The 144,179-nt window shown below is 47.0% G+C and overlaps 2 protein-coding genes across 4 annotated transcripts in view; one reads left to right on the forward strand and one right to left on the reverse strand.

Moving 5' to 3' along the window:
- Window positions 1–12,032: 12,032 nt before the first annotated feature.
- GAP43 (growth associated protein 43) lies at window positions 12,033–68,559 on the forward strand. Its single transcript, XM_050910782.1, has 3 exons — window positions 12,033–12,085; window positions 44,232–44,859; window positions 67,969–68,559. The coding sequence occupies exons 1-3, from the start codon at window positions 12,056–12,058 to the stop codon at window positions 68,055–68,057; spliced, it is 747 nt and encodes a 248-aa protein (XP_050766739.1). The 5' UTR covers window positions 12,033–12,055; the 3' UTR covers window positions 68,058–68,559.
- A 31,877-nt stretch (window positions 68,560–100,436) lies between these two features.
- The window catches only part of LSAMP (limbic system associated membrane protein), a 1,011,998-nt gene continuing 968,255 nt past the window's right edge, over window positions 100,437–144,179 (reverse strand). For 2 of the 3 annotated variants that reach the window (XM_050905213.1, XM_050905195.1), the window contains 4 exons: window positions 129,586–129,720; window positions 125,550–125,670; window positions 124,439–124,587; window positions 100,437–100,649 (listed from right to left, as the gene is read on the reverse strand). In XM_050905213.1, the coding sequence (XP_050761170.1) occupies window positions 100,552–100,649; window positions 124,439–124,587; window positions 125,550–125,670; window positions 129,586–129,720 (503 nt within the window). In that variant the 3' untranslated portion in view covers window positions 100,437–100,551. Of the gene's footprint in view, window positions 100,650–118,276; window positions 118,313–124,438; window positions 124,588–125,549; window positions 125,671–129,585; window positions 129,721–144,179 lie in introns of all 3 variants that reach the window. The other variant, XM_050905204.1, reaches the window with a different exon arrangement.

Here is a 144,179-nt window from a genome sequence, read left to right on the forward strand (position 1 = left end):
CATAGGTGTGATTTGATAAGATGGAGAAAACCATACAAGAGACACTAAAGGTAGGGGAAGCTGTTGTTGGAAGACTCGGTAGAGGGACTGTGTCTAAAATGATGTGACTAAAACTAAACAGAGAGGAAGATGAGCTCAAAAACTTAGGCACAACTACTCTATGGGATTTTTTTTTCTTTTTTTTTTCCCCTAGATGCACTAACAGAAAGTATTTGCTCTCTGCAGAACATTTTAATTAAAATGTTGCAGTGTTTATGTTTCCAGCCCAAGAATTGTTACTAATTTTGCAGGAAGAGTCAAAATTTTCCTGAAAGAAAAAACCCTCTTCTTCCTCCCCCTCTTCCTCATTTCCTGTCTCTGGAGCTGTGGGAATGAACCCTACACTTACCAGGAACACTGCAAGGAAGATCCTGCAACTCAGGTTCTTCTCCATTTTGGGTAGTCACAGGGATAACCCAGAGCAGGTTTCCTCATACCCAACAGCAATAGATTTCCCCATGTCATTTGAAAAGCGGGTACAAGATGAAATAAAGTTCAGTCCAGATTCTCCTGGCACCTTCTTCTGCTGTCTACTTCTTGCATTTGTTAGCACCCCTTTGTGCTAGGTGCTGTATGCACAGAATACATGAGAGACCTCACCCTATGTCTTGCCCCCAGGAGATTAGACAAGCATGCACCAAGTATGCGATTACTTTTGATTTCTCTTCTCTTCCCCTTCTTCCCCTGACTGAGATTCAGCAGCTTCTGCAATATGACAAGTTCCTGTCAGCTGTCAGGGCACTAAAATAAACCTTTATCTCGTCTCCACAGCCCTGAATGACGGGACTGGCAATAGGTGCACTGCAGCCAGCAGCCATTTCTGCCATATGCTCTTTCAACCTCACTGCATGCTAACACAGCAATCTGTAGCCTGGCAGATTTGCTGTTTTTCCTTGCAAGGCCTACAAAAGGAGGCAACCCTGGTTCCTATCTCTTCCTATTGCAGTATCTTATTATGCTGGGTTATAACATTATTTCTTTTGCCTTCCTCCAGCACTGGGTGAGAGTCAGAGCCAGAATACCAGTCCAATGCTAAAGAATGAAAACCCTGCTAATTCTCTTAAATTAGAATTGGCTGCAAAAATGGCCTTGGGGCCATAAATTGAGTTGAAACTATGCACCATGCAGTTGGAGGGAAAAAACCCCTATCTTCCTTTAGGGAGAGAAGACATTACACATTCACACTTCAAGCATGCTCACCGCTGCCAACTAATCCTTCTTATTCCACAAGGCTAATTTCAAAATAGCATTTATATGGCATGGTTTGCTGGGGAGGGCACTGATGAATCAGTTAGTTGCCCTTTATAATAGGCCTTGCACAACTGCTTCCTAGGCTGCTCTTTTCTACTGCTTTGTCTTCCAGTCATCGCTCTGCCACATGCTCCTTATTCAAAGGGCACCTGTTGAATAACCATGCAGCAAAGTTACTGAGCAGGGGCAATAAATAAGGTGAAGTACAAATACACAATACAGTTCAAGCCACTTTTTCTATGGTCTTGCTATAGGGACATGGGGATTCTGCTGAATGACTGTGCTGATGCTTGAATGAGGAATGATAAGCCTGTAATTTACTTGCATGGCTGTGCGACTGCTTCCTGCTGAGTAGGAAAGCCTAGAAGAGTGTTGTTAGCCCTAACACTGCTGCAGCTCAAAGCAGTTCTTTGGCACCACAGGCATCACGCATGTCATCATTGGCTAAATGAGCCCTACACCACAGCATTTGGTTAAATATTGCTGCCCAACAACAGCTGGGAAGTCCAGAAATTGCAGAAGAAATATGTTTGCAGCCAGCTGCTGTAGGAGTACTTCTGATGGGTCTGAAATGCTGTATTCATTGATTTGGAAACCTACCTGTGGAGCAAGTTATATTAAAATGGCATTACATTAGCAAAGAAACCTACTCAATATGCTGGTGGTTCCGCTGGCTCAGAATGTCAGTCTGTCCCTGTCATGAGGAGACTTCAACTCATCCCACCCATGTTTGACAAAGAGGCAGTAGCCACAAAGATAGTTCAATCTTTGGGAGTTTCATGAATATCATCTCTGGGTAGAGGACAGAGAAAGACTCAAATTAGTGAAGGAGAGGCAGGGAAACTCAGGCATTACTCAGTCTGTTTGGCAGCTTGAGAATAACCATCCTTGGGTAGACCAAAGGTCCATCTAGTCAACTCTTTATTCAGGAGCCAAAACCAGGGACGGAGAGCAGTAATAAAAGAAACAGCAAAGATGCTTCCCCCAGATACTCTTCCAGCCTCTAACAGTTTGCAGCTCTGATGATTGATACTTTCTGAGGTAGAGAGTGTCTGACTAATCAGAAGAAACTTAGTTCTGAAAGAGCCATGGCAAGTTCTGTTTCTTCCCTTATGGCTAGGTCAGGAAAAGTTATTAGGGGCTACAGGAGTCAAATGAGGGGACCATGTAAGTTCAAGGAGATGGCTGTGTCAGGGAGAGTTTACAGAAAGTATAGTAGAGAGGAAGTTTTAAGAACATGGGGTAGATTTGGGGATACTGTGTGCCACGGTGTCATAGAGTAAGAAAAAGAGTTTTGCCTCATGTCACTTCAAAAGAATCGGATTTGAGACATTGCAAAAAGTGTCTTCATTACATACAGTAATGTTAATTACTTTAACCATGGATATGTTCAGCAGTGACTACTAATAAAGATGAACTATGATGTATTTCAAAGGGACTTAAAGAAAGATGGGTGAGGATTTTTTTTTCTCCTTTAGGAATGTGGTAATTGAGAAACTGAAGTAGATTTATCAAGGTACCAAAGCATGTTAGGAGCAGTAAATATCTCACTGCAGTGAAAAACAGACATGGAACTATTTGAAATTATAAAAGAAAGGAGTGAGTGCTTTCTAAACACTGCAGCAAATGTATATAGCTTTTAAATAATATGGCTATAATATAAATATATAAAAATATAAATAATATAAATAATAATATCATAAGGCTGAGCCTTAGAAAAATAGATAATGCTGTTGCCAGGGCATAAGTGTATATACATTGAGAAAGGGTTGTTTGTTGCTCAGCTTTATACATCTCCCTGTTAAAGAATTGTTTCCTAAAGTCTATGAAAACGTCCATTTGTTTCAGGAGGTGGTGTTGCTTTACTTTAAGCTTTACTTAAGAGCAATTGAACACTGGGGCCAGAAGAAAGCAACAGAGCCTATTAGGTCCCTGACTGGGTGATGGAGGAGAGAAAGAAATGTGCTCAAAGTCAAGCATAGGATAAGTTGATCAGGTTCAATAGCATGTTGCAAAGAAATTTGAAAAACTGAAAGGAGGTGGTTCTGCATCCAAATTTGAAAAAGACTTGTAAACTAATGTTTATCAAGGCATCTTTTTGGCAGTCTGAAGAATCCTAGCTTTGATCCTTCTATGGATTTAACGCCTAGGAAGAAGGAATAAGGATCTTAGAAAGACAGAATTCACAGCAGATCCAATAATTTACCAGCGAATCCAAAAAAATGACATGAGATTATGATTAGAATGCTTGGATAGATTTTACAAAAACACAAGATTGCACTGGATATAATGAAAGAATTTTAAATCTTCAATAAAGTTACTAAGCTAGGGCAATTTTGCTTTTGTGGTTCAAAAAGCAGAGTGTGACTACAGAATAGAATTTCTGTTCCACTTAATAACATTGCAGGAGAGGGCAGAAAGATTTAGCATCTCTTATGCCTTTTAATAATGTCTTTGTAAAAACTGTTGTGAAATTCTCAGGATTAGGTGAAATGACATGTCCAGCACAAACAACTTTGATATGTAGATGACCTCACTGCTACAAGACAGACAGAAAGTCTTGTACAATAGAAAGTTGGAGGAAGTGACAGTAAGATAGGATTTAAGATCAGTTTTAAGATCCAGGAAGGTAAAACAAATGCTTCCTAAATTTTTTGTGTGCAGAGGACTAGAGCTCTACTCTAATGCTGAGCATGACTTAAGTTTTCAAAGTACAAAACCATTCTCTAATTTTCCTGGGATGTGACACCAGTGTACTTACACAGAAAGGACTCATAGATGTCCTGGGGAAATAACGAGACAAATTTCGGGCCAGTGAGGTTGGACTGCATGTGAAGAAGATCTAATAAGAGCCTGCAGGAGTTTGACGAGATGGTAAAAAGGCAGATACAGCAAAGTCCCATTTTCAGTGGGCACAGTATGATCAAAATTAAGTCAGACACAGTAGGCTCAACGTCCCTTGGGAGACCATTTTGACTTCTTGGATGACTAAACATACAAAGGAGGCAGTATTCACCAAAGATCTAAGAATTAATAACCTTCACTGGCTTCCAAGCAACAATACTAAATGAGCACTGTGTTTCAGCAACTTTCCTCTCCCTGTTGGGCTCAGTTTTAGCCTATTAATTCCCAGTGGTTGCAGGAAATGGTGGAAGACCTTGAAGGCATCACAGTGCCTCAAACCATGGCTTGGTAACTATTGAGCTTAATGCAAGAATGAAAATGACCATGGTGCTCTCTATTCAATGTTAGTGGCTAACAGCTAAGCGGGGGGGGGTCTGGCGTGTATCGTGTAATGTGGAAATTACCTGACACTGTCGGGTTGTTACCTCTTTGTGCTTGGTGTTGCCTGAGAACTCAGTGTTTTGTTTTCTCTGATCTTTTTATTTTTTTAGCTTTTATCCTTAAGAAGGAAATTAATGACATTTAAAGTTTTAGGCAGATCTCAAGACTGTTCTTGAACAGAAGGGCCATGCCAGTCTTATCTTTGTACTGTGACTAACTTTGAGAAAGCTGGAACATATATAGTTTGCTTTTCTAACATTACAAAGACTTATTTCCATTTTAGAAAGTACCCAAGGAAATAGCATGCAAACAGCGATGCTGAGAAAACACAGATCCCTGACTTGAAAAGAACTTTAAAATGAGGAAGCTCAGAATTACAGTTCCTGAAGCAGCTGAAATTGTATTCTCTTGTATCTATTCTTAACAATAAAACCTTTCAATATATGATCATATGATACAGATAAGATTGTCAAACTCTCCATCATTTACTATGGAACATTGTTCATACTTGAGCTTAGCTTTCATAACAAGTAAAGAATGAACTTCTTTTTCCTCCTCTCTGGCTGAATAAATTACGGTAATAAGGAAGAATTACCCTTCACATTTATAGCATACAATATTAAAATAAATTTTAACTTGACCCCACTGAGATGAACACACATGAGAAGACCATCAAGATCAGCATACTTGTCTTCTCTGATGTAGGCGGTAAACAAATGCCTTTTTCCTCCTTTCTCCCTCGAGCTGAAGGAGACCTTTCCACCTCCACTGAGCACTGCATCTCCTGAGCCATTACCTGAGTAGGCATAGAGCTCCCTGTGCGCTTGGCTGCGGGTCCTTGTCACCTCCCTTGCTGCTTCCCGCTGCCTTCTTCAGGCTAAGAAACTCTCTCTGGCCTCTGCTTATGTCAGGTTGTGCCTCATCTACTGGGTAGAGGGGACTGGCAGCTGTGGGTGGCAGCTACACCAGGAGGATGGGACAAGCTGGGTGAATCGTGCATGCAGGTTGTAGGGGAAAGAACGGGGTGCAGCAGGCGTGAAACAGGACTGGCTTCTCTAGCATGTTGCAGTGCCAGGCATGCATGGTATATGCCACTTGTGTTGTATAATACAGTTCTGTCAGGTAGTGAGTGGGGCTGTATAACAGCCTGGAGAGATTAGGCTGCCCCTCTCCAGAAAGCTTCTCTTTCTCCTTGCCACTAGAATCACTCAGGGAACGAGCTAATCCCCCAGATTTACACAGTAAGAAAATTCACTGTTATGCTTGGAGCGACTTCTAAAACTCCAGAAAAACATGCTCCAGAAACACAGTTCTGTATCCTGTGGAGTCGAGCTAAAACAGGGCCTTTTGCTGCAACGCAATTTCCATGCATGGCGCAGCAGGTTTGGATTGCCGCCTGCACAGTCCTGGACTCTTAATAAAATTCCATCTGTGTTTCCTGCCCTCTGGGGTGAATTCCTTTGGCTAACAGTGGGGTCTTGGAAAAGAAATAATAATTGCTGTACCAGGGCACTATTATGAAGACTGGGCATGGTGTGGCTCTGGCAGTGTAGGAGAACTCTTTCTTAATGCGCACACCCACCAAAGCACAGCTCTGATGCTACTGGAGTGAGGTGATGATAATCAGAACAATGGGAATCTTAACTATGAATTTCCATTCTCCGATATTGATGATTTTGTGGACCAAATGGAGCACTTTCTAGCTTGTAAGAGTGTTGTAGTCCCTACCTGCAATTCATGTAGGTTTGATACTGGATGTATCAAACAGTACTGAGATGGACTCTTCTTCTCCAATCGTGCCGTGAACTTAGTGTGTAGGACTCACACCTTAGCGTTTGTCTCCATCCCAGTCCCATGACGCCCTGCAGCATTGAGCAGCGTAGACATCCCCCATGTGGCACTGTAAGGTGGCGAGCCTGGATGCTGACAGCAACTTATCATGGCACTGCAGGACTTGGAGTAAATGATGGAGCCAGCCTGAGAAGCAGGGTAAATTGGCCCATGCTGAGCTCCTGGTTGCCACTGATTCTCGTTCAAAACTTGCTTTGCTGAGCCTGTGCTACAGCGGAAGGGACGGCTGCGTATACCCAACAGCACATACTGAAGGGTCCCTGGAGAAGAAGGAAGGGGCTTCCTGGGTCATCCTGTCTCATATTTGGTTTGGCGTGTAAAGTATCACATTCCCCCATGGCAGACTATAACTACACTGAGAATAATAGCTGATACGTTGACTGCTTTCTGTGATGACATTTTTCTTTTTGACAGACAAGCAGATGAGATTTCATTTTATTGAAGAGTTATGGTCTTCAGCACTAAGCTGTGCTGGGATTTAACTGTTGTGTTTGCATTTTTGATGATTCTGAAGCTCACTAATAATTAACATTGACCTGGGGGTTGTACAGACCATTCTTTGTGCATGTTAAAAATCTTCCTACCCTTGCTTCCCACCCAGATATTCCAGTTTGTGTACGCCACACAATTTACAGAAAACACATTTTTTCTAAGAATGATGAAAACAGGGAAATTATTGAGACCATTTCTTATTATGTTTCCTATTGTAAAGTCAGATGTCTTCAGTGCTGTGAGCCCAGCTGTGCAGGCATGGGAAGAAAAATGGAAATCACAGGGAATAAATGCAGAGCACCTGTGCATATCTCTTTGACTAGCACAATGGCAACAGGTGCTAATGTCATGTGTGTTCAGTGTCGGGGAGGATGAGCAACCGAGCAGCCCTTGAAGGCAGTGAATGAATTAGAGCATTCCTGGACTAGCATTTTCTGAAGCCTTCTCTGCAAGAGTAAGCAGCATTGTGGCTTTTGAAAATTATGGGTTTAAAGCCACTTATTTCAGCCTGTGGCATACGGACAGTCTTAGGTCAAAATAAACTAGGCTCTCCTTTTGTATTATTAATAATTCAGGATTAACTGAAATCCAAGGTAAATTGACATAAGTGATCCTTATACTGAAAAATAGGTACTCATCCAAGGAGATTCATGACTATGTCTAAATCATTTAGAAAAGGAGTTTGGTTGTAGTGTTGCACTGCACTACTTTGTGTCATTAAGCCATAGATGACTGAAAGTGAGACCAAATGAGACCAGAGCTGCAAAGCTACTGAGGAGACTAAAAATGCAAGTGGGCCACCAGTGGGATTTTCAGGAATGCCTATTCAAATGAGGATCCTAAAAAATCTTTATAAAATTGGCTTTTTTCCCTTCAGCATGAAAGTTGGCTAACAAAAGGCGAGGCTACCACTATATGTGGAACATATGAATAAAGAGAAAACCCAGTCTATCTCCCAATGAAAGCAAGTCGTTCACTTCAGTGCTGTTTTTACTGAAGCTTTAAATATCCCTAGTAACAGGACTTTCACAATACTTCTCTCGAAGAGACGCCTCTTCAGTTTAGCATGCTTACCACTGGGACAGCTCTTATAGGCTATCTTCCTTCTTCTTGGTTTTATTTAACTTCATCTGGCCAGGGAATCAGCCTGATTACAGTCCCAGAAGCAGGCTGAAACTAGGTGGTTCTTCAAACCAAAAATGAATCTAAGCTGTTACTATTGAACCTAAATTAGCAGCTGGACTGAAGATGCTTTTTCCTTGAACCAGTATGGACCTCAAGCTGCTGGGGTAACTTCAGGCACTGCTAAACCTTGCAGCAGAACTGAACAGGGAAAAAGCACTGGTTTGTGTCTCTCAGTCCACCCACCCTATGTTGTAACAACCACCGATACATCTCATTACTTTGAGATGATCTGGACCTTTTTAAGTCAAAGACATGGCTTTGAATTAAAGGAGTCATCTTAATAATTACTTTATACGAACCATACCGTCCTTCACAGTGAAGGAACATGCAGCATACACCAAACAGTGGGTTATGTATCACTCCAAATGATTCCTTTCCCTTCTTGAGGCTTACGGCTTTTGAAAATATCACACTTCTCCACCTCCTTAGCTGTCATTTAGTCAAGTCTCACAGATGAAGCTTTTAAAATCTATGGTCATTGTTCACCCCCTCCTTCCAGCCCCCTTCCCTAGCCCCCCATTCATGTTATTCTTTGGAACTGCTCTTCCTTTTATTTGTGTAGATTCAAAAGCCAAGGTCAAAGGGGCCTTTCAGGGCATGTCTACACTGCGCGATGCAGTGTTATCCAGAAACTCTGAGGAAGTGCTGAATGAGGCAGTGTTGGCAGTGCAGTGGAGAGACAAAAGTGTCATTTGGATGAAAGCATCCCATCTTGACTTGGTGACTTCAAGAAATGGAGATTCACCTCCTTGTCTTCCCTTGAGTTTTGCTGCTGATGTTCATTAATTCCCTGGCTGAAGTTTGTGCCTTTAATTCCGTCTCATTCCCTTTGGCCTTTTCATTGCCGTGGACTTGTCCTTTTTTCTTTCTCTGTTACCAGATAATTTACCTTACAGTTTGAAGTGATGACATAGCCAAAATGGCAGGGCAAGGGATGCTGGGATATGATTTTCAGAACCATATAATTGGCTAAAGAATTCAAAGCCCAACTTTTAAATATACTTAAAGGGCCCTGATTTGAAAGAAAGGGGTGTTAGAAACTGACATGCCCTGAAAATTTGGGTCTCAGCTTATGGCTTTTCTACGTAAGATTAATTCAGAGGAACCTCCGATGTGACTCTGCAGTGGACTGGCCACTCACCACTAACTCTACATGCATGGGGAACCTATTAAGGGGTTTTTGTCTATGTGGCAAAAGTGGTTTGCAATAAGCTAGAGCATAGAGTGCCCATGGGGCTGGGCATGAAGAGAAGTGGCTCTGCCTTTGGCTCTGCCTTGAGGTGGTGAGCAGCTGCGCCGGGTGTGCACAGGAAGGTAGCTTGACCCTAGCTGGCTGCACCAACGCAGCCCTTCTGCTGCCAGCCTGCTCCCCCTCTGGGTGGGTGTCTGGAAAAGATGGGGGCTGGGAAGGCTTTCCTCGCAGGGCTTCCTACAGCAGGGAGGTTCCCTAAAAAGGCCTTGTCAGTGGGAAGAAAATAATCTTCTAAAACACTTCTGAAGCGTGATTTGTCTGACCTAGTTTAGGCTCCTGCTTTAGGATGATCTGAATCACACCCTTGAAGTTCCCATTTCTCTTCATTGTCACCAAAGGGAGTCCAGGGTGATGCTCTCAGATGGGAACATGCATGCTGGACTGGAGGAGTCCCACCTCCCAAGGGCACGGGGAGCAGCCATGTGAGTTAGCAAGTGCCCACAAGCTCACAACACGCTAACTTCATCATGGAGATGAGCCCCCAGCAACTCCCGGGGCTGAGGCAGAGGCTCTTAAGTCCCATAGGCATATTCCAAAATGCCATTGCACTGCTCCTCAGTGACTTGGCATGGTGTTGCCAGCAGTGGTGTATGTCACAGACACCCCTTCCTTGAATTTGATGCCCATTGCTTTCTGCGGCTCCGCTTCTTACCTGTCTTCTTTTATGATTGTATAGTTTGCCTTCTTTTTCTCTGCATGCATTTTCTGAAGCTGAATCTGATTTTTGTTATTTAATCCTTTGGTCTACTTCTGTGTCAGCTGGTGTTAGCAACTCTTCCCAGTTTAGTATCTTCTCTGAATGTCATTATCATACCATTATTTCCCTTTTCTAGACTGTAAAACCAGGACTAATACTGATACCTGCTTGACCCTAAAAGGCACTTCCCTTAAATTACATACAGATGTAGACAGCTACACAGATTCTCTTTGAAATGCTGTTTACTTTCCTTAAAAAAATATATGGGGTACTGGGAACTGCAGTGATGTCATAGCAACTGAATATGCTTATGTAGGAGTCTGCGCTGAGGGGTATTCCAGAAAATGTATCTATATATGTATGCGTTTATTTGTATACGTGCACACATGTGAATATTTGTGTTAATAATGTATTTAGATAGATTTAAAGAGCAAGGCCTTAATAATAACCTAAGACAATTTTTTTCTCTTTTGTGGGCAGTTTTACATTAAAAATAAATTAGAAGTAACTCCATGGTGTGGCAGAGAAGTTGATGTAGTGACATTAGTGCTAAAAAAGAGAACAGCATCTGACTGTGCCTCCCAGACACAGTAAATAAAATAAGCTAAATTTGAATTTTGGTAGATGAAATCCTAAAAATCCAGCAGTCTCTTTACATTTTTAACATGCTCAACATTGTTGTACTTTGGTTTAACTGTTGTCTGGAATATTTTTTCACAATGATGGATACAGCTATCCTGCTCATATATATTCTGAGAAAACACAGTGTTATAACTTTCAAGACATGTGCTTGGGAGTGTGTGTATGCATTAATGTTCGCTCAGGCTCGCGCATCGCCATGATCTTCTATGCATGCAAACCCATACATTTTTGTTCCCACACGTGCATGGGGCGTGGCTGTGTGTGTGTGAACATGCACATCTTCCTCATAATAGTTTACAGTAATTTGCAGGCAGAATCAATAGACGCAGAAATTACTTAGGCACTGAAATTAATTGAGATCTATACAGAAGGGAGAGGGATGATTTCTGTAGGTTTTGAAGCTATTCTGAAAAAAAAAGTCTGTTGCAGGAGTATCAATTTCTGTGCCTATGGAAGGTCTATAGGATGGACTGAGGGAAGAAGGGAGAAAGTTGTCCCGTTCGGTGCTGCAGGACATCACCACGCAGGGTTTATGCCTGCACGTATGAAGAAGGCAGCACGTACATGTATGTTTGTGAGTGTGCTGGTGAGGGGGAGGGGGATTTTTAACAGCCATTTTAACATATTTTCTGATTCCCATTTAGCTCGCAGCTCCCACCTACGGTACGTCACCTGTGCATGGCATATACCGCCTGCCATGGCAATACCCCCACTCTCTCTTCTCTCCTCTGTGCCCACCCCACTCCACGCTTTCTTCATGCATAAATCCCACTCCTGGCCATGGCTGGGTGCTGGGGGCTTCGGCTGCTCCGGTGGGAGTGGGGCTGGGGGCTCCCCACCCGCCCGGGCCCCCTCCTCGCCCGGTGCCTCCCAGACACACCCCACCCCTCCCACCCCCTCCGCAGTCTGCAGTGTCCCCTCTCCCCTGTCGCCTCTGTACAGTGGGAAAGTCGTTGGGTAATTGGGTCCAGATTGAAGATTTTAATTATTCATGAGGCTGGCAAGGGACTTGGGGGTGGGGGGGGTGGCTGCTGGGGTGGGGGTGGGGTGGGGAGGTGACGAGTCAGGGAGAGCTGGTGAACAATTCTGGGAAGGGTAGGGAGGGAGGCAGGGAGAGGCAGCGTGTGCATGTGTGATGAGCAATAGCTGTGGACCTTACAGTTGCTGCTAACTGCCCTGGTGTGTGTGTGTGCGTGCGCGCGTGTGTGTGTGTGAGAGAGAGAGAGAGGGAGAGAGAGAGAGAGAAGGAGGGAGGGAGAGAGGGAGGGAGTGGAGAGGGTGGGGGGAGAGATAAGAGAGAGAAGAGGAAAAGGAGAGAGGAGAAGGAAGGAAGAAGAAGGAAGGAAGGGGACAATACGATCATGCTGTGCTGTATGAGAAGAACAAAACAGGTAGAGCTGAAGATTTTTATATTTCTTTCCATTAAGAAATCTCCCAGGCTGCTGGGTGTCCGTGGGGTGCGTGTCTGCCTGAGTGTGTGAGGGGCTGGGGTAGGGGGGAGGCAATTTCAGCTGCTTTCAGCAGACGTCTCTTTTGCAATTCTTTAGCATCTTGCGACTGAAGGCTCTTTTCACACCCTGCAACATGACTGTTTTGCCTTTCCGGGGCTGGTGATGTGGGGAAGGGGGTGGCCTACATTCACATTTGGGGAGCTACCAGAATCTCCCCTCTATTCTTCTTATTATTTTTTTAATAGTGGGCAGATGTATTGCCTAGGATTTTCTGTCTGTGGTCTGAGGGTGTGGAGGGCGGGGGGGGGGGGGTGCGGCTGACAGGAAACGTGATGAGATCTGGCTCTACCTTGGAGATAAAGGAAGCAATTCTTCATCTTATGCCAAAAAAGAAAGGATGCCCAGTGAGCCTTGATCCCTGGTCAGAACGCTCTCTATTGCTCCTGGCTCCGATGAATGGGAAATGCTTTATGTGCATGTGCTGTGAGGTGGCTCGGAGGACAGGTGCATTCATTTTTTGTGTTACAACAATCTGAGCAAGAATTAACCTGAAGCTTCTTTTTCAACCTATGCTATAGTGAAAAATGCAATTAATTAATAACAAAAGCATTAGCCAGGGGAGGGGGAGAGTCACCCTCTTTGCAATACCCTTCATAGTACAACCAGTTAGACAACTGTGCACCAGCTGGTAAAGAGACAGAGGACCACGCCTCTGTTAGCTCTGAACTCGGGTGGGATAAGAGAAGCTCGCAGTGTGAACCTGTTGGAAACCAGTTCATTCTCTTTACTGGTACCACCTGGCTTTTCCTGTAAGGGAACTGGGATGATAAGAAGGTTTGGGTGGTGGCTAGTTTTCAGTGCCAAATTTTTTATGTCCAAAAGAATAATGAAATTGAAAAAAAATCTACTTAGATCATTCCCCCTCACCCTTCCCCCTTTTATTTTGTGTGAAAGCCCAAACCTGCTCCTGATTAAGAGAGCCTATTTTCACTGAACCTCTTGGACTTCCTCGGGAGGATGCTGGATTTATGCAGTTGGAACTTTGAGGCAGGAACTGGCCCCAGATATCTTTGTAAGGCATTTTGGAAACTTCCCCAAATTATGGATTTGTAAGTAGTGACAAGGAGCTTTGGTCCTTGTTCTGAGTGCAAAACTCAACTTAGTCTTAGGTACGGCACCATACTGGTTACTTTCTTTATATATGTGTACATTTATGTATCTCTTACAATATAGCACTGCAGTATTCTGGAGCAATAGCCTAACACACTGATGTGAGTAACTCCAGTTACTGTACAACAGCACAGTGTTGAAAGAAAATCCAGGTTAAAGTGTGTTTCTGAATGGAGATGTCTGTGTTATCAAACGAAGGAGCGATTTTGTAGAATAATGGGGAGGGGCAGGTGAACAGGATAGAAAGAGACCCTGCGTCATCCTGTGTTTTTCCCCATGCAGGTTTTTCAAATGCTTTGCAATTAATGATACGTTCACTAAAATCTGGAGGGAGGTGGTGATGGCGGGGGGGGGAACATGTTGCAGCCAGCCAGCCAGCAGAGCACGTTCAGATGGCAAATATGGGATGAAAAGAGCAGAGGAGGAGAAGGAAGGCAGACAAGGAGGCAGAGTGACAGAGCGGTGGGTGGAGGTGCACAACAAATTTTAAAATAAAGTAGGTAGCTCTGGGATTCTTTGGAGTCAGAAGAGAGCTATTGGGGGAGGGGGATAATTTTGCCCATACCATCACAGGTTGGGCACTAAAGCTCCTGAATAATATTCCGATTTATCGGTTCTTTACATCTCTATGGATTTACTCCTGTCGTTTTGTATTCTGACATATTTAGAAATGCATGGCATGCAGGTATCTTGATCACACATAGTCCTCTCTTCCCACTCTGTACATTAATCCACCGCATGGTACACACCCCTTTGCGCGTGCATGTGCAGCACACATCTCCACTCTCTGGTCGCTCGCATCTGTACTACACATATATGCACAAGCATACATGCACTCGTTTGCACATGCTTTCTGATCCTTATGCAGCCATACAACCTGAATGTGCCTGCCCGTGCATATTCGGTGGATGTTCCTGGGCTCAGAGCCCAACTCCTGCTCCTATACCTGAGTACACACCACAATTGCCAAACTGGCAATATAGCAGTTCGCTCAGCAAAGCTGGTGATACACCAGAGGAAGCTTTAATTTGGAGAAAAAAAAGACCTCGGTTTTCAGCTTGTGCTTTTCAGCTTGTGCTTTTCCTCTATCCCCACCCAGACCTTCCACAGAGAGAAAAAGATGGAATGGGTTCTTCAGCACAGGCAGGAGTTTCCTTCCCAAAATAAAGACAGCTGTCCTCAAATTATTTTTCAGGGGAAGCCCCTGGTGTCCCGCCTTTCTGGCAGCTAAAGAGCGAAATGTTGAAATTACAGGCTTGGGCGTGGAAGAAATCTCTTCACATTTGTGTCTAGGTGTGCCTGTATGTGTCTGTCCTCCCACCCCTCAAAGACAAATATGTTCACACACTCGTACCTTGCAGATTATTCTTTCTTGTGGGTGCGATGCCAATGTGAAGAGTGAAGTATCTGACTGACTGTGCCTGCCCATGAGAGATGTAGATAGCTTGGTGTTGTCATTTCTGCCTACAGTTGATTGCAGCTCTGAATCTGTGCCCACAAAATATTCAGCTAAAAGGTGACATAACCAAAAGGCTGGGTCAAGCAATTTCTGAAAAACTGAACTTAACCTTTACTGCCAGCAAGGGATGCAGTCAGTAATACTCAAAGCTGGATAGTTAGATAGGTGGCTAGGAATGCAAGTGTTGCATGCACCGCATACTAGAACAGATGGACGTTATGGGGGTATGTGCTCAGTATTGGATTGCATGAGTGATTAAACAATAACCCGCAAGCAGGTTTCCCACTTGTGGGTGAGATGAGTCTCATTCATCACCAGCCATATCCGACGCCTTCCCTCCCCTTCTGTCCTCTCCTCCTCACCCCAGTGCTGGAGAGCCAGCGGCTGCAAAGGTTTAAACCTGCCACACCCATCAAATCAAAGGAGGGAGGGGGGAAGAGGCAGTCTGCATTTCTTTCGCCTTCCACACGAGCAGCATGAATAAACAGTGCTGTACCTCTAAAGATGCAGTTTAATGCAATTGGAGAAGGAGAAAGCATTAGGGAACTGTTCTAGCAATTACAGCCAGCCGGTGAGGTGTCTTGTCATTCCAGGAACTGCAGAGGTGTGCAGGAAGGAGGAAATGGAGAAAAAGAGAGAGGAAGATGCACGCAGAGTTAAGGTTTTCTTGCCTCAGAATATTAAAATGTCTTGGACCTCATTTAGAATAACAATTATGCCACACAATTCTGATGCTTCAAAACTTGCAAGACATGGTCTTACCTTTAAACACCAACGTGGAGAGAGGAAAAGGTCTCCACCTCCATTTTAAAGGAAAGGTCTCCACCCGCACCCTTCCTCCCTCCACTTGCCAGCATGGTGTAAATCACCACTGACCATTGACTTCAGGGCCGAGGCGCTTCATCTGCACCTGGGGAGAGTCTAGCCACTGCCTCTGCCTTTCTGAGAGACACAGAGCGGTTTTTGTGCTTCTTCCAGTAAACAATTGCTTCATGGAAGTTTAATTACTCCAGGTCCTTACTATTTCTCTTCCTGGAGCAATACCCCTAGGATTTCTCCCGAGAAGCGTGTCTCCAGAGAAACACCCCTCCCATCACCCTGTCCTCCTCCGCTGCCTTTGCTGACTATTAGAGACATTGATTTCTCCTAGATCGCATAATGTAACTGTTCTTAATGGCACAGACAAGCCCCCTCCTAAGGAACTAATTGCTGGCAGAGCTTCCAGGGGGAGGACAGCGGTAATGCTTAGTGGGAAAGAAACCAGTCTGTTGATCCAAATTGCCTATTGCCACTTGCTCCTGAATGAGAGTCCCAGCAAAAAACAGGCAGTACCCACCGGTACGTAGAGGCGTTCCTGCTGACAGGGCTGCGTTGAATCTTGTATCTGCCTGTGCCAGGCTGGGTACACGTGTGCAGCCCGAGGAACCGACATGTATTGTCTGAAGGCTTGTCCTGGCCTAATGCTGAGGGTGACTGAATGATCTCAGAGCTGCTCCTGCCTCAGCATAAGAAAATGGGCTGTAGCTGCAGACTCTGCCCATGCCATGCTGAGAGGGTGGGCATGGCTTGGGGATGAGGGATGAGAGGAACCCCTCCTCCAGTCATGTGGCTTTGACTAATTAAAAGGAGAAAGTGCAAAGAGGTTTCACCTCAAGTCCGCTCTCATTTCAGGCCAGCTGTCGTGGATTCTGTGATGCCATCCCAGGATCTAGTAGCCACCCTGCACAGACATTGTATTTCCCTCTCCCCATTTCCCAGAGAGCAGGAATTCCCCACTGCTGGCAGCTGCCAAGTTGCAAGGCCTTCTTGTGCTAGTGGGAAGGTGAACTGGGCCCTTTGCCCATTGCAAGATGAAAGGAGGCTGATAGTCTTGCATGATGTCAATCAAGGATGTGTATACCTGCTTGGGTTCACATGCTGTGAGGCATGTGCTCCCCTCAATGACTCTTGTCTGCTCCACGTGCAGAGGGCATGGGGCGTAAGTGAGCTCTGCCTAGTCTGTACCGAGCAGGCATGTATATGCTGAGGGATTGGTGTATTAACAGGTAAAACAGCAAGCATAGCCTGAAGATTGCCTCTGCTTTTGGCTGAGATAGTATGAAGCAAAAGCACCAAGTACATATAACCTGAGACCTCTGCGTGCTCCCAGTAGGCTGGTGGTGCATTACTGACTGCCGTTTGCTCAGTCCATGCGTTGCTGGCCCATGCATCCTTCCCTCTGTACAACTCTTCTGTTGTCCCCTCCTCCTGCACATAAATGACTTGCATCTCTTCTGTGCTTTGGGCTTCCTCCCTACACAGGGAGGGCTTTATTTCTATTTGAGAATGAATGATAGCTCTGATGACAGTTCTAGGCTAAAGACACCTGAGGATGGGAAACCTTTTGATGGCAGCTCTCTGTGTTGATGCCCTTTGGAAGTCGCTGTGTGATTCCCCTGTTTGCTGTGGGTCTAACAAGTCTCAGGGTTAGATTTGACAGCAGTCCATACCTGGCTGTATCTGAGTTTTGAAGGCCCAGTGTCCAGCTGTAAGGCAACAACCATAGCCCAGTAGCTCTACACAGGGGAATGCCAGGCTGGTAAGAGGAGGTCGGTCATCCAGAAAGGCCCAGTGGAAGGTGCACATGCCTTGCTCGTGGAAATACCAGAATACCTTGCTGTGGGAATACCAGAGCAGGTATCCGGGTGAAACACCTTTCAATATCTGAAGTCCAAAGTCAGAGTCTGGAATCCATCCACATTCATTTCATCTATAATTCCAAGATCCTCCTGAGCACGCCAGGAGGTGACATGTAACCTCAGAGCTCTGATGGCCTCATGTGGAGAAGGTGTTTATATTTCCTTAGGGCTATCTCTATCACCTGCTGACTGTGTGTGTAAAACTCCATGGCTTTTCATGGTTGCAAGCACCACAGGCTAGTAGTTAGTATATAGGAATTGGTTTCAGGAGAGCAGGTTTCTTTTCCTAGCAGTGCTATTAACCTGCTTTCTGACTTGATCTAAGCACAGTTTCTCTACCTGTCATGGCTGTCTCTACAAGATGCTTCTTTAATTTGGAAACTGAAAAATTAGTGTGTGGGAAAAAAAAAAGGATTCAGATGCCCTCAGTTGAGAGGTGCTTTAGACAGGCAAAGCATTGCTTTAGCCATCCTCAGTCACTCCTGCAGTGCTTGGATGTTTACTAGCCACTTGCATTCCTTTAACACAAACCACTGATTTTCTTCCCAGACCCAGACTTTATTACTGTAGGCCAGAGCCTGAGAGTAGGGCTGCGACTTAGTTTTCTCCCTGCTCTTCGCTAGTGTGCTTGCTCCTCCCCTACCAGCATAATGATCCAGCCTGTAGCAACATGCAATATGTGTATGGGATGGAGGAATAGTGTAATGAAAATAGTGATTTGTTTTTAATATAACAAAAGGAATTTGTGCTTTTGGAGTTACACTGATCCTGCTTGTCTCCACCTGTTATTCATTTTGTCTCCTCTCCCCATCTGTTCTGCTCCTCGGCTTCCTCCTGCTCCCTTGACCATGCAGTCCTCCTGCTGCTGCTTCTCTCCTCCAGCTGGGTACCAGCCCTCCATTAGGCTGTGCTTCTTGGGGACTCCTGCTGGCAGCATCAGCCACTACCACCAGGGTCTTACTCCCTTCACCCTTCCTGGCACTGGTGTCTGAAGGGAAGCTGGTAGGAGGGAAAACTACATGAGTGCTTCCTTTGTGCTTCCAGTTGCTTTTGCAGCTTCCCCAGTTCTCCTCCGCTTGGGTAGCTGTCGCAGCTACTGCAAATGAGCACCTATAGACAGAGACAGCAAAGTGGTGCATCTTCACCTATCACATTGCTGTTAGCGTAGGTGAAACGTTGCCCGCCCCCAGCAGGCGGCTGGGGAGGGGTATGGCTGCCATAGGAGCAATGCATACAGTACAAACGAGTATGACCATTCCTGCTTTCTTGAGGGTTCATACTTCTTCTGGGCTTGTCCCTTGGCTACTAATGCCACTGTCGGGTGGCAGGCTGTGCTCCAGCTGTCTTGTTGGCCTGAGAGGATGTCCTGAGCCTGCCTTCCTCCCACCAGGGTTGGTTGGCTTTGATGCCTCGAAAGGGAAGCCAGGATGTACTTATATTCTTTTAAATTATAACCAATAAATGTCAGTCCCATTCATTACTCATCTTACTTCTGAAGTTTCTTGAATTAATTCCAGCCATGATCACAGTATATCTCTATTTATAGAAAGCCGGGACATCTCACAATATTTAAACATTCTCTCTGTAGGAGAGAACGTTTCTGTAAGGGCTGGTAATTAGTAAAGCTAATAGGCTCTAAAAGAATCCTACTCACTTGGTTTGAATGCCCCTAAAATTTAGGGGTGCAAGGGAGTGCGTTTGGATCTGAACCTAGCTCTGAAGCTAGTTTTATTCCACTCTTCTCATAATTGCCTAGGAGTGAAACTGTGGTCTCAGGAACTTCAGGTTTTTTATGAATTGGGATGATTTCTAATAATTGGTGATGTCCAGAATAATTTACAGTTTCGATTGCTCTTATAATTGTTAAGACTATTATAAATTGGCATCCAGTTCATCAGACTATTGAATGCAGTCTAATCCATTTATTTTATTAATAGTATCCAATGACCTTATAAATCTGCAATGTTAAGTACTCAAGGGTGGGCAGGTTGGGGCGGCATGGTACCATGCTTTGTTGTTTTGCACAAGATGCCAGTAATTTATATTAGTTCAAATTGAACCCAGCAGGACGTAAACCACAATGGTTTTGAACTGACCATTGTTCTCCTTGTATCATTCCTTCTTCTGTCTGCCCACAGCTTTAGGAGTAAGGTATTCGGTAGTGGATTTATAAATAATTTAACAAAAATCATCTAGATTTGGAAGGGTAGACATAAAGAAACAAGTATCACTTGCTGATTTGCTAACAGTAAAATTTGCAGCCATTTAGTTTCATGTAAGAGTGAAGTCCACTGCTGGAAATCACCTGCTGAGAAAATGCAAGGAGGGCATCACCTGCTCATCTGTGCCTGAGAAGCATGGTGCAGCTGGGAGGTGGTACTGGAATGATTGGGAACTGGAACGATGGGAAACTGAGGCAAAGGGGCTTTTAGAAGCTGGACCAAAAGTTATCCTCAGCAGGGACACTTCACTGTAGATTGGAGAGCTGCACTGAAATGGCGCTTGTGTTCCTCAGAACTGGGAGCACCTTTTTTAGGGTCAAGATTTCAATTGTTAGCTTGTTATGTTGGAGTAGTCAGGCTGGCAGCTTGCAAAGACCTGGATTGCACAGGCTAAGTTGGAATCTGTCAGAATGGAGACTTTGCCTGATCAAAGATGAAAAACAGTGGGTTTAACCCTTCCTGCTGTTTGCATTTCCAGTAGAAGACCCAGAGGAACTTCAAGCCCTACATAGAGTTTTGAGGACAGACACCCGCAACAAAAAATTGATGTTTAACATTGACCGTTAAAATTGCAGTCAAAAGCATGATAAGGATCCAACCAGTCCCACGTAAAGCACAGGATCTGGCAAATGGCCTTTCCCTTGTATCCTAAATTCCAGTCAGAATACCATCTAGAAAAGATTAAATCCTAAGGAAAGGACGAATGGAGCAAGGAAAAAAGATCTCCCCCAAAAATAACTGAAGAACTGAAGCTAACTGAAACCTCCATGAAGTAAACAAAAGTTGGATAACTTCCAGAGGATAGTTAGCAAAGTTAATATGTGAATCAATACCTGAAGCTCCCTCTCATATGGTAAAACTAGATATGCAGCAAAAAGAACCCTCCATTATCATGCCAGTGTACAAGACTCTCTGGAAGATAAAAGGATTGACCAATTAGTGAAAAATGAGCCCTAATGGCTTATAGAAACTTTTAGCAAATCTGCCTTCAAAGTTCAGTTAATTTTTCCTTATGTTCTTTGTTTTCTTCCTTTGAGTCGTATGATTCCACAATTCAGAAAGAGATACCATAAGACAATGCCTTATCTTGTAGAATTTCATTACTTTTTAATTAACGTGTGATGTGAAATGTATCACAGTATTTTACCATTGTTCTAAACTGAGAAATAAGGGATTGTTGTAAGTTGAAGTACCTTCTTAGAGGTGTCTGTCATAGGCTGTAGAACTTTAGAGCTTCCTTCCTTTCTAGCTGTGGAGGTTCCTAAAGTCCTAAGATTATTACACTTAGACCTGTAAAGTCCCCTAAACGTTTAAAGGCTCCTTACTGGCATGCCTAGATGATCCTTAGTTTTATAAGCAATAATCAATTCAATACCTACTTAACAGCTAAGCTACCGTGGGATCTACAAATCAAGTATTCTTCCAGTTGCTTTCCCTGCACAGCCAAAATGGGTAAGTTTGTCAGAGCACACAGGTCAAGTGTTCACGCAGAATGCATCCAAGAGGAAGGGAATGTACTTCCTTCCTTTTATCCAGAAACACTTCGATTAAAGTATTTACCCAGAGATGTGGTGAATATGCCATCTCTGCCTGAGTAGATCTGTACCCCCACCTCCCAGCAGAATGTGCTATTAGGCTATAGAATATACTGGGACCAGTGTTTCCTGGAGAAGCTGACCTATTTTGCACAGACAAATAAAATATTAATTGGGCCAGAGCAAGGGAGTGAAAGAATATCATCCTGACTCTCTACCTTAGTGTTTATGGCACTTGTGGAGGGGAGGGAAGAGCTTTGCTTAAAGCTTTACATCATACATTGTCAATAAGGCCAGAGCATTTTATGCCCATTTTGCATGTCTCCAGTAATGTGGTCAACGGCAAGTTGATGGCTAAAACAATTAATAGGAGCCACAAAGGAGGAAGATCAGGATCTAGGAAAAGGGCAGAACAAGTCAGGAGGTACTGATGTAAGATGGTTGTTTCAAATCATCCTAGCTTTTTTACAAAGCTGATGGAAGCAATCTCTGAACCATGAGCTTTGAATGCTTTGAAGACTCATGAGGGCTGGATGAGGTGTTAGAAGGCTGAAAAAGAACAAGGAGAAGATAAGAAATTACACACTACTCAGTTTAAGTTCATTCCTGGAAAAAAAAAATGGTGGAAAAAATCAAATAAAGGAGATTATTAGGAGCCAGCACAGATCTGTCAAGAATAGATCATGTCAAACTAATTTAGCTTCCTTCTATAACAAGCCTTGTGGATACAGGGGAAGTAGTTGTCATACCTTGTCATTTGTAAGGATTTTGATATTATCTCACAGGCTTTTATCATAAGTGAAGCAAAGAAACATGGTCCAAAGGAAAACATTACAGCAGGGATGCAGAACTGGTGTAGATAATCGTACTCAATGAGCAATTCTCACTGATTTCCTGTCGAAACAGAAGACTCTATCGAGCGGGTTGCCACAAGATTGAGCTGTGGCCTGTTAGTGCTTCATGTTTTCATTAAATACATTGTACTTTATATTTTAATTTCAACCTGGAGGACTGTCTAGAGGAAGTGTTTTTTAAAATCTACAGATGGCATGAACCAGGTATAGGCTGGTGGAAATTACTGGAATTCAAGACAAGCTTGTCAAACCAAGGACCTGGTTTGAACAGCATCAGAGCAAATGTAAAGTGCTCTCCATGGGAACGATTAATAAATTGCAGCCAGCTGTCCATGGGAGCCAACAGGCCAACTAGCTGTCCTTCAGGAGGGGAGACAGGGTCTCTAGAGGACCACAAATTCAATGTTAGTCTAGAACGTAATTCTATAGTCAAAAAGGAAAACATCATCTTACCAGGTTGTGCAAAAGGGAGTATAATCTGTAAGCACATCTAATAAGCCTTCAGCTCTGATGAGCACATGTAAGTCTCAGCTGAAATGTCATGCCTTAGTCTTGTACTGCACTCTAAGAAAGTGTGGTCCAGTGAGAGAGAGTGCAGACTGGGATAATGAGAATTGCTGGAGGTCAAGGGAAATATAATTTGTGAGGAAAGACTGAAATAATTAGGCTTGTTTAACCTAAAAGGAATAAGGCTGAGAGAGCTCAGGATGCTAGTCTGGTGAGTGCAAGAAAACGGCAATAATCTGTTCTTCGTGTCCAGAGTGGATAAAACAAGGAGTAATGGTCTTTAATGGGCCATCAGAATGATTCAGACTAGACTTTAGGAAGAGTCCAAAAGGATTGTGATGCACTGGAATAGATTGTCTGAGAAAACTACTACAGCTCCAATCACTGAAGGGCCGTAGGAGGTACTTCTGGACCAGAAGATGGACTAAAAGATCTCTTGTGCTCTCTCAACACTATTTTGTATGATTAGTATCAAATATTCACTGAAGCAGGAACTGGACCCAATCTGTCCTCTTGCAGAAGAGTGCTTAACCAGTAGGCTATAAAGCTATATTTACTTCTGTGCTCTCTCTGTCTCTGGCCTCATGCTTATTTAATTCTTCCATGAGAAAAGCCTAAGAACTTAAGCAGGAAAAGCTAGGAGCAGCTTACTCTAAACAGTCTTCTGTAGGAGGAAGGTAAGACTTGAGATCTTTTCAGGTACAGTAAAGAGTTGAGTCAACATCTCCCATAATTTAGTGAAGCTAGTCTCTCCACTGAGATACTAGATAAATACCTATCTATCTACTGCGTGCTGTCAGAGAGGAACTATAATTGTTGTCTCTTTCTGGGCAGGGGTTCAGGGCTTGGGATCCAAAACAGAAGACGCCTCCCTGATAACCAGAGCAAGATACCTAAACCCAGACAGTTTAGATGTCACTCTGTCTTCAGCATTTGCTATAGGCAGGTTCAAAAGGCATTTATTTGGTGTATTGTGATACTAAGGTGCCTAGTTCTCCCCATATTTTCTGGTGGACTTAAGACTATGGTTTCTGCAAGGCATCGCACCTTCTTCCTAGACTTAGCTCCAACATCTGTCTTCTGAACACAGACGTCTGCTGGAACTCCACACTGAGGTTCCCTTTTCATCATCCTCAGGAGAGAATTATTACAAGGGATTTATCAGTTGGCGGCTTCTTCTACCTGCCTGACATGAGTTGTCTCAAAGCATTTATATGGCAGTCACTCAGAAATTCCCAACTGGAGTGCTGTACCCCTACTAGCACTCACCTTCAGTGCTTAATCCCCTCTGCTCTCATTATGATGTGTCCCAGCGGTTGCTGGGAATACTGAATAAAACATGCTGAGATATAATATGCACCTTCACTGGATATATTCTTATGCAGCAGAAGAGCTACTGCTGCATGAGAATATAGAAGAACTAAAGCTGACCTGTGGTATCTTCCATTATCACATGCTGAGTCCATACAACGCTCAGGAAGATATCCTTTCTTTGGTTATTCCAAAGCCTTTACACAACACAAGAAGGGGAACAAGACATGCTGCCTATAGTCAGGGTTACCCAAGTTTTCGGGGATGAGATAAATTGTAGTAGTCAAAGACAATCTTTTCAACTACATCAAATTTTGCTGAGCTTTCCCTGTTTGGATTAGAATTTTCTTGGTAAGGGTCTTCTTCAAATAGACATTGTGGGTTTTTAATTTGTTATTTGGCTGTATCTGTTGAGATTAGAGGAATAAAGCTTTGAAAGTGTAAAGAGTTTTGCAACCATTTAATAAGCAGCAGTTGCGCCTTTATAATATAAGGAAAGAGAATGCCGTTATGATTGCAAATGATGAAATTTTCTATTTTCTTCCTTTTTAGTTTACGTTTTTAAAATAAGAGATTGAACACTTTTGTTAAGCATACATTGAGTTTTCAAAGTCAAACACTTAGAATATGGAGAATTAATTAAAACGGTTGCCTATCCATCTTTAATATGTCTTCTCTCACGTATAGGCATAATGATGCGGTCCTTAATTACAAAATCAAATACTAGTGTATATTTTTTTCAATAGGATCCCTGTCTCATTCAGTGCACAGAATGGAATATACTTAGGGACTGAATGAGTTTTGCCATAAATGAAGGTGTTTTCTATAGGTCTCCTGTTTCATTTACTGCCAGTGATGAAGGTTATGTATTGAATTGGGCAAGGGGCTGTTCAAAAACAGAATAATGGTCTCATGTTTTGGCAATTGAATACTGCCGTGAAGAATTAGGCTTTTTCCTGCCTTTTGCCACGAGTTCCTATGTGATGTGAAAAAGCCATATAAATGAGGTTTTCCATGGGTGGCCACTAATTGGCGTGTTCTCATTTTCTGGGTTCTCAGTCTGAGGCACCTGGGGTCTGACTTGCAGAAGTGCAGAGCCAGTATTGTGTGGAGTTCTGCTCTCAACACGCACAGAGCTGGGGAAATGCTAATCTAAGGCATTGCAAATTAGGGACCCAAAATTAGTGGGTGCTCTGGCCGTTTTGACCTTAGCCTCTTTGTGTCTGATTTCACTGTCTGTAAAATAGAGATAACAACCCCACCTACCTCCCTGGGAGAACATCCATTAAGGCTCGTGAATCACTGAGATATTATGGCAAAATAGCACCACAGAAAAAGACCATGAGGAAATTAGTATTCTGCATTCGGTGATAGGTTTGAATGATGTGTGGCAAATAAGGCACTTTGCCATGCCTGAAATTAGGATAACGGGAAAATACTGAATCGCTACGCACTCAGTGGGCTCTGTCTGTCCTTTGTAGTAGCTGGGGTGGGGGAGACTTTCAAGAAAAAAAAAGATATGGTAAAGACTATTATAAGGCATATGCAGAAGGGAGTCAAAGCGAGGTTTCAGAGGTAGTCTCCATTTTACATTTTCTGCTTCAGACTTTACCGTGTGCCCAGAAAGATGCTTGTAAGACAGGCTTTTTATGTAATAAAGGAGTCACGCTGCTTTGTCCTTGTGCCTGTGAATGATGGGTTGCAAAATAATTGGACAAAAATGGGCCAAATGTGTTATCACTGAAACTAGTACTACACTTTTCACTGGTGTCAGAAGATGTCAGCTGAGATCCTTAACAAATCAAGCCTGGAACACTCTTGTTATTACTCGCTTTGTATGTGAGGAAACTGAGGCACAGAAGAAAGTGGAATTATCTGCTGAAGTCATTCTGCCTGTTTTCTCTATACACAACCAATAGCTTTTAAACTAGTATTCACATGCCTTGCATGCATTAATCTAGAAATGACAGAAGAAGTATGAGTTTGTTCCTCTCTTCTTCCTCTCCCTTCTCCTCACCTGAAAGAAATAGCTTGAGTAATGAAAATTGCTTGTTTGCTTTATTTGCCAGTCACTTTATATTTGTGTCTGTGGCAGTGGGGCGTGTATCTGCCTGCAGGACTCCATGGGAGGATCTCCTGAGGAAGGGCTGAGCTGGAGAGTTGAGGAAGCAAGCAAGTCTATGGTATCACAGGTCCTATGTCCTGACCTTGGTGCTGTTCTCATGAAGTTCAGGCTCTCGGTTGCTGCCCTGGAGGATCTCCAGGTGGGGAGGTTGTGCTCACACCAGGAGAGGCAGTCTGTCTGGAACGTAAGCTCCAGACCAGGATGGGCTTAAGAAAGAGGTCAGAGCCTTCAAACTGGGCTTAACAGGGAACCCGAGAAGAGGCAAGAACCTCGGTGATACACGCTCATACACTTTTATTAATGAGAGCTTGCCTGGGGTTTCTCCTTAGTCTGAATACGCTGTTGTTATTGTGGAGACTATGAATGTCTGTGTTGCCTTCCTCAAATCTCTGGTGCATAAGATGGGACGCAATTTTCTGGCCAGGCACAGGTGGGAATTTTTCCCACCATTCCTACATATGGTGGCTGCTGATGAACATATGTTGCCTCCTAGGCCTCTGTGCCCATGAATTATCTCCAGAAGAAAGTTTACTTCTCCCAGGGGGGCACAGAGCAGCCTAACATGCTCAAGGGAGAGTTTCTTAGCAGAGACTGAAATGGAAATACAGAAATCCCAGTACAGAAATTCAGAAGTCTTGGAAAAAAAGGAATTCATCAGCACTCCGTACGCATGGAAGAAGAGTTGTGCCTATGTCTGTTGTCCTGAGACATGCCAGCATGGCATGACACTGTAAGTCCGCCAAATCTAATCGCTGGTTATGGCTTGAAGCCTATGCCTCATGGGGATACCCTGTCTCCTGTTTTGAGGACCTTCTGCTGAGATTGCCCTCCATGGCAGCTTAAAAGACCCTCCTCTTGCTCCTCTGGAGTTAAACCTCTGGCTGTCAGGACTGATTCAGAGTTGATGGTCAAGGTAGAGTGATTCAGAGAGATACTTCATGGAGGCAGTGTAGGTGGCCAAAAGAGAAGGTCCTGTTGGCAGGTCTGGAGGAAAGACACTGTCCCTCTGCCAGTTAAGAATGGAAGTGGAGAGTCTGTCAGTGTAGGGAAGAAAGAGACCTTGTTGCAAAGTGAATGTGTGGTTGTCTCTCTGGGCCAAACCTGATGGATGTTTGCCAAGAAGGTAGTGGAAATGTAGGTCTTGTGTTAGCATTTGTGAGGTGGTGGGGATTTTGTAGTCCCTACTGCTCCCAAATCAGATGGGGTTTCAGCCTACCCCTCGGGCAACCCCTGCCTCTGGCTTTGTCACAGAAGCGTACACTGCCACAGCACAGAAATTAAGGAGGCAGAAATGGCACTGGGCTAGGTCAGGAGATAATTTTGTTGGAAGCATCTACAATCGTGTGGCTCCACTGGCTTCTTCTCCCCATAGAAGGAGAAGCTCTGACCGCAGCAGATAATACTGCAACTTGTAAGCACCCACTCCAGAACTGAAGGGGCCTTACCAAGCTAAGGTAAGCCTTCTCATCTCACAGAGTGCAGTAAGTGGCCCCACTGGCAGGGCTTGCTTTCTTCTCTTTCTCTTCTGTGGTTCTGACCTGTCCCTGCAGAGAGCAAAATGTGCTCCTTGTTGCTCTGCCTCCTTATATCCAGCCCCATTCAGTTCCATCTTTCACATATAATACATTTCATCTCAGCTTCACACAGTATGGTATTATCAATGCTGATATCCCTAACCTGTAATTTTTCAACTTCTCTCTTGGGTACTTGCCTCTAAGCTTTTCCTGCTGTCAGGCACAGGAGAGGACAGACTATGCTGAGTACCTCTGAGGGGTACCATACATAGGTTTGGTTGTTGTTTGGAAATTCATTTGTGAAAACTCTGAGCAGTGCAGAAATGCCTGGAGAAGCTAATCAGAATTGGAGATGGGCATAGTTTTAAAAAAACATAAGTTTCAAGTACTGTGGTGTAAACAGGAGGTCAGTTTGCTGCCAGTGGCAGTGAAATAGCACTCAGTTATACAGAGCACAGGAAAATGCTGAACAGGATTTCTGTCATTCCTTTGCTCCACTTTTATCAACGCCCTGTGCTTCTGCCCTGCAGCACCCCTGCTATTCCAGGTCTGATGTTGCAGGGTAGCCACTGAGTTGCTGAAAACTAGGCAAGGATATAACTGATCCTTTGAACAAAGTAATTCTCTGTTCAATAGCTTTTTGTACATATTAAATGATTAAATCTTTAGGGGGCTTTTCCCTGATGCAGTAATTGTGCACTCATTAAATTGCCAGATAAGACTTACTTTCTATTAATTTATTTTTTGCTAAGAAAAACGTTTCGTTTTCCACTCATAATCCTGCCTCACCGAATTCAAGGATGGCCAACTTGTGGCTTTTAAGCCACAGGCAGATACTGAGCAACTGAAGTATGACTCCCACAATGGAGATAGATACGTCACATTACTAACAGCACACTGCTGATGTTAGGACTACTTTTTTATCAGTATTTCCATGTGGGAGGAAGCCCTCAGGGGCTTCTGAGGCCAACAGCTCCCTACAAGCTCTGGGACTCAGCTGGGCACCCAGCCTCACCCCATCCCACACTGGGTGCTGTGACCCTGGGGAGCCATTGCTGTTTTCTGCCTGGGAGCTACTTGTTGAAAAATCCCTCACCTCGCCCAAGGTACTGGGTAGGGGTTTGACACCTCTTGGACATTGGAAGGTTTTTTTTTTTAAGATGCTCATGAGGCCAAGAGGTTTGAGCTCCCGTGATTTAGTTAATTGCATTTGAGAAGGTGAAATCTGGGTAAAAGTTGAATTATCCTGCATTACTAGGAGCGGAAATAGATTTAGGCTTCAGCTGCAACATAACCTAGTCTATGTGTGAAAAAGACCACAGAGGAACTATGTTAGAATAAAGTTATTAAGGCTGCTAAGTCAAGTATTAAAAAATTTGCCAATATTGGAAATGCAGTTGCCTGTGCAAGCTCAGCATGGTCTCCTCTTGTGAATGTGTTTCAGTACACTTCTAATAACAGGAACACATCTTATTTTTCTTTCCAGGGATTCCTACCACATTCAGGTCACAGAATGGACAGTGCTCACTTAATGAGCAGTTATTCAATATTTTGTTCTCTCATAATAAGTCAGCGTGTGACCCCACAGCTTTGCTCAATAAATACTATTCAAACTCTGCTCTGAAATCAGAAATACTAATTTACTAATTTTCTCCTGGGCTGTCTTGTGATTCTGAGCACATCCCTAACATTACTTAGTAAATCTTTGCAACACCCATGTGAGATAGATAACTGACTATTTTTACTCCATTTTTGCAAATGGACAACTGAGGCACAAAGAGAGAGTTTGGTCAGCAGGAATCCCTGATTTTGTGTACTGAATTTGAGAAACGAGGACCTGACTTTTATTATTAGTTTTTATTTTCAATTGCACATATCTGAAAACATCTCCCATTACTGTCAGCTGCAGCTCTGAGTGCTCAGCACTGCTCCAAAGCAGACTCAAGGTGTCTGAAGCCAGCTACTCAGAGATGCAGAACATGCCACTAGGAATCACCCTGTGAAAAGTATGGGCCAGGATAACAGAGGAATTCAGCAGCAAAGGTAGGGCAGTGCTGTAGGACAGCCATCTGTCGGCTGCCCTAACCCTGAGATCCTCTGTTCTCCTTTGGCAAGCCTCTGCCTCCTGCATTTTAACTTTCCAACTTCCAACTGCAAAATATAGGACCAAGATTTTAGTGTAATCCCTTTATACCCCTGAGTTTCCTAAGCTTCAAATATCCAGCTTTCCTACTGACGCTTTAAGTCTTCTTTAAGCTCCTTTGTTTTACTTCACAATCTTTCAGCAGATATTTACAAGCCTAGTTCCAAACAGTGGCAGAGTTGTATCAGGTAATTTACAGAACTGTCCTAACAAATAAGATTTATATAGGCAGGAGCCTAGCAGGATTTTCAAAGAGCCTTGGTGCCTCATTCGCACTGGTTTCAACAGGATTAAGGCAAGTAGGCATTTGTCAAGATCCCACCATTCGTTCCTTAAAACCTGGCCCTTAAACTTGATTGAAAGAAGAATTAATGTTGACCCACTAGAGGTAAAGCATAGGCATGTATACTAAAATGTTAATAATTCATGAATGTTTGTAAAGTGCTGTGAGAGTACAATCTGGAAAGCAGGCATCTTGGGGGAATGTGTTATATTTTCTTCAGGCTTCAAAATAATTGCTTCTGCAACCAAAGCAAAATACAGGTGGAAACTTTTTTCCTCTGCTTTGCACTGAGAGAAAAATGTTAGTTACCTGAAAGCCCCAATAGGTGCTCCAGTTTTACACTGAGTACTCTCAGATATTACTGAGGATTAGGCAGACCCCAAAACCTTGAGTTAGTGACTGGTTTGAAAGAGTACAGAAAGTGTGCATTCATAACTCATTCTTTCTGGAAAGGATCAAATGACTCTCGTTGAATTTAATCTGTTTGAAAATATTCTGTATCTAGGCTTCATTTCTGATTTCATTTCAGCAGGATTTAGTGAATTGGTGTCGTGGTTTAACCCCAGCCGGCAGCTAAGCACCACGCAGCCGCTCGCTCACTGCCCCCCCACCCCCGGGATGGGGGAGAGAATCAGGAAAAAAACTCGTGAGTTGAGATAAAGACAGTTTAATAGGACAGAAAGGAATGAAAAACAATGATAATGATAATAATAATAATATGACAATAGCAATACTAAAAGAATTAAACTATACAAAGCAAGTGGTGCACAATGCAATTGCTCACCACTCGTTGACCGATGCCCAGTTAGTTCCCGAGCCGCGATCCCCCTCCCAGTTAACTCCCCCCAGTTTATATACTGGGCATGATGTCATATGGTATGGAATAGCTCTTTGGCCAGTTTGGGTCAGCTGTCCTGATGGTGTCCCCTCCCAGCTTCTTGTGCCCCTCCAGCCTTCTTGCTGGCTGGGCACGAGAAGCTGAAAAATCCTTGCTTAGTATAAACACTACTTAGCAACAACTAAAAACATCAGTGTGTTATCAACATTCTTTTCCTACTAAATCCAAAACACAGCACTATACCAGCTACTAGGAAGAAAATTAACTCTGTCCTAGCCGAAACCAGGACAATTGGTTATGCAAACTGACTTCAGGCGGTGGATTTCTTGCAAATTACTCACTCCACTATGTTTTTATATATATATATCTGTGTGTGTGTGTGTTTGTGACATGCAGTTTGTGATAGTTATACAATATGATTTCGTCTCTCTGACTGGGAATGAGGAAAAAGAAAGAGTTACCAAAAAAAAGAAAAAAAGAAAAAAAAAAGGCACACTCCTGGGCTAACATTTTAGGTAAACATTCACTATAATGGAATTTGCATGATTTGTGTCTATATTCATGGCTGAGGGACCAGTTCATCTGAAAAGTAGAGTACAACTAATGACATAACCTGTCCACATAACGTAGACATTTACATACCATAATCTTTGTTTCATTTGAGCAGACGTACAATTTGCTTAATTCCAATGGTGTGTCTTATGAAGGACTTCTTAGTATTGTTATTGTTAATGGGTCAATAAATTGGACTGGCAAGAATCAGCCTTGTCCTGTGGCTTCCTGAAGAAGCAGGAATTATGTCTTTCTACCAAGAAATGGCTCTATATTTTAGATGGTGCTAGGAGAAAGCAAGCTGGTTCCTATAGTATCTGAATTGTTTTTCCTCTGTAAACCAGTATGCTGCCTGTGCCCTTTCTTGTGTTCAGCACGCTCCCATTGTCTTGACTCCTGTTGCTTGTTTCATTGCTTTCTTTCTTGGCACCACAAGGGAGGTATATCCCAAGGAGGTAGAAATAATAATGGTTGTCATCATCATAAATCCTCATGCATTTGGCTCTTCTCACAGTGGGCACCTCTTCCTTCATCTGGAAGCTCACCATTAGGACAATAGGAGCCTGAATGGAAACTCTTGCAGAACCTCTGAGAAGTGTTTGACATCCATCCATCCATCCATCCATCCATCCATCCATCCATCCATCCATCTTACTTGTCCTAGCCTGCTCCAGCTACCCAACTTCTTGACATCCTCAGAAAACTCCTAAATGTGCTGAACAGCATTTGGGGGAGGCTGACTGGAAATGGAGTAGTCAGACTCAGGACTGTGTTTAACAATCTGCGTGGATTGCTATCTATCTATAGGACACTCGACCATTCATAAGTTCCCCTAAGCTTTCCCCCCCCCCCCCCCCCTAAGTGCTTAGCTATTTTCAGCACCATCTATGTTCATGGCTGCAGCTTTTCCTACTGCCTTTGGGATTCTGATCCACACATTGATTTATTTTTAGCTATATTGCTAATTATTATTTTTGTGAGTATAGTGTTTCATTATTCATTAAAGCTGGGGAGACATTTTAGTCATTTCTCAGTAGAACAAATGTGAATTCAGTAACGAAAGTAAGATCTCTGAGTAGGGTTTAAGAGGGCTAGGTAGAGTGATCTGGCAAAGAAGGATGGTATGACAGGTGAGAGCTATTGATATACGAAGGAGTGTTACTACGAAAGCAGAAACAAACTCTTCTCAACATGGACAAGACACAGGGGGCTGGCCAAAACTCTGGGAGGAACTCTTTAGTTCACCAAAGGAATAAACTGCCAGAGAAACCCAGAGAATCATCTTTGGGGGAAATGTCCAAAGACTGGTAAAAAACACTGCTCTTGCAGGGTGGGTTAAAGATGAAGAAAATCAGCCCTGCTGCAGTGCACAGGGAGGGCCTCAAAGATCCTGGAGTTTTCTAATTATTTGCTTTTCAGTGTGTGACAAAGCTGTGCAGTGTGAACTGGCCCTCACTAACAGAAGAGGAACACTGCACATCTTCTGGTGTTAGATCGTCTGTGCATACTTCCCAGTGCTTTCTGTCTGGCTTTGCACGGGATCCTGAGGGAAGGAGGTTCCTATTCCAGAAACTCGCAAGTCCTTCTCAGGATGAAAACTTTCTTTCCGTATCACATCTGCAGCAGAGCAGAAAGAAGTGGAAGGAGCTTTGTGCACCCTGCCTGCCCAGCCATCCCTTCGTCCTCGCCAGGGGTCCCTTTTCCCTCGACTTCTTTGCCAGGGGGGCTGCTGAGTAAAGCCCTCCACAGGGAGGGCTCCAGGGGTGCCTGGATGTACAGTATGGTTGTGCTACAGATGCACCAGATACAGAGTGATCTAAACTGTGTGCCTGGGGAAAACACATTACAATGCACAGTGCTTTGAGGCTACTGCCATGCTTCCTGACTGAAGAATGGAAAAAAGCTAGAAGACTTTAGGATGAAGATGTTTAAAGCTTATTGAAGCCCCTTTTTAATAACAACTTAAAGATGGGAAGCCCAGGGAGTGAAAAAATGGAAAGAAAGAACAGCTCTCCTACAGCAGGAAGCTTAGGAGAAGCTCTGGGTGACTACTTAAATGTGGCTGTGATATACTAGCCCTTATAAGTGGCGAATCCAAACACTTGTGGCTTTTTTCCCTAGCACATCTATTCAACATGTTCCTTTTGGCTGGAGGTCTTTATAGCACTAACTTAACGGTGTCCACAAAGGGTCTATCACAGCATGCACTGCAGGCTTGCCTCCCCCCTCCCCCTTTTTCAATAGGGCTGTATACAGTAGAGGAGCAAAGTAGGGAACAAAATGGCTCAAAGCCACATGTGCATTTCCCATAGCTCAGTGCCAGTCTCTATAATAAGTGATTAAGTCCCGAGGCTACTGGGTCTCGTGTTCAGCTGCCTGTGGCCCAAAAGAATCTTTCCAATCAAAGCCATGTCTGTGCTCTGGTGACAACCCTACCTGAAGGATGGGAGAAGGGTGTGGCGCAACATCATACCTTTGGTGCTGTGCCACTCAGGAGTGACAGCTGCAATCACAGGCCCAATTCATCAGTTTTACGGACCTTGGAAAGCACTGAAGTTACACAAACTGGGCATGATCTCAGGCAGGCAAGCCCAGTTTCTTGGGTGAAAGAAGCTGTGTCATACAGGTCCCCTCTGGAGACCATTTTCAGGTTCTGACAGACGCTTATGCCTCCTTTCAGGATGTTCTCATCCTGCACTGACAGGAGGGAATAGATAAGAGCACAGCTTAAATATGGCACAATGCTTTACCTTGCTACAACACATATTCTATGAAGAATTCAGATCCATAAGAGGGGTCCATGTCTTACCTGTTGCTTGTGGTGAGTTCATACACATGCTGTCATGAGAGCCCTATCAGCCACCTTGCAGAAGATCTGTGGAGCAAACATCAGCACCAGTGGTACCACTGAAGTAAAGGTGGGTGGAGAGAATGGCCAGGGCAAGCCAGAGGAAAAAGTACATGTGGACGCATGAGGGCAATCTCTGGGTCAGTCAAGCCCAGATGGGCATGAAGATCCACAACACAAATTAGTAAACTGAATTTCCGTGAAGATCAGAGCCAGCACTTAACGCCATCATTCTCTGCCTCCAGCAGCAAGGCTGACACCTTGTCCTAGTGGAGCTGGGGCTGGTGTTAGCAGGGTCAGGCAATCCCATGGAGCAAGAAGCAGAGCCAGCAGAGCCAGTCCTGGCTGGTAAGGAGAGGCCATGCCACCGAGACCCGTTGAACCTTTCAGAACCAGAAGCTGAGAAAAAGCCAGCTGCCCCAGTGAAGAGATGGAGTCTATCTGGAACAAAAGCTGAAGAGGTTATGAGAGATGATATCTTAGGCAGAGCTGTTTCGGAGCCAGTTTATCAAATTACATAGACCTGCAACTCAGGTTACTTGGGTTTTGCTGGGGGCAGCTCTGGTGATTTGAAAATTGTACTCTGCTCCTGGGGAATGGAGAAGCTGTTGGCTAAAGGTGGTGCTGTGGGTTAGGCTCTCTTTCAGGAGATTAGAAAAACAAAAGGCAAAGGTTTGACCAGGAGGATAATGTACAGTAAGAAAGGCAGTACCGACTTTACCGTGCTTGCCAGATCCTGATCAAGAATCCTGGTTGCTACCTTCTTCAGGTCACCCTGTCATTTCAGGTGGGATACACACCCCTGTCCCCCTTGAAGTTCAGCTGCTGTGTGTGGCTGTGGGCACAGGTAGCAGCTACAGGGTTTCACCCCAGCAGTAGCTGCAGTTCAGGAAGAGAGAGACCTTTTCTTCTTTGTGCAGGTGCTAGGTGTAAAGCAGTGGGGGGTGAAAGGTCCTGTAGAAAAATCACTGTCCAGACACTCTGTGGAGCAGAAGTTCATTTTGTGGGAAGACAGAGGATGCTGGTGCACAGTCAAAGTGTTTTCCTCATTGAAACCTTAGTTGACATGAACATGGCTGATGGGACGGTCTGTGATAATTGAATGGGATATTCATGAGAGCACCTTGCCTGCCCTGCAGCACCACAGCAAAACTTCAGGTTTCAAGGGCAGAGTAAGCATTGCCCTTTACATTTTACAAGTAGGGTGACAGAGAGCTACAAGTGAAGGACTGAAAAACCTTCATTCCCCACCTGGATTTCCTCTCTCATATCTCCCTGCTGCCTTGGAGAAGCTGCTCCATCTCGCTTCCCTCCTCCACTGTCCAGGATGGGGAAGGAGCAGGAAAGGCTCAGCCCAGAGCTGTCACACATTAACTCACCCACATCCAAATCAGCCTGCTTACTGACAGGGCCAGCTCCCCAGCAGGGCACTGTTGAGAGGCTGACACAGGGTCCTCTGGACCACTGCTAGCCCAGTGCTCATGGAAATGACAGCCAGGGTTGTGCAGCGAGGTGGCATGGGCCAGAGAGAGCACTGCCAACACCTCTTCAGCTGTGGCACAGTCCGTCATGCAGATCTGCTCCAGGAGACCCTGCTCAGCTATTTAGCTGCCTGTTTTTTCTTGGTATTTCCCGCTGTCATGCCCTTTGGATGTGGATCAGTGATTTTCTCTCTCTCTCCCTTGCACTCTCCCTTCCTCTGTATTGCATCTCTGTCACTGTGCCTCTTATTTGCCTCTCTTCCATTCAGTGCCTTGGCTTTGGACAGGTTTTCCCTCTCTCCCCGCCTTTCCTTTTCTCCTCTCCATTTGGTTCTTTTATTCTTCCCTCTCCTCTACTCTCGTTGCTTTCCTTCTCTGCCTTGAGCTCTGTCTTCTCCCTCCCCTAGCATTCCGCCTTACTAGACCAGCTCCTCACAGTGCCCCTTCTACCCACCCTGGGTTTTAGCCCACACCTCCCCTTCCCTGCTCACCCCTGCGGTGGCAAAGGCTGGGGCTGTGCTGGGGGAGAAGGTCACTGCTGCAATAGCAGAGCCCATCCTCTAAGCAGCTTCCCAAGCCACTGGGAATTAGTCCGTGCCTTGCTTTCCCTAATTGCTGGGGATGTTTGTTTGACTTTAATGGACTTTCAAATACTTTCTTAGAAGACAATTGCCCCCATTTCCAGTGACATAAACTAAAATAACAACAACAACAATAATAATAATAATAATAATAGAACAAATACAGCCCTGAACTTACCATCAAATAGGGAGGGAGCTACTTTATACTTAGTTCTCTCTCATCGCTAGGTTGAGAGATTTCATGGTGTTGGCAGTCACTGCCAGAAGGAGGTACTAGAGGAGATTCAAGGTTAACAGACAGGTTAAAAAGAAGGTTCAGAGACTGGATGGACTTGGGGCTTGAGTCTTGCATTGTTGCTCTGCTGGCTGCAAAAACCCTGGGCAAACCAGCAAGGAGCACAAGCGGGTGCTGAGCTAGTGACAGGGCCTCAGTCTAGTTGCCCATGGACTGATGGTCCCAGCACGCAATTCCTCACCTCTAGGTGCAACCAAGAAAGGTCAAGGTAGCCTCAGAGACCAACAGTGGAAGGGCTTGTAGTATCCCTGCCTGCAGTTCACTCAGGTTGGGGAGAAGTACGGATACTTCCCATCACCAGAGCTGGGTGCAGCCCTGTGTTCCTATGGAGGGAATGGGGTAGGAGCTGCAGGACACAAGCTGCTGCTTCTTGTGGAATGGCTCTAGAGACCTTGCATAACCCTGGACTCTGGGGAAGCTCAGCAGCTGCCTGTACCAGATCTCAAGGAAGCAAGTCTGAGCTGTAAATTAGCCTCTGGCCCTTGGCTGCAGCTAGAGCAGAAAGAAGCAGATGTGTCCAGCCCCTCATGGGGGCAGGCACTCTGAGCCTCCAGAGGTTAATAAAAATTCCCTGAAAATTTTTGTGGAGTCCAAAACTAAGCAAGCAAGGGAAAAAAGAGAGTAAGAGAGAAAAGGTGGGGAGGGAGAGAGATTGATAATCCAGGGTTTCATTACCTGTTCATGGTCAGCAGACCATGGGATTCAGAGTCAGAAGGTGTTACTTTAAAATAATTCACATAGCAGCAACCATCCTTGCCTGAACTGCCCTGAACAGGACCACACAAACCACATAGTTTGAGCCTAGATAAAATTTCTCTTTAGTCCAGTGACATCCAAGCTTGTGTTTCTGTCTAAGCCCATCTGCAGTAGAAATGACATATTCTTTGAATGGACTTTTCTAATCAAAACATAGTTCAAGGGAAATTTTTCACTTGGTCCTTTTGCTGCATTTCTTCAACATGGTCTATTTTGGGACTGGATTTACACTGTCAGCTTGGATACCTTCCTGCTTCATTTCCAGGCTTTGGTCCCTTGATCTGAATGCCTGCTGGCTGGCTCCTTCTGGAGCAACACAAGTATTTCCCTCCAAAAAGGAGACTAGGCACAACTGACAGCACAGTATGTGCCAGGATCCAACCTGAAGGAAGAGCATAGATGTTGATTCTGCCAAACACCCAAGGCCTTCAACACAGTCCGCACAGACCTTGTGCCCTCAAGTGCCCTCAAGTGCCCTCACACACTTAGGCCATACCCCAGGATACACACATGCCCTTGACATTAACTGTAAAAGCACTGCCTTGGCAAGCTGCAACCCAGTCCTGTCTCTGAGACTTCAGGTGCTTTGAATTGAAAGATGAGTGAACCCATCCTGTGCCCCACAACCACCAAAGTGCTCCACAGAGCCCAGATCAGACCCAAGGCAAATGTGTTTCCCCACATCCACGAGCAACTCTGCTCCAGAAAGCATGAGTCCTGGACATGAGCCACTTTGCATCAGCTTCAGGGGCAAGGCTCTTCTTTCTTTCATCCAGCCTGCAAAGGCAGCATAGGCAGTACTGAGTGCTTTTCTCCATTTAACCACTGGAGCTATAGGAGCTTCAAGGTGGTAGATGACACTATGGTTGTCCACTAGCTTAACAGAAACAGAGTGACAAACAGAAGGGAGAGTCACAAAACAGGTGAGGAAAATATAATGGATTTATTCAGAAGGCACACTGAAAATATCTAAATAGGTCTAGCTTAGATTATTTTCTACCTCTCTTCTCAGTCACTGTACACAAGTGAATAACATCCATCCATCTGCCTGACCATCATTAGCTTATTCCATTCCAGGCACCCTAAAATATAGGGGAAATTTCCTACATGTGAGAGGATCTTGTAGAGGAAAGGATGGAAACTCCATTGTTAGAGGATTTGAAACTGGAGAGCTGAAACCCTGCTAGTTATACCCTGGGGAACCATCCTGCATAGGACTTCAGAGAGATGAATTAACCTTTTCTCTCTCAAGGGTACTTTACCCACCATCACCATAGTCATCCTGGGAAAAAAAATGAACTCTGTTTGTTTCCTTGCCTTGCAGACAGGTTGTGCTGAGAGGTGCCATCCTCTAGCCAGGTGTCTTCACACCATTTAACTGGGTTAAAAAAGCTGTTCTCTGTGCTAAATTGCTTCCTCACTTCACAAGGCGTGAAAGCCTTTTCTCTCTCTCATGTGTCCATGCTTCACTCCTTCTGGGGAGACAGCTGGTCTTTTTTTTTTATGCATCCTGCTCCTTAAATGCCGTCTCTGAGACAAATCAGGTCATGTAGAGCCAGGCACACAAAAGCATTGAGGTGACTCAATCCTGTGAAATCAATGGGCGTCAGGTGCCTAAATTTCTCTGTGAGTCTGGGCCCAAGTGGCCTTGAATAACATCAGTAGGAACATACGTTGTGCTCTAGTCAAGATTAGAGCATGGGCTGAGATGCACCTTAACCCCACAAGTACCGCAGGCGACTAGTTGATTCAGCATGACTTCACCTAGCTAACTGTAGGAAAGATTTCCACACATACCTTAGCGCAGGCATCATGAGAAAGGAATGACTTGGGATCCCTATATCTTTGCATGGAGAACATGGGTTGTTTTTTTTTTCTTAATAATCGGGCATCATATTTCCCTTGGATTGTGAAGCGGGTTATTGATAACTGTCACTGGTCCTACGGATGTCCGGGCTCTGGTCAGTATTGATGCCTTCTCTGGTGAAAGCTGTGTAAGTCCTAAATCTGGACTTGTGGCACACAGGTTTCAGAATACCAGGAGACAGCAAAGCGAATTGAAGGGCTCTGGGATTTGGTGTCACATTAAAGAGGAGCTGCTATCTAAGGACAGAAAGGAGCGGAATACCAGGGTGATGACTGAGTGTATAGCAGCCTGATCCTAGGATGAACATTAAGGAGGCTGATGCATGCTATATATTGGTGGGCAGAGAAACACCAGGAAAGGGAAAGCTATAGAGAGGGGCAGAGGAGACCGTATAATATTGAAAGACCTTTTAATGGAACAGTAAGTTCTTTCTTGATCTCTCCATCCCAGCATCCAAAATACAAAACTATGTGATTGTTTTTCCAAGGCCAGGCAATGAGGTACACCATGAGAGACAACTGGACAAACAGCAAGCAAGGACCAAAGCATTCAGTCCCCTCCTTTCTTGCTCTTTGCCTATGTGTGGCTGCAAACACATGGAACATCTGGAAAACATCTAGTTTCTCCATTTCTCCTTTCCTGACGTACCAGCATGTGGGACATTTAGAAGGGCATGGAGGTTATAGTAACACTCTTCATTCTTTGCCATATTTTGACCCCTCTGTAAGCTGTGGGTTTGGAGATGAAAGGTGGAAAGGTGGCCAGAGATTAGAAATCTTCTTGGGGTCATGGCTCCATGCAATTTCCACATTCCTGGTACCTAAGAACTAACTTCTGCCCTACCTGTGTCTTAAACATTAATTTCTTATCTCCTACTCTCTCAGCTATGTGACAGCAAGGAAAGTCTCACTTACAGAAACTGTCTGCCTGGGAAGGGATGTCCTAGAAACCTGGAGGTGTGGCAGACAAGCAGATGGAGGTGGTGAGAGGATCATCCCTCTAGGATTGGAAAGATTTTGTGGGCTGTGTAGGTAGAGACATAAAAGCTTAACAGTGTGTTTCATAAAGGCAAAACTTTGCGCACTGGCTTCAGTTGGTATGTGGGGATGGTCTGAATAAAAAAATTGACATGTTTGACTATGTATGTCCTTTTATACATCCATATAGCTATGTATCCACCAGCCTCAGTGATTTCAAGTCCTTCTTACATTGAAGGATCTATGATTTGTTTCACACTAAATGAAACAGAGAACATTTGCTCTGTGTAAAATGACAACACATTGCATGCACACTTACAATATCATGAGTATGTCAATATTAAGTACTAGTATGAGTTTACTTTACATATAAATGTGTAAATGAAGGGGGTGTGTGATGGAATACTAATATATGAAACCTACCCTTACCACACCTGCTTCCTGGCTGGGAGCTCTAGATTCTGTACAAACACCAGTAGTAATAGTCACTTTATTCCAGCCACAGTACTACAACCAAGTTGTCATACACGCATGGCAGATAGATAAGACAGACAGATTTCTTGTTTTCCACTGAGATGCTTTTGAATACATCCTGGCAGGGCTGACTCACCCTTTTAACTTTCCAAGGAAGATAAATTGCTTTCCACGAGCTTCACTGTATACAGGTTATTTTTGAGCAGCTTCCTTAATTAAGGTTTATCTGCTGTGTGCATAACCCACAGATGAAGAGCCCTTGTCTTTTTTTGTGTGAAGTTTCCCTCTGAACAATCTGTTTCTCACCCAACCCATTGTTATACAACATGACACACATACTATATGGATACCGTGTCCTACCCGAGAAGTAGCTGCAGGCCAGTAGCCTGAGAATAAGTCGTTTCAAATGCCTGGGATGCTTCAGTGGGGAAAGACTGAATAGAAATGGGATTCCTGAGAGCCACAGTTGGCGCAGACAAACTATTAGTACATTTCTTTTGTCCATGACCTTAAACTCCACCTCTCTCCCAGCCTCATGTTTCTTATCTTTTATATCTGAAATTACGCTGAAAGCACCCTGTTGGAAATACATTTTGCAGTTGCAAACCTTGTGATCTGGCAAGGACTCAAACTGATGTAGTCCCAACTGGGATAAGAGGACAATGATGTCATCAGAACAGCAAAGGAGCCTTTTAGCTCTGTAATGCGGTAGGTGCGGGAGAGAGGTTTCAGTCTGACCTCCCTGGAGAGAAAAAGTGCTCTCCTATTCCCTGCCAGGTAAAGGGCTGGCTGGCAGTCACAGCTTTCCACAAATTCATCTGTCAGAATAGCAGGAGAGCCAACCCTGCGGCTCACTGCGCCCTGGCCTCCTGCTGGCAGTGGGAAGGAGATAAGCCTTTGCAGGGCTGCGTACCCCAGGTGACAGGGTAACTCCTCTGGAGTCAGAGAGGCGTGCATGCAGCAGGCCACACTTCATAATAGCTGTCCTGGCTGGCGCAGGCGGTACGTGGGATGTGAGAGCAGCAAGGCCAGTGGCAAGAGAGATCTCCCTTCGGTCAATGCTTTTCATCTTTGTCCAGGGATTAACAGTTTTGTCACAGTCACTAATGGTTTTGCAGGAATCAGGCATATGGGACTGGAACTTTAGGGTCTTGTAGTTGTCTAAATTGTCTTTCCAGTCTCCCAGTCCTGCTGCTGTTTGAAATTGGCCACAGTCCTTGGGGAAAGAGAGTCAAAGCTAGGGCATCTAAGTCTCATACAGTGCTATAAAGGAGTACCTAGTCTATCTTCACATTGCCGTGGCTACACTGTAATGCAGGCATACTCAAGCTCTCCTTAAACCAGCTAGTCCAGGTAGTAGTAGTTATGTTGCCACAGCAACACAGAACTTACTGCAAGCTGCAGACCTTGCCTAAGGAGCAGGATGGATGAGCCTGTGCAGAGCTCTGCACTAGCCTGGCTGGATCACAGCTGTTCTGTGAACATGCTAGTTTAAAGGTACTTCCGATTTGTTTCCATCCCCTTGTGCTGAAATAGGCTGAAAAGCTTACCCCAGATGCTGAATAACACAGTGCAGAGTTAGCTATGCAAGCAAAAGACATACATGAATGGTTACAGCATGCTAACATCTGCATCGTCTTCACACATAACCATCACCTGCTCTCTGACAAGCTGAGACGAACGTGAAAGCCCACTTTCCGTACCACGTCACTTAATGCACTTGGGGAAGTGTAGATCTAACTGCTCAGCTGTGCCCCTGTGATAGGTACAACAACCGTTTTGTCCCTGGGCATGGTCAGGAGCACGAAAACTTGTGCTGAATTCTGTGTATTACTATCAGTTGCATATGCACTCACAGGCTTTTTCACTCACCCCCTACATAAGCATCCTGGTGCCTAGTCTCACTCCCAGACTTATTTCCTGCTGTATACAGACCTGTCCTCGCCCCTGCACAGCTGTGTGGAGCGGCTCTTTTCATTGATGATGTGGGGCTGCTCGTTCCTTGGCCACCATACCCGCTCAAGCTCACCATACCCACTCAAGCTCACCCCTGTTTACCTGGGGAATGATCCCAGGTGGGCACCAGTGCTAGGGTGGGGGATCCTATGCTTACTGGGGACCTAGGGGGAGACAGTGGATACCACCTCTGGCATGCCAGTGGCCAAACGTTTGGTTCACTGGCACGGCTTCACTCACACATGTGTGCCTGACCCTGTCTCACACTGTGGAAATGATCACTTCCACTCTGTTTCCCAGTGGTAGCTGCCAGTGTGGCCAGTCCTCTCTCCCCCTCTTCACAGGCATGGTGTTTCCAGTGCCACATGTGCATGCTGCAGTGGCTTCTTCTCCCTCATTCCTGCTGCACTCTTTTTGAATGTATTTATAGGCTGTCCCATATCTCTGCTCTTCTGGTCCTGGTCCTTTCCCCAGATGGCACCTCTCAGTTGCAATGGCCTAAGGAGTGGTTTCCTCTTCCCACCCAGGAATAAACACTTGCTATCTTTCTCAGCCAGCTCGTTTTCTTTCTTTTGTGACCTGAGCCAGTGTTGGAAACCAGGTGCAGACAGCAAAGAGGCCAGTGGCTCTGCTTCCAAGTAGCTGTTATGAATGCTTCCCAATGGGAATATTAATAGAACAGTGTCCTTTCATCAATATGCAGCTGAGCTGTTACTTGCCTAAGGGCTGCTAAATTATTGGGGTGAAGCATGGTATGTCCTGTAGATTCAATGGGGGTTTACAAGCTGAGCATTATCTGTCTGCAGCAGACCAGCATGAGGCACAGGCTCTGTTTTGGTCCCATTTAAGACTCTAATGCATGGCTTAAGTCTAAAAAACATGGGGAATGCCTGTTCTTTGTTGCAAGGCTGAATTCCCCCCAATAATCAGAGAAATAATAATAATCTGCTGCAACTGGAAAGACTGATATCTATCTGCCTATTATTCCTTCATTGAAACCATGAGTGGGGAGCAGAGGCAAAACGCTTGGAGTGCTTGCAGGCAGGGCATTTGTGAAGAGTATATCCTGTGAATATCTGTGTATGTCTGACAGCATGCATCTGCGGTACGGCGGGCAGCAATACTATTCTCTGTTGGCAATCCTGAGCCAAAAAGCTATAAAGGACAAAACACTTGGTGTCATTAGAGTCACACACCTGTGAAACAAGGTGTCATTAAAAAGAAACAAAGACTTGAAGGCAAAGGTGGATTTGGAAGGACTGTGAAAATCCCCCTCGGGAGAGTGTTTTGAAAAGGAGTAGGGGAAAAAATTGATATATTTCAAAATGGATGGGAAAATAAATCATGGGAATAGAGACAACCCAGCTGGTGCAACCCTTTCCACACAGCCAAGGTGCTCTCAGCAGTGCTGACAGAGATGATGAGGTGCTTTAAATTCCTTTTACAAACGCCCCATGTCTGTCCAGCTCTAGCATGAAATTAGAGCCACCTGGCTTCAAACCCATACCAAATGGAAAGGCTGCTTTGAAATTTGTCACTGGTTAGCAGGAGGGGAAGGTGGGACATTCCCAATGAAACCAGAGCCTGGGCTGCACCTGGAGAAATCTTAACTTACCTCCCTGTTTTCTCCTCTGCCCTCCTCCCTTGTTCTTCTTCAAAGGTTGAAAAAAATGAGGACGGGGACCAAAAGATCGAGCAGGATGGCATCAAACCAGAAGATAAAGCTCATAAGGCAGCCACCAAAATCCAGGCCAGTTTCCGTGGACACATAACAAGGAAAAAGCTCAAGGGGGAGAAGAAGGGAGATGCCCCGGCATCTGAGGCTGATGCCGCCGACAAGAAGGAGGAAGGCCCTGCTGGCGGACCGGCCGAGAACAAAGAGAGCGAGGCTCCCACTGCCACAGAAGCGGCCACCGCTGACAGCGCCCAGCTGGAGGAGGGCAGCAAAGACAGCAGCGCGCCAGCGGAGGAGAAAAAAGGGGATGGAGCCGCCGACACGGGCTCAGAGCAGCCAGCCCCACAGGCTGCCACTCCTGCTGCCTCCTCGGAGGAAAAGCCCGCTGCTGCCACTGCCGCCGAAACGGAAAGTGCCACTAAAGCTTCCACTGACAACTCGCCGTCCTTGAAGGCTGACGAAGCCCAAGACAAAGAGGAGCCTAAACAAGCCGACGTGCCTGCTGCTGACACCACTGCCACCACCACCCCTGCCGCAGAGGATGCTACTGCCAAGGCAACAGCGCAACCCCAAATGGAGACAGTGGAGAGCAGCCAAACCGAAGAGAAGACAGGTGAGTGAATGCCTTGCTACAGAATGTGCCTCTCCAGAAATGGCTACCTCCCTTGGTCTCTTGGGGACGCGTCTGAGGTTGGCCAGCAAGAGCTGGTGCGGGGGTTAGACTGAGGGTTTACAAGGGAATCCCCTTGCTGGGTTTTAGGGGTGGGGGGAGTTGCATGTTCTTGCTTAACACCCTCTTCCCTGCTTCCTGGCAGCTTTTGGAAATACTGCACCTCCTCTCGAGGCTCCTGTTCCTCTAGGTGGAGGTGCCATCCAGCCCTTTTTTCCATGGTGGCAGGAGAGTGTCAGCCAGCTGGGAGGCTTGGAGGAGCCTGGGAGAGCTCCCCAAGCTCTGCATATGCTGAAGAGGGCGATGAACCTTCCCAGTCACACTAGCACAGGCAGCTCCAGTGGGGCAACAAAACAGCCCAAGCTGATACCAGCTCACTGGAGGCTGCCAACTTGAACTGAAAATCTCACAAGACAAAAGCGCTCTCATACTGCAGGAGACCATTTAGCCTTGCTGGTGGGATGGTCAAGAAGGAGCCAAAAGGGTCTTTTTTCCATCTGCTTGTGAATGGATGAGATTCCTGGTACAACCACATCCTAGTCAGGAACATCTTGTTATCAGCATTGCTTATAGTTTCATCCACAGCAATACTTCTAGCCTTTGTACTTGGAATAGCCCATGACAGCCACACTTGCATGAAGCTTTTAGACGTGTCAGCTGGGTCAGACCCACATGGTAAGAGGATCAGGTAAGGAAAGGGAAGATTAAACACCCTGACAGCTCAGTGAGTGAGGAAAGAAGAGAGGGTTGAATGCAAACAGTCACTCTAGGAGGTGTTTTCAATTCTTTGCTCTTGACTGAGTGCAACTCTGCTTAACTGGTTCCCCTTGGAAGAGGTGAAAAGTTTTGACCGGCAAAAGTGAGCATTTTTGACAGAGGCATAGTGTTTACAAACCATACAGAAGAGCTGTTTTTGAATTGTGATACTGAGCTGGGTAGAAAATGCATCAAAGACCTAAGGATACTTTTGCTCTTGTTCTTTATCTTCCTTATGTTATCAAAGAAAGAGAACATAAACAAAAAAAAAGGTAACATCAGAGGTACGCACCACATGAAACTCAATCAAGAGGCAGTGCCAAGCATAACTGGCCTCGACATTCATGAGACATTCAGTTGTACAGGGCATTCTGCATTCATTAGCTTGTTGGGGCAAAAATGTGGCATATCACCTTGATATTCATAAACAGCCTGATGTAAGTGTTACAGACCCTCAGCATCCAGTCTTGCACTTACTGATGGTTCTCCATCATTTCATTTGGGCCACTACTTCTCTTCCACAAATTATAATTCCCACTCTCTAATTAGACTTCCAAGCTTCATTGCTAACTTGGGGCTTCAGGCGACTCTGTTCCTGCTCAACAAAGTGGACAGATAGGAAAGAACAGATATCCAAAAGGACAGATAAGTACTGGGCGAGGAGCTCATGCAGAACGTTTATGGACAAGGGGAGCAGCCTTCAAGAGCATGAGTCTCAACTGAATGTACACAACAACAAAGGGCTGCTGGTTTTACCTCCTTTCATTTAAACATTTCTAGAGATAAGCTTTGAAATTGCATCGTCCAAGTTGGCTTTGTGTTGTCCATGTCTCCAGCTCTTTGTTCTTATTTTGTGTGATGAATGGCAAAATAAATGTCATGTGATTTGTGAAATCTAACTTGGTATGTTGCATGCTGTAATTGCGTTGTTTTTATACTTGGGCAAAGGTATAAACATCAATGGCAAAAATAGGACAGAGTGAATCAGTGTTTTGGGGTCCTCTGTACACAGGATAACGAGTGCTAATTAACTCTTATTTAAGACTTGGGATGCCTTATTCCTAAACAGGAATAGTGATTCTGCTTTGAATTAACATTCTATTTTCATTCAGATTAATCTGCTCTAATGGATAGAAGTAGGAAATTCATAGTAGCAGTCTATTTCATTTGCTTAATTTTACCTGTTTTGAGTCACCAGTCATCAAAGAATGGCTTATTTCTATGCAGTATTCTAAATTATTTGCAGATATCTTCCCCATGCTCTTGTTGGCGTTAACATCATTTGAAGTGGCCAGCCGTTCATGGCCACATCATTTGAAGTGGCCATTTAAATGCATGATTTAATATGCATTTGCACATGATACTGTTACTTATGTAAATATCTAGCCAACAGAGTAAGTTGGAAAATCTACAATCAAATATATATTTAAAAATGAGTTTTCAGTGATTGTTTGAGTGTTCAAGACCAGTATGTGCATCTATTTATACTTATTCAATATGCATGCAGTAATACTCAAGCTTACCAATGTTTGCAGAAAGCAAACATGGAAGGTGTGTGGCCACAGTCAAACTGATAGTCCCTTTAAAATGTTAATGAATATAGATTTTTTTTCTAAATTCCTATTCCAGTATGATATCAGCCCTCTATTCACAAACTCGAACAGCTGGGTAAATGCCCCCAGAGCCGTCCAAGAAAGAAATGCAAAAAAGATTAAATAGGCCTTCTTGTCCATCTTTCTGAGGATGCTGGGTTGTGTTCTGCAATACACTCTATAGCACAATGTCCAGAATAGTAAGAAGCTGCTTTCTCCTTAAAGAATATTCCACAAAAGAGCATCATCACAGTATAAAAGTTCCCACAGACAGGAAATATTTCCTGACAGAAAGCCTATGTTTTCTTTTTCCTGTCTTCATCCTATTACTCCCTCTCATCTCTTCAAACCTCTCTTGTTTCTCTTTTGGTACTTACTCTTTCCATAGACTTAAAGACATTTGCCATGTCTCAACCTTTCTCCCAGTCATCCCCCAGCAAACGCAGCACTGGTGGTTGCTGGCATGGCTACGATGGTCATTCATGAAAGAAGGAGGGCTACCACACATCTGCCACTCCAGTGCTCCTCCAGCCTGGGGACAGATCCTCTTTCAGCTTCATCAGTCCCCTTCTCCCAGAAGTCATCCCCTTGGCTTTCAAAGGTCATCTCTTATCACTTCTGTGATTGAAGACTGGCACAGTAGTATGCGGTGTCAGGCTGCCAAAAATAAATCAAATTGGCTCCTAGCCAATGTCATCGGTTGGCTGGTTGCCATGGCATGCTTGGCTGCTACTACCGTGAGGTATGCCGATCGTGCTACTTTTGTGCAGTGAGGTTCATCTGCCTTGAGTTTTACTACAATGGTTGTATCGTGTTATCTGTGGATATCTTCCCTAGTGCAAACACAAGCAAAAGGCAAGGGCATTTCATTTATATCCAGAAGAGATTTTTGCCTTCATCTAAGGGCACGACAAAAAAGACAGGAAGAGAGGAAAGGAATAACTAACCAGATAAAGAGAAGTGCATGATTTTTAATGCTTAATATTTCATGTTTCTGGAGTTGGGGAGAGGCTGGGTGATTCTTCATACCAGTCGCTAATTCACCTGAGAGCCCTCAGCTCTCCTTGTTATTCAATTCCACATACTCTACCTGTCTGTTGGTAATGGCTTAGGAAACAGCTTCAAACAACTGTCCTGGATCCAGTATTAGTTGATCTGGAACCCCAGGCATTCCCAGTTGTACAGCAGGGCAGTTTCTAAGCAATCCTCAATGTATCAAAAAGTAGATGGAAAAAGTAGATGGATTCCAACCTGGGTAAGGCACGAAATGAGTCAGTGGGCTTTGTTCAGCGGCAATGAGGGATTGATGTAAGAAGGACAGTTGCTTAGTTCTCTTCACGGCTTTTGGTGGGTGACTTGCATGCCAAGAAAGTGTTCTCTTATCTGAGCATCCTTGCCAAGACTTATGTTTATAGGCTTTCTTGTTATGATCCAACTTTTGCCTCTTTGATGTTGGTATTATGCTTAGAGAGGCTCCCTTAGATGCCAACCTACTCAACAGGACAAAATTCAAAAGTGGTAGGAGGGAATTTATATATTACATATAGATGAGGAGGTGAGACTTATTCTAATCTACGTTGCAGTGGCTTAAATCTGGAGACTCTCCATCAAAGTTACAGGAAAGAGTCTACATTAGCACAGCTTTGAAGTGAGATCAGCATCCAGCACAGCAGACTGTAGAAGATGGGCTACCGTGTCCCTTATGGGGAGAAGAGGAGGTGAATGTCACACAGTGTTAGATTCTCTTTGTACTTTCCCAGGTTTTCGAGTCTTACCTACAAATTTGGCTAGCTCTCACATCAAAAGCACTCTCAGATTGTCAGGTAAGAATACAACAAAGCGCAGAAATGTGAAAGAGTAAATTGTGCCTAAGGAAACAAATGGATCTTCTTTTGTTGGGAAGTGAAGAATGCTTTCTCCCGCTTGATGAAATAGCTTTACAATGGAGCAGTTTCACAGCTGAAATGAAAAATCAGCCGGATGACAATTGCTTTGCATGTAAGCGGGCCAGCAGTTCCCCCAGGGCTCTGTATCCTGCAAGCAAGGAGCACTGGGAGGCACCATCTTCTCTTCACTTCCTCAGAGGGAGCAAGTCCCTATGGATCCTTTTTCATGGTTTAGAGTTGAATCAGTTCTTTGTTTTCAGTTCAATCAGCATAGTGATGGAAGGACAATACTTGCTGCACCTAGGGACCGCTGGCTATATAAAGATTTGGAAAGGGACACTGTCTGTTGTCATGTGCTAGCTAGAAGGTACAGCCTGCACTACGCAAGAGGATTGCAGCTGTATAACTGGAATTTTAGTCTTGGCCCATGGGTAGCTGGCATGAGGCAGAACACCCTCACTGCCATTCCTGTTTCACAGGAGCTTATCTCTGCTGCTACACCTGGCAGCCGAGGAAAGCAATGCAAATACAGTAGTCTTCCCATGACTGCCCCAGAGGGAACGACTCTAAGCAAGCGTGCCAGCATTTTATTGTCTGTAGTACTACTCCAGCAACAAAGTAAGAATATAAATGTAATTTAGGTTACCTGCAACATGCTAAAAGGTGTCAAAGTATGTGCCTAGTCCTCCGTTGCTCTGAAATTTTTAATCTTTGCATTGTGTCTACATGGGTATAAGCATTGCATATGTATTTCACAGCCTGCTTTGCATTGGTGCAAATAGCCATGTGAGGGGCAGGATGAGGAAAGTGGAATGTCACAATTTTCCAGAGAACAGGAAACCTACACACTACCTGCTACAGGTGCAAGATTTCCTCCTCTGTTGCAGTGAAATACTGTCTCAGGTCCCATGTGTGCCTCAGGTCTGCTATTTTCTAATGAGATGCAGCTTGCCCCATATAGGTGGGAACTGCACTAGTGGGCTAGCGGTGAAGCAGGACCTGACCTCTTTTAATGAAATCTTAGGTGGCACTATGCATATTTACTGATGACAAGGTGTGGGCTGACTCTGGAAAAGGCCTCTTGAGGAGAGCAGGTTAATCACTGTTTTGCACCAAGGAGGTACCAGTTCTTTTGGGACCTCTGTAAGAAATGCATGGACACTCAAGCCTGGTTAATTGGTTTATTTTGTGAAGGACCGGAATTATAGGAAAGGTGACAGCAATCTTTTATCCCTTCTGATGTTGGGAAACACAGCTGTTGCAGTATTGGCCGAGCCCCTCTTCATTGGTCATGGCACGATGCGCAGAGTTCCTGTTCATGGGGAGGCTGGCCAGCCTCACTCTTCTTCACATCTTTATAGTATTGTTCCAACTGAACAAAACTATCGGTCTTGAACCTGTACAATACTGAACTTTCTAGATGGTATACCAAGGTTCACTGAGAGCATTATGCTCTTACCTCCATAGGAAGGAGCTCTTACAAGCAGTACATACAGGTGGCATTTTTTAAGGCTGTGCATACTAATGTCACGGTATGTGCTCATGTTGTATAGTGGTTGCTCACACTAACACACAGCTCTCTGCAGCCAAGGCCGATGATGGTTAAACTCCACCTAGATTTTGCTCAAAATCACTGTCTCCTCGTTACAATGTTTTCCACAGTGGCCCACTACAACTGCACTCAGATCATCTTTAGAAAATGCTCCGAAATCCCCACATGGGAGGAAGGCTTTCTGCCATAAATGATAACCAGATTTTCTGCTGAGAAGGGCAGTGGACAGAATAGACAGACAGAAAGTGAAATTTAAGTGGCAGCTGTTTGCTGTAGCTGCCAGCAGTGCTCTGCACCAGCACCAGTGTCATCTCTTTACACTAGGATCAAGTAGGCTGAACTTTTCAGATAGGTATAAGCTTGCAGAGTATCAGCTGGGATTTACAGCTCCAAGGAGCAGTACTTTAAAGGTAGAAGTACTGACTGTGTGGTACAGATGACTGCCATGTGCAGAAGAAAGGGATTGGGAAAGTTCACCAGGTCAGCACGATCAGATTAGTTAGACATTCCTCGAGAGCTGTATAATAGGTGCATTAATACTGGATTATCAGTGGCAGTGCAATGATCACTGTGGCTTTATATGGCATATATATAAATGCACAGTATCCGATTGACTGTTGACAGCTTCCCCAACTCCAACCAACTGTACAATGGCTGGGAAGTTCAGCAATGAATTGGCCACCATTGCCTTAAATATCTTTCTGTACTTGTGTTACGTCACAGAAAGAGCAAAGACTTCTGATAGCCCTACTTTGTGCCATTGATTATTGTATATAGCATCATATAGTATGCACACATGCACAGAGGGCATAGTACTATAGTCCTTGCTGTTCATCTCTTCCCTGAAGAAAACACAAGCAATGCTTTCACTTGCTTTTTATATGAAATGATTCCCATGCTTTTTAGCATCTTTGTCGCTTTTCTCTGCACTCCCTTTAAATCTGCAAATGTCCTTTATGAGATGGGGTGACAAACACTGTACACATTAGTCCAGAAAAGGCTGTACTTGTATACCTGTATTTCCAGAAAGGCAATATTTCTTCTGTTTTGCTCCTCATCCCAGTCCTTATGCACATGAGCATCTTTGCTTTTTGAAGACAGCTACCCAATGAGCACAGATGACTGCAATGACATCCAGGTCTGTTGTGGACTCGGGAGTTCTCCTCTTTGTAAAGGCACTGCACAAATATTTTATTCAGCCATATGATGGTCTGTGAAATTGGGCAGTGGCCAAGAGAACAAAGAAAATGTAGGCAGTGACAGGAGGCTTACAAGTCAAGCCACTGGCATCAGCTCTGTGGGACAGGTTCCACCTCCAGTTCTGGACCTCCAGTAGACCTGTGAAAGACCGACTTACACAAGCTCAATTTGAACAGGTCTCTAGCCACAATATATTTCTCAAGACTGCATTCATGGTGTAAGCTTGACTTAAAGGAGGGCTTCCTCATTCCCTAGCTTTTCTCTTTGTTGGTGTTGAATGTCTTTCAGGCAGAAAATAGAGGAGACACTTAACGATAATGTATGGGGGAAAACTGAATGATGAAGAGTACTGCTATTGTGTGCTTAGCTGTTCTCTGAAGGGGAGTCTGGTCTGGTTTTGCAGGTTACTAGAACTGTGACTTTCTTCCTAGTTCTGTATTCCCTGCTAAAGGCTCCCTTTGCATATCCTTTATCTCTAAAGGCCTGTACCGTATCAAGAGCCTTGGCTTTATCATCACCAAATATGAATGTGATCTGTGGAAATGTTTCTTTTTTCTGTGTCCTTAGCTACATCACTGTCAGCATGGGACACTGGAAGAGAGCTGAAAATCTCAGCTGAGGTCCTGGCAGCCAGGAGCCCATGTTGGACACCTGCCCTTTGCAGGGCTGCAGAGTATTCAGGAAGAGAACTATGGAAACCTGGACAGGGCCCAGAGATGTAAAGGAAAATGCTCTTCTCCTAATGACAGGAAAAGTGAGACTCAAGGCTTCATGTAAATAAGTCTTAGATAAAGGTCATAAGGTCCCAATTATCCAGTGTTCAAAGGACTACACACTTTCCAGCTGTACCTTGAGGCAATAGCAAATGAGTCCTCTTTCATTATGAAAGAAAGCAGAAGGTGGAAGACACTATTCAACCTCTCCATCTTCCTTCAGCAAAACACAGTAATTGAGAATACTAGTAATGATAACCGGACATTACCTGTAACCTACAGGGCTTAATGAAGAAGAAAATCTCTCTGACATTTGGAAGAGCATCCAAATCCCAATGCTAAAGTGGTGCAGTGCTGCAGAACCATAGCTGACAATGCATTGCATATACAGGGAAAGGGATGGGAGGGCAGGAGCGAGAGCTGTGACCAGTCTGCAGGAACATTCCCCAGTGCTGCTGACTTTGGCAGAACCGTCTTAGCAGCTGTGAAAATGTTTCAAAGACCTTACTGGATAACCATTTGAAGAGATGGAAGATGGAATAAAGTAAAAAAGTAATTTAAAATTGGGGCGGTGGAAAGTACTTTTAAAAACCTCTTTGCTGTTCTTAAAGGCTTTGGGCACCCAATGATTTGGAAATGATACAAGCCTCTAAGAGGGAGGTGTGAATGCAAGCTTGTGTGGACTAAGTCTATAACTGCCTAGTTTTTAGATGAGTATAGGACTCCATTCCCTCACTGGGGGTGGGCTTAGAAATGAAAGACTACGTATTCCAGCTTAGACACCCTGTGTTACCTATCCCAAAATTTCTCTTCCAAGCTCCCCTTCTTCCTCCCTCCTTCCTCCCATCTTTTACAGCCTGTTTGGAGGCAATGCTCACCAGCTGTAGCTGCAGCTACAGGGCTGAAATCTAAGCCTCACTAACTTATGTAAGGCTAGGATTTCGCCTGTGATTTCAGCATCAGTGTCGTAAGCAATTCAGAGTAATCTTCAGTCATCAGTGCTGAAACAAGGGATGTGCCACAGGAGCGTGGGCTGGAGCCTGCCCCACTGCACTTCAGAAAGACGTACGAGTTGAAGAAGTCTGTGGTCTTAATCTTAGATCTGCTCACAAATGGTCTGTATGTTTCTTCCCCTGGGAGGGACTCAGTACAATATTGGAATATTGGTCTTCTGCTTTCCGTTGTGGTCAGAACGGATGGAAATCCCCTGCATTCACAGGGTCTGATCAGAGGGCTGCTGTGCGGTTATCTTCAGCAGGGCTGCTACAATTTATACAAGCAGCAGTTCTGTCTGGACCTTTGCATTCACAGTCCATTATTCAACTGGTACACCAGGGATCCAGATGGTAAAAGCACAGTGAAAGGAAGTAACTTCTTTATTGCCAAACAGTGAGCAGGCATGACTGTCACCTAGATCTCCTAACCCTGTACCACACCTGCTTAGTCCTGCACCCATCCCACGGTGCAGCTCCTAGTGTTTGGCATGGGCATTCAGGGTGCTGCAGGTTTGCAAGTCAGTGGGACTGGTGGGTGTTTGAGAGATCCTTCAACAGTAAACAGTTTTGGCACATGCCTTTAAGCTTATCTTTGGGGATGAAGGTACTCTTTGCACAAACCTGTCCCAGCACTACTGCCAAGCCTTCGCTGGGAGACTTATCAGTGTGGCCAAACATAGTGCCAGGCGCAGGGACTGAACTTGACCTCTTGTACATGATACAACCTCTCCCAAATACACCTGAGGCCCAGCAGGAAGGCAGGGGGAAGAAATGCACAGCACTGCTACTGAGCAGCACCACTTCTCTGGGTGAAGAGCAGACTTCGGTCTCAAGCCCCTGAGCTTGAGACCTCAGGACTCAAGACTTTGAGGTCTCAAGACCCAAGACTTTGAGGTCTCAAGACCCCAAGGTCTCAAGACCCCAAGGTCTCAAGACTTCAGTGAGCCCCTGCACTCAATAAAGAGATACAAAATGAGAAAGAAAACGTTTTTGTGCCTCAAGCTAGAAACCTTCTTCATGGCTGAAGCCAAATGACTGTGAGAAAGATGGATGGAGTCACTGATTTTTGCATCAGGGAACAAGGAGAAAATGACAGCCGTTCCTAACTGATGTAGTATGCAACTACTTCTCATCCTCATTTCTAGCAAAACACATAGACATGTTTCTACCAAACAGAGGAGTCAAGCCTAGTTGCAGTTCAAACCACCTCCACACAGGGCTTCTGAGTCCTGCTGGACTGGAATTTTTCTGTGAGACTCTTTTTTTCATTAAAGAACCCTTTAATTTGTCAAAAACAAACATAATGTACCAGTACCAGGAATGATGGGATTTGTAGATTAAACTAATAAGAGAAATCTTTGCCTGCTTTTAGAGTAGCTAGCATGTGAGAGTCAGGTACTCCCTGAATGGGACAGAAGACAAGATGGGCCCATGCCTTACCCTAGGAAGCTGAAATCCAGTGAGCTTTGCAAGCAAGCCATTGGGCTGCTGGATAAAGTTTGCCCTGATCCCTCTTGCTGGAGCTGCTCCATTTTGTATAAATCATTTATTATTTGCTGGAGCCAGTATGTGGAGTTTGGTCTCTCCCATTCCAGATGAGTGCCCTCACCACCGGTCTACAGAGTCAATGTTTTCCTCTGGCCCAATGAATATTTAATGATTTATGAAAGTGGAACAGCTCCAGCAGGAGAGGAAGAGTAAGAGAGACGTGTTCATTCACGTGGATATCTCACAACATAGCTCTGCGACCAGCAGGCAAGACCCGAGCCAAGGACCTTTACAGCAAATAAAATCAGCTGGAGGACCAAGGGAGACAACATGAGCACGAAATGGTGGGGTGCCACTTCCTATGCCTCAGTGCAATTTCAGAGCAATTTCAGAGCAGCTGAGGCCTGGTGGGTTCATGCCTCAGATAAGGCCCTCTTCTCTGACAGCCGTTGTCAAAATGATGGTCCCCAAGCCAAAAGTATGGGCTGCTCCGCCTTGGCCAAAAACTTAGAAACTCTGCAAGTGGGAGCTGCGGTAACTCACAGCCTCTGTGGACCTGTGCAGAGCTAGGCTTCATAGCAGACTTTGGCTACGCATGTGATAGTGGAGGAGCGGCTACTGCTTGGCCCCACAGCTGAGGCAGGGCCACCTTGGGCTGGCAGTGTTAGCAAGGGGACAGCCACAGCAGTGCTGAAAAGTCCTTTGATGGAGAGAAGCCTTGTCATTGTAGGCTAGCTCAGCAAAGGGCTGACTGAGCACCCCATAAGAGTACTTTTTTCCACCATAGTGGACAGTACTGAGGAGCTTTGACTTTGCCATTGACAACCGGGGCATACCTGCTGCTCTGGGGTGTTAGGTGATGTAACCTGGCCTCGTGCCGCCACGGCACAGCTGGCTGTGCACGGGGCATGGGGCTGCCTCGCTGTGCCCCTATGAGGTCTCCCCAGCATTTGCAGCTGCCCCACCCGGTGCCCTCATGTCAAGGCTGAATTCATTACCCACGTGATTGAGTTGTTATTGTGAAAAGCCAGTTAAACCAAGATGGCTACTCTGGGACAGCCGCACCGGTTCACTTGGTGCAGCGCTCAGAAAGTTCAGAGGCTGGAAAGTCCCTCCCGAACTGGGAGAAGGTTGGGTTTTTAAAAAACAAAAACAAAAACGACAAAAAATCCCAGATTTGAATTAAAATCAGAATTACTGGTGCTAGCTGCTGCCACCTTCACAGGGAAGACTGCCGCTGGCAACAAGAGCGCTCATGAAAGGTTTTCCAGGCAGCTCCCTCCTTCCTTCCTGCTGTGCAGCTCGGCTCTCTGAAAACGGCCAGCGCCAGGCGCAGGGCTGCCCTATGCCCTCCTTTCCCCTAGGGCTGAGCACTTCCTGGGCAAGCATCACCGCACTTCTGGTCACAGAGACTTCTTGGGGCGGAAGAGGCGACTATGCAGTCCCACCTCCCACCTTAAGTCAAGCTGTGGCTTTTCACCTCCCAGCCCTTAGGCTTTCTCACGGGCACCCAAGGGATGAGGCGGCAGACCGAGGAGGAGCTGGCCTTTGCAGTCTGAGCTGGGGAAAGTGTCGAGCTGCCCACCTAGTTTTGCAGGACGGGTGCTGTGACTCCTGATCTTTTCACCCCTGGAGAGCTGTGATTAAGCAGTCCCAGACAGAGGATTTTGGGCGGAGGGGAGGGTTGCTCTGCACCAGCAATGCCACTCTGCGTTGTCTCAAAGTGGGGATTTCCCCACAAGTGCTCATAGTTCAAAATGCCTCTTCCTATGTTGGGGCTGTCATAACGTGTGTGATGACCTCCTCCTCCTCCTGAAACGAAAAGCAAAGGCTCCCAGGAGCTTCAGTGGGTATAGCATTAAGCCTGAACTGCCTCCTAGAAAGCAGTGGCTGTGTTTTACACACATTGGGATCCTACATGTGTGCACACCAGCTGTGTGTATGGGAAATATTAGTAATACCTTTGATGCAAAGAGCTGGTGGTGTTGATGTTGCAGCTGCTGGGGACAGTTATCAACAAGATGGCTGTGGAAGGCCTGACAACAGGCACTTAATTCATTTTAGTGTCCAATTTGCAGGGCCTCGGTGTATGATGATGGACAGTAACAAACTAATGATCTCTAAATGAAATTTCTCCTTCATTTAAACACAAAATGGGAGGATGGCAAAGGGAAGAAAAAGAGACATTTTATATTCTCTCCTTGATTGTAATTCCCTGCCTTCAGCTAGATCAATATCATTTCTGCTGGAGATGGAGGCTGCCTCTGGTTTCCATGGCAATCTGGTTGTTGGAGGCTTGCAGGCTCCATGAATCCCCAATTTATCAGCCTTCTAGGCTTTAATAATGGAGACCAGCAGTCAGGCAGCTTATGAATGGCACATGTCTTTTGGGCTGGGGGAAGGGAGATGGGAGCATGGTTTCTAGTAAGGGCTGCAGCAGTTTGTTTTCCTGCTACCGACAGCTGAAGGGGGAGGAGTACAAGGGGAGGAGTGCTGCATTAATTCTGGATGCGCTGAAGGAATTTCTAGACATTTTTGCTGCAATTACAGAAGATTTCATCCTCTGGCCTCTTTTCCCTGGCCATCTTTGCCAGGGCAGGGGAGGAGAGCCGCCTCACAGCCAGTCCTGTGTGATGAGGCGGGAGCTGTAGATGGAGAACCCAAAGGCTCTAGCACTCTGCACCTTTCCTTCCTCTCCTTAACCCTCTTTATTTCAGGATCAGCAGTGCGTGAATGCCAGCAGTCTGCCACGGTTTTGGGTTAATTTTTATCCCCCTGCTGATCCTACCACAATTACCAGGGTGATCAGCAGAGCTGTAAGATGGGCAGACCTCTGAGGATCTGATCTGTCTATCAAACTTGTCACTTGCTGTGCTATTCTCTGTGCATCTGCCAGGCCTCTCCAAACCCAAGCCTCCATCCCCAAAGTGCTGTAAGCTTCACTCCTTGAATTAATTACTTTGCTAGAAATGTCCTGGCTGTACAGGAATCACTATCAGTCACTTCAATAAGGCTGCATTTTGCTCACTTGGCCGTGGTCTGCTCAGGGTATTTCCATTTCTTCTTATCTTTCCTCTGATTTTTCCCTTATGATCTCACAGGGCAGCCACCCTAGAGAGGCTAAAGAATAAATGGATACATCTTATCAAGACCTTGTTCTTCTGTTGCCCTTCTTCACATGCCCTCTGTTTCTAAACCATCCTCCAGACCTTAACCCAGCAAGGGGGAAAAGATGGGTGACACAAAAGAATACTGTTGCATGAGATGGGGACATCCTGTTTTCCAATGCGTATGCCAAGAGCAGCTGCCAACTGTTACATGCCACAGCTGGAAGCAAGTAAAAACCTCTATATTCAAGCTGTTCGAATCACAAGGTATTTAAGGAATTAAAAAGAGTAGCCTTTCTGGTCTGCAGGACCTATGTGAAATCAACAGGGGCAGGGGAGGAGAAGAGTAAAGAACAACTTGTGGTTATTTCTTCTTAGGTTTTCCTCAGGTGAAGGAATGAATGCCTTTCTTCTGCCTATCTTCCTGTGATGGTAGGGGGTGGGGGGATATTGCTGAGATTGCTGCACGCCCAGTTTTGGCCTGAAATTAGGACTTTGTGGAATTTCAGAAATCACAGGACCGAGGCATCACACCTATGAAAGTGCTGCTGTGTGCAGAGTGGCTGGTTGAGATGCTGGAATGAAGAGCCAAGGCGACTCAGCCTCCTGGGTACACCACAGGCTTTTGTGTGACTACAGCCCACTTCTTCACACTTTGCTCACTCTAAAATGCAGATAAAAGCCTTTGCTTTCTTCACAGGGATGCCACAAGGATAAAATACCTCCATGATTGTGAGTTAGGCCATTGTTGTAGTGACAAAGACCAGATAAATACTACATTGCTGGCTGCCTGTAGCAATTTGGAAAGGTCACAATGGAGACAGCTCTTGACGTTCACAAAGGCCTAGGTTCATCATAAATGTATGATCTGGATATTATATCCTGTTTTATCTTATATATCCAGTATGATCTGGATATTGTATCTAAAAAGACCAGTACACTACCTTGCTGGAAAGTCAAGCAGTGGATAATGAAGAACTGTGGTCTGAGTGTCTTCAGAGGCATCTTTGACTCTGGCTTACCCTTTTTGGGGAGATGGAGAGGCTGGTAGCTTGGAACCTCTCCTGAAGGGCAGCTGAGCAACTGATGGGGAATCAGATCAGCTCTGACCCCAGCTGATGGCTGGGGAGACCCTGCACAAGTTACTTCCCATTTCTCCACTTCAGGCTCCCTGGCTGTTAAGACCGTGAAGCCTTGGTAGGAGTTTGTCGAGGTCAGCACCTTTGACGCTGTTTGGCAGGAGGCCACTCAATACCAGTGCAAAACGTCTGCCCCAAAGGCACCCTCATCCCACAAGGGCTCTTTTACCTCCCCTTCGGCCACTGTATGACACAGCCTCCCAGTTGCCCACCACTTTCTGGTGCAACAAAGCATCCCCACAGAAGCACCGTGACAGATCACACTGCTGCCGGGTGGGAGCACCCTGTCATCCCTGGAGCTGCATTGGCTTGTAGCAGTGACGGTGGCCAAGAGAGAGACATTAAAGGACATCTCACTGTCTGAAAACCTAACCACTCTGGTAGGCTTCTTCCAACCCTAGCTGAATTGCAATTGCCCAGTTATAGGTACTGTACACAGGAAGTTTGTGCCAAAAAGTGCTGGTAATAGGCAGGAATAAATGACCAGCCAGCAGTAGGCATGTCATTTGTCTCAGCCTTCAGGCCTGGCTGCGTCCATGGGTGTGGGAATGAAATGGCAGTGGAAGAAAGAAGGAGAGCCTCTTCTTTCCCATTCTCCAGGAAGCAAAAATATTTGCAAATGTAGCTGTAACAGGGTTAACACCTCACATTCACAAGGAACATCCTCCCCTTTCTCTCTCCACCCTCTTCCTCCACCACTCCCATTTCTCTGGAGACCTCACTGCTCCCTCCCATCAGCCAAAGTTGGGGAGTTTCCATGGCAACCCAGCAGCTGGTGTCTAGACACTGTGAAAGATGCTTTGCAATGGAGCTGTGAGCCTGACTCCCCTCAGCATCCCCTCCTCACCACCGGGCACCCTGAGCATCTCTCCCACCACTCCCTCCCTTTCCATCTACTGCACATATGCATGCCGATGCAGGGTGGAATTTCTGTGGTGGTGCTGGGGGAAGAAAGGCGTGGGGTGGGAGGAGAGGGAGAGGAAATCCCTAAGCCACTGGCTCTTCAGCCTGACAAAGCGCAAAGGCAGCTGGGGCGACAGAACTGGGGCTGGCTGTCATCTGAGGATTTAGCAGGATCAGAAAAAGAGGCAGCCATCCAAACTTGGACCAAAGTCATCAGCCATGGGACTGGCAGAAGTTGTTTTTTTTCTCTCTGCTAGAGCAACTGAGGTTGGCATGCATGGCACTGAAACAAAGATGAGGCAGTCCAGGAACAGGAGGCCCAAACTACCATGTATTGTGGCAGTATTCACCTTCTTGTTTTAACCTTAACAGGCTGCTTTACCTACTTCTTTCATGTAGTTACTGGGCAACTTCCCTGGACCTCCTGCCTGCTGCTTGCAGTGGGGACATCCTTCCCCACCACCTTGTTGCAGGGTTTGCCAAGGGTATGCAGATCTCCCAGGTGCCATGTGCCCACCAGGACCCCCAGGGCTCATAGGAACCAGGTGGTACCCTGGCTCCATCTGTAGCGAGTGAGGGATTCACCAGGGGTTTGCGATAAATCATGCAAGTCAGTCCCCTGCACCAGACACAGCTGCTCACCTGAAATACCCAATTCCTTCATTTCTCAGTGTTTTGCTGGGCCAGCATAAGTCTGCCAGTTTTCAGAAGCAGCAAGTGGGGAGGGCGTAGGATTTTAGCACTGCATATGACGCATCGTAGGGCTGACTGCAATGGGCTAACTTGGATTGGGAAGAGAACTGTATAAGCAACAGCTCTGAACCTGAAGTGCGTCTCGTTTCAGCAGTCTCAGACCTACCATCGTCTGCCTGGAATCGACTTCTGGCTGGCTAGAAGGACAGATGGATCGGGACAGATGAATCAAGCTGTGAAGCCTGGATCCAAATCTGGATCCAAATGTCATTAAAACTAGGAGAGGCTCAGGTCAGGGATTTTAAATGGGGCCTTCCAGTGCTCCTTACACTCCAAAAAATGCCTCTAAACAGAGTCATCTCTGAGGCAGATGAGGTCTGCTTCTAACAGGGCAGGAAAACCCAGATTAATATTTGGGAGCAAAGAGGAGACCAGACGAGGCACAGGTTTTCAGTTCCATCTCTGACCAAGCTGTAGTTGGCAGAGGACAGAGGGAGAAAGGAGTGAGCATGACAAATGCTAGAGACAGAGCAGCAGCTGAGTAGATCTGGCCAATACTTTAGCATGAAGGCATGGGAGAGTTCTAGCTGCACAATCAATATCAGCAATAATTATGCAAACAGTAGGAAAGCAGCAAAAGCAAAATCCCTGCATCTGTAGTAGAATCCCAGAGTGTTTGGGCAATTTCTCTTCTCTTGGCATCGGCTGTGGTAATTTAAAGATCTGCAGTGGAACAGAGACAAAAAGGAAAACAAAACCCAAGCCACCAGCCACAAAAGAAGTGATCAGCAGAAAGGTTGCTGCTACTATGGTCATAAGCTGATGTCTGCTCTGATTTAATTAATCTTGGCAAGTCAGACAGGAGCTGGGCAGGTCCCAAGAGACAATTTTACCCGGAAATCCACTCAACCTAATTTCACTAATGTAGGGCAGTGGAGAGACTTGGAGAGGAGCCTGCACGCTCAGCCATTAGAGCACAGCATAGGCAAAGTATGGAAGCTGGAAGTACTACCACCCAGTAAAACTGCTGCTTGTGTGCCTGCTTCAGCTTTGCAGCAACCAGAGCTGCATATGTTCGAGGCGTTTGCTCCTCAGCAAGCCTCACAGACATGACACTCACCCTTCCCAGGAAATAAATGGAGTACTGAGGGGCAGGAGCTCCCTAAGACCCTATTTCAGCAAGGATCTGTAGTTCACTTCCATATTGTTTCTCTTCCATGGGCAAGGGAGTTCCCTAGCAGGTACCAGTTGGAGCTGTAGGTATGAAGCATGTCTCTGACGCAGGCCCTTCAGCTGGGAAGCAAACACACTTCAGCCTCTCCCACCAGGCAGCTCTATCGTTAAGCAAATCTGCAGTCACAGCTTAATGTTTGACTGAGGCTGCCCAAAACATTTCACAGCTTGGCTGCCCCATGCAGGGTGCTAGATTGAAGTGAGATTGGTGGCCGCTCAGCTCAGAGGTGCCTGTCTCTTTGGCAAAATTATCCCATGCTATAGGATGATTTGGACTGCAGCATAGATTTCAAAAGACTGAAACAAAAGGCAAAGCTGCAAAACAAACTAAAATCTCAAAGCTGTGTCTGGGGGGACCACAGGACTGGAATAACTAGGAACAGTGCAAGTGATGACTGATGTGCATTAAAACAACTGTGAGGGTGATGATTGCAAGCACAAACTAGGTGGTTTTGGGTTGGGTTTTTTTTTTTTTAGCTTTTTGACCTAGCCATTCCTGCTTTATCTTTTGGGACAGATTTTATTTTTGGCCCCTCCTCAAGCTTCTTTTGCTTCATATTACAGCTCAGCCTCCCCTCCTGTTCTGTTTCCTCCATGCATGCATGTGTTGTGTTCTCATTTTGTGAGTTTGGGCCCTTCTTTTTGCTCTGTGGCTGGAATGCTCTAGAACAAATGTGGATATCTCCACCTTGGCTTGCTAAAGATGTAGGTGTTCCCAGGCTGCAACTCCTCTTGTCCTAAAGTAGGCATCTAAATAGGTCAGGTTAATAGAGTCCTGGAAATGTCATGTTTATTTCCACTAATTAGAAAGGGAGCAGAGGGTGAGAAGATCAACTGGAGATGTCTCTGTGTAGGTGTCTGGAGTTAGGTGAGATGTCCATCCCCTCCCACTTCAACTTTTCCATTTCATGATCTCTTCACGTGCATCTCAGTGTTGCCCCAGGCCAAGTCCATCTTAAGAGGCAACTCACTGACACCTGCTTGTTCTCTTCCTTGCAAGTGGACACAAGGGACTCTGATCTTGCAGGGGGAGATCTTACAGTGCTGGCCTGTTCAGAAGGGAGGCAGCTTTAGACAGGTGGAAATTTGGCCACCCAGTATGAAATGCTTTTGTTCCTCAAGCAGGGGATGGAACATTTTGCCTAAATGCCCTGAATTCTCATCTGCTTTTTTGTCACTTTTTGCACCTATTCCAACAAAGCGCAAAGGGAATGTAAAATGCGAAGGCTGTGCAGTTCTGTCTGTATAACTGTATCTGTCCACTACAAACCAACAGGTGTGACAGCCCGGAGTTCAAGGAAGTGGGAAATCATTGGGTAAAAAGCAATGTAAGAAATATCCTCTCTGATGTATGGAATCCCCAGGATAGCTATCTACTAATCTCCCCAGGGATACTTTGCCCTCCTTTGCTGGGACACTGAAAACTAGGCTGGAGAAAACCCCAGAGAACATAGTGCAGAAGTAGCCTGCATGAAACAAACTGGTGAAGGGTGAGTCAGATAAACCATCTCACCTCTCCTTGTGAATCAGAAACTGCTATTAACTGGCCCTGATGTCAGTAGGGTTGTGCTGTGTTGCTCCCATTGCACAGAGAGTCCTCTTCTTTTCACTGCTGTGGTTTAGCAGTGCCACAGCTTCAACTTTATTTTTTGTGCTGAATTTTTTATCCTTTGTGATATTACTTCTTGCTAAAGTTCATTAGTTGCTTCTTTTCCCTCATCCCAAAGATGAATGAAATGCTGCTAAAGCTGCTAGGAAATAACACATAGCTTAGCAGGGTGTAGCAGTGCATAGGGTATTTTCCTTTATTGCTTCAACACCGTGCAAGAAAAAAGAGGGGGAGTGGCTGGCTGAATTTTCTGTGAGAATTTCTATTCAAAAAGGTAGGCCTCTTGTTTATACTTGGGACATCCACAGTCATGAAAATTTGCTCTAGTTTACCACGTGCCCAGCATTTGGTTTGTATGATTCCTTTCTGTTGACTTGAATGTGTGGTGAAGTGACTTTAAATCCTTTCTGCTGCTCTGTGACCTCAGAGTCAGTCCCGGCTATTTCAGCCATGGCAGAAATCAGTGCAGTCTCTGGGCTGCTTCAGCAGAGAGTCATCTGCCTACCACTAAGTGCTCCCCAGAGAAGAGCAACGGGGGCAGCGAGGCACCCCCGCGCAATTCCTCTGCCAGCCAGGGATCTCTGGGCGCCTGGAAATTAGATTTGCCACTGTGGTGAGCGAACAGGGAACAAAACATGGCAGAAAATTGAGTTTCAACCTGCCTGCTTATCCTAAGAGCAAGAACGGCACGGGAAACATTGTGAGCTACCCCACGTCACCGAGGTTGCCAGCTCCCCCACTTTGAGTGCAACCAGATTTCCTGCCCATCTTGCTAGGACAATTGTCAAGAGCCTGCCACTGTAGGAGCTGGATCCCACTTTCAGCTGCTGATGTAACAGGGGCATCTGTGCGACTTATCAGTTTGTATGTCTTGGCCAAGGCACTCCATATCCCAGCAGGTATGCAGGACCTCCCAGTGTCTATCGCTGTGCTTGCTGCATTACGGGCCCTTCTGTTGTGCTGTCCTGAGGAGGCTGTGGGGACTGCCAGCTAAAATCTGTGCATATTTTCAGTAGGAATACACAGAAAGTTTTAAACATAATGAAATATAGTGTCAGGGTTTGTGTTCCTGAAGCCACATTGCCTATTCTTTGTTGCTCTTCCATTCATCTTGCATTTACATGCAGAAAAACCAGAAGTTCTGCCTTACTAGGATCTATCAAAGCCTTATAGCAAAGCATGCTGTGCTGCTGGCTAGCGATAGTCTTTTGGCTCAGATTTAGGGGTAGATGGTCGTGCATTGGGATTCTACTCTCGGCTCCACAATTCAACATGTCTCCTGCTATGAATGCCTTGGAGAAGAGCAGGATTAAAAGGACTCCCCTCCACAGTGGAGTGTGATCAAGTCATTCAGAAAAATTAAAAAAACTAGGGCAAGTTGGCCTGCTTTGCCTTTGTCGTGGTTTAACCCCAGTCAGCAACTAAGCACCACGCAGCCGCTTCCCCCTCCCCCTCCCAGTGGGGTGAGGAGGAGGAAAGCAAAGGAAAAAAAAAGTAAAACTCGTGGGTTGAGATAAGAACAGTTTAATAACTAAAGTAAAATATAATACTAACAATAGTAATAATGAAATATAATAATAATAGTAATGAAAAGGAATGCAACAAAAGAAGGGGGGGGGGAAGAAAAAAAACCAGTGATGCACAATGCAATTGCTCACCACCTGCTGACCGATGCTCAGTTAGTTCCCGAACCGCGATCCGCGCCTCCCGGCCAGCTCCCCCCTGTTTATATACTGGGCATGACGTTCCATGGTATGGAATACCTCTTTGGCTAGTTCAGGTCAGCTGCCCCGGCTCTGCTCCCTCCCAGCTCCTTGCCCACCTGCTTGCTGGCAGAGCATGGGAAACTGAAAAGTCCTTGGCTTAAGATAAGCGCTACTTAGCAACAGCTAAAACATCAGAGTGTTATCAACATCATTCTCACACTAAATCCAAAACACAGCACTGTACCAGCTACTAAAAAGAAAGTTAACTCTGTCCCAGCCGAAACCAGGACAGCCTTGCAATGATACTTGCATTCTATTTTAATCAGTAGCCTATTTTGTCTTTGGTTCATGGTTGTAGCTGTACCATATATAGAAGGAGGCCTTGAGTAGCATTCTGTTTAGCTGTTCAGTATCAAGGGAAAGAAGGTCCACAGATGTTTTTGCTGACAGGGGGTTTGCAGGTGCAGGGGCTCAGGCCACGGGGATGTTCCCACAGACTTTTTCCTTTTGGAAAATCAACAGTCAGAGTTTACTAAGACAAAAAGTATTTGAAGGTCCAGAAGCAGAGCCTTTAATGAAGACAATTCAGGATAGGAAGTTACACACATCTTAAAGGTGATCCATATGGAAGTGGTGCCTAGGAACATATTTAAAAGCTAGGCTGAAGAGCAGAGAGGGAGAGGGAAGCCGGAATGCAGCACCTACTGCCAGTGTTGGAAGCAAATACAAGTCTGCCATCTGATGGCATTGAATGGACCAGGCCAAAACGCATAAACGGTGTCAGTAAGGAAAGTTTCACATCCCAATTAGCATTCTCACTAATGCTAAACATGGGTGTGAGGATGCTAATCCTCACAAACTAAACATTGGCATGTGAACATCCCTATTGTTAAGCTGACAGCGTGGGCCATGGTGTGATTTTTGAATATGCCAACTAGCTTTGCCCCAGACAGCTCCCAGACACAGCCACCCTGTTCTGGAGAGTAAGAGAGTTTAGCCATATGGACATGAGCTGTGTGGTGCCAACTGGCCTCAGGGCCAGGGAACAGTCCCTGGCCCATTTTATTTGCTGGTATAACGTAATCTGATAGCCCATCAGAGAAGCCAGGAACTGTCCAGGGACCCCACAGTCCTCTCTGAATGACCACCGGAGATACAGTGATGCTACGGAGGTATGTCGAGTGCCAGCACTGAGGTATGTGACATACCAATCTTGTGGTCTGTCCCACACCACCCAGCCCTTCAGCACTTGTTTCTTTTCCCTGTTCTTCATCCCAAGTCTGGAGTGATGCTGCTTGCTTGGCCTCTCCATGGTCTGTGTGTATGTGTGTGTGTGAGGGGGAGTCAGTGAGGAATGGGGAGAGATGGCGATGGTGCAGACCAGCCACTACAGTGCACTAAGACCCCTGTGGATTATTCTGCCTTACAGCCCTGCAGCCCTGGGTGAACCATCGCCTTCTCCTGTGAAAAGCAATCCACACACTGCATAGACCTTAGTGGGGTTTCTGAAAGAGGCCTGGGAACATGTTAGTGTACCCTGATCTAAAGATGATCAGAGCTGGTCAGCAGGAACTCGGAGACAATTAAATCCGTCCTGCTGCAATGAAGGGGGCATGGTGTCCCCGGCTGGATGAACCCAGCAGTAAGATCACTCCAGCTTGAGGGGCGCTCCTTTCGTTTGCCTTGTCCCTCCCGGCTGCCTCTGCCTTCCCCTCGGTTCTGATCCCTTGTCTAGTTCATTGTTGTGGGATTGCTCCTAGCATTCCTTTTAACTTCTCATGTGAAGGGTGTGCCAGAACAAGGTGTCTGATTGACAGGCAGACCCCGCCTCCAGTTACACTCTTTCCTTCCCCCTGGGGCAGCTCTGCCTTCAAAAGGAGAGCCCAGAAAACTGGAGAGACGTGACAACCTCCCGGATGAAGGCTCCCGTTCTCGAAGGCTAGAGACATTTCTTTAGATCTCTGTTCAGTGTGAGAGAAGTCTGAGTTATATAAAATTTTCCCTCTGGGTCTTGCAAGCTTCAAGTGCATGTAGAGTTTTCTCTGCGTGACCTCTTTAAGTCTTGGATGGGAGGATCCGTAGTGGTAATTAGGGGGCAACAATTCAACAGTGGTTGGCACAGTCAGTGGGTTCAGTAAAAGGGTGTGTGAACTAGCCAGTAAGCCAAGAGCCTAATCAGTGCACCTGATGAATGAATGGTGGTTGCCTGCCACATCAGCAGCGAGCTAGGCAGCTCCTTCCAGTTGCACACAGTTTCTGGCGGGGCTGGAGGTGTTTTGTGAGAGCTGCACACTTGCCTGCTGGGCTGAACCCTGGCACGTTCTTTCCATGCTGCAGAAATGCCAGGAACTTTGAGACCTGGGTCACTTTGGGGAGAGAGAAGCCTGAAGCCATGCAGTCCATCATGTGATGGCTGTGTGCACATGCAGGATGCTCTAGATCATGGCTGACTAACCCTGGACCATCTCTTTCCCCACTAGATGCTGTAGAAGAAACCAAACCTACTGAAAGTGCCCAGCAGGAAGAGGTGAAAGAAGAAGAGAGCAAGGCGGACCAAGAAAATGCCTGAACATTAAGAAATGACTCCCCATTGCCCCTCCCTCCCTCCCCCTATCCTCTATCCTTCCTTCCCACCCCAATCTCGATCTCCCCCCTTCCTGCTCACATCTGTGAGCCTGTCCGTCCCTCTCCCATTCCCACTTAAACCCTTTTTCTCTCTGTGTGGCAAACATTTAAAGAAAAAAAAAAAAAAAGCAGGAAAAATCCCAGTCAAACAGTGTGGCTTAAACATTTCTTTGTTTCTTGGTGTTGTTATGGCGAGTTTTTTGGTAATGATGATCCAATCATTTTGGGAAAATTCTTGCACTGTATCAGAGTTCTTTGACCTGGCGCGTGCGTGTGTCTGTCTGCCCACCGCGAGCGCGCTCTCTCTCTCTCTCCCCCCCCCCTTCTCCAAGTGTGTGTGTGTGCAATGTTACGTTCATCCGAGGAGTCCAGACTTACAGAGTGAGTTAAAACAAAAGAGGGAAAAAAAAATTCCTTTTCTTCCTTTTTCAATGTGATGGAATGAACGAAAGAAAAAAAAAAAAAAAAGACCAAATCCAACAAACAAATGAACAAAAGATAATACTAAACCCCAGTTTGTTTTTGGAACTAAAACAACAAAAAAAAATGTGCCAATTAGCATAATGCTTGGCTCCAGGCTCCTTTTTCAAACTGAACAATAATTATAATAAATGAGAATAATGATCATTAATACCACCGTGTCGCATTTCTATGCTGCCGTACATCCTGCTGGCCTGTGGGCTTTGGTGGGCCGCTTCTTGCATGGCCCCGCTGCGCTCCTCGGCCACCAGTCAGTGACCGACCACTCTCCCTGGCACTGTTGAGGGGATTTTTAAGGGAAGCAGGCTTGGATTTTGAGTGAGGTGTTAGCACCAACTAACATAAATAATGAAAGTAGCAAAATCAGTTTTAGGAAAGGACAAAATAAGTGGCCCTCTAGAAGACCTCTAGGCCCTGATTTGGAAAAGTATGAGGAGGGATGAGCCAGCAGAGAGGATACCTTGGAGGGATGAGCCAGCAGAGGAACCAGCTGTGGTCCATGCAGGAGGTCTGACCCCTGCCAAGGGGTGCACCAAGGGCCATGAGGGGACAGGGTCCCGGGGCCTGAGCTCCCCCTGGCAGCAGAATGATGCTCACCCCATCGGACTGGAGTTGGAGAAGTCACTGAGTAGCATAGTGTGGCCCTCCAAAAGTGTTCTGTTTGGCAAAATAAATTGGGCCAATGTATTGAATAAATAGGCACGTGGGCCGGACAAGGTCTGGTGGTGTAAGAGCCAGTTGATGGCACTTTGAGAAATACCTCATTCCTGCTCCCTGGCGAAACCTGGGATGGTTCACCCAGCTCTAACGAGGGCCAAGGCCTTTAGCTGTTGTTTATGGCCTTCCCCTGCAGCCAGCTAAAATGGTGGCGCAGGCTTGGTGCCGCGGGCAGAGCACCACCCGGTGAATCTCCACTACCACTTTGCACGGGGTGCGGGATGTTCCCTGGTGCGTGCCAACCGCACGCCCGCTAGACCCAGCCTGTCCCGGTGGAGGACTGACAGACGTCCGGCCCTGAGCCTGAACAGCCGTCAGGGTCTGCTGCTCTGTTTATGAGCTGCGAGAGCGAACAGTTAAAATGTGTTCAGTGGTAACTGGGCTTTCATAAAAGCCCAGTTATTGCTCTTTCACTGCCCTGATTATTATCATGTGCTTTCCCACCAGTTTGTGCATGGTTTCCTGGCCGCACTGGCAATGACAGCCAGCTGTACGATGCTGCAGGGCCACGATTAAATTGGCCTCGCAGCAGTAACACCAAAAAGATGGGTCTGCTGACAGCCCCAACATCCTATGGCGGCTGATGCTTGGAGTGGCAGCCCCGTGGCCTTCAGAGGGCTGGCTGGCCTTCCTTGCCCTACTCCTTTGTTCTCCTCCATCTCTTTGTTGGAAATAGGGAGAAAAGATGAATGGTGTCTCCTCAGAGGTGATCGGTTTGAACGTAGACGGCTCACTGGAAGTGCCATCAAAACACGTCAGGATTCATTTCCGTGTGCTTCCTGGCATTGTGTAGAAATAAGAGAGAGAGAGAGAGAGTGGGAGGATTTAAAAAAAGAGAGGGAAAGAGAGAGTGGGAGAGAGATTGGACAGAGTTTTTTAAAAACAGGGATTAGAGAGAGGAGGGGGGGGAAGATTTTCAAGTGGATAGATGGATGATAGGGAGAGAGAGGGGAGTATAGCTAGAGTAAGAAAGATTAGAGTGAAAAAGATGAGAGAGAGACAGGAAGACATTAGATAATATGGAGCAATAGATGATTGATAGAGATAGTGAAACGTAGCTAGCTAAAGTAGATTAGACAGACTAAATAGGTAGAAAGATGGGCTGACTGACAGATAGGTATTGTGTCATACTTCATAAACGATATATATGCTAATATTCCCATGTCATGATGGGTGGTAAACCCTGAGACACCTTCCAGCCTGACCTCAATTCAGCAAATGTAGCGCGGACATCAGGCATTGCTTGGACCGTATGTCAGGTCTCACCACCCTGTCCATTTCTGCCGTGGAAGCGGCAGGGGGGTGGATGGTGTTTGGGGAGGGAGAGCGCTCTGATGGACACGGGGGGGCTGAGGCGTAGGGAGGAGAGGCATAGAGTATGTTTGCTGTTCGTAGCACATGAGGTGCCCAGCCCAGCTCAGAAGTTGCAGACGCCCCGTGTCTCTAGCACCGAGTCGAGAGAACTGAGGTTCAGCTCTCAGGATTTGTGGGAGAGGTGTTTGGGAGGAGGCAGGAAGGAGAGAGCGCAATTTTTGTTTAGCCTCGTCTCCGGTCATGACCATTTACAAGAGTTTTCTTAAGGACTGTCTTGCCTGTTTCTGCAAAAACCGCGTGGTCTTCTGGCTCTTCTGACTTCAGACCCCAAACTTTTCATCTTGCCTCCACTTTACTATTACTATTTTTAACTTTATAAGGAAAAGAAAACTGCCTTTCATGTCTTCCTGGACATAGGCCTTCCTCCCTCCTCAAAAGACAGAAACATTTTTCTCTCCCCAGGGATGTTTTATCTTTGCATTTCGCATGTTGCCTCCCCCTTGGCTGATGGTTGGGGCATTGCGCGTGTTTTGTCACCGTTTGTAAGAACATACTTTGCCATGTTGCTTAGAGAACAAAGGGTTGGGTTTTCTGTTTTGGTTTTTTCCCCCACAAAGAGAACGGGGTATGTGGTTACCAACTGCAAACCTAAATAATTTAAACACTAATTCCTCTCCCTTGGTTCCAGTTTAAAATTACTAGCTGTAACCAAGCACCCCCCTATGTTTGTTATTGTACCGTGTCCTGATCCTGCCAGAGAGTCAGGGCAAAGAGAGCGTGAGAGAGAGCACACAGACAAACCCTGCCTTGAGCAGGCAGTCGTTTAATGTGTAATACACAAGGTTTGTATAGGAAGCTGGGCTGTCTTCAGGGTACAGGAAGAGATCAGAGAAAAGCATTTGGATTTCCTTGATTTGCCTCTTCAGCCAGATTTTAAAAGGCTAAAAGGAAACAGTGTAAAGGATGTAGCATGGGAGGGAAACTGGAAGGAGAACAGGGGTATTTGAGGAACGATTTTTCTAGCAGGATATCAAGTGAGTTGAGAGCAGCACAAGAGGCAGGAGGTCCCAGAAGTAAAGAGTGGAGCAAAGAGTATCCAGCAGAGTAGCTGGAGTTTTTCTACTACTCCTGATGCAACAACCAACACGAATTCCCCAGGGAGTATATATCTAATCCTCTCTCCCTGAAGAGGATATAGCTTTGCCTGGAGGTGTCTGGGGTTGTTACTTTATGTATGGAGAGGGAAGGGCATGTCAGAATGACTCACACTGGGAATATGGTGCCTGACCTCACATACAGTGCTGTGGAAATTCAGAGTCTGAGAGGGGCTTTTTCCATGCCTCTGTAGTAAGATATACTAGTGATCCACATCTATACTGAATGCTCATACCAGCTGTAGGCCAGCTCTTGACATTTCACCTCATCTAGACTAAGCCTTGGAAAAGTATAAAAAATCCCAACCTAACACTCCCCGTCAATGCAGTAGATCATTCGCATGAATTTGGTCTGCTTTGCGACGCTTGTGGCATCCACAGACTGTCTACATTGATAGCATATAAAAACCCACAACCCTTGCAATAGTTGCATCAGCCAAGAAGCTCCACCGTGAGCCACATTCCAAAGGGAGAGGAAGGGCATCCTGCTGAGATCCCTTCAGACCCAGTGTTTTCCAACCCCAAACCCTAATGCAGCCCCGTGAGAGGCCTTAGCTAGAAGGAACTCAACTATGGTGACAATGTAAACACCATCGCTTGGGGAACGTGTTACTCTAAATGAAAAAAATGGCCATGACTGGAGGAGAGGGGTTTAGAAAGAAAGGAAAGAAGAAAAAAGAAAAAAAGAAAGAGGGAGTTCCTACCGAACTCCCCACGGGAGTTATTTCTTTTTTTTCTGTGGTCTCCAAATGGCACGTGAGGCTTTTTGTACTGAAGGTCTGGTGTTTGTCATAGGTGTCTTAGGAAGGAAGCAGAGCAGCTGTGGTTTGCAGAGGTGGAGGGGAGGGTCTGAATGAATGTTTTTGTGGCCCCTCTTGGCTAAGAAGTCTGTTCGGTGGTCACCTGCAGCTCAGCGACGCGGGGGGTGGTGGGGGTCCTCTTCCAGGCCTGTGCTCAGATTCCCTGCTTTTCCGCATTGCCACATTAGCACTTTCACTGGATATTTAGAGCACCTCAGGACTGGTTCTCCTCTCGCTCACACCGGGGTAACTCAGGAGTCGCTCCACTGGAACCAGTGGTGTTAATCTGGTGTGAAAATAATGCGAGAGGAGGATTCAACTCCTCGGGGGGGGATTTTCCAGGTCCCCGAGGGGGAAAAAAAAATCAATGATGGGAGTTACATGTCTAACTGCCACTTGTGCCTGCGAAAGTCTGCCCCTTATCTACCCGTATGTATATAGGGTACAGTTTTCAGAATAACCTAAGTGACGTGGGCACTTGAGAGCGCACATTTCACTGGCTTTCAAAGAGACGTAAGCTCCTAAGGCCCAGACGCTGAAGGATGTCCGAACTCCTCTCTGCAGCGAATTTGGGGTCTCAGGCATAAAACACTCCAGTCATTTTCCAAAATGGAACTGAAGATCATGAGTCATTTAGGTGGTCCTGAAAGCGCTACCCTCTATCCATTTTTCAGGGTGTTGATCTCAGGTCATGTGCGAGCCTGCATTCTTGCCTACAATGCTTTATTACTACATTCCTCTGTTGAGCAATACTTGGAAGAAGAGGTGAAGGTCGAGATTTGCAGAACAGGCTAGTGACCCCAGTGGCTCACGTCTGGAGTGCCCAACTTGAGAGACACCTCGCTGGGGCCCAATCCACAGGTCCCCCGTATACTCTGAACATCAAGATTCATGTATTACACACCCAGAACCACTGGTCACTTCCAAAAATAAATCCCAGCCTGAGACCTAGACTACTCTCACAAAAGAAAATCCTAGGTGAACCGTTCATCCAATAGCTTGGTTTTTCTGCTCATGCCTGTTCCCAATGAACGAAACACATCCCTGTGCATCGCCTAAGCCCTATTTTGAGGAGTTACACTGGCATACAGCTGAAGTAACACAGTAGTAAATCGGGGCCTGAAGAAGGTGGCTACAGCCTAGAGAGTATCAAGAACTGTGACGTGTCTGGAAGCTAATAAGAGCAGAACTTGACGATTAGAGCGGCCCATTTCCGATGCTCTTGTGTGAGGATCTGGAAAGAGTCTCTCACTCATTGTACTTGTGCATTATGAATGTGTCCATCTGCAGAGATCTAATGTACACTTATGTCCTGAATATTGTCCTAAGGTTGCAAGCTTCAAAAATGAGCAGAAAACATTCCCAAGAAGTGAGAATAATACAGATGTCTGTATTTGAAAAATTGGTTCAAATAAAGTCTCTCACTTATAGATACGTGTAGTTGTGTGCAGTTATTTGCTCCTGGAATAGAGTTTCTCCTTGTGTAGGATTTCAATGCTTTTATGAAAAATATCATTCCATTCTCCCTTGACCTTCTCAGTCAAGTCCTATTACTGTAGAAAGAAATACTTTCTACTTGTTCTGTCTGGGTGAAAAGCTGTGTTAAAATGAAGGATGAAGTAAAAGGCCTGGTATGTTTTTACTCTTGTTAAATATCTATTGAGGTAGAAGATACAGGCCTGATGCAAGATGTGGTCTCCCTGTGCAAAAGTACTAGGTATTTATATAATAAGAAACAGACATCACCACAGATGCTCTTGACCCAGGAAAGGCTAGCGTGTGGCTGTCTAGACACTGCCTAAAACCAAGCTGAACCAAGTTCTCGTGGTTTAATCCCAGCTGGCGACTAAGCACCGTGCAGCTGCTCGCTCACTCCCACCCACCCAGCGGGATGGAGGAGAGAGAATTGAAAAAAGTAAGACTCGTGGGTTAAGATAAAGACAGTTTAATAGGACAGAAAAGAAGAAAATAATAATAATGATAATGATAATAATATGACAATAATAACACTAAAAGAATTAGAATATACAAAACAAGTGATGCACAATGCAATTGCTCACCACTCACTGACCGATGCCCAGTTAGTTCCCGAGCAGTCGATCCACCCCTCCTGGCCAACTCCCCCGTTTTTATACTGGGCATGATGTCATATGGTATGGAATATTCCTTTGGCAGGTTTGGGTCAGCTGTCCTGGCTGTGTCCCCTCCCAGCTTCTTGTGCCCCTCCAGCCTTCTTGCTGGCTGGGACATGAGAAGCTGAAAAATCCTTGACTTAGTATAAACACTACTTAGCAACAACTAAAAACATCAGTGTGTTATCAACATTATTCTCTACTAAATCCAAAACACAGTGCTATACCAGCTACTAGCAAGAAAATTAAGTCTATCATCCCAGCCAAACTAGGACACTAGGGAAGCTGTGCTTCGGCACCACGTATCTGCAAAACGTCCGTGGCAAAATGCTGGGCCTGGGATGTTCTAAGTAAGGGAATCTGCTTGGGTGTAGAAATGGTGATGTGGATCACCATTCAGTAAAGCACTCAGCATGTTTAAGGAAAAGTGAGTACAAAATGGAATACATTTTTTTAGACAATTAGGCAACCTTGTGCAAGTGTATCTAAAGGTATCAAATTCCTCATTGGCTTTAAAGCTTCAGTAGTTCACTGGGAAACTCCAGAAGTTTTTGAGATAGGAATATATATTTCAGCACCTAAGAAGTCCCACCAAGTTATTTTCCTCAGTATCAACTTTGTGCCAAGTGCAAAGAAATATGAACAGAGCAGCAATTGCTGCCCAAGCTGTGCTAGGCTGCTGACTTAATGCTGTGCTGTATCTGTCAGCAGCTCAAGAGCAGAGCTGAAATCAAGCATTTTTATCACATCTATTCATCCCAGGAAGCTTTGCAACCACTATTTAGAAATCACTTGCAACTCATCTCTGAAATGCAGCAGCTGGCTTAGCAAGGACCCAGGAAAATTCCTGATGAGGCTCCAAGGAGCTGCCTGGGAAACAGAGCAGACCTCAGCACCTCACGTGGGTTCTGGACAAAGTGCCAATTTACAAATGAAAATGACACAATTAGATGTCTGTATTCTTGCATGTAATCATCAGTTGCCCTGTGGCTTCTCCAAAAAAGGCGTGGACTCCAGCTTGTGTGCAAACAAATATTTAGCATTCAAAATCAAGTGGTTTCAATTAGCCACATCGCTAGATTGCAGGGCTCAACCCTGGCAGATTGGCTTCGCTTCAGTGGGGCAAAACACCTGTAAAGGGGCAGCCAAGGACCTCCCTCCAAGTAAATGGTTGTCTTGGGGTAGCAAGGCTGCCTTGCCCTCTTTTACCTTCTACACAGCAGAGGTGGGGCAGGGGGCTGAACGGTTGTCCCATGGCACGTGTGTCACCTGAAACACTCAGCCTAATGTAAATCTCCACCAGAGACTTTCTAACCAGGCACACAAAGCTCATTGTGCGTGATTTCCAGTGTCATGCTCTTGCCACTGTAAGCGGGAAATAAACTTTCTGCCTGAATCGTACAAAATGACCCGTGACTCACCTCGGGTGTTCGCCCCCCATTGCCTCGCTGCCCAGGTGAACTCCCTTCAGATTGCTGCTGACACTCACGGACTGCACCGACAGCCTTTCCATAGCTTCTGTGAGACGTGAGTGAGTGATGTGTTTCCGATTCCCATGGTGGTCCCCCAGCTTAGCCCACAGTGGGCTGAGGGAGACCTCCTCTCCTTGGGGAAACCGCAACCGGAGCTTCAGGTTTTCCTGGTTTTTGACAGTGCCAACAGCTTCACGGCAGACTTGCCACCTTCATCGCTCTACTGAGGTCACCGGCAAAAGACCAGTGTTTCTCATATTATCACTCAAATTTCTAAGTCTGCTATCCTTTACCCAGCAGGCAGCATGAAGCACCCTGTAATAGACATTTACAGTCTCCTAATCTGCTACACTTTGCCCTGTTTTACCACTGTATGCAGAGCTGGCATCCAGTCTGACAGGGGCTGCTGCCCTCTGAAGATGAGCAGAAAAAGCCAGACAAAGGAAATAATGCACTTCTGTACCTAAGATCACTTTTGTTTATTAAAAATGAAATTATTTTTCTCCATGTAGAGCCACTTTTGTTTATTAAAGAGGAAATAATTTTCATTTAGCTTGGCATGGAACAGTGAACATGAATAATAAGAGAGGCAAGGAAGTAAAAGCCCCTTTCTCTCAGAGGCAGGGTTTGCAGAGAGGTGGTAGCTTCTATGAAACAGACTGCCATAGCTGCAGAAAAAGGCTTGGGCTACTTCAGCCTCTGTAAATGCACCAGTCTACAACCCAAACTACAAGCTGGGTACAGGTAGAATGGCACTGCTTTGTGCTTAATTTAAGTAAGGTAGTTGATTAAGCAAGTTATGAGTAAAATGTAATTAGCACTTGGGAGCAATGGGTGGATGCTAAGCCAAGAGAGAGATAAGACTTATTATCTGTCTGTGGTGGGAGAGAGGAAGGGTGGTACAGGTCATCACTGGCTGGAAAACAAAGAAGGGTTAATTGGGGTGAACTGAAAACTGCTGGTGAGGTCCTTCTCTACTGAGCCCATGATTATGCTTTTTTTGGTCTTGAGACGGTCTTCTGAAGAGTTTTGTGGCCGTCCTCAGGACTCTGACCCAGAGAGGGAAAAAATGTTTCTCTCATTGGAGGAGAGGTCTCATGGAGAAGGTTCAATTTTCCCCCTCTACACTGGTGTGCCCATCCTTGGCCTATTTATCTACACACAGTCAGTCAGTCTGTGGTGTAAGTTTCAATGAGCCTCATTCAACTCCTGTCTGTGCAGCAGCTCATGTTTAAGTGCAGGGACGATTTCGCTGTGGGTGCTGTGGGGTAGAGTCTTCTTCCTTGTGTTTGCCCAGGGCCTGAGGCTTTCCTTCTTGGGTCTCTTTCATTTTTGAGGCAGACCTGAGTGATTTAGGAACAACACAGCAAAAGCTAAGAAACTGCTAGATTTAATGGTGGCCTAAGGGGGTGCTGATGTCTAACAAGGGAGACAGTGGTGGCTTTGGATGTGGAGGACCAATGTTCCTGGAAGCCATGGAGAAGAAATCCATGAGGAGCAGCCCTGTGAGTGATGATGGGTCACCTTCTCTAGAAGCCACTTAAAGACCAAAAGACAATTCCTGGTTTAATGCCAGCACCTGGCAAAGGGGTGAGCGGTTTCTGAGCACTGGCACTTCAGCTTCCTGACCCCACCGCTTCTCAGTAGCAAAGAGAGAGGAGACCTACAGCCATGGGTTGCTGCCCCCAGGCTCCTCTCCGCTCATGACAGCCAAGCCTCGTGCCAGACACCCCACAGAGCACGTTTGGGAGCCGGGGCTGGAAGAGCAGAGTGCGATGCAGGGTGCATAAACTTAAAAGACCTCGCACACTGACTGGTCCCTAGGAAAAAGCCGAAGAACCCGGGGGCATCGCTACCCTGTCTCATGTCCAAGGGGAGGGCGAGGAAGGCTTGCTCGCCGCTGTGGAGCACTGGTGCACGGGCTGCCACGGGAGGCTGGCGGCTGGGGAGGGCTGGCTCTGCCTCGCCGGACAGCCGCGCCGCTGGGCTGTTGGCACTCTCTGCCTCCCAGCCCCTCGCCGGCGGAGAGCCCATTAATAAGGCTTTCCAGCCTGTCACTTCCACGCTGAATCCTTTGAAAGCCGTGCTCCTCTGGGCCCATTAGAGGGAGGAACTGTCTCTGCCGAAACATATGGGGCTGTCAGGCTCTGTCTGGCTGTTGCTCTGAAAGCTGCCGCCGCTCTAGCTGTTTGCTGGCGGGGGGGTAAAAGCCATCTCGAGGAGGCTGTGATGAGGATGGGGGCTTGGTAAGGGGCTGGTGGAAGATGGCAGGTGAGCTGGGAGGGATGCTGGTAAACAGTGTGCCGGTAGGTGATGGGCTGCTATAGGAAGACATTGGGTTAAAAGCCATCCAAAGGGCTGCTGGGCAGCTCAGGGGGAGTCTGGCATGGTATGAGTGTGATAGTGGGAAGAGGTACCTCTGAGGACAACTGGGGTAAGCTGGGTGGTGAATATTGGGTAGGTATGTAGCAGCAGGCTGCAGCAGCAGAAGACACGTGAGGCAGAGTTGTTTGGGCTTGTCTGGGGAAGGAGCGGATGGCAGCAGTGCTAGGTGGCTCTATGGGGACAGTGCAAAAGGGAGGCTTTGGAAAGCATCACGCGGTCACACCAGCCTGGAAGTTGCTAGGTGCATTCCTGACATTGCCTGAATGCCGCTGGAGTTTCTCATTAACCAGCACACCCGCCCCCAGCTCCATTTGCAGAGACTGAAGAGGATTTAATGGAGTCCCTTGACTTTTTCCTCTGAAATATTCATAGGTTTTAGCAGTCCATTTCATGCTCACCTCCTCCTCCATTAGAGAGCATCGAAGAGGGACTGGGTGGAAAGTACGCTGCTGTGGAGCCAGGGAGACAGATAAAGGGACCTGTGGCTCTGACCAGAGGCTGCTGGGAAGTGATCCACTCCCACGGCCCCTCTCACCAGGCCCACAAAATGACTCGAAATGAGCCCTGGGCAGCATGCACAGGGAGGTGATTAATACAGTGGGAAAGGAAGGAAACCAATTAAGCAGAGAGCGCTATCTGGAGTTGCTGCCCCCCACCCCCGTCACATGCATACACCCAACATCTGTCTCCCTGCCTATCTTCATAACCTGCAAGGCCAGAGCTCTGTAAGAATTGCACAGGCTGATGAAAAATGCTTGGAGGCAATTAGTTTCCTCCTTGCCTCAGCACTAGTGCTGTGCTAGGATACAGGGAAAGTCCAGAGCTTTGATGAGACAGGGCAGAAGCGTGTTGGATTTTGGATGCCCTGTCTGCAGTACCTGACACAGCAAGGAGCCTGCTGGGAAGTGTGGAGAAAGGGTGTAATAAACAGTGCCATTGCACTCTGCTGTATGAAATGTCCCAAAAGATCAGGGCCAGGTGGGTTCTCAGAGTATCATCTGCATCATCCCCATCTTGCACAAAACAAGAGCAAATGGACTTGTCTTGCATCCCACCATGATATAAAATAGATCCTTCTCAGGTATACTCATTTCCATTTCCTTGCTTTCTGTCTCTCCAGTTTGACGTTTTCCAAACCTGTTAGGTACTAAACCAGGGCTCTAGTAGTCTAACTAACTGATATGTCCCCACCAAAGTCCCAGAACCAAATATCTCCGAGATTTTGGGGGTGGGGAGAGGTGCAACTCTCTGCTCCAGATTCAAACGTCTTTTGCAGCAGCCACACTCCTAAAGCTTGCAGCTTGAAGTCCTAAGTAAGTTTTTATCAAGGACTCCACAGACTACAGTAGGGCCTGGATAGCGCCCTAAGAAAACAGACTGTTTCTGCACCAATGCTATCACAGCAAAAAGTACAAGAGGTGCTCAGCAAGGGCTCCCAAGTCCACTTGGCTTCTTTCTGCATGAGTACTTTGATGAACCAAAAGAACAAAATTTTCATGCTAATGAATTGTTCACTCTGGCTGACAGAGACAGAAAGCAGGATTATAAATTTACAAATTCCTATGGTTCCACCCTGCTGGATTAAAAACCAGAACAAAGTCACAGATGCAACAGCACCTATTTATTCTTACTCTTAAAACACTTGTCAGGCTGCTTCCCCTTCCCTCCCATGCACACACACACACACGCACGCACGCGTGTGTGCCCTGGGGAATCAGATGTTTATGTAAGTATTTGCAGGATGTTCCACGTCTCCCTGAAATGATAATCAACGTGCCCAGAATCAGCTTAATTACTAAGCATTCATCATACGCCCACAGGCTCTTCCATGGCAGCTCCACACAGCATCTCTATGAATGAGTCCGCATGTTTTTCCTCCGCTGCCAAACACTGCTCATGATCAAGAGCTCGAGCCCTTACATCTGAGCTGTTGGGTTGTCTGGTTATTTATTTATTTCCAGGCAGGGAGAGAGAAGTTTGTAAAGCAGCAGCAGTGCACGAGCAGACACAGAGAGCGTCTCAGGGTGAGACTTGGCTAGCTATACCTTTTTGCAGCACTCTCTCCATGCAGGATAGAGACATAAATGATCCCAGTTTTAAACAAGCCAGATCAGATGTTTAAACATGCCAGGTCCATAGTCTGGCAATTAACTCTCTCTGTAGAAAAGGCACAAATCAAGAATCTAAGTACCAAGAAGTGTGAAACTATGAAGTTTTGCTTTCCATGGGTTGCACCCTGACATGTAAAGGTGCTCAGCAGTTAGGCACTTGCAAAAGAACCGAAGAACTGCTTGGTTTAGCTGAGGCAGTCAGAAAACACACTGCTGAGGTAAGAAAAGAAAACACTCTCTGAGGCAGAAAAGTGCATCTCCTCTAAGAAAGAGCACCATTGATGGCTCATCAGAACTTTTCTGAAGGATCTTCTGGGCGGAGGCTGTGAGCATCTGCAAAGATCATGGTCATGCCTTCACTTTCTATTAGTACACTTTCTATCAGCCCCACAACAAACAATCCCTCATATAACTTCTCAGGTGATTTCACAGAGGTACTAAGCGGAGGTGGAAAAAAGATTGAGGCTCCCCCTCATTGTTCTGTGGTTACCATCTGCCTCTGTTAGCCTGACAAGGTTTGGACTCTTCACGCAACTGTAGCTGTCTTCATTTCCTTCCCTGTGGCATTGCACTAGCAAAACCCACATGATGATCCTACCACAATATTACACAGACTGGAAGCATTTAAGGCCGTTAAGGTCACACTTCTCTAGTTCATTGCTTGCTTGTGGAGCTTGAGGACCACAGAGCCCAGAACCAGGGAACCCCTTTCTGTCTCTACTGTGCTTGCCATCACATGGCAAGAAGTGTCCCTTCATTTGAAGTACAAATCCTGGTGTTAGATGTGCCCTGAAACAGAGATCTGATCAAAACAGCATTTTGATCTGAAGCAAGGGGAAAGCTCACAAACAGAGGTTCACTTCTCCACCCACACATGTTTACACACAGGAGGTGTGACTTTTCCTCTCTGTTCATACAGGAAAATTCTAAAATGGCCAGAAACCATTTTGCCAAATCTTCCATGTCCCAATTTATTAGCTATTCAAGACCCTTTGTATGAACAGGCCATTGCTCACACAGGCGCTTGGCTGTTGGTTGCCATCACAAGTAAATAAGGTGCTCCAGCAGTGTCTGGGTGCCCAAATGGCTGGCCAGCTCTAGCCATTCAAATTTGGTGTTAGCAATGCCAAGACTAAAGGACTGTCTCACATCACTGGTGATGCCTCCAGACCTCAGAAGTCTGCCAGCCTTAGCATCACAGTATTTCTACCACTCTGTACCCAGGAGCTGTCAGTACTCTAGCAATGTTATCCTTGCAACCCCTGGAGCGTCATGCGAACGATGATTATTACAACACCAGGCTGTGAAGGCTTAGACCCTCAAGACATTTTGCAATACCTACCTCCCAGTTGTGCAGCAGGGCTCTGCCGCTCGCCCAGGGGTGTGGGAAGAGGCTGTGGCAGAGCGCACAACTGAGCTCGTCTCTCAGGATTTTGTGCAGATCAGATCAATAACTACTCTGCTCCAAAGTGTTTATTCTGCAGGGAAGAGGATGGGAATAAAACATACCTTTAAGCCTTGTTAAAAATACATGCCATGAAGACAGCTGTCTTCTGAGGGTAAAAGCGTCTCCAGGGATGATCTCTGGGGAATGCCTCTCTAAGCAAAACACCCAGCAGGGAAAAGGCTTCTTGGGACCGTCTCCGTAGGTGAACGCTCTGCTAAGTGAAATGCCTTGGAAGAGCATGTACCCACGCAGCGTGCTGCCTACCTCTGTCTTTCCCCGAATAGCACTTTCCCTCCTTGTGGCTCTGAATAAGCCTGCTGTAGTCACAGAAAAGTCTGCATATGCACGCTAAGGCTTTCTTTTAGTTCATCTTTATTAAACTCATAAGGTCAAATTTTAAACTAGAAACACCTTTTTAGCTTACTCGGCTGCTCATCAGTAACCGCCCTGCACCAGCTGAGCTGTGCACAGAGCCTTGGCACTGCACGTGGGCATGGGCCTCCGCTTGCAAACAAGCACAGTCAGCCACCCCTTACGCTTTTGTTAATATCCAGGTTTAAATGCCACTGTCATTCAACCAGCAGTACAGCGATGGCCACCTGAACTGGGCAGCCTTTGCCATGTGGTGACACAGTAGGTGGTGTGATGTGGCACGAGAATGAGGATTTTAGGAGGCCTTGGCATAAGGAAGGCAAAGCACTACTGAATCAGTGACTGGGGGTGCACCCCTGGCACCGTGCTGGGGAAGAAGGGAGTCAGGGGCAGCAGCACCCGGTAGTGCTGCAGGGTTTGGAGATGGGGCAGCCAGAGAGCCATGCAGCCTGCATGGTGGCCACAGCAAAGCATCCCTGTGCTGCTCAAAACAGATCAGCCCTGCTTTCTGCTGCTGTTGAGACTGCTGGAGGGGAAAATTAGATTTGCCTTTTGTTCAGCAAGCCTCATTGAAAGCCTCAGCTCAGCGGCTGGTCGAAAAGCAGAACCCACTCATGGTGCATGCACTTGGGTATTGGCTCAGTTGAGAGGGACCCCAAGAGTTATACCTTCTCCTCTCTCAGCTGGCTCTGATAGCTCATGCTGGGGTAGAGGCGCTGCGTCCCCACCACAGAGACATCAGCCTCCCTCGGCAGCTATCCCCGCTGCCCTGCTTGTGGTGGAGAAAGCCATACTTTTAAATGATGGCGGAGATCCTTGGGATGCGTTCTTTGCTAAACCAGGCTCAAGACCCATGGTGCATGCGTGTACTTCCTTGGCTGACTGCAGATGCCTCCCAGATATGCCCTGCCCTTGTCCTGTTTTTGTCCCACCAGAGAATGTCATGGCACATCCTGATGATGTGCAGCTAAAGAAGGGGGCAGACTGCCCTCCTCCTTTCCTCACATTAACCTTACTGTATTCTGGCTGGTCACCTCAAAGGCAGGTCTTGTAACATTTTCTGTCTGAAAGGCACTGATGCTGGAGCAGCATTTAAATTTATGTTCCCATGAAATATTTTTTCCATAAAACATTTTTTTTCATAAGCTGTGGGACAGATTGGAATCTGACAGGTTCAGCTGTCGCTGGATGAAGGGAAGAGCAGAAGCGACAAGAGATTTTTAGGAGAACTATATTAAACTCTGTGTAGGATTCCAATTTAGTAGTAACAGCAAAGTGAAATTTGAGCTGATATTCCATTATCCTGTTTGCAGTACACTCTAATAGCATCTCCATTCATAAAACAGTTTGGCTGCTGTCCTTTAGTGTTCATCTATTTGTTTTGCTCTAGAGCAGTTTTCAACATGCAATGGATTTGCCTTCCTGCATACTTGTGTGTGTGGGAAAGGGACAACACCCTTCCAGGCTGCCAGACTTGTATTTGTGTTTTGGATCCTGAGAATGTATCCTCTCAATGGCGCATTATTTCATACGGGTGTCCCTCTGCAAATCTCTTTGTGAACACTTGGTCAGCTGTGTTTCTTTTCCCATCTTCTGGACTAGTAGAGGGCAATGTGAGCAGATAGATAGGCAACAAAAAGAGAGAAAATACAAAAGGCTGGGCTAGGAAATGGCGGGGCTGGGGAGGGAAACTCATTTTCTGTTTCCACCTGACCAGGTCCCAATGACCCATTACAAGTGCGTGACTTGCCTGGTTTTGCAGAAATCACGGTATGCAGTCTCACCGGAGGGTTGCAATGCCTCTCCCACTAAGGCTGGCTTGAACTAGAAATCCTTTGTTCTCTTTGGCTCTGCCCTCACTCGCAGAGTCAGGCTGTACAGCCGGCACCCAGGCAACTGCGGAGGATCTGCCTGCTCACGGTGAGGGATGAGCTTCCAGCCCATCACAAGCAGAGGTGCAATGTTCTCGTTGCACTCATTCCTGAAAATTTCATCCCTTCTTGTTGGAAATTATAATAATGGGCCTTGCTCTTTACTGATATTTTCTTAGCACCTCCGCAAGGTGAATGCAAAGCGCTATCAAATCCCAAGGGTATCATTTTACCCCTGCTTTCTGGTGGCATAATAGATAATCATCCTTTACAGTGAGTTCAGCCTGATTTGTCTCCCTTCTCTACTCCCTTCCTATCAGATACAGCAGCACCACAACCTCCTTCCCTGTCTCCCAGCTCCTGCAAGATGTGCAGCTACTTATAGACAGCCTCTTTCTACACCACTGTTAAGTTACTAAGCAGCTGAGATAAAAGGTTCCCACCTTCATAAATAATCAATGTGGGCCAAATGGCTCGTGCTTGCTCAACAAAATCATGCACTAGAAACAGCAATGGAAGAGACAAACACTAACTCTGCAAGGAGATTAACTACCTAATACCAACAAAGGTGGAAAGGAGATTCGAATAACAGAGAAGCGAGAGGATAAGAGTAGAAAACAAGGGAGCCGAGCACCCATCAAACAATTCCCTATGTAGCCACACTTCTTTTATCTGTTCATAAAGTGTCTGGAGACTGGCTTCAATTTTAGCTAATTTGCTCATTACAACGAAATTATTAGAGCAGCCTGGTACCTGCCAGCATGCTCCAGTGCCTGGGTGAGACTCAGCCTCTGCCGTTCTGCCCCCCTCGGCAGGGTCCCACAGCCCGTGCCTCCGACAGGTTTGCCCACGGTCATTTGCTGGCACTGGCGTGATGTAGATGTGCAACCAGCATCAGAGGGACCAGTGAGCCCAGCGTCAGGGGTCCTGTTGCAGGCACAGGGTGCGGACAGAGCAATCACAGCCCAGGTTGCCCTTCTCAAGGGCTGCCTCTCCTGTACGAAGGGCAGCTCAGCTAAACGGGCTGTGCAGCTACTTAAATTTCTAGGGCAAGATTGCCATTATGGGACAGCATGACTTCAAAGCTCCAGAGTAGATGCCACACATTATACCTGTCTTTTGCCTCTGTGGCACCTGTCAAGCATAGGGTCCCATCACTATATGACACGGGTGAATCCCTCTTGTTTGATAGCTTCTACCTATAATAACTCAGACGTAGGAGAGGAGCTCACTAGCCAGCACAGCAGACTCATTAGTGTCAGTATATCGATGCTGATTTTCACCACGTGGGTATCTGGCCCTTAAAGGAGGTGCCTGTGCCTAGAACCAAAACTGCACAGTAACTGCAGTAATCTTTTCAGGTGACAGAGCCATTGTGTGAGCATAAATAGTGCCATCAGGCTGTTTCTCTTGGGGTTATCCACAGGCATTGGTAATGAGCATATATGGAAAAAACCAAAACCTAGTCATGCCTGATTTGCCACTGAGTAACCTCTCGCACCAAGCTGGTGCCATCTTTTTGAAGTGAGGATAAAGCCAGTGCAAAGAGTCAGGTCTGGCACAGTTAGCTCAGGAGATGCCAACAAGGACTTTAGGCAGGTATTAGTCTATCTCTGGTATGAATCCCTACTGTTTGTAAGCACTGGACAGAAATTGCTACCACAGCAAGAGTCCCAGCAGAGTCCCATGCTGTAGGCTTCCCGCTCCCTAAATTACTGCATTGCTTTGACTGGCTGAACACACAGACCCAGGCCTGGCTGTCAAGCCTTGTTCCTCGGTCACGGGTGACCCTGGAGCGGGCACCAGCTGCAGAAGGATGCACCGAGCAGTGCACAGGCTCCCTCCCCATGACACGCACCTCTTCCCACCCTTGACAAGCTTATGTCTCTTAGAGCAAGAAGGTACAAGGCTAAAAAACAACCACATGTCACAGAGACAGAGCAGGAGAACGCAATGGCATTGCCAGTGTTTCGGAGATGGACAGGGACAGAGTTCAGCAATTCATTAAGTGAAATTGCCCAGCTGGCTGAGGAAGGGGACTATTCCCTCTGGTACACAAGCAAAAACCATCTTATGCAGCAGCTGTCCTTGTGCCCCAAGCCAAAACCTCCCTGACCCTAACCGTGATCAGGCCATCCCCGTTTCTCAGACTGTCGCGTGAAGCTGAGCACAATATGTCAGCTTTTGGCTGCTGGAGTAGTGATGACCTCCTACTCCTGTTCACCTTTGCTGCAGACAGAAGCTGTTTGTTGCAGATATGAATTTAAAAAGGTGGAAGGGAGGATAGCATCAAAGCAAGTTCACCCTCCTGCTCTGAATAAATGTTTTCTCAGCTCTAGTATTTAAGTAAGAGCAAGGGGGATCGCTAAAGGGCAGGGAGGGAGAGCTCCGAGGGTACAGACAGCAAGCAGGAGTGTGCTGGAGCACTGGATTCCTTGGGAGATAAAGTTTCATTGCTACCGAGTTAATCTCCTGAGCTTCTCATTGCAATTTGGTCTCATTCAGTGCCTCTTGAAATGAGTTTCCATTTGTCTGTCTGGTGCTAATTTTCCCTCATTTGCCGCATCACAGCCATCATTAGAGGCACGAAGTGCTTCCATTTTCTTTTTTTCCCTGTTAGTCTGATCTGGCTGCCTCAAGATGCCCCATCCCTCCACTGCCCGAGGACACATCACTGCCTGGGGTAGCTGCCTGGGGCAGGGGGCCAGGGAGGTGCTTTAGAGCAGTTGCAAACCTTTATTTGCAATGTTACAGCCCCTTCCCAGAGATGTTTGGTCTCTTTCCTTATTTCCATTTCAATTAGCTAATGGGGGTAACAATAGCAGAGCAGGAAGGCTTTGGACAGCATTGCAAATGTCCTGTGAGCTTGTGGTCCTTGCCCTCATACTCATTCAGGGTTCACTTGGAGCCAGGAGCTGGCTCTCAGCTGCCGGCTCCTTAAAAAGAGGCGCTCAGTTGTGCCCCCTGGGAAGTAAATCCTTCTCCGCAGCCAGCAGCCAGCAACACAAATCCCCATGGCTTCTCTGCAGCCCTCGGGTCCCCAAGCACACCAAGAGGTGCAGCTCCCTAGAGAGATGCCCCCCTACATCACCCTCAAGGCGACAGCAGCCCAAGGCCACGCTTGCACACCCATCCCTCCCGCAGCCACTTGCTGCCAGATCACTTGGCAGTAAAAGGCTTGACTGGGCTCAGGCATATGATCACATTTCTGTCCCGCTAGCAGAGCACACAGAACAGCTTATGCTGATGGGTACCAGGGCTGTGTCAGCTGGAACCCCATCCTGCAGCGTGGGAGGCTTGCCCTGATGCCTGTCAGCAGCTCTACTGTGCCAACCGCCGCCCCGGAAAAACCTTGCAGAAGAGCAATGCACCACTACCAGCAAGAGCAACTTGCTTCAAGAGCATGGTACTGTGTTCATAGCCACCATGTGCCGTGGCTGGAAACAGCAGCACTGCTCCCTGCTCTGCCTCAGCCGCAGTGAGAGAGGCCGCACGCCATGTTGGAGTACCAGAGGTGCAGCTGGGGCTCTCACTAGCAGCTGCCTTCAGCAATGAACCTCTGGACATAGCTTCTGTGCCATGGAGAAGAGCTTTGATCAGTGGCAGGAGGCTGTGCTGAAGGCGTTCAAGACTCTGTGGTGGAAAGAAGACCTCAGGCTGGGTAAAGTAACATTCATGGAAAGATATTGTGAGCTCACCCCTTCCTTCACAAGACAGACAACCAACACACAAGCACTGGTGCTGGGAAGGGGGTTGCCTTGGCTCTGCTAAGCAAACCAGTAAAGTCAGCAGCCAGTGAGATGATCTGGGGGAGGTTCTCCACGGCCAGGGAAGTTCTCAGGCCACTCTACAAATGGGTGATGGACCCACAGGCAGGCACAGCAGCCTTTATTTGAGCAGGCTTCCCAAACAACATTGCAGAGAGGATGCATAGTCTTGTCTCAAGCTTGCCATCAGCTCATGGGTGCTCTGGCCAAATGCACAGTGCCTGTGTTTTCTACAACTTGTGCCAACTGAAGCCACTTTAAGTGAGCAGTATGTCTCACTTAATATATGAAGCAGAGCTCCTCCAGTAATGATGATTGTGCCACCCTTATATCCAGAGAACCAGCTGCCTCCTTGTATGACCTGGCTTATGCTGTTACTTGCTGCAGGCTCTGGCACATCTAGGAGCTCTTCATGTGCTGCCTGCTGGATGGCAGTGGAAGGGTGCTGGCTGGCAGACAGCCAGGTGGAGGCAGGGTTCCCACCATCAGTCTTGAAGAGGACCTCCTGCTCCTCTGCCAGGATCCCTAGTGGTTTCTCTGCCCCTGCATGACACTGAGAGAATGAGGGTTTGGAGATGGCATATGGCTGGGTGGGAGAGGATGGGGAAGCCCAGCTGGAGTCAGAGCTTCTCCCCGTGGCCGTTTCAGCTTGCTCACTTGCCACGTGTTCACTTGCCCAGGGAATGGGGAGGGATGGGTTGCAAGGAGTACCCCGGCAGACTCTCTGGTGCAAGATCCTTGCTTTCTGTGCTGCCATATCCCTCGGCCTGAAAGCAAAATAACTTCTCTCATAACGGCATGCATCTTTTGATCCTGACTGTGCCACTTGCCTGCAGTGGGGATTAGACCATTATTCCCCATGAAAATTTTGATGCTAGACAAAGTGCATGGCTTCGGTGCTGGGAGGGGAACCCAACAGAACAACAGGGTAAAAATAAAACCCGACTCAATTCAAGTATCTACAGGAAACAAGCCTGCATGACTATTAGAGCTACATGTGATCACGTAGGGCTGAACGCAGGGCCAGGACTGGAAGCCAGGTGCACTGTGAGGGACTGAAGCTCTGCTGGATTCCTGCACTCGTGTCAAGTACCTTGTGCATCCCCACTGACCCTCTGTCTGGGCGGCATCCTCGAGGGGCTCAGGCTCTGGAGTGATTTCTCCAGCTGGGAGGACTGGGTTGCAAAATGAGTTGCAAGCTAAAGAAACAGTCTTGGAGGCTGGGCTCCAAGAGATGGAAAACCCAGATCCATGTGTTGAGCTGGCAGAAGAAGGTGGGACTGTCCACTTCTACCAATGACTTCCACAAACTCTCCCATTGCTAGTACTGCAGCCTGTCACCACAGGCATCAGGGGACTGCAACCCTCAAGCCCCAGGCAGGGAGCTGGATAAAAAAATCAACACCCAAGGAAGGGGCAACAGCAGATCAATGCAGAGGTGTGATTTCCACACCAAGCCTAAAGGGTGCCTTGCTGCCCTCCAGCCCTGTAACAATTTTGGAGCAGCTCTCATCTGGCAGAGTAGCGTTATTCCTGCTCAGTGTTTTGCATTTTAGTTGTAATATTTTAAAAGACCTAAAATCAGATTTATCACCAAGGTTATTGGAATGTATGACCACTCTATTCTGCATTTCAATTAGCACCTTCCTCTCTGTGAAAAATGGTTCAAACATTCATTCCTGTAGCTTCCTGGTCATTGCACCATTTTTAAGCTAAACTGGAAAGGCAGCAGTTTTGAAGAGGAAGTAGTAAATATTCTACAAACCATATACTATGAAAGTATTAATCATCAGAAAGCACTGTATAAAGGTCATACTCTCCAGCATGTTCCCAAGTTTTTACAGTCACCACACCTGCCATGTGTGGACAGAGTTCGTAACACAGACGACAGACCAGTAACAAGGTGTTAGGTACAGGTATCTTTCTGGAAGCAACTCACTGAAATTTCCAGCTGTCGTAGGTATCCCATGTCACAGCCACTCAAAGATGCCCCCATGCTTCTGGGATGCCTGGGTCTGGATTCTGTGATAAGTTGTGACATCTGCATCCTGATTTATAACCCAGCCTGAAGTGTCACATTTTGAGAAATCTTATGAAAATAATCCCTATTTCACATCCCAAGCATTAAAATATGGTGTCTCTAAGACAAATACACTGCCTTGGGATTCCAGCTGCTGATGGGCACACGTGACAAGTCCTGCCAATCTTAATAGTGCCAACCAGTGCACAGTTGTGGCAAATCTGATCGGGTGTTTTATCCATCGCAGTTTCTCTCTCTAAACCCACCTCTTTACCTCTTCTGACAATGCCTGCTTTGGATAGCAAAAGCCAGTCTTGGCTGAATTGCAAAATATTTTTATGGACGCACATTTTCCTGTGGCCTTTGAGCATTATAACCCTTAAACTCATTTCCAACTGCAATTTAGCCATGTTTGAATACAGATCTCCAGTGAGGAAAGATGAAGAACACAGTCCCCAGAACATCTCATCACTTTTCCTACTCTTCTGGAAGTTTTGAGTTATGGTAAGTGCCAAGAATTTAGATCCTTATTTACCGGTAGGTCTGCATCACTTCTAATAATTTCCTATGTACCTTTTCCAGTGAGAATGGGCTACATCTAATAACTGCTGTTACAGATACAGAAAGCTCTTTGTGGTAGTAAACGCAGCAATTAATGCTAATGAGTCTGCTGTTAGCAAGTAATACTACTGGTGTTATGCTCACGCCTCACCAAATGCAAAGCTTCAGTTTGTTAAGCAGATGCCAGTGTTAACAGCCAAATTCTCTTCCCATGGATAAGTTAGTGTTAGTTAAATGTACCATTAAAAATAACCATTTAAAATGTTAATGAAAAAAGAGGTTGTGCTTGCCAGAGTTTTGCTTGTCTTTTTAGTCTCAGCTTTAAGGTGGTGGAGGTGAAAAGGCACAGACAGCTTTTCCAGGTGTGTTCAGAGCAGACGTTGAGGTGGAGCCCTGGTAGCGCTGGTGACATCCATGTACAGCACCAGAAGCATGGCTTGTTTCCACCTCAGCAACTGGCCGATAAATCTCAGTACTGACCTTCATATCCATACAGCACACTGATATCCCAGCCTGGGGCTCCCCCGGCCTGGCTCTGCCTGTGTCCCCCCCTGCCCTGCAACCCCCCGGCTCTCTCAGCGCCATGGAAGAGAATGATGGTGGCGGAGGAGGGTTCATAATCCATCGCTGCTTCTCGGTCTTGAATAGCAAAGGTGTGCTAAGCGCTAACCACATTCATGTTCACAGTCCTGCTTATGCCTAGTGCTTACTGACGTGCCTCTGCTTAGCATGCTGCTTGTGCTGAGCTTCTGACAGCAGGTTCTGTTTAATTTCATGCAATTTAAGAAACAAGTCTGTACTCTACTGAAAACCCGGCTTTCATTGTCCTATGTGTTATGCTCCAGAAACAAAATTAGATAAAACTTTTCATAGAATGTACCCCTGTTTTGTATGTAGGTCTCGAGTCTCTGCCCCAGGGAACTGTAGAAGGTGGAAGGTGAAACAGAGGCAGTGAAGGCACCACACAGATGCTGGGCAGAGCAGACCCAGAAATAAGAAGCCCTGGTTTTTCATGCTTCAGCAGTGTGCGAGGACGAGACCACCTTGCTGTCAGAGCTGCAGCCAGGCTCTCTCACGGTGCAAGCTGAGCCCGGCCATCTGCAGCTTCGTGCTGCTGCTCCGGCGTTGGGATTGCCTTCCCCCAGATGCAGGCACACGCTGCTCTGTTCCCCCCTGGGCTGCAACCCTGGGCTGCCCTAGCCCTGCCGGACAGCCAGGGCCTGGATCCCAGCCCCACCTCTGCCTTGTGCAGTAGCACATTTAGCTGTGTCCCCAGGGCCTGCCAGGAAATACAGGTTCTCCTGCCCGGACAAGGAAGGTGTCGCAAGGCTGTGATGTCCAGGTGGCACTTACATGCTGGACAGATACCACATGCAGTGATTTGGCTGTAGGTGTCCTGGGCTCTCCATCCCTCATACTTGCCATGCTGAGATATCCCAGGTGTTGCTTTCTTCTTTCACCAGACTCTCTGGATCTTGCTTCTTGGTTTCTTCACCCCTTTGGCTGTGTTCTCTTGTAAACTTGCCCTGGCTACTCTGCTGTCCCCTCCCTTCTCTCTCTTTCTTCTAACCTATTCTTTTCATGCCTGCTTGTGCCCATGGTACAAGACTCCTGCCCCTCTCCCCCTTGTCCTGTCTGCCCTCACTCCAAGCCCCAGCCCCTCTCCATTCCCCTGTCTCCCCTATCCTTCCTTGACATCAAACCTGGCCTCTCCAGTGCTGTGTCCTGCTCTGTTTTCTTGACCAGCATTTCCTGCCTCCTTCCCCACCGGCCGCCTCCTCTGTCTCCACCATCGTGCTCTGTCTTTTGGTGCTCCTCGCCCATGCTTGCCTGTGCCACTCAGCCTCAGCCCATACCTTCCATCTGCTTCCTTGCTCTTCCCTTCCTGGGACTGCAACCCTGATCCCGACCTGTACCTGCACACACACGCATGCAAGCAGACACACAATTATGCTACTTAATTTAAAAAAAAGTGATTATTTGCAAGAGCCAAAGGCAAGCGCTGGCTTCACGGCTGGGCACTGCAGTTTCGCCCACAACACTCAGCTGCCGACAGCCTCCGCACCCCTCCTCTCCTCATGGCAGCCCCAATTCATGACTATTTACAGCCAGCCTGCTCCCTTCACCCCCAGGCACTGCACCTCAGGGTCCAGTCTGCTAGGGGTGACTCGGCACCCTCAGGCCCAAGCCACTTGCCGCTGCCCTGCTTGCAGCCCTGCACCACCTTGCTCTGCCAAGGAAGGTGAGGGAAGGGGCAGCCTGGCCCACATCCCCTGGCTGGGCTGGGAAGTCATCACTAGACATGATCAGAGAGGAGACAAGCCAGGGTATGCAAGGAAGGGAGGGGAAATGAAGAAACATTACCTCTTTTTCACGTTTATTTAATTTTTGTATTTTTTTGTATTTTTTTAAGATCACAGAAGAGCAGAGCATTCATACATGTAAAGAAACAGAAACGAGATAACAGAAGTTAAATACATTGAGAAAAGAAAAAATAAAAAGCTTCTTTTTTTTCCATCACTGGGTTTTGTTCATTCATTTGTTGGGTTGTTTTGTTTTTTTGATCGGTTCTTTTACACACACACTTGCGCTTTTAAAATTTTCTTTCACAGAGCTAGTTCCAAAAACAAACCAATGGCAAAAAATAAAATGGCCGTTTTCTCGTTTCGTTAAAGAGAAGTTCAGCTCATGTCTACAGTGCTGGGGAAAAATATATATAAAGATATAGATATATATATATATTTATATGTATATAACACTGTTAATGAGGAGAGTCCTAACCACCCCACCATGTAGCAGGAAGAAGGGACTGGCCTTCATTCTCAAGGCCTAGAGGATGAAACTCGGCTCCAGCTGGGAAAGCTGAAAGATTCTGGGAGGTGACGGTGGCACTGCGGAGGCAGGTTCCTGCTCTTTGCCCCCTCCTCCCTTTCCTGGCACACACGTGTGCTCCTGCACGCACAGGCGCAGGCACACGCGCGCTTTGTCCTGGTTGCCTCAGGAGGTCACCACGTAGTGGCGTGGGCAGACAGAGCCATCGCCGGGGGCAAGTGGAGGAGCGCGTGTCTGGCTGCGTGTGTGATGGAGGGCATGGGAAAGGAGAGCGCCTGCATGGTAGCCACAAGGACCACCGTAGCATGTGTGCGGTAGAGGTCGCAGGGGTGTGCGTGTGTGCCTGTGCTTGGCCGAAGTGGGGAGCAAACATGGTAATTTTGGAGAAGGACAACCCCACTTGGGAGACGCTCTCCTCACTGGCTGGCTCCAAGGTGGTCTTCCTCCTCGTCTCCATCCGTGGCCCATATGTTATGTACAGAAACATCCGCACACCTGTTCCCGGGGCACGGCCAGAGCCACCGCGGTCTCACACTGCATCGCTCACTGAGGCCCGTCGCAGCGTGGTGTGCACGCCCCGGGGGGCCAGGAGGCGAGCACCTGATGCACCGGGAGCACAGGCAGGGAAGGAAGGTCCTGCCCTACCTGGGAACGGCCCTTCTTGGATGCGATCTCTGCCCCTTCCCCAGCTGCCCAAGGAGCCCTGCTGTGCATGCAGCCCCGCCGCCCATGCTGCAGTCATGTCCTCCTGACTTGTACTGCCCCTTCCTCCTCCGCTGCCTGGGCACTTCTACAAGGCTTGCAGGGCAGGCTGAGTCACTGTGGCACCAGCTAACCTGAGCTTGCAACAAGTGAACCCTTTGCTTGCCGCCTGTCTGGGCTAATTAGGAAAGCTGCTCCTGTTTCCTAAGCCCCGCCTTGGCTGGTCTCCTTGCCTCACACCCATCGCTCCAAGCCACAGAGATACAGAGGACCATACCAACATATCCTCACCAAGCTGACTTCTGCTTTCCTGTTATGGTGCGTGAATTAACAAGCAAACACCAGATATTGCCCTAATAGGAGCCAACCATCAAGCAAAATTTGGGAGGGCTGCAGGAGCTGCCTGAACATCATTCTAGCAAGTTACAAGAAGGAAAAGAGAAAGAGGTTTTAATGGTGTGACACAGCTCTTAGTCAGCAGGAGTCATGCAGTTAAAAAAAAAATCCTCTGGGCATCCCACTGGAAATGAAGCCGCTCTAAGACTAGCGTTGAGAGGCCACGGTGTCCTCGCTGGTGAACCTGGGAGTTCTGTGCATGGATGATGGACAGCACTCATCCCTACCCTTTTCCACTGGCATCACATCTTGGAAATTACCATCTAGTTTCTCCGTCACTTCCCTGCCTGAGGTTCTGCTCTTTCCATGGGACAGTTTGCTCCTGGCATCCCTAACTCAAGAAGTTTTGTGTACTCGAGTCAGAGAAGCAGTATGATTGTGCACCATCAGAAGAGAGAGAGAGAACTGCTCACTCCCCTAGCATGTCCTCTGTAGGACTGTCTTGGTTAGCCATCCTCGGTGTCAGTTGCTACATCACATCAAGCACCATGATGATTTGGGCTGCGGGTCAGTGCGCTTGGAGGAGAGGAAGCAGCGCTGTGAGAGGGGCTGGGAGGAGAAGAGCTGTTTCCCTGTGCCCATAGATTCCTTCATCAGGGAGGGGCGAAGTGGTAAAGCACTGCACAAAGATTGAGCTGAAACATCACCTGGTGATGGGGCTGTGAAGGACTGTAAAGTAGCTCCTCCAACTTCCCAGATCCTCTTCCCCAAATGCTCTCGAATCATCAGGACTCACTGTTGCTCCCCCAAATTCCTTCCAGATATGCAGCTTCCACTCAGCCTGCAGACCACGTGGCTATTGACGGTGACTTTGTCCATGCTGTGAGCTTGGACTTTCAAAATGGGGTTGCTCAGACAGGTGGCTTGGGGGCCTGGTCTGGACGCACCTGGAGCTGAGAAGAGCTGGTGGGGCTTGGATATACTTTGACCAGAAGTGGGGCAAGCAGCAGTACACAAGAGATCTGCCCAAGTGGTGAACAGTCAGTGGTGTGAGAAAGGTGTGCAGACAAAGACTAACTCTCGACACAATGCATGTCACCAATGAAATCTTCATGAATGGCACGTTAACATGCACTTGGTGCTAGCATGGGGCGACACAACTTCACTGGTGAAGAAAGCGGGAAGGGGGGAGGAGGGGAGTGCATCACTGAGCAACATACCCGCAAGCTGCGGGGCTGCAAACAAACAAAAATGAACACAACTGCCAAGATACAGGTGTCGGCTGGAGCGTCCCACGTCGCCCTTCCCAGCCGTTCAGAGACAGGTGTCTGCTTCGTTTTCCATCTGACCAGACACGCGCTCCAAGCAACATGCTACAGTCATGCATGGAGTTCATGTGGCTCGGGGTGGCTGCATTTCCCCTGTCCAGTTCCTTTCAGAAAGACTTGCCTTCACCCCTCCTCTCCGTCATCTGAAAAGGGTTAGAAATCTGCTAGCAAGTATGGGGCCATATATTAAATCTAAGTCTTTGTTCCTCTGCTTGGACATTACCAGACATCTCATGTAACTCTTGTAATATTTACAAACCAGTAGAAGAAATAAAATTTTTTTCTTTTTTTTTTTTCCCATTTTGTTCATTTCTTTTTATAACACTAAATGTTAAATCTCCATCAATCAAACACAATTACACTGACAAGCTCAAGGAACTGGTGTCCCATTCCAAACTCTCGTCTCCCCCAGCCCCCAACCAGCTGAGAGGCAGCAGGAAGCAAGAGCACAGCTTTGCGGGAGGGGATGGGGAAGACAGCAACATGAACGTGGAGCAGGAGAAACAGCTTCAGAGAAAAGGGCCTGAGACATGAGAAAACCTTTTGCAACATCTCTGTCAAAGGGCGGAGGGGAGAAAGAGAATGGGGAAAAGTGTTTGACCTTGCCTGTGTTTCCTATGTTCATCTGGGCTCTCCTCTTGACAGATGCTTTGAGCGATCCCTGCTCGAGTTCAGGAGAGACAGGGGGATGTTCACAGCATCCTGTGACGCATGCGGCAGCTCGCAGGATTAGCTTCTCTGAGTAAATCAAGCTCCAGCCTACCTGCGACTCCCCCAGCCCTGCTAGGAACAGACATTGCCAGGAGTGGGGTTCCCAGCACTGCTGCAGATAACAGGCATACCTGGTATTTGTGGCTTTTCTCAGACAGGTCTGCAAATAACTGGCTTTAACCCCGTTTCACAGCCACGCGACGGAGGCACAGATCTGCCCAGGTCCTGCAGGCAAGACCAGATCCCAGCACTGGGGTGGTGGCTGTTTCCTCTAGCTAATAGGCAGATGGCTTCAAAAAATGGGTGTCCTGTTTTTAGTAGTATATTTCCCTTTAACCATAAGCCTCTGTGCCTTCACGTCCAAAAATATATCCCTTCAAAACTCCTTCAAACCAAAAAAGATGTGAGACAATGAGGTGCCGGGACTTGTGACCACCACCACACCATAGGGTTCTGATGTGTGTGAACCCAGAGCCTAGGAGTAAGCCCACAGCGACAAAAACACATGCAGAGGACAACACACGGGACAGACCTTACAACAGCAACCAGGCTGACATCAAAGAGAATCCTCAACCTAAAGAAAACAGTGGGCTTGACCCAGCCCTTAGGAACAGCTTGTGACAGCAAGTCACTGCAGGCTGCCCACCTTCTCGCAACAAGCCTGCGACAATAAATCCAGGCGTAGGTACAGCCCCGAGAACGAGAAATGCCAGTGATGCAGTCTTTTCCCTTATGCCAGTGTGCTGGAAAGGGAGCAGCTCCCAGCCCCAGCTTCTGGGACCAGCATCAGCTTGCGGCTGTACCAGAGGGATGAGGAGCCCTGTTGCAGCAGGAAATCTGGAGTTTTTACTGAGACGCTGAATGACACGACCCTCCCGAGAGGTAGGCACGAGGACTGGGGTGTCTGAATGCTCTGAAGGATACAGGGCATTTTTTTCCTGGGCCACAGCACACCAGTCTCCAAAGGAGATGCACAAGTCCCATCAACGACTGCCCTATCTCGGAAGGGGGGAGCCGACCCTGGATGCCTTGGGCAGATTTTAAGCACCAGTTGCCCAGCTCTCCCCTCTTGCACTAAGGCACAAACACCCCCAGATATGGCTTTGGGGCCTGGAGGAGCAGGGGGAGCGTAATTTACCACCATCCAAATCCACAGCAGACCTATAGCAAGTCTGCCATCACCCAAACTTCAGCCTCTCGTGTCTCTCCTTAGTATTTCCTTGCTCATTCTGGCTGCCTGCGAGGAGCCCTTGACTGCCTGCTTAATTGCCTGCCTGCTGCTGCCTGAAAGAGCTGAGCTCAGCAGAGAGGAGGCAGGCACCGGCAGTGCCGCAGTGCAAGGTGAAAGCGCCGCGCTGAGCGGCAGGGAGAGGCCTTGGCAGTGTGTGCCCCAGCCGTGCAAAGATGGGGACAGGCTCACAGACAGCGATTCCCACTTTCCTTCCTGGCAGGGGACCACCCAGTGGGCATCCCCTCCCGCACGCCACAGGGCTGCAAGCCCAAGCTGTTTCCCCCTTGCCTTCAAGAGCGTGCGAGCATGGCTGCCAAGCGTGCTGCTACTGCACCAATTCACAGGCAGAGACAGAAAAGCAAGCTTGCTGGTGCTTGAAAGGTCAGTGGTGCCAAGCACCTGTAAAACACTGTACTGTGTGGGGTGGTCACTCGACTTGTGTGGGCTAAGGCAAGTTCCTCCCTGCACATCCCTCCCCCCCAAAAAAAAGTGGCTACCTGATAAACCTGTGTTTTATCATCTTTGCTGCTGTGGATGCTAGGGCTCGTGACTGGCCAGGAAACACGAGTCTTCTCCCCACTGCCCCTGCCCACACCGCAGCCACTGGAGTGCACGACTGTTGGCTTCCCCTCTCCCACTGCTCACTCTGGCTCCTGCAGCAGACGTGTTGCTGGTGTGGCAACTTCCAGCCATCACTCAGCATTTTCTTTAACCCTGTTTCTCCACAGCCTGTTCGCTCCCTCTCCTTCTCCTCACTCAGGAGCCACTGGATCATCTCCTGTTGGCACCTCTGCATGTGATTCTGCCACGGGAAGGGTGATGGCAAGTGATAGCCCTCTCCAGCAAGACCAGTACCCTTCAGATGAGAAAAGAGAAGCACAAGGCAAATTGTGCTGCCTCCTTCTTTGCTGCACCACTTTAAGCTCCTTCTTTATAAGCCCACGATTTTGGACCTGATATTTGGTTTTTTTCTTACATTCACAGGTCCTGGACATTTTCTGACCCAATTTGTTTCAAATGTGGAATTTGCAAAGTGAGCTTTGTAGTAGCAGTGGTGTACAATACACACATGCACACACACGCACACACATTCACCCTTACATAGCATATGTTTCCTTTTATAACAGGGAGGACAGTAAGAACAACAACAAAAAAGGGTGTTGGCTCTATTTTTGCATGACTACCAAAATGGTTAGGAATGACCAGATTGTGGTTTTCACGTTGAAGCATCGTTCCTACGCACACACTATACCTACAGGAATGGCTGCTTGGTGATGTCCAAGGTCTCATCACTCACATCCCACTGGCCCAGTCTCCCCTCCCCAGGAGGAGTGGGCAGCCGCACTCTGCACTCCGTAGTGCTGCAGGCCAGTCCTGGTTTCTTCTGCTTATTTGGACAAATGCACACGTGTGCACACCCCCATGCATGCGTGCAAGCACTCATGCATAGCAAGGGCTGCTATGCTGGTACTTGAAGGCTGAGAGCCAGACAGGTTGCAGGTGGGAGAGAAAAAAAGGCTAAACAAGGGTGCAGACTGACTCTTGCAAGGTGGCCAGGAGTCAAAAAGCCAGTGAGGACGCCGGAGAGGGGACACCATGGAACCTGTGTTGCAGCTGCCCCTCTCTCCTCACCCCCCTTCTCTGCCTGAGTGATCTCTCAGCATCTTGTCTCACACTTACAAGGCAGGACATTATCTACAGCAGGATGAGCATATGTACACGTGGACTGTTCCTTTTGCATGCTTAGAGAGAGCAAGAGAAAGAGAGAAAGAGAAGACGGAGCGAGAGCCACACATACACGCATGCACGCACACACACAGGGATACACGGGAGAAAGAGAAAGACACCTGGTCAAATTGAGGGGGGAGAGGAAGAGGATTAAAAAAAAAAGAAAAGTATGTTTTCAGTAGAGTTGACACAGCTTTAGTTCAGGCCAGTGAGCGCGATGTTGCATGAAGGAGGGGACAGGAAAGAAGGTGTTTAGCAAGGGCTGGGTGCACAGGAGCGCAGGGTGAAGTGAAGAGAGGAAGGGGTTCTTCACAGGACACCAGTGTGCAGAGAGCTTCAGGTGACTTGCTCTGGTTTGTGGCTTTTTTTTTTCCCCCTTTTTTTTTTTTTGTTTTCAAAAATATGAACTGGCTGAGCATCGGCTCACAAAAATGACCCAGGGCATCAAAAAAGTTAAGTGGCTATAGACACCGAAGCAAAGACCTCTTTCTGCAAAAGAAAGAAAGAGGAGGAAGGAAGGAGGGTGAGGGAGTATGGAAAAGAGGAAGGAGGAGAGAAAAGAAAAGGGATCTTCCGTTCGATTGGCTTTGCGGGTTTTGTTGGATTGTTTACATTGCAGCATCCTCCGGCGACACGATCCTTGCTGGTGCCCCATTCTTTCCCTTGCTTCGTGTTGCCTCCTAGACGGTCGGTGACTTGACAGCCGGCTTTTCATGTTTCGGATTAAATGTTGCTGAGTCTTCTTTGCTGTAATTTTTCCTCTCCCCCCCTCTTCGCTCCTGAACACACAAAAGTTGTGAAAGAAACAGTCCTCTCTCTCCCTCTCCCTCTCTCTCTTTTTTCTCTCTCCCCTCTCTTCGCTCTGTCTCCTGTATAACGCGTTTTGTTTTGTGTGTTGTTGTTGTTTTTGTGTTGTTTTTTTTTAATTATTATTAATTATTATTATTATTTTTAATTCTGATTTGTATTAACATTTGCTGAGTAGGCAGAGCAGGGACGCTGCCAGCAGCCACAGTGGGACGGCCAAACTCATGGAGCCGTTGTCTACTCTCCCTGTGCCGGGTCCTGCAGGGTGCGAGAAGGGAGAGAAAAGAGGACAAGATTACACGCGGCTGGGTGAGACGGGGGTAACACAGGAACACGGCGCTTCACTCCGGGGCAGCTCCTGCGGCAGGGGGCCGGGGCAGCGGGGCACAGCCGCCTTCCCGCTTAAGTGAGCCTCCGTCCAGCCCGACTGCAGGCTCCCGCCCGCCAGCTCCCCGGCATCCTCCCCTCCCGCACAGTGCTCCGGCGGCACACGGCTCTCCCTAAGCAACACCCGGGCTGGAGAAACAGGGCCTGGAGCAAGCGGGAAGGCTCAACCCCAGCTGCCGACCTCATCCCATCCCTCGCCGTGCCTCCGGCCAGGAGCCACTGGCCGCCTGGCGCGGGGTACGGCTCGCATCTTTGCACGGCACACCTGCCGGCCACCAGCCCCGCACCTCCCCGCTCCGCCACCTTCCTGGCGGTGGCCCTGGGATGCCAGGGCTCGTTGTAATTCTGCGCGGTGGCCAGTGCCTGTCTGCAGCCAGACACCGGCTCCGCGGGGGCTGATTCATCACAGCGGTCCGATCAATAAAACATGGGCCCAACCAGCGGACACCTCCCCTTCCAGGGGCTGTGCCACAATTATTTCTTCCTTAATCGGGGTGGAGGAAGGCTTCGCTGTTGTGTTTATGGCCCCGTGGCATGACACCTATGGGGTGAGGGTGCAGGGTGTGCCAGGGAGGTTGGCTTTTCATGAGGGTGGGAAACGAACTTGCACGCGTGCGTGCGTGCGCGCATGCACAGGGGTCTGTCAGAGGGGGCAGGGAGGAGCGCTCTGCCGCAGCAACAAATAACGCAGCCTCGCTCCAGGAATATTAAGTGCTAACACTCCTGACATCTTCTCATTCATCCTCTCATTTATGGGTTCCCTTTTCTGGATGACTTTAAAGGCAGCGACGCTGTTTTAAATTCACCCTGTAATACCAAGCCCTGGCAGCCTTTTCTTTACAATGGGGCAGGGAGGTGTACATGGCTATGGTTTTGTAAACGCATGCTCATCATGTATGTGTACACATAGGTGTACACATGTACACATACATGTACATTTATATGTGTATGTACACATGCATGTACATGTACACATATATAGGTACATGTACATGTATGTACACATATATGTATATGCATATGTATGTTTACACATATACATATATGTGTATGTATATGCAGTGTTTTACACAGAAGGGGTGCAGGAAGATGCTGAAGTGTGGAGATGGAGATGAGTCCATATGTTGGGACTGATCCCGCTGTGGAAGAAAGAAGACATGCTTACTACCAAGAAGAGCTATTTCTAATGCCAGGGGGGAGCCAAAAAAAAAGGGCCCTGTTCAGGAGAGCCCCATGGGATCGAAGTCCAATTGCTCCCTCTCACAACCTGCAGAGTTTACCAGGCGAAGAGCCCCTCTGCTGGGTGGAGCATGGGTGCCACAGGCTATTAAACGCTAGCTGGTGACTAAAATGCAGCACTCCAAGAAGGATGTCCCCAGAGCCCCTGAAATTCTGTAGCGCTTTCATTTGTGTGATTTCTTCCTAACGTAGCCCATCACTTACTAGATCAGCTGTTTGTGCCCCAGTTTTATTCTTTCATTATTAAGTATGTGCTGAATTGTGTGGAAAATTTATATTCCATCTATGGCTTCTTTTGTCACTTAGTCCCTGCTTGTCCTTTATGGCTTGTCACACAAATCTACAACACTGTTTTTTCACTCCTTGTTTGGGTGACAGGTACTTGTTTCCCCCTCTGAGCTCAGGAACAAGTTTAAGTTCAGCTACTACACTTATCTGACCTATGTTTCAGAGAAGGCATCTTTCATGGTCAAATAATTGGGGGAAGGCTGTTTGGGAGCATTTGCATCCCATATTAGCAGTGAAGAAGTCCCAAAACATGACTCCTCTTGCCCAGCAAATAACCAAGAACACACCAGGCAGGGCGTGTTGCCCACAAAAAGTTTTCAACCATCACATTTTTACTATTTTCGCCATCACATTTTTACTATTTGGCTAAAATAATACTATTTGTCTAACACATATATGGACATGTATGTAACACATACATACGTGGCAACCATCCCCCTCCTTGCCACTTTTCTAAGGTGCACACACAATCACAGCAAAGGCATATGTACCTACGGAGGCACGCAACGCACACCTAGCACAGCAGAGGCAGGGGTGTTTGGCCTTGGCTGGGTACTCCTGCATTAATATGTGTAAGTGCATGGCTCAGGGTTGTGTGCTTGGTGGGAGGTGGGGGATAAAGGTATGGTATGGTATGGTATGGTACGGTATGGTATGGTATGGTATGGTACGGTATGGCAAAGAGATGAGCTTCTGCAATACCTAGGTATAAGGGAGGACACACAAGGCATGGTGTGATGAATGACTTGGGAGAGGGTCACACGAGCTTCTGCTCTGCTTGAGCTTCTGTGCGTAAGCTTGAGGATATCTGACAAGCCAAGACTTCCATCTCCACAGCTGAAAAATGGTGCGAGTGTCCTCATGTTTCCCTGCTAAGCTCCCTGTGAAGTGGTGGGGCTGGCCGCAGAAGCCTCTCCACATGCAGTCCTGATCATCTTCTGCACACCAGCACATGCCAATACCAGCAGTTGTTTGCACCAACGGGCCGTGTGTAGCTGTCTGGGCGCTGGGCAGCGTGTTAAGCTGCTTGGGAGGCCTGGGACCCAGTCTGGTTCAAAGCTGCTGCAGCCCCTGCACATAACCCTGGGGGCTGCATGTAATCTCTGTGTCTTAGAGCAGAGCTAGCTAAAGTACATGCCACGTATGCTACATTCGTGTCACATGTATTGGAAAAATGTGGGAAGGTTATAGTTCAATCGCAAAATAAAATCTTGAAAAATTTGAGAATTTATGCTTTGGGGGGGGAACTACTTGCTCGAACTTTAAAAAAAAAAAGAAAATGTTAGAAGAAAATAAAATATTCATCTTTGAGTGAGATTTTGTGCAGGAAATAGTATCTGTTTTCAATTCACTCTATCACTTTAAGTCTTCTTTCCTAGCCACACCTCGGTATTGCCATGCTGCGGTCTGGCTGGCTGGGACAGCTCATGTTTGCATGATGACACGTGTGTGTGTGTGCGTGTGTGTTGTGTACGTGTGTACGTGTGTGTGTGTGTGTGTGCAGGCTGCTGTGGACTGCATGAGCCACTGATGCGGGAGCCGAGGCACCCACATGCCCACGGGTGAATGTCCACACCGGGAGGAGTGCGCCAGCCCCCTGCAGCGGCACTGCATTTGTCACACGTGCGTGCGCGCGCTGCCGAACGCGTACACACGCGCGTGCACAACCACACCCCACACCTGCACACTCTCCACTCCACCCACGCGCACCCGCAAGCACACCCACCCAGCCGCACAGGTGCATGCACGCACACGTCCATGCACACGCGGACACGCCCGTCCGCGCACACCCACCCCCATACACACACACACACACACACACACACACACAGGCGCACACACACGCCACACACACGCAACCCCCCACACCCACAGCCAGCCCCCCCCCGCGAGCACGCGCACCCGCAGGCAGGTACACCTCGCGCACGCACAGACGCCCCGCGCGCCCCGCCTCCCGCCGCGCCAGCAGCGCGCGACGCCGCGGTCTCCGCTGCCCCCTGGCGGCCGCCGCCGCCGCCCCCGCGGAGCCGCCCCCGCTGCCGCCCGCCGCCGCAGCGAGCCCGCGGCCCTGGGAGACCCGGGGAGAGCCAGCGAGAGCCCCAGAAAACCCCTGTGCGACCCGGCTGCGCTCCCCTGCCCGGCCTGGCCTGGGCACGGACTCGGGTTACCGCACCTGGCCCTCGGCCCGGAGCTCCGCCACCTCTGCACCGAGCAAGGTCCGCGCTCCCTGGTGCTCGGAGCCCAGAAGTGACCCCTTCAGCGGGCGCAGGGGGCTTTAGCAAGAGAGCGGCGCTTTCTCTGCCGTCTGCCGCCTCCGTAACCTTGAGCCTGTGCTCTGGGAATTTGCTCTGCAAGCCGATCATCTCCCGGGCTAATCATTCCCCTGCAGTTTGGCAGCGCTGCGAAGTTTGTGACCACGCAATAGCGTTGAAGGGGGGTTTCTTCCACCGCAGCCAGGGAAGGAAATTGGGTTTCTGATGATGATGAGTTAATATGAATATCTGGCAGCATTTCACAACTAAACCCTTAAGGGACCCCAGGCCCCAAACAGCTGACCAAGTCGGATCACATTAATCAAATCAAGAAGGAACAGACTGAAAATTGGCAAGGGCAAAACAACTGCACTTCTCTTCCTTGCTCCAAAGAGTGAGACATTTAGATACCCAGTGCAGATGCAGCTGGACCCCTGCCACGGTGCCCAACCATGCTGCAACAGCCTCACAGGACACCGCGCCCCATGTTTCCAAGGGTTTGTCCGTGCCACGCATTCAGCCTGGGTGATCTGCATTGGTGTCACAGCACAAGGTAGCCTTGGCCAAGATTTAGAGAGCTGTAGCTCTCTCAGGGCTGAAGAGGACCACGTGCAGCCCCCATCCCACCCCTCTCCCCAAGGCAGGGTAACCCTAAACCATGTCCTTAAACCTAACCACGGGAAAAACGGAGCCGTGCCACCGTGACCTCGCTGCTCCTGCGCACCTGCGTGTAATGGCCCCATGCACCAGCCTCGCACAGAGAGGCTCCAGGGGTATTTTCCTGACACTTCTGGGAGAACACCTCCATACTTTCGAGTGGGGATGTGGAAGGGGCGGTGAGGCCCTTCAGCGTGGGACTTCAGCAATTTCACCTGGTGCCTCACCCTCCTGCAGGCAAACCCTTCCACGCAGCATGGTGCTCTCACGTGCCGTGTGCTGCTCAGGCGGTGCTGCAAGAGCTTTGCCAGCCTCATATGCAGAGCCAGTGGCACCTGCTACTGCTAAGGCTGCCTGACCTTTCCCATTGTAAGGCCCTGTTTGCATAGCCCTTTACAAGCATCAACAGGGCAGGTGGAACAATCCCATGCTGGGTGTTTGCCTTGGGCTGATTTTATTTTTTTTAAGTGGAAGAGCAGCAGCCAAAATACTTCTGCTGTGTCTGAGAGCAAGGCTTGAGGAGGAAAAATATTTTAATCGTAAAAAAAAGAAAGCCAGTGACTGTCCCTCGGAACATTTTTCTGCTCTGATGCTTTGCAACAGTGCAGAGATTTGGTCTTTCAGAAAAAGGTAAACAGCTACACAAATCTATCTGCCTTCAACATCCTTGGGGAGGGGGTCCCCACAGACCTCACACATCTTGAATGACTTTCCTGGGACCACCTCAGTGGCTCAGTGCTTTGGGCCCACACAGGTTTTAGGCACCCCCGTACAACTGCCACAGCACAGCTGGGCTTGCTACACTTGCTCCTCCCCAGAGGGCTGCAAGCTAGCCTAGCCCAGGTTTCACACGTATGCTAGTTTGCATGGTACAGCTTTAACGCTGTAATGCGTGCGTGTGTGCGTGCGCGTGTGTGTGCGCGCACGCGTGTGTGTGTGTGTGTGTGATGGCTCATGAACTGCTCCTGTGAAGGCTGTAGGAAAAGACATGGCAAGAAGGGTGGTGGGGCTTGGGTGAGATAGTGGAGGGAGAGGGGAAAAGCAGGGTGCTGCTTACATTCACAGCAAACCACAACAAGATTGCAAAGCCAAGAGCTCCTCTCTTCCTCAAAAACAGCCTGCCTCCAAAAGGAGCATACCACAAGAAAAGATCAGCTCTACTAGGTCAGTCCAAGGGTCTTGTTTAACCTTCAGTCCTGTCTCCTGCAGGTGCTGGGTGGGGGCAGCCAGGAGCACATGGCCACCATGGCATCATACTGGCCTGCCTCAGGTGCTTCAGAGTCATCCTGAGCCAGCGGAAGCTGCACTCCTTGACAGATTCATTTTTTCTTCCATGAACTTGTCCAGTCACTTCCGGACTGCCTGAAGACGTCCATATCCACAACTTCCCTCAACTTTTAAGGAGCACAGTGTCAGTCAGCTGCCAGAAGTGATATTATGGCCACACATTAAATTTGGGTGTTACGTTCTCCTTTGAATTTAGGACCTTGGCATTAACAGGAAGCCTGGCACGCTACCCGTTACTAATGGCTACCTGAACTGGCTAGATTAAAACTGTCTCAGTCACTCCCTGCTCTGGAGTCTCCTCTGCTGACTACAGGAGAGCCAGGCTAAGGAAACTGCTCAGTGTGGGAAGAATTAGCTAGGGTGTGTTCAGATCTCCCTAGGAAAGAGAGAGATGAGCTTTTTGTCAAGGAAACTGTTAAGAAAGAAGTTACCCAGTGTCAAGAGACTGGTGGCGACTGAATGCTCAAGTCCTGAATCACAGAGCTGCAAGTCTCCCCACCAAACCTGGGGCACAGCTATTACCGAGCCCTCAGCGGATGCTACCCAGGCAGCTGAAGGGAGCACAGTTTAGTTGTGAGAGGACTTGGCATGATGCCCCCCAAGGCCTAAGCAACCGAGACTCCAGTGGTGCATCCTCCATGGCACAGGCTCAACCTCCAGAGATGAGGCTAGCTGCAGAAATCACCGAGAGGGGAGCAGACTTCTGAGGTCTGACCTTTGTGGGATGAATAAAAGGGCCCTTTTTCTCCCTGCCTTCAAGCCTTGAATTTATAGTGCTACAAGGCACTGCAACACACAGCCTCGGCAGCAGCGGCCAAGGTCAGAAGGCTGCTCGGTAGCCCTGTACATGCCCTGCCTCATGGCTGGCGTTGGCCTCTCAAAGTCTATAGTGCCCATTCGGGGTCAGGGGCTGCATAAGGAGGTGATAAATATGGGAGGAAGATTGTCAGAGGCATAGGAAAAGGCTGCTGTGATGAGGGATATAAGAAGGGGGTAATATGGACTGAGGCGATATGATGAGCCTTACATTTATACCAACGCAGGGCTACAGCACAGGAAACGATAGCAGGGAAGGTCTTCAATCAAAATGGAAAGATGGGCACGCTCAGCTCAGGACACTGAAGAGGGCAAGAGGAGGAGATGTCAGCCAGGGTGAGGATGGGGAAATGTAGGAGCTGATGGGAGCATGCAGGTTGGACAGGTAATGAGAACAGATCCTGGGAGAAGGGGAGATGAAGCGAGGAAATTAAACCCAGATCAGGCATAGGGAAGCAGGAATGGTGGGAGAGAGGTATGGGAAGAGGCAGTTAGTACCAGGAATGCAAAGGCAAGGAGTCAGTACCAGCCCGGGTCAGAACTACAGGAGAAAAAGTGGGGATCCCTACAGAGCTCTTTAGGCATGGATGTGGTGCCAGGCGAAGCTCAAATCCCAACAAACATGTCAGAGAGAGGGCCCGAGCCGTACGTGAAGGGGAGCTGCGAGCTCTGCGGCATGCAGGCGTACAACACTCCCCCTCCGGCTGGCACACGCACCCCGGTAGCCTCTGCTTTGCGTCCCTGCTGCCGGGGCGTTTGCTGGGGTTCCCGCCTGCCTTGCTTGGCCACAAACCCGCGGCAGGAGCTGCGGGGCGGCGGGGCCGGGCCGGGGGTGGGGGGGGAGCCGCCGCTGCCGCCAAATCGCCTCTTCCCCGCGAGGTGGCAGCCGAAGGCCAAGAAAAAACGAAGCTCTGGGCGCTCGCCCGGCCCGCCTGCCCGCCCCAGGCAGGCCTGCGGGCTGGGAACCGGCACCGGTTGGCAGATTAACACCCAGGGTTAATGGCTACGCACACCTGCGGGAAGACCCGGGGGTCCTGCACAGCGAAGCCCCCGCTGGACCATGCTAAAGGAAGGGTGCCAGCTCTGCATGCTCTGAGCCACTTTTGCCTGAGGCAGCCCAATATGGCCACGTTTTCGTGGCACAGAGTCTGATCCCCATCGGTCTGCATCTCTCCACAACCACTACGCAACAGTATCCTTGGTAAAACTGCTTTGGAGGGCAGATCTGACCTGCTGGTTGGTCATCCCCATCAAAAGCAAGCCATCTACCCACTATGGTAGCAAGAAGCAGAGGTTGCAGGCGGTGGTGGTAAAGTTTCTAGCCCATTCCACTTCCTCCACACAGATACTCCCCCTTCGTCCCCTCACTCCCTCCAACTCCCTTTTGTAACACCAATAGCACCCCTGAAGGGGCCCGTAAGAGAGGGGGATAGAGGCTGTGCCATGCCATGCCATGTAACTCTCGCTGAAACGAGGCCAGACTTGTAAGCAAAGCCACAAGTCTGCTTAGTTGCACAGAGGCACACCTCCAAATGTTGTAAGCAACATGACCACCGCCAGCAGAAATTGAACCTATGACTTTCAAGATTCCCAACACAGACATTTAGAAAGGGTCATTTGAGATGCAAGCAGACAGCAGTTACATTGCTGGTCCATACCCAGAGGGAAAAAATCACCCACCCATCTACACGTTTCACACCCACATTCACCAATCTAGAATGTTCTACTGGGTTCTGGGTCCCATCATCTGAGTAAACCGAAATGGAGACAGGAAAAGAGACAGCGGGTGCCAGTTTTTCTCTTATTTACATTAACAAGACTCCAGGGCTTGACATATCTGCAGTGCTGATGGAGGAGAGCCCACAGCGAAGTTTCAATGGGCATCAGAGAGCTACAGGCTTCTTATTTGCTTTGGGGAATCTGCCCTTGCGATCCTGTCAAAGAATGCAAGGTAAAACCTGGTGTAAGGGGACAATCAGCCCCCATGAGTTTCTAAATGGAAGTGAGGCCAGGAGGAGGCATGGGCCAGGCTAGGAGGACTTGTCTGTGATGCGAAGGAAGGAGTCATGGCAACCCAAGTAGAGCTGGCCTGCTGTTTTTCGAAGTGCTCTCCACCCGGAGCAGCTCTGGGCTCCATGCTGTTGACAGGCTGACTACTTACAGTGAAGGCTGGAGTCCTGCTTCTTGAGCAAAGAAGAGGACCAAAAATGAGGGAGGAATGAAAAAAAACCTCTAAAGAAGAAGGTGCAAGGGAATGGAGACATGCACCACACAGGTCTCTCTCTGTCATCTCACTCCCTGGAGCCTGGAAGGGGTCTTAGGTTTTACACTTGCCAGCTCCTCTGCAGGAAGTAATTTTTCTAGTCTGTTGACTCTCTTGCCAGGGCTTCAGAAGATGAAATCTTTATTATCATGAAGGCTTAAAAGGGAGGAATACTGTTAATTCCATTTTCAAGGTCATACTTTGAAAGTTATTAATTTCTTTCTTCCAGGGCTTTGCACTCTACTCTGAGGCTTTAGGGATTACCAGCTTCTACTTACTAGGGTTCATTTGGGGCTTTCTTTCTTACTACTTTCCTGTCCCCCCCACCTCCCCTTTGAGAAGAAGACACGATTTTTCGCTCCCTGTTCTTAATGTTGAAACTATTTTGTTCATTACCTGCTCATACTCCATTCTCACTACCAGTTCTGCTCCTGTAATTAAAACTTGACTGTGACTGCAGTGGCAATAGGCTGGCTTTTCTAGAGGTGGTAGTACAACTGTGTAAACTAGGGAGGATGCCCTCCAGCAACTCTCCAACAAGATTAAGGACATGTCTCTGGTGTCTATCAATCTTAGCACACGGTTTAATGTATTTCAGAATTTGCTCATGCTGTTTTAGCACTGAACAGTTCTTCCCCATGTTTTGGAGCTCGTTCATGGTGTACTAAGTACTCATCTATCATACCTCATGTCTTACTGAAGATTCATTCTGTAATGCAGCGCACCCATACTTCCCTGAGGTCTAACGAATATCCCTGAAATTGTATTTCTCAGTGTCTTTCTGAGAAGGTCGTGGTGCTCAAGAGCTGGCTGCTTACACCATTTATCCTGGAGCTGGTTTACAGTACTCCTAGTCTAGAATTGAACTGTTGTCCTGACCAGTGAGGCTGGTGGTGGCTAGAAGACCACCTACGTTGCAAGGTTACACAGATCTTTCATCACCAGATCTGTCCGGTAGATATCAAAAAGTTCCAAGGTTTTCTCACAGCTGAAGCTCCCATCCTTTCCATTCCCCTAGCAGCTGGAGGGGATTTTTAAAAAAAAAACCACTTGGCAAACTACTGATACAAAATCAGACTGCTGATACTTCAGACTGCTTTGTCTTCAAACCATTCATTGAAGACTCTCATCCTACAAGCAAAACGTCCAAAAAATACATAGGACAGACTTTTTCAGGGTCCATCACAGGGAAGATCTGAGGTTTTTCTGCTTTTCACTTTCCTAGGATACAGCAATCCCTCCCCTGCTCACCTCCCAAGCGCATGTGTATGGCACAGCAGACCTGTGACACCAGCACACAGTCTGGTGTCTCAATAGGGAACAAACAGCATAGCCCCCCTCAGCCAGAGCACATACAGCCCTAGGAAGCAGATTTGCTAATCGGAGGCTCTGGAATCTCTTGAAAAATTAATATTTTCATCAGCTTTATGTCTGTCTGTTTACCCACTTCATCCCTGCTATGGTTTTCCACAAGCTTTGCTGGATATTTGGCACAAGAAAGATTTGAGTGGCTGTGAGGAGAAATGAAGAGGGAGGGACACACTGAGGGGTGACTGGAAAGGAGAGTGGAGCAGAAGGAGAACTAAATCGGGGTGGAGCGTGACCAGCATGCTTGAGGTTGCTCTGGTACTGAAATCCAGTCGTATCACTGCCTCTGCCCTTGCTATCCTTCTCCTCTACTACCTGCAGCACAGTGCCCCCCCCACCTGTCCTTGAGGTCTTCTTAGGGCCACCACTTCTCTCTGGGGACTCCCCTGCAGTGACCTTAGCAGAAACCAACCCTTGTCCCCATCCCTCCTTGCCCAGGAGTGGAACAAGCTAGGAGGAGGTTTCAGCTAGCCTTCGTCAAGGGCTGCTTGTGAACAATAAGTATGGGACCTGTATCATGGGAACACTATAAACAAGCCTGTGCACTTCTCTCAGCATTTCAGTGAATTAAGAGATTTCACGGGAGTCAAGCTGGGCCCACAGACTGGTGTATGTCTCTAAAGCATGTGGTCTAAGTAAATATTACTTTGTGTCACCTGTAGTTCTCATCAAGGTACGGATGCGTGTATGTGTGTGCAATTCCAGAGTGAGACTCCTGGTGACCTTAATGCCCTAACAGTGCAAGCACAGCTTTAATGGCTGGTCCAGGCATGGGAAAAGCTAGAGCGCAAAACCATAGTGGCTTCCCACAGCCCATTCCCAGACCAGTAATTAAAAAGGGAAAGTTAATACAGCTTACACAGGCAGCTGAGCCGGCCTTCAACTGGATGAGCTGCAGCAATGGAAAAGATGCCTGCAGCTACTCTGGTTCCTCCTTTAGATGTTCTAGAGTGCCTGGAAATTGCTCAGTGGCGGTGGGATGTGCCTCTGAGCACAGAGTGTGTGCACATGGTGTGTAAGGTGATCTGGCTCAGGAGTGTATCGTCCATCAGTAAGCATGTGTATCTGTAACACCTACCATAGAGGCTGCCTGGCCAGACCTCACTGAAGCTATGCTGGTTATAGCACATCCTTCTCCGTGGCCTGACCCCTTGCTCCTGTCCATGCACTCATCCCCCAGGTTGCAGAGGGACGTGCAGGAGACGGTGGGGAAGGGCCGAGCGCATTTCTCCTTTGCTCGCCTTGCCACTAGGCCTCTCCCTTTTGCAGGGGAGCTCTGCTGACAGACCTGCTCACCCACGGGAGGGAAGGCCGGCCAGGAGCACTCCGCTTTTTCTGCAAGCCTGATTTCTTTGGAATGGTTGGCTTTTTCCCTGTGCACCCCCTCCCTCCCAAATCCCACACCTCCCTTCTCCCAGTTGTTTTTGTTTTTAGAGAGAGCGCTTAGACAGCTGTATTAATCATGCAAGCCCAGCCATGTGTAATGTGCTTTATCAACAGCAGAGCAGACACTGAATGGCAACTGGTTCACAAGCGGGCCCGGTGCAGTGCCTGAGCTGGGAAGATAAACCTGCCGCTTCCCAAACCGACTTACCGTCATGGGTTAGTGAATGGAGAGACTGTTCACTTGGGACAATAACCAGAGGGGAGGCCAATTTGTTAGGCAAATTCTTGAGTGGTTTACACTGGAAATGGAAGGGGGAGGAGGAGGATGAAGGTGGGAATTACTCTTTGGTCATTTTCTCTCAGGGGTGGGAGGAATTTTTGTTTGTGCGTCAGGATTAAATCAAGACAACAGTGGCTGTTCTTCATCCTCCTCCTTGCTGCCCTCCACACTTCGGTCCCAGTCAGCCCGCTGGCAGCTCAACACGGGAAGTAAGGAGAGCGAGAGGGAGAGAGCAAGGATTTAGGTACACCTGCTGTGCAGTGGGTATAAAGTTGCCTTCATCGTCTCTAAGGAGGAAGGTTCAGTTGATGGCTTCGGAAACTCATCTAACATACAGATGGTATCAGGCTATGAGTATCCTCTGGGCTGAGGATATCTGTCTAAGGAGGGTTATAACCTGCCCAAGCTCTGCTCTGCAGGGTAATCTGTCCATGCTACTCTGCTGACACTATCAGTGTCCCTACCAGACAACTGATTTTCCACGGCAGTTGCTCTTCCATGGGTTTGTTTCTAATCTCTGCAGTGCAGTTATGTGTTTCCTCCCCCACTGGTCTCACCCAACCTCCACTCTCCCACCTGACTGCTGTGCCCTGACCTCTGTTTTGCAGGGCTGTTCTGGATGCATGCAAAGCCATGCCTGTGACTAAACAGACCTTGAAATGCCTTCCCTAACCCAGTGCAAGGGCCCAGCTTGGAGGAATATCTTCTGGGACTTCCAGTCTCAGTTCCTACCCTCTGCTGCTGCTCTTCCTCACTCGCTGGATTCTCCACAGCATTGCTGCTGGAGAGGGTTATGCAAATATATGCAACCCAGGGCTCATTTTGGAATAAATCAATCTAAATTAAAATTAATGAACAAAAAGTACAGAAACAGATCAAGCAATAAAGCCATTTCTTTCTCTTTCCCCCTGTGTCTCTCTTTTTTCTTTAAGAAAGCTGGTTTCTTTTCTTTACATTTTTTGGGGGGGAAGAAGCAGACCGGTTTTTAAATTTTTTTTAAGCAATCATCTCAGCAATCAGAAACTGTCTGTTGCTATTCAGAAAAACCCACCAAGCAATGTTAGTAGCTGTAGTAACAAATAATTCTTGACATTTCTCTTTTCCCTAAGATGCTGTTTCCGGCTGCAAGCCTACTACCCCTTTTGGAAGACACTATCATCACCTCTGACTTTGATTTTATTCACTTTAAACCACATGGTCAAAATAAGATACAATGCCAGCCCTTGCCTGGTACCTATGAAATAGCAAGAAACAATTAATATGATGTTGGCCTTCTGCCTTCATCCTGTCTTGTCCTTCCTGTTCCCTTGGCCTGAAACCCCTGCAGGCTTGGCACCCAATACAGTCCCAGCCTTCAGTGCCTGCAGACCTGGCAGGGGCAGACATTGACCCCGAGCAGCAAGAGAAGCTTGGCCTGCCTGAGCATCCACCCTGCAGAGCCACCCCTTTCTGTCTGCGCTCACCAAATGGAGAATGAGCTCTCTGGAAAATCTGGCTGGATACCACCAGCAGGAAGCAAGGAGAGCCGTGAGTTGTGCTTCCCACCCAGGGTCATGGGCATTATCAGGTGCCGATGCCCGGGGCTCAGCCAGCTTTCAGGGAAGAGAGGCATGTTCCAAGTAGTCAGGCACACGTCACAGCAGCGTGACAAGTACAGATGAACTATGGCCCCTGAATGCCTGAGAATTTATGGAAATACCAGACTTGCACATGGCTCCAAACATGCCCTCCTGCGCTTGGTCCCTATGGCCATTATTTTTCTCTGCTGGTAGCTTCTATGTCAGGATCACGACACGACAAGATCGGCTGTTTTGGCCTGTTTATGCTACAGTTTCCCCAGCTCTGCCAACTAGTTTGTTTAAAAGGCTGCGAAGGCTTGGGTTTTCACCGACCCTTTCTTGGAGCCCAGCTAAGAAAGCACCCTCTGGCCTCAGTGAAGAGGACTCCAGAGATGGATGGGTTCTTTAGCTGGCCACACGGTACTGGGAGGGCTGGTTTCTGTGGACTGTTCCCACACCACTGCCTAGTCAGCAAACCCCCATAACATGTTAACCCTTTACAGTCTGTACTCTCTGAGGTATTCCCCCATGCTTCTCTCCTCAGCTTTGAAATACTCACATGTTCATCCTTTTACCAAAGCAGACCCCACTGACATGAGAGCTGCCTGCTCAGCAGAACTGATGGGGCCATGCACCAGAGAAAGTGAAAGGGGAGCAGGGATGGGTGGAGGTGACCACTGCAACAGATGAGCTCTCTTCTCCACAGCTAGGACCTCCATAGGGAGGGAAGAGAACTGAGAGGGTGTTAGAAAGAAAGATGCTCTCTGTTTCCCACTCTGGTCATCGGACCCAAATGAACATCTCTTTTCTCCCTTCCCCCAGCTCCCACCCACCTGATGAAGGCATTAGTGACAGTACAGGCTACACAGGCTACGGCTAAATGGAGACTAGCTACGATCTACAGTCATACAGGGTCATTCTCCGATCAGTGCGCATTTTGGCAGAAAGACAGGACTGCTCATTCTCCTTTTCCCTTCCCCTCCGCTAATTACTAACACACTATAGCTATAAATCTTTTGTCACCCTGTTGATGGCCATGACTTTGTCAGATCAGACCCCAAAGACTAGCACGCTTGATGCCCCGTGGGCAGTTCTGGATGTGCTGCTTTCTGGGAAACACAGCATCCCCCTTGCAGAGCTCCCAGGGCATTCAAGCTAACCACGCTGAGAAAGCCCCTGGTTAGTCTGTGGTAAGCGCTCATCACAAAACTCCTGTGAGGAAGACTTGCAGGTTTTGAAGCCCATCGGTCTGGCTAAGCCATTCTGACGTGGACACTAGGTGCTAATCACGGCGGAGGGAGTCTATGTTCAAAGGGCTGCGGACAAGGGACAATGGAGGACAGAGACGGAGCTAGTGCCGTAATTGTGACAGACCTCTTTGAGGTTCAACAGTGATCCCACTTGCCCTGTCATTGGCAGGTGTGGTGTGGAATGAGCAAATTCTCCTTTTCCAGAAGAAAAACCCTTTTGAAAAGCCACCTGATGATGCAGTAAGGCCCCCTTTGTGACAGCCGGGTCTTGTGTCATCCCATTAATAACATGATGTTACAATGCAGACAGGAAGATGCGATGATGTGGCATCATCCCAGAAGACATTTCAGGGCATTTTGAGTGCCTGGCTGCAAAATCAGGAGGGCTGGAAAATTTACCAAGGACAATTCAGTTGAGAGCTGAATCAGCTGGGCTCCACCAGCCTTTTAGGAAACTGCCTCATCAAATTCAAGTCCCATGTGTTTAGTTGAATGGGCTGCTTCTGAGTCTCCAGCCTGCCTGAAAGCAAGATGTTTCCACAGCAGCTAGCTAATGACAGCAATGCTTAGCATGACTACAGCGCTCTTCATCTCAAAACACCTTCCTTTTAAATTAATGCTCAAAACTCCACAGGGCAGGGAAGTGTTACCGAGGCTTAAGAGAAATGGAAACTGAGAGAGAAAGAGGGAGGAGGCTGTGATTCTGGTCATTGAGGAGACACTTATTTGAGAGCTGAGGACTGCATCTCAGAACATCAACTCATAGGCAGAAAAAGGTCTAACAAGAAAATTTTAAAGCCTAAGGTTTCTTTGAAGGTGAATAGCAAAGTAAAAGCAAATGTTGAGATAAGTGCCAATATCTGTGCTGAACGCCCACATTGGAGAAGCTAGTAGGGGCTTTCAGAAAACAAATGAGGCCCAGGGTATTCAAACTCTACTTTCCCCCTCTGCAAAATCCTCTTTGCGTGTTCTGGGTCACTGGAGATATCCCAGCATTTGGCACCGCAAATTCCTGGAGACTCCTCACAGAAGTAATGTCACACCAGGATGTCCTTCAAGATGATCTCAGGAGAATGGGGAGCAGTAAAAGGAAAAAAAAATAACAGCTTCAAAGACAGAGGGGCAAGTGTTTCAAAGGATTGACTGAAGCTGTGCAGGATGGCCTTGGCGGCTTGATTAGGAGGGGTATTTGGTATGGAAATCCTGGCCTTGCTCACTCGCAGTTTTTGCTTTATCATTTAGCTTAATGGGCTACTAATTCAAAACCAGCTGTAAACAGGGCTGGCTATGAAAAAAATTAACACTGCCTGCCTGTGGAATTTAGGGATATATAATAAAAACAATCATAAAAAGAAAGAGCCCTGGGTTTTCCATCAGACAAAAGTATTTGTCATTGAAAATTCTGCTTAAAAAAAGAACACCCAAAACCTTACATCCCGAACAGCCTCAGCAACTCTAATTTCATATCCAAGCACAAGTTTCATTTGCAATACATACAATAATGGTGTTTAATTGGATTTATTTTTCCACACTAGGTTCCCAATGGCCTACTTTACTCCTTTTCTCAGCTCCTTGAATGTTATTTACAAATCACTCTCTGGGATTTAATTTTAATGGTAGCTTGATTTCTCCCTCCCCCACTCTCCTTTTTTTGTAGGTACTTTTCTTTAATTGTATTTGTGGATTTGCCTTTTAAATAGGCAATTGTGACTACATCCTGAGCCTGAATAAGTTGCCAAGAGCAGAGCTTGATTTGAAAACGGCAGAATAGTTAAATGGAGCTGGTGTAACACCCAGCATTTATTGTTCTTTTCATGGGAGTACCTGCAGGTGCTTTACTTGGGCAGGTGCTCTTTTGCAAAACAACATGGGTTTGTAATAACACTCTACCCCAAAGCTCTGTGCAGACATTAACTATTTAGGCCTCTGAACATCCCATGAGTTGAGTGCATCTTCATCATACCGCGGTAGAACAAAGATACTAAGGAGCTCTAGGCCAAGATTTTTTAAGTGAATACAGGGACTGGCTGCCTTATTGTTGATTTAGTTTCAAACACTGCTTTCAAACGCTGTAGCCTGCTTTCTGGAAGTGCCCAGTCTCTGCGCTTTTTCAGAATCTCAAGGTCGCATTTAAGCCCGAAGGCTCATGTGGATGTTGGGGCCATGCTGCCTGGACCTGAGGCATGCTTGGGCAGCACGGAGAGAGGAAAAATACTCAGCCCCTGTTTTGCTTTCATACCTTCTTGCCTTGGAATAAAGCAGACAGTAACACCTCACCGTGCACCTCTTTTCATGCTCTCTGCCTCAAGTGCAGCACTATGTGACTGGCAGACTTGGGGGTGTTTGACAGAGGAATGAGAAAAAAGAAGTGTTTCACTGTGAATAGTTCGCACAACTAGAGTGAAAAAACCTCCTGGCAGCAATTTAATTTTTAGCTTCTCACTTGTCCCTTCCACCGTCTCTGCAAAATTTTAGGTCTGCTTATGCTTTTGATCCAAATCCAAACATGTGGGCAAAGACAGCTTAGGATGGGAATATATATTAGGAGTAGGTCTGCAGACAAATTGAACCTCAGTGAAGACTGCCCAGACCTGGGTGAGGACACAATGTCATAGCTCAAAGCTTGGCTAAAGGTTGTTGCTGTTTAGTTGATTTTTTTTTTTAAAAGGGAGGGGGGAAGGGGAAGGATGAGGAAGGTGAGCAGAAGAGACCAAACGACATGTAGACGAGAAGGGAAAGCCCTATTTTCCTGCATTTCTGAGCTGTTTTGCCCATCCCTAGCTGTGAGCATTTGTCAGGATGATGGAGAATGACCCGGCTAAAGAGCTACTTCAACATAAAACACATACTGACCTGGAAAAGGATTGGGGAGTGTGGGTAAAACTCGTTCTAAGGGGGGAAAAAAAACAATAAGCAACATGCAGGAGAAAAGGACAAGCCACTTTTCACACCAAGCAAGCAGCAGATACAAACCTGATGGAGTTGTCCATCCCCAAATTAAATGAACTAGAGTAGGTTTCATATACAGATCATTTTGCTAGCAACACACCTAATACACATCAACATCCTCTGGGACCGGAGTCAGAGAGAAGTCATTTGAAAAACTAAACAAATAATATCCACACAGCAAGAGGGATTAAGCACCTGCAGTGAAGGTAATTGGAGTTGATGGGCCATATCTCCCCTCTGACTTTCAAGACCACTCATATCATCCCACTACAGCTCCTCTTAACTACACCTCTGGCTGGAAGCTAGTCTTGGCAGAGAGGTGAGTTGTGGAAGTCCTCCATGGGTAGTTGCTGTCTCCCCAGAACCTTCTCCACAATGGATTTCTTGCCAGTGACAGGTGCCCTGAGGATCTAAGCATGGGAGCAGTCACCCTGGTGAATCCTCAAGGGCACTCTGCTTCTTTTGAGCTTCTGAGGGGAACAGAGTTTTTGCAGACTCATCACCCTCTGGTTGTACGCAGAGCCAGCTGTTTTGTTTATAGGGTTTTTACAATGCATCCTCGTTATACGTCACAGCAGGACTTTGTTATACATCACTGCTGGTTTCACGCTTTGCTTCTTCCACACAAGGATCTCAAAAGAATTGCACAGACACTGAGGGAAACCAGTGTCAGAGACCTCAGTCTGAAGCTAACAGTAGCGTTAATTCCATTTTACAGATCATGCAGCTGATGCACAGAGCAAGGAAGCAATTTGCCCAAGGTCAAATGCTGAACTGTTGGCAGAATCAGGTGCAGAACCAAGAATACAAGCCCCCCCAGGCCTGACTCTGATCACTGGGTCTCCTTTCATTACCTTCAGAGCTTGCTGGATGCCTCGTACTGACTGAGACAAGTTCCTACTCATGGACTGATAGTAGGTAGACATTAAGCTGTAGAGATATGCCACTATGCAACAGCTGATAGGCTTGGGGCAACAAGTTGTCTCCTGGCTTACCTGTAAGGACAGTGCTAAGATCACTGCTGATGGACATAGAGCTTGGCAGGATACATCAGTAGTCCACTATTATTCTCTGATCAACCCAGGCCCAGCTATTTGGAAGCCAATGCTCTTTATACAGCATCCTTGGTGCAAAGAGCTAGTTTCTGACTCACTAGAGTCCACAGTGATGTAGCAGGTCAGGCCCATCCCTGTGACACTGGCAGATCTCCTGCCCTCATGGTGGTAATGGAGCTGTTTGAGTCCACAGCAGGCACAGGGGAGATTGTCTCTTGCCTAGAAAATAAGAGGCTAGCCTGGATCTCTGTGTTTATGTAGCAACAGGGGACTATTGTTCTGCAAAAGCAGGCTGTTGTGCTGACATGACTTCCTTGTTATTTAGTTTGGTTAAATAACTCAACTCCCCTTTACCTTCTTCCTGCACAGCAGGCTGCAGACTGCACAGCATAAGCAGTTAAAGCAAAGCACTACGGCCTCATTATCATGCTGCTTTCTACTCAAGGACTCTACCTCTGTTCCCCTCACCCGCTGCGTGCTGCCTTTATTGCTCCACCCTGGCTCATTAGCAGTGTCTCAGCCTTGCCCCATCTGGCTGTCACCCTAACGACTTTCCTCCTCTCACAAGTCTCCCCATTATTGACAGTCCCTGGGAAAACACGGGGTTTGCACTAAGAGCCACTAAGAGAGATTTCAGCCACAGTTATGCTCCAAACCCTAGCAGCAACACCTGTAAGCAAATGCTCAGGTGCAACACAGCGCGGGCAGAGAGTTAGGAGAAGGGGTGTAAGCGTGTGTGCACAGCCAGCACTTGTGCAGGGGTGCTAACAAATAATGACAAGTTAGAGGCAAGTGCCAGCTCTTCTTAGGAATGTGCCTCTTGCTGCAATCAAAACTGCTGGACTGTAATGATAACTCTACCTGAAGCCTCTCGAGGAGGCAGGAGTGGGATCCTGTCTGCTGCTGCTTCTAAATGGCTTTGCCAGCTGCTGCTTCACCTCCGCGTTTTCTTACTCCCTGAAGGGTGCAGAGGATGCAAACCGCAGAGGATGCGGCAGGGGACCTGCTGAAGTGGCAGTCTCCTATAGTTGAGACAATTTAGCCAGCAGGACTGCATAAGGATGTGCGGCACTGCCCTGTTGTCTCCTGTTTTATCCTCTGGGATGGGCTAGCTCTGCGGGAGGCAGAAGTCAACTAATTTGGAAAAGCTTTCATTTCTTTTCTCTGCCTTGTTAGAATGCACCAGGTGCTGCACCTGCTTCTGTGTGCCTGTGGGGGGTGTGTATGCTTGCTTATACATCGCACAGGTGCATGCATATGTATACATACTCACAGACACGTAAACCTATGTATCTATATGCTTGTACAGCAGATGTGTATCTGGTATATATACACATATTTACACTTCTGTGTAGCATGGGTTAAGATACAAATTGTGACTTTTACTCATAATGCTTTTCATAGCACTCTGTTAGCTGAGTGGAATGAAAAGAAAACATGTTCCCTCCCTCCTCATACACTTAGGAAAAAACCCTTTCCCTTCAGTTGTGGCACTACTTTTCACCTCTGTTGGTCTGTGAAGGCAGCCCTGGTTTGACCTCTCTGCCAGGTAATTTTCACAGAGATCTGTGTTACTGCCCCTTTCCTAGGTCTCACAGTATTTTGTGCTTGGGGGTTACAAATCCTGTTCCTAGGCTCTGCAGAGCTGAATCAACCTACTGGCTCACTAATGCTGCAAAACATGGTCCTGCCTCCCAACTTCTCACATCCACAGATGTGTGATATGGCTTCCCCTCTTGCACGGGCTCTGGTGCTTGTTGAGCCCTTCCATGAACTAATTCAGCTCAGTACAACAAAAGAAAACGTTTGTGGGGCATTTTGGGGGGTGGGTGGTAAAGCTGGGTTACTTTTTCACTGGTTTAGCAGGTTGAACTGGCTCAGTGGGTTGTCCACTGAGTACCAGAATAAGGGAAACAACAAAAGCATGTGGCAGAGAGCAGGGTGAGCAAAAGGAGTGGGGAGGAAGGGATGGCAGCAAGCTATTAGATCAGTTGTATCATCAAACTGTACCTGAGTACCCTTTCTGCAAACATATTCCATATTGCTGTTGGAGACAGGTTCCTGGGTAAGACAGACCTTTGGTATGGCCATTTTTACGTTGTTGTAAACTCAGTCTTCAGGAGTGAGGAGTATAAATCTCTCCACCTACAGCAGGCAATCCTGCTGCTACATCCGTTAAGGAAGATCACTAGCTTTCTATTCATACAGCTCAAGGGAGCTGCTTTTGTATTTTAATGCTTCTTCTATCTATGGCATTGACATCTAAGGCACTCGGTCTCTCCGAGAATTTTTCAATGCTGGCTGAGATTTCCTGGAATGGTAGCCACCCATTTTTCTCTATTGCTAAACTGTTCTTTCACATCATTTTGCTAGCTCCCCTTCTGCCCTCCACCTCAGGCAAAGCTGCCAGTACCTCATTATTAACTCTCTGGTTGTTTCTTCACTCCTGGCTGCCATTCTTTTCTGTGCTGCAGTGGGACACTGAGGAACCACTGCTGTATCTGCCTCCCTAGTGGGATGTTGCCCTACAGTGAGCTTGTTCTCTATTTAAAAAAGAAACAAAATCTCTGATTCTACGGATAAAAAACACTTCCAAGTATTTGAGTATCTGCTATACCTTGCAAAAACTTGGGAGTGCTTTATTTTTCTGCCTGGGTGTGTGGCTGGGAGTGTGCATTACCTGTTATTTCAGCTACTGCGTGTTCAGTACAACAACTTTTTCATCTGGGCTTGTAGGTTTTTTCAGCTGCTTTTTTTATCTTTATGAGGCTGGATTCCCTTCACTCATTTCCCCCCTGATTTCTTAACCTTAGAAATACCAGCTGTAGTCTGCCTGAATTTATTTTTTTCCTCTCTCTTTCTCTCTTCCACACTAACTAGAAGGAGAACAGAGATTTCCTGAAACAATATGAAGCAATTGCACACTGAAGAAATAAGGATTAACTAAGCAACAAAAATAAAAGTTAGAAACAGTCCACTGAAAATCATCAAAACTCTCTCAGCTCCTGCACCTCCATTCTTCTGGCTTTTGTGAAGTTCTTTAGTGTTTTCCAGCATAAATAGATCTTGAATTTCTAAGGTAAAAATGATAAACAAAATCCAACAACTTGAAAGAAGGAAAGTTTTATTCATACACATCAAAAGGTGGCTAAAATAGGACCCTCACTGTTGCAAGTCATCTTTAATAGTTGCCACATTTCCTCCTGGAATAGTTAACGGCAACTTCGCAAGATCTCCCTGGGTCTCTTACAGGTTCTGCCACTCATTTTATGACCATGGGTAAACCATTTCTTCACTCTGTACCTTAGTTTCCTACTGCAAAATGGTGCTAATAACACTCACCCATTTCTAAATAACTTGTGATGTTAAAATATTCATTGCTAGCAAATCCTTTGAGATCCTTTGAGGTGAAGTTCTGAAGTCATGCAAAATGCTTTTCTAGCAAAACCAACCCCCCAGCTAAAGTCACGTGGGCATACATACATTATTGAATTTCATCTTGGTATTTTGTTTCAGTGATGCATTTCAGCTCATCTGTGTAACAGGAACCAACAGAGAGGGCCAAATTTAGAATTCAGCCACAAATAATGGATTCTAAACTTAGCATTATATTAATATCAGCAAGAACAAATCTGGAGTATTTGAAAATTGTGTTCCAGATTGCTGCCTGAGGATTTTATTTGAATCTCATGATAGTCACAAGACCAGAGTGAAAAGACTTCCAATGTAGAAATTTGCTTTGTGTGCTGCAATGCTACAGGAAATCAAATATATGTTCTTTTACGATAATATCTGTTCTTTAGAAAAAAACTTCCACAGAATACACTAAAATTTTCCAAAAATTCAAACTGCCATGAAATAAATCCAGAGGTGGTAAACAAAGAATGCCAATGGACTTATCCTTTTGCACTACATCTGTTAAAAAATAACCAAACCAAAACATCATTTTTCTGATAGTTTGATTAATCTGACCACACACAGCAGAAACTAGACAAAACTGCGTCCCATACTAAGACAGCTTTACACAGCTTATCTTTTTTCTGTTTAAAAGGACATGCAGGTCATGGCCTGAATGTTTTAATTCAATTTGGGACTGTCAGAGGAATACAGCCCTAAGTCACTTCTGCATCTATGTGTCCATTCATGTGAGTGGGTCATTCTGCTGCAGTCTATTTCTGGTGGCAGTAACAATGTGCGGTCCAAGTCGAGCCCAAGTTTTGGACCTGGAATCAGGAACTGCGTTTTGAATACACCACAGTTTGTACGTGTACATGGGTGGTAGGTGAGGGGCACGGGCTCTGTTTAGGCTCAGGTTTGAATCAGCTGCAAAATTCAGAACCAGCAGGTAACTCTGCTCCAGAGTTTGGTCTAGTCCCAACTTCTGTCTGTTTACACTTACTACGACAAACTCAGGAATTGAAAAGTAGCAGAACGAGATCCAAGGAATTTTATTCCGTGTTTCATCTGCTGATTACCTTTTCCCCCATGTTCCCTGTGGTATGCCCCTTTAAATCATTCTGTCTTTTCCCACTTCTTTCCCTTCCATTTTCAAACTCATTTCTCTTTTTCTTGACTCTCTTGTTCTCCTCAGGCTCAGTGGCTAGTTCTCTCCACCTCTCTGAATTACTTGTCATTTCTCAGCTGTCATGGACCCTCCAAGCCCTGGCCTTCTGTCTCCTTATTAAAGGGGCTATCATTCTGAAGTGTTTTTTGTTTCCAGCTTTAAAACAAACATGTTTTTATTATTTTAACAAAATCTGACTTCAGCAAAGAAAGTCAATCAAAGGGCTTGACTGTAAACATTTTAATTTGGTTGGGTTTGTGTTTCACGGCAAGTATGAACATGTAGGTATCTGAAGCAGAGCGCTGAAAGCCAGTTCATGGCTGGAGGTTTGGGGGAGTGAGGGTGGCAAGCGGATGCTTCCCAGAGTTTTGGTCACCGTGTGCTTCCTACACAGCCTGGTCTTTGCGAGAGCAATCTGGACCTCCCTTTACCCTCTCCCATACTTACTGTAAAGGTATAGGCTGGCATTTGTGACTCCCAGCTTGTTGGCAGCCACGCAGGTGTAGTTCCCATAGTGTTCCTCAGTGACGTTGGCCACCATCAGCAGAGACTGGGTCCCCGTGCTCTTTATCTCCAGACCGTTGGCGCTGTTTATCCTGGGAAGACAGGAGAAGGGGTGTGTAGTGCAATGGCAGTTGTGTATTGGGAAGGAAATCACTGCCTGGCAGGCAGTAAACCGAAGTCATTCAGCCCAGCTGGCAGGTGAGGATGGAGGGAGGCAGGAAGGAGACGTGAGAAGAAACAGACCAAAGAAGGCATTGATGGAAAGCAGGAGGAGGGAATGAAAGGAAGAAGCAGCACAGTGGGGTGAAATGCCACTGATAAAGCAGTGGAGAAGCAAGAAAAGCCGAGGGAAAGGGAGGAAGCCTTTACCCAGCACCAACTAACACTTGGAAATGAACACACCATGGCCATCTGAGGGCTAGTCCATACTTGAACAAAAGGTTTTTAGTGAAACACACCAATTCATGTGTTCCAATATGTGCATATACCAAAGCTGTGCACATGGGTCAGGTTAAAAACTAGGATAATAACACAACCTTCTTAATGCCAGGTAAATGCTCAGGTATAAAGGACAGATCCCTTTTCTCATTTTCTCTCATATGCAAATCTGGGTGGCTCAGGTCACATAGATGGGGGAATCTTACCCCTCAGCAGCTCCTTCCCCTAGATTGGAGGCACCTAGAGTGGCATTACCTACTTGGAAACTAACACTGCCTATTTTTTTGTCTGTGTCATGGGCTATTTAATGCATGAACATCATCAGGAAGAAAGCACTATTGATGTCTTAATTGTGTATTGGCCCATAACTGACTTAAAGGCAAGAGCTCCATCCTCTGCACTTCCTTCAGAATCCCCAGCGCAGAGAGGGATTGCCTCCTCCAGCCCTGACCATGCTGGCTCTGCCGAGTCTGATGGGACCATCGTGAATTATATGGTTTGTGAAGAGTAATTTGTTTGAGGAGAAGAGCTGGGGGGATGATAGGTGATTCTCTAAGGATCCTCTATTGAGTGGACTGAAAAGGACAGAAGGGAAGAGGCGAGCTAAAGGTCTTACCTGGTATCATCTCTGTACCACTCGAAATCAGGCGTGGGCACTGCTGACGCCTCGCACCGGAGTAAGGCTTGTCGTCCCGTGGCCGCTTCATTGCTCTTGGACTCTGTGATGGTGGGAGGGTCTGCAGGAAGGAAACACGTGGTCATTTCACACACTTCCAGGTGGAACGAAACAGTGAAACTATGTCAGGGCTGGCTTCCTCATGCAAACCATTCGGGCCGGTGAAGGCCCACGGCTGCTGCTTGCTGTGGCACATGCTCCCCCCTGCTCCTCTGGAGAATACCTGCTCTCTGAACTCTCCCTAATACACCGCATTAGGATCACTCCTTATGCGTGCTTCTCTTCAGCAACACTGAATAAAGTTCTGTCATAAATGCATAGGCATACACAGGCAGAGTTAAGGTTAATGACGGACTTCTGTAATTTATGAGTATTTACCTGTAGATCTCTAGTTCACATGGGCTCATCAGAGAGGAGAAGATGAGAGAAAGACTTCATCAAGGGTAAAGGAAGACAGCAAAAGCAAAAGGAATAAAGTAGGAATTTAACACTAGCATGAAAATTATCTTCCATACAACCTCTGTGTCTAATGTCAAAACTATAATAAGAAAGGAAAGGACTGAGGCAACATGTATGAGACAGAAATACATTCACAGCTTAAAAGGGAAGAGCTTTAGCAGGAGCTGTGGGTGCAACTTTGAGAGCCAGACAACTTGTTGAGACACTTCTCTTAGGTGTCTAAGATTACAAATCCTGCCCAAACCTTCCTGGACATCATGCTTTGTCACAGGCTCCAAGAGGGCTTGCTCGTGATTGCTCTGCATGAAGCTTGCCTTCAGCCCAGCACGGTGCTCCCACCTCTGCTTACTTTGAAGCCTGAGAGTTGTGCCATGGGCAACCAAAACTTGGGAACCATATCTGTGTGCTCTGATGGAGCTAGGTCTTAGTGCTGGCTGGGTGCCAGGTAGGGTAGGCACCAGCATCTTCAATCCCAGCCCCATGTTCAAAATGTTAAGCGACAAGTTTTACATGTTAAAAGGCAGAATTATTTCCACCCGGCTACTGAGAGGGATCAGGGAATAAGTGTCTCTCATCACTAATACTTGCATACCCTGAGATTACGGGGCTGCAACTCAGACAGCTACTTTGCTGAGACTCAAGTTACCATAAAGCACACTCTGCGTGTACAGAGTACAGCTCCGCTGTCTGTATCTGTCCCAGCACTGAAAGGCCAAAAAAATAATCAAAATGGATTGTGTCAGTCAAAGAAAAAAATAATTCTGTCTGGAAAATGTATGGAAAGAAGTTTGTTTGTGAACACATTAGCCATCTCAATGTGATCCCTTTCCTGACCTTAATCGGGATTTTATGCAGGGCTTTAGGGATGTTGCAGTGCGCCCTCTAACATCATAAATATTAATAAGTGTACATAAATAGGATCCTACATTCAAAGGCTGCGGGTTCATGTAAATATTTTAATTTGGAAAGGAGGAGAGGTAATAAAAGGATAGTGAAGGTGATTTTTTAAGGAACCTTCTTTGATTTTTTGGTTTGAGCAGTATATCTTCTTGCCGTCTGCAGTGAGACAAACCTTTTCCGTTTCACTGAATCCAGCGCAAGAGGTGACTCACAAAAGGAACAAGCACCTTTCTATGGGCCTAGAAAATGCTCCTGGCAGGCGTGTGCTCCCCGGGCTGCTGCCAGGGAGCCCAGCCCCTCGCTCTGAGCAGTCCCTGCCTTAGCCACCCTCCTCGGCTTTTTAAAGGACAGAGCCCAGATGGGTGGACAGGCCATACCTCAGCCACCACCGCTTTTGTGAAGGCACTGCTGGCCCTGAGGCTGCCTGCTCAGTGAAGGGCAGTCTGCTTGCTGCAGCGCTCTCCCAGAAGGGGCAGGCGGTGGCCCTGAACAAACCAGCCTATTGTACTCAGAAAGCAGCCGCTCTGTGTTTAGCTGTTTGCTGCCGGGGAAGCCAGGAGTGGGTTCCCTTCAGCTGTTTCCCCCCCACTCTTCCCCAGGCCTCAGTTTCTCTGCCTGTGATGCGCAAGGGCCATTACTCGGGAAGCCTGAAGGTGGTAGTGTGAGACCAAAGCAATGCGAGGATGCTCTGTCCTGCAGTCCGGGCTGACAAGCTACACGCTCCACAGCGTCAGCAGATGATAAGAGATGGCCAGGAAGCTCCTGAGGTTGGGCAGGTCCCATTTTTCAAACTTACTGTAGTTTTCCCACTTTCTGCTGCGTGTGGTGTAGTTTAAGGAAGCAAGGTAAGGAAAGATGTACGCAAATGTCTAGCTTTCATTCCCTAAACAGGACTAATTTTTTTCCTGTGCATGGCCCTCATGACCTCTTCGATTTTTTCCCTTTGTTTCAAAAGAAAAGATGTGTCCTGAAGGAATTTGTAAGTTGCTTACATTACAAATTAGGCCACATAATAATATTACAATACTCTATCGCATATTTTCGTATATTCCAACAGTAAAAATGTTTAAGATCTTACTGTAGCACAGTTATGAGTGGAAACTAAGTCAAAATCAAACATTCTGACTTTATACAAACAATCTGTTTCAACCATGTTAAAAGCATCGTTGAAATTATGCTTCACAGAAATATTTGAAAATATTAATTGGTTCTCATGGACTGTCTCGGGTTTATAAACTCAGCTGGTTTTGACAGGAAAAAACCCTAAACAGTTTTAGTGCAGAAAACCTGCTACTACAGTTTCACATTAACGCCAAATTTGGCCCATGAAGCAGCTGGTATTAAACCACTGCCACCTAGTTTCTCAGGGAATTATAAAAAACTCAGTGGATTCTGAAGATGCCGCAGGGAGCCTATAACCTTGAATTCTAAGCAAGACAGACAAGTTGATCTGATGTGATGGCCCAAAGGGAAAGAAAGAGACAAAGAGTGAGAATGGTATTAAAAGGTGCTAAAATTACCTGTGGTGGCAAATTAGACTGGGATGGGCTGAAACGCTTGCTGCCGTCAGCTCTCTGCCCTAACCCACTCCCCGGGAGTGCTACCTGTGAATCAAGGCCATGCATATGCACCCTGAAACATGTCTGTAACCATCTCCAATTTCAGTTTAAGTTAATATTCTGGTGCGTAAACTGAAAAAGGTCAGGAGAGGATATACCTCCCATTCATCCATCCCTGCTGCGGAGGTATTAGCCTCCAAGCGAGGAAACAGAGCAGGTAGATGGGGATATTCACTTTAAATCACTCCAGTGCCCAATATGAGCCATACAAATATGGAGGTGGACATACACACACATAGGATTGTAAGAGTAACAGCAGTCTGAAATATCTTGTGTCACTGTGAGAGGAGTACGCCAGCAGAGTGAAGTGGACACCTGTCTAAGCACGTATGGGCGATGGGATCCATGTCCCACTCATACAGGTGTGGATGTAAGCCACATAGCTAATGTGCCTCGCGGTGTTTTTAGGTGGATTGCTGTATCCTTTGGTCAAGCCCCTTTCTGTATTGCATTGGTGCATGGAGGGTCTCTTAGAGACGGCTTTATGCTAATGACCTGAAACCAGCATAAAAGTCAAGTTTTTGCACCCTCTCATTAACACATGCCTCTACCGCATGTCCCCCCAGGCCCCTGGGCTGTGATAGCCATGTAGGCACTGCTGAGATGGCTGGGTGCAGGCAGGCGTGTGTTTGCTCTGAGACGGCTGAACCCTCCCTTATCTCTCCTTGCTGTCTTGCCGAAGCTTCTCTTCACGCTACTGTTCTCCTGAATATCAATGAATGAAAACAAGGCATCACCAGCGTTTCTGAGGGGAGAGACAGGGGCAACTCACAGCTCCTCTCTTTTCTCTCTCTCTTTTTCTTTCTTTTCTAACCAGGTTTAAAGCACAAACTATACCCTGCAATAAGTGTCTGACTGCAGATAGTTTCCTCAGCGCCTCCCCTCCATTTCAGATCATATAATATAAACCCAGAAAGGCTTCTCTGTTTATCCTAAAGTCACCCCTGCCCGTGGACAAAGCTCTCCGCATTGACCCACTCCAGTTGCGATGTACTCACAGTTCACAGTGACCCGGACTTGCTTGACGTCTGCTGAAGCAACCTCGTTGGCAGCTTTGCATTCATACTTGCCCGATTGCTCTCGCGTGATCCCTAGGATCTCCAGATACTCTTCCTCGCCTTCAAACTCTCTGCCTGGTAGGACAGAAAAATACAGGTGGTGGCTCTGTTAGGCATTCAGATTTGAGAAGCCTTCTGCTTAATTGCTATGGAAGAACAATCACAACAGGGATTCTGCAAATAAACTACAGTCATGAGCTATTTTAAAGTTATTTCAGAAGCCATATCAGCAAGATACTAGCATTTTATTTAGTTACGGAAAACTTGGTTTCTGAAAATCTGGACGGAAGCATACAAGCAGTTCCAAAGCGTTGCATCTCACAGGCTGTCCAGGCCAAGAAGCAAAATCTCCATCACGTGAGACCAGAGTAAGTTCACTGGTGTGACGGCTGAGTACCAGGGAGGTTAGTCAGCCTGTGGCCGATGGGCTGGTTCAGGGCTAGCTGGGTCGTCAAATGTGGTGGTGTATTGTCAACACTCTTTTCTCCACTGCAAAACTGTGAAAAATGTCTTCCTGTCTCTCAGAGCAACCACCACCCTGAAGTACCATCGATCAGATCGAGCTACTGTTAAACATGGCCAAACTGAGAGAAACAAAGTGTAATTTGATCCACGGAGACCAATAATCATCACGAATGCCTGATCTACTGTACATACAAAATCACACATTTAAACTGTGCTGCCTCACTAACACAGTTTTGAAAGCAGTGACCTGAGCGTTGGGGTTACAGCCAGGGGCAGGAATCAGGGGAGGTCTGTGGCCTTGCTTTTAATTCACTGTATGACCCTGGGTGAGTCACTCCCTTGCTCTCCCTCTGTGAACTGCAGCTAATAGTCCCCTCTACCATCACCTCCTGGTCAGAGAACGGCAGTGAAGTTAACCCATGTAAAACACATTACAATCGTTGGATGAAAGGTGCCAGGGAAGCATGAAATATTAGGATTGGTGTATCTACCCTATTCGTTCAGAAAGCCAAGTAAGGTTCCTCCTGGAAAGAATGTGAACCACACTGGCAGCAGTGTCAAGGGAGATGCTTCCTTTCTCTGAGACGGCTGCAAGCACTGGTCTGCAGCATGCAAAGCCACAAGCCCCAGTTGCCTGCCTGTGTATGTTTAGAGAAAGTGTCCCCCAACCTTCAAAGGGTAAAAGCCAGATTTCAAAAAAAAAAAAAAAAAAAAGTCAGCCCACAAGGGCTCCCATTCAGGTTCCTCAGAGAGTGGTCAGATTTTCCAAAGCAACTCTCTGCCCAGAAGACATTTTCTGCTTGATAGGTGCCAAGCACTTCTGAAACCCTGCCCACTTCACGTAAGTGCTTAGAGTTGTTTGACGGAGTTCAAATAGTGCCTGCGAGGACGGGGCTGTTGTCCTTGGCTCTGCGGCACTGCGTGAAAGCAGTGGGTAAGCCCCATCTCTGGAGCTAAAGCTCCCATGGAGCCACCTGCAATGAATCCCACCACACAGGCACAGGCTTGCTGCAGTGTGTTGGCCAGGTCAGGCTGACCGCACACACTGGTGATACCAGCTGCGTGCATTTCCCTTCTGCATCAGAGATAGGGACTTCAGCAGCTCCAAAATCTGCTCAGAACTCTGTCCCTTCTACAATTATTTTTGCTTTTTATATTTTCTTTCCCAGGCAATTTTCAGAACCATTCTAGGGGAAAACCACCCACCCTCACGGAGACTCAGTATGAAAACAGCAGTGTACCTATTAAACTCATGTAAAGACAAGGTTTCCCCTCTCTTTCAGTGGGGCTAACCAGCAGTCCCTTTTCCAGCTCCTGCCAGATGTTCAGGTGAGTGGAAATCTCATCGCTATGTCTAAAACTTACAGCTGCTTTGATGCAGGTTTTCACATCCCCTAACAGTCTGCTGAAGGGCCTTACTACATGGCAGCAGTGTATTTTACAAGGTAGGGAGGCAAAGTTGGCTCCTGCTGTCCACCCCGTGCTCTGGGACACGGCTCTCAATCCTCTGCTGTGCACTGGGGCTGATGCTATCGGGAGTCAGTGGAGAAGGAAGCAGGGTGGGATTTTCACAGATACTTTTTATCGATGTAACTCATGAATATGTAAGGAAATCTTAACCCCTGTAGGACCAGAGTTAGGTGAGTCATAGGACTGGAAGAAACTTCAGTCACCATCTAGCCCATTCCCCAACCTCAAGGCAGGACGCATGGGTCATGTCAGGGAGACAGCCATCCTCTGCCCTCCAGCGACAGAGACTCTGCAGCCGCTCCAGATGATCTGTTCCCATGCTTCACTGTCCTTACCATTGGAGCAGTTTCCCTGAAGTTTGACCTGAGTCTCCCTTGCTGCAATTTAAAGCTATTATTTTTGTCTTAGCCACTATAGACAAAAAGAAGAAATCATTCCCTCCTTCTTTGCAATAGCCTTTTATCAACTTTTAAATCACTTATGTTCCTCCCTTAGTTGTCATCTTTTTTTTTTTTTTTTTGGCTGAACATTGCCAGGGTCTTTCAATCTTCCTCTGTAGGTGAGGTTTTTTTAGACCCTTGATCATTCTTGTTCTTTCCTTTTAGACCTCTCTGACAAGTTCACATTTTTCTGGAAGTGCAATACCCCAAACCGAACACAGCATTTCAGATGAGGTGTTACCATGGCTGAACACAGACGAAGGATTGCATCGCAACTTCTGCACCGTGCTGCTGTCTGTACAGCCAATACATTGTTTGTGGTTTTGCCATAGTGTGATTCATTTTTGGTTGGGAACTCTTTTAATTCCCAGGTCTTCTTATCACATACTGCTACCTGCTAATAATGCTTTTTGAAAATCCCACCCCCAATTTGAGCTGACAACCAACACTCCCCTCCTTTCACAGCAGCACTCCCAGTTGGTAGGTCAGCCAGTTGACTAGAAAGTTAATCAGACATCAGGGAAAGACTCACAAAGAAAAGGTTAAAATGTAATTTGCGTCTGCTTTGCAAATCATTTGCTCTGCAATTCTGCCTTGTTTATACACAGGGTTCATTCCAAGTGGGACTCGCTTCTCCTGCAATTTGCCCTTGTCACAAGACTGTCACCATAATGAAAAGAGGGTTGAGGGTGACTTAACCAGCTCTAATGGAGTGGCACCCTCATTAAGGGCACTGTTAAGTCTGTCTGTCAGAGAACCACATCAATGGAGCTCCAAAGTATCCTAAAAGGGTACATACTTTCCTAAGGGAAGATGTTTTTCAGCATCTCCCCTGCATATTTACATGCACTTAAAGTCTAAACCGTGTACCATGTCCAGCAGGAGAGCTTTCACAGCCACGCACAATCCTTCCCAAGACATGATGAGCTGCTGGTTTGCCCAGTGGAGCTTTCTGGGAATGAGTGAAAGGGAGGACTTCTGTTTTAAAGAGCATGCCAAAGACATCAATAGGCCTATTCAGCTCCTCATTCCCCTGCTCCAGGACATAGATACGAGCATAACACTTCAGGGAAAGTTTCTGTGACAGTCTCTTGCTGAAATAGCGGTAGCACTGTTCTTGTCCCTGCACTGGTGACCTGTTTCAACCCTCGGCATCAACATTTTGCCACAGGAACTCAGCTACTCTCACTTGCAAGACAGACCCTTTTGCTTGCAGCCCTGTCCCCTCTAAGGGTACATTAACCATTTCTAACAAAAAGCATTTATATAGTATCATAGTGTCATAGTACAGATCAGGGAGAGGAAAGATGTATCACGGTGTGTTAGAAAAATGTCAGGTTGTGATATCTTGCACAGAGCTGTAGAGATGTTTTCACTAATTCACCTTGGCAGCCAGATTAGGTGAGTCATATTAACTCTAACCTCTAAGGCAAAAGGGGGGCGGGGGGAGCAGGAACAGAGCTTTATACACTGAGCAAATTTACAAATGTTTCCGTGCAGGAGCCAGCTTTGGCAGGGAGCTGATGGTTGTCACTAAGCAGTTTATCAAAGCGGGGAGGGAGAAGGCTTGGACAACGCTCTTTGGTACCAATAACAATGACTCCTGGCAAGTGAGCCACTCCATTCCCATTAAGAGAAGACATTTGCCGTGAGCATGTTATCCAGGGACAAAATCCTGACCCTACTGCCAAATCTTCCACGCTGACAAGGGTTGTCCCCTGGCTGTTTTGTCTGGTTCAGTACAACCCCTTCCCAGTGAGGGGCCTTCCAGGTTTCCCTGGGGGGGAAGACTCCTCGTGCAGCTCAGCTCTTCTCATCCCAAAGCATCCCTTCCCATGACTCCAGGCAACCTTCTTCCCAGCGTTTTTTTTGCCTTTCACACATTCATAGTTAGCTTGGTTTGTTGCTGCAGCCCCATTAAACACCGTCTTGCCAAGCTGTAGTTCCTTAATTCTGTCCCAGTAAATCAGAAAGAGGAGCTTTCTGCTCTGCAGGCTGGAGATAGAGAGTATGAGCCTGGGAGGCTTGACAATCAAACCAACAGGGAACGACCCCGAGCCAAGCGAGCCAGGCGTCTGCGGCTGCTTGGAGCTGGCAGAGCCCTTTTTGCAGAGGGATCTGCGGCAGACGGCTTTGATGTGTGCAGGAGGAAGGCTTTGAAGGCCCACTTGCCTCAGCCACATTTCCTATCCCCGGGCTTCCTAATTGGACCCAGTAAAGTAAATAATGAACCCAAACAGCAAACCTGCTTGGCAATGCTAGCCTGCTGGCAAGAAGCCCTCCTCTCCCCCCACCCTTTGGATATACCCTTGTACAACCCCATGGGCTCTGCATATCGTCCCCTGTTGACATGCACACCTGCCTATGCTCTCATAGATATACGAGACAGATATATATAAAATATGTATCTTTTATATATATAAAATACATAATATATAAAAAATATATATGTATTTTATGTGGTTTTACATATATATAAATCCCACTGTGTGTGCAGAAACACAGACTTACACTCTCCCCATGTATTTATGGGTCCTTCCCACCTGCGCCCAAACAGCCCCTTGCACTGCCACACACCATCACTCTTTCCTCAAAGGCTAAACTCCTCCTTTCTAGAAATGATGCGCACGTAGATGAAGCCCCACTTGTACTGTGTGCAGACAGCTCTTTCAGGTAGTCAAGGGACCAGCAATGCGTTCAGCCACATGCTCTACCCAAGAGGCTGTTCCCTTCATGCCCTAGTTCCTTACATCTTCAAAGGGGAAGCTAGTCTGCAGAGGTGGCAGCCACCTTTTGCTCCATCCTCTCCTGTTTGTGCATCCAACACTGGGCTCCTTGTGCAGATATTACTTTAGTTCTCTCTTTTTTTTTTTTAATACTGTTGTGGTCTTAAACTAAACTGAAGTTCAGACCCACTGAAAGTATCTGTTTGCATTTGGTATGTGGAGAAAGAGATCAGATACCCTGCTTCTGTGTTTGTTTTCCTTCCAAGACTCTTTGTAGTTGTGAAGAGGGGAGAGCAGATTGGGTTATGCATCTTTGTTGGGCCCTCCTCTGCCTAAAACAAGATGCAAGGAGATAAAAAAGATTGCAAATCAATAAATGCCATTTGAAGTTTTTTTGTGTGTAGCAACTTCCAATGCTGAACTGCAGTTTTTGTTCTTTCTGCGCTCTCCATTTATTGTTTAAGGTTTTGCTCACCTAACTTTCCTCCTTCCCTCTGCACCTTACATTCCCTAGGAACAGGCTTCTTTGAAAGACAAAAATAACTAAGGGAGCCTTTGACATAATTTTTTTGTTTTACCTCCAGCTGGGATTTTTTTTTTTTTAAATTAAAAACTTTGAAGTTTTTGTTTATCAGTCTCTGTCTCCTCAGCCATCACAGATTCCAACGAGCTTGGCATTTTTTTTTTCTGTCCCTTAGTTGAAGAGGCTTGTCTTTAGCAAAGAGATCAGTGGAGAGCAGCAGATGGTAAATGAGCAAAGGGACAGCTAGTGCTACAATGCTACAGCGAGGAGGGAAGGCAGAAAAGCTAGCGTGGCATGGGAAGTGGTGAAAATGGGGAAAGCTTGAGAGCAAGAGAAAAATAGATGGAGAAAAAATAGAGGGGGGATAAAGAGAGGGACAGTGGTTGGGAGAGAGAAATGCAAACAAAGTGAGATTCTTCAGTGACTGAGAAAAAGAGAAAATGGTAGTCAGCTACTCACAAAGAGAAATGCACTGAGACAGCGCGAGTGAGAAAGACAGGAGGTGAGATGGTGGCAAACAGAGAGATGCACAGTGGCACGGAGAGAGGCACAGACGTCCCTTGTGTAAAGGGAGCCATGAAATAACAACTGCCAGAGGGACAGGAACAGAGGGGTCACATGTAGTAAGGCAGTAATTACTCTGTTTAAGCAGCAAGGCACAGCAGGGTATTTATTGTTTAAGCTGGCCTCATGCCTCCCGTGCCCTTAGGTCTGTAGCTATTACACATAAACCAAAAAACTAGTGCAGTGCCAGGGAGGGCTCTGGCCTGGCTCTGGCTTCATGAATGAGAATGATTCAGATCAGGAGTAAACACCCTGGCATGGTTTCTCCTGGCGTTCACAGGACCTTGCTCATCAGCAATCGCATTTTCTCCTTACGTGCAAAGCTGGCTGCCGTGCCTTCCGAGCCAAGGACTGCCCCTGAGGAGCTCCCTGGCTGGGGCAGCACGAGTGCCTGCTGGCACGGCCAGGGTTAAGAAAGCCTGCAATTTTTCTGAGGACCTTATCCCCAAACCCCACGCATCTAGCTTGCAAATAAAACCTTCCAGGTTGAGAGCAGCCTATCCAGACTGAACGACGTCTCTGTGCTCTCCCTCGAGGGACAGCGCTGACCAAACCCAGCGGGAGAGACCACTTGGGACGACTCGCTGTCGCTGATGTCTCTGCCCAGGAGCTGGAAGCCAAGAGCTGACAGCTCAGACGCAGCTTGCATCCCGGCCGTGGGTGCATGTCAGTGGGGGTCATCTGCTTGAAGCAGCCACAGCAGGTCTGCTGTGTCTCTGAATTTCCACTCCCTCTTCACTCATATTCATAAATGACCACTAAAGGTCATCACACTCTCTCACACACAACCCTGAGCGTGGGCATAGAGTAGGTGTGCAATATATCACTGCGTCTCAGCAACTGATTAGATTTTCCGTTCAAAATCCACACGTGAACACAAGAAAGAAAGGGAACAACCCCCTGAGAAAAAATCCAACCCTGCTTCAGGTCAAAGCCTTCTGTTTGACCAGTGGTTTTCTTCTGCTCTTTGCTGAACCAGAAGAAGGAATTAATGTTCTGCCTCAGCTTGAGATATAATTTCAAAAAAATGATTTCATGTCAAAGAAAATGACATTTTTTAAACTTTTTTTTTTCAAAATTACTCACTGAATTTAACCCAAATTTGCTAACACTTTTTTAATGAACACAAACAGCATTTTTTGGATAGATGAATTGCTCTTGAACAAAACTTGGCTGTGATGCCAATGTGTAAAGTAAATTATGAACCATGAGGTAAATTAAGTCATCTAATGTCACAGCCACAATATTATACTCCCTAAATGTTGCACGCTGCAATGCGAGTTGTCATGACTATGCTACCAAACATCAAGCCTTAATTCCACTGCCAAGAAAATGACATATAAACATGAACAAACCAATAGTTGTACTGTTTCGGCATCCCGAAATTTCTGCCCACTGCCTTTTGGAGGTTACTTTACAACAATGTGAGGTAGAAGGCATCATCAGCTAGATGAATCACTGAGATGACACCGGATCTTTGAATGTCTTAAGAAGGCAGGAGTTGGTAAGTCCTCAGGGCTGAGGGGACCATGCTGGAGCAGCTAATAAAATGGAGGTTGAAAACAGGAGGTTTGACAAAGAATCGCAGCCCAGACACAGGGGTTATTCGATGTGCACACATTGATGGCAGCACACCAATCTCTCGCTCCCAGTAATGTGGTCAGCTCTGCGGGGAGCTGCACCCTCTTCCTCTGCCACATACAAAAAGAGGATGGGCCAGTGGTTGCCCCTGGCAAGAGGAACAGCGAGAGGGAAAAAAATCAAATGGTGTTTACTTCCCACTGTGTTAAGCACAGGAAGGTAATGCAAGCCGAGAGGTGATGCAAGGGACTGGGTTTTCTCACACGTCATGGAAACCTATGAATGGCAATTAGAATACAACAGCAAGCAGTCAACCATTACAGTCTCTGGTCACTCTGTCAGCTGGTTTCCTCTCATTTGGCCTCATGTACTCCTTTTCCTGCAAGTTCTTCCATTTTGGACAAAGCACTCATGCTATCATCATTATACAGTTTGAAGACAAGTTCCTCCTCACCGACCCAAGACCAAAGAAAAGATCAACAGTAACAAGTCCCATTTGGGGCAAGTTCCACAGGAAGCCTGACTGAACTATATCGTTTCTGTCCTGCCAGTGAAGAGTAGGGATGGAGCAATGTAGTCCCCAGTTTAATTCCACAAATCCTTATGTCAGTCCCAGAACTTAGGGAAACCTCATGTAATGACACTTAGTGGTACCAAATGTGCCAGTCTGTCAACCTAGGAACTATAGGGTTGGTCTGTGCTTGGTGGCATCTTTAAATATCCTTGCTACGATCCTTACAAGAGTCTTGTGTCTCCCGTAGAGCAAGACGTGCTCAATATACTATTGTGCAAGAATCAAGTGGCTCGCTTTCGTAGGCTTCCATGAAAATGTTTCCCTGTTTTTAAATATAATGGGTTTGTTCTCTTCTGTCTTATGTCTGCTCATACTTCTTGGGATGAGGGGGTAAGAATGAACCCAGCACTTCAACCTAACTTAAAAATTACAAAAAAATGTAAAAAAACCCCCAGAGATTCAACTTAAACCATAGAATTCCATCCTTTTATGTTTGAAACTTGGAAGAAGGCTTGAGAAATTACAAACTGGCCCAAACTTACTTGAAATGGGAAAGAGCATTACCTTAGAAGCTTACACATTGCTGTGGCTCTTTCTCTGCAAGCTGGAGCCAAATATTTCATAGCCAGATCACACAGCCCCTGAATCTCCTGTGCTTTTGCAACATGGCAATTCCTGTAGCTCATCCCTGTTTTCAGTGAGGTTACTCTGAACACCGAGTTCACAACTAAAACCTAAAGACCAGGATTTTCGTATCAGCCTGCATCTTGCCACTGATCTTTTACACAGCTGTAGTTTTCAACTGAGGAAATGAGGTCAAAGAGTTAAGCCACCCCTCAGCAAGATTTACCCTTTCAAAAACATGTCAGTGTGTTGTGATGCCTGGCGCCAATATTTGTATAGGTGGATTAGCTCCTTGAAAAATCGTTTTGTTTGCTTTTCTGTTGACCAGTCTCCCTGCTGCAATGTTTCTCAATTAGATCCAGCACAGTAACTGCCTGACACCATCCCCCATATCTGCTCCTGGTGGAAGGAGCAAAGGGGATATTCTCCAGGGAGCACAACAAGGGATCAGGAGATGAGGCTAAATGGCTGGATTTAGGATTGAGCAGGCATGAAGCATTGCCAGGTATCAAGGCAAGGATCACAGAGGTTTTGAGGCAGGGTGGGGTGTGCTGGGAAGATATTGTCTAGGCTCACATGCTGCAGGGACTTTTGATCAATTGGACTGGCTCCTGTGATATTATCATCTGAGGTATCTGCTGTTGATTCATAGTGATAGTGGTCCAGATAAATGATTGCTTTAGTCCAGGATATTTAATTCCTATGCTGTTAGCCACTCCCTTGCTTTCCAATGGAGTCTCTCTCTCTCAAACTTGCACTGACTGCGAAGGAGGAGGAAGGCATTTGCTCAGTGACTAATATTGCAGCTTGTATAGTCCTACAGGGGAGGCAAGCAGAGAAGAAATACAGACCCTGATTTTGAGCTCTTTTAGCTCCCTGATGCAACTCCTACCATAGCAGGCGCAGCTGTTGGTCATCAGCACTATTGCAAATCATGGCTGTGAGGCAGGGCCTCTCCATATATGGGAGAGACCCATATATTCTCATATGGGAATATTCCCATATTTTCTCATATGGGAAAAAGAGGGGGGGTCACCAGAAAGGGAGAAGGCAGAAAACGATGAGTAGAAGAAACAGTTTCAGAACAACTCCTTTCTGACTTCTTCCAGCTTACCCCATAAGTTTAGGAAGGGGTCTGAGGACAAACCAAAAAGATATTTCACTGCCTTTGTCCCAACTCCCTAATACTCTTTCTTGTGATGCTTACAGAAAACTTCCAACAACTGTAACACTGCTGGCATGAGAAGACCATGGCCAATCATGTCAATCAAAAGTGTCTCACTGGGCTTCACCTCTCTGTATCCATCTGTTACTGTCATGGACAGGAATCCACTAACTTCTCCCCTCCCAACTCCCCAAACGCATTTGTCTCCTCTGGGGAGAGAAACATCTTGCTCTGACAGGAGCCCCTAGCTCCTACAGGAGCCAGAGGCAGCCCAAAGACCCGAGAAAGCATGAAAAGCCACCCATTTTATGTTGAGGACTCATTGGCTCCTTTCCGCAAAGTTCCTGAAGAGGCAGGGGTTTCATTAGAGTGCCTTTGCAACTGCACACCGGTGGGAGTTTTACTGTAACTGAAACAGCAGTTCTAATTAAACCAACACAGAGCAGGCCACCTTAATCACCAGCATGATTTCATCTTCCTTGAGGAGAGAGGGGAAGAGGAATCAAAACTGATAAGAGAGAGGGAAGAAGGGGAAATGTGCTGAGTCCATTTGCTCCTGGTTCCTCAAGTTAGAGCACTAAGGGATGTCTCTCATGTCTGTAAAGATCAATGTGAGCTTCTGATGGCATGTTTTATTAAATGGTTATATAATAACTAATGCTTGAAAGCAGGATTTCCAAAAGCCACTAAATGCTTTAACAGGACAAGACCCAGTGGCTTTCAATGGCATTTGTGCTTGCAAGTCACTCAGGTGCACTGGAAAACTTCACCTCTACTCCCTTATTCAAATCAGTGCCTCATCTACTCCATCAGCATGACCTTGCCAGGCTATGTGGAAGAAACTAGGGGCAGGGGTGAAAACCATGAGCCCTTTAGGGAGAGGGTCCATGTTTCCTCAACCTTGGGTGGAGGGAGGAGGTGCCAGCAGCACATGGCCCGAGCGAGAAATCCATCAGCTGAGGAGCAAGTACCCAGACACCAAGGACACCTGAGGAAATAACAGCACGATAATTCCCGTCCTGACTCTCCTAAAGTCTGCAACAGGGAGGCACATCCATCCCTGAGACGAGGCATGCCGGCAGGCCAGGTAGAAATGCTGCTGGCAAGCTAGCAGGCCAGTGGGCCAAAGCTTAATAGGAAAACAGCAGTGATTTGTCTCCACCACTATTTATGTTTCAAGCACATGACAGGCTGTCAGTGGAAGTGAGTGCTGCTAAATTTACTGCTTCTCAGATCTCCGCCACAGTTGCATACTTGACAAGTCACTTCATTTGAAGGGCTAGGTGTTGGGCTGGACTTTCCTCCCCCATGCTCTCCTTCAGCAAAAGCCACAAACCAGCTGTCTTTACACTGTAAACTCTTCCTCTTGGGGGCTATATTATCAGGGTGTGAGTTTAGAGAAGAGGGACGTTCCCGACATTCATTTTTAACCCTGATACATGCCGGTCTTGTTCTGGGTCACTTGACTGCAGATGTGTGTCTGACAGGACACACACATGACTGAACTGAACGAGTAACAGCTGGGTTACAGGGCTGGGCATTTGGAGACAGAGAACGTGAGAGTGTGGTGAGCACCGCCAAGTACCAGCTGGGCGTGTGGGTGAGAGCTGCTGAGCATCGTAAGGAGAGCAGTGCGAAAGCTCGTGGGGACGCGAGAGGAAATGCAGGTGGGTGAAAGAGTACACAGGAATTAGACTCTGCACGCATGTGTGCGTGTGTACGGGTGGCGGAAAAAATACACGTGGAAGCGCGGGTGTGGGACTGGAAGTATGACAGAGCATTAACATGAGGATGTGTACGGGGGAAGGCTGGCAGGCAGGGAGAGGGGGCGAGAGGATTAGTGCAGGGGCGTGCCTGCGGTCTTGTGTGCGAGCAGCAGAGCTGCACGTCACGTGGGAGCGGGTGCTCCTCCGTTTCCTCTCTTTTTTGGAGGACTGCAGTTCAGAGTATCATTTGCCTCTGCTGTCCCAAGCGTTGCATGGTGCCTGCATCCATGCAGCCTCACGCATGCCTGCAACAAAGCACCTTTTGTGGGACAAGGTGGGACAAGAGAAGAGGCTTCATTAATGGCTGAAAATTTAAAATGGCTGGTTTCAAACACTCCTGGAAAGCAGCAGAAGGGGAGTGAGGCTGCCGTTTGATGATGTGGGCCATAAGAAACTCCAGCCTTTCCTTCTTTTTTTTTCTAACTTGTCCTCATTGCACTACAAACACCTTGTTGAAGAGCTCTGGTCTTAGTTGTGTGGAAGCTGCTCCCTGCTTTACGCAGCTGTGCTGCTGGGCAGCACCACATCTTCTCAAATGCTCTTTTGGCCACAGATATCAAGATGAGGTTGTCAGGAATATAGTGCTATGAAAGACAGCCAAAGGGGACTGGGCACATCCTCCCGCCCCAACCACTCCTTTCCTTTCTTCTATACGCAGTGGAGCTCTGCTTTCTCCCGCGCATACTCTTCATCTCATGCACAAGATCTTTTCATTTTGTTCTTTCATGTGCACTTAGTAAATTACACGCGTGCATGCACACAAACACATACCCCTACAGAGAGTGCCATGCAGAAGCAGGACACATCCTCTTTTTTCCTGTCACAAGGGTGGAGGACGATTGCAATTCTCCACCAGCCCTTTAGGAATCTGCTCTGCTTGCTTTTCCAGTGGTGCAGGCCAGAGGCCCTTGTTCTGCAGTTGCGCCACATAGTTTATATGATTAAATGTAGCATCTGCAGCTATATTAGTTGGGCTAATAGTGACAAGTGCTATCAATCCTCATACTTCAGCGAATAAACTGATCACCAGCTGGGGACAGAAATCTCTCCTTGTCTCTCATCACCATAATGTACAAACCGCATGCTTTATGTGGGTTTCATGCTGCCGTATGCACAAACCAAGGCTGCAAATGGGCCACTTCTCTCTCTCCTGGCAGTTTACAGTGCTGCAACACTGGACTGTATTGACAGCAGGCATATTGACTGGCACCACAGTACCTAGCATCCAGTCACCCCTCCTTTACTGCAGCACCTTCTCCTCTTTATCAGCTTTGTCACTGGAAGCATCTGCAATGGCTTGTCAATACTTTGTCCTCGCCCTGCTGATCTGTGGATGCCAGTCACACGCTGACAAAGATTGCCTCTTTAGAAACCCAAGAGCGGATGGAGGGAAACAGAGAGAGGTGGAGTTTGTGAGTTAGAGACTGACAAATAGTTTTGGGTATCTTCTATTCTTTCTTTGGTTCACTGCTTTCCAAGCAACATAACAGACATTTTTATGAGCGGCTCATCCAAGGCTGCTCTAAATTTTACTGGGGGCGGGGAAGAAACATGACAATCATGCCCTCCCACCTGGCCTCCAAGGACCAGGAATCCATCCACAGTAATCATCCATGCCCCGTGGATTGAGGTCCTCTGACACTTTTACTGGATAATAGCCCCTCTTAATAATCCAGCCATCCAATCGAATTCCTTTTTATCACCTCTCCAATACCAATACTCCGTCTAAGCACTCTGTATAGGTGAGGACTCAGTGGGAAAAAAAAATCCTGCAACTTCTGACCATAAGGTATTGAAATAATATTTAAAAAAAGGTTTTCAAACCCCCTCTCCCCAAACACTTATTTCCTTACTTCTCAGCTGCTCTCAAAACTGCTGTCCTTGTATTTCTAAGTCCGGCATTCCAAATGGGATGCTGGGTTTGATTAAAACAACTTCCTGGCTTACAGGTTATGTCAATATCCTGGTGGGATTTTATGCCACTAATCTCAGCAGTCTGCAATTGCAGAACAGTTGAAGGAGGGGAGGAATGTTAACTACATTAAAATGGCAAATTCACCTGCAGACTGTATTTTTTCACTGCTTCAGGAGCAGAAGGTCCTGAGATAATTTTCAGGCAGTATGAGCTTGCATATACAGGAGGATGCAACAAGCAGGAAGGAGAGGGAAGAAAAGAGAATAGGGGAAGAACTGGCAAGACAACAAAAAATTTTAAAAAATAGCACAAAGAAAATAGTTTGTGAGACACAAGTCTTCAGAAGGACAGAAAAGGAAATAGATAAGGAAATGAGACACAGAGCATGAGATATAGATGAAAGGTTGATTAAAAAAAAGCGAGGGGATGCAGAAGGTTAGGGCAAACAAGCAGAGCTCTGAGCAAGGTTAATCACCATAGGAAAGCAGTGGGGAATGTAGTTAGTGTTGGCTGGGAATACAACATACAAGGGGTAAGTGAGGCCTGAGTCTTTCAGATGTATTACAGTTATATTGATCTGTGGTAAATAATTTCACTGCTCACAGGCAATACAAGGCTGTTGGCAGTATCACTGAGGGTCTGAAACAGTTAGATGGTATGTATACATGCATGGGACATACAAGTAGGAAGAGAGGTAGCTTCCCACAACCTTTGATAGTGAGGCCTTGAGACAGAGTGGGAACATTTGGTGCTGACGACTCCTCCTTACTTTCTGCCTGCT

Source organism: Gymnogyps californianus, chromosome 1, assembly GCF_018139145.2.
Source record: "Gymnogyps californianus isolate 813 chromosome 1, ASM1813914v2, whole genome shotgun sequence".
Classification (NCBI taxonomy): Eukaryota; Metazoa; Chordata; class Aves; order Accipitriformes; family Cathartidae; genus Gymnogyps; species Gymnogyps californianus.

Bases quoted from the DNA above. Each gene is read 5' to 3' on its own strand.
- GAP43 (XM_050910782.1), top strand. From the start codon at position 12,056: ATGCTGTGCTGTATGAGAAGAACAAAACAG. The intron at 12,086-44,231 runs GTAGAGCTGAAG...TCTTCTTCAAAG, and splicing joins GTATGAGAAGAACAAAACAG to GTTGAAAAAAATGAGGACGG. The intron at 44,860-67,968 runs GTGAGTGAATGC...TTTCCCCACTAG, and splicing joins CCAAACCGAAGAGAAGACAG to ATGCTGTAGAAGAAACCAAA.